Raw genomic sequence first — 144,179 nt, 5'->3', positions numbered from 1 at the left:
CTTAAATAATTAATCTTTATTAAGCATAATACTGCTAAGGCCACTGAGTGCAGTTGACATGTGTGAATAAATAATAATAGCCGACCAAATATACAGTACCAGATATCCTATTTGGCCTTCTGAATAGAGAAAATCGACAGTGAGAGCCAGGCAGACAGTAAGATCGTATTAAATCCCATATATAAGAGGATATCAGCTGAATTTTTCTCTCCGGCTCTGTTGAGAGCGTGAGTTTTGTGGTGTGGGAAGAATATTAAAAATATTCACCCCTTCCATAACGATGAATTGCTTGAAACTTTCGTAATAATAAACAATTTTTCATGCAAACTTTGTGAAAAATGTTTTGGTGAAACTGTTGAAAAATGAATTAAGTGTCAGGCCCTGGGTGGTGTAATTCTTCACTGATATTATTGTTATGATGTTTGTGCTTGGATCAGTTTAGGATGAGCAACGTCTAGTGACTGATAGCTCAACAATCAGCATTTATCCTGTATTTCATGATTAAACTGAACCTCTAGCGTGGTGTCCTCCTGCGTTTCACTTTAATTGGGAACAGCAAACAAAGGAACAAGGACAACCACAATAATTCTCTTCAACTACATGGCCTGTTGAGATCTGTTGAGTCATGTTGTCAATTTGTAGCCAGACCCGGAAGGCTAATTCACCATGGATTCTCTTAAAATTTCATTTTGTGGTGAACATTAGTTGTTGAAATATAATCTTGAAACCATGTGTGCTTTCAAAACATAAGGTGCTAAAATACTACCGTTCGAAAAAAATTTATTTTTCGAAATACATTTTTTAAAAGAAATCTCTTATATTATTTATTTGGGCAAAAATATAGTAAAACTGTAATATTGTGAAATTTTAAAATTGAATTTAGTCCTGTGATGGCAAAGCTGAATTTTCAGCATCATTACTCCAGTCGTCAGTGTCACATGATCCTTCAGAAATCATTCTAATATGCTGATTTACTGCTCAATTATTATTATTATCAATGTTGAAAATAGTTGTGCTGCTTCATATTTTTGTGGAAAACCGTGATACATTTTTTTCAGAATTCTTTAATGAATAGAAAGTTCAAAAGAACAGCATTTATTGGAAACAGAAATCTTTTGTAACATTAGAAATGTCACTTCTGATCAATTGAATGCATCCTTCCTGACTAAAAGTATTCATTTATTTGTGACTTACTGCTACTGCAACTTGTTCGCAGCTCTTTTTTTAAAGCACAATTATTTCAGAATTAATACTTGAGTTATTATTGTGATTGTAATGTGTTGTAGAACAAAACATTTGTTCACTTCAAATAATGTTAACCACGGACTTTATTTTACTCATAAATCCCAAAAAAAACCTCAAAACATTTTAGCTCTACAAACTGAAGAGATCTATTTTTGTTTGTTGTGTGTTTGAGTGGTGTTGTATAGGTCTGAAAACAGTAAGGACAGCCGCTTCCACGGACCATCTGTGAAATTATAAAACAGTGGCACTTTTATAGCCTGAATCAGTTCACAGCGGGCAAACAGGTGGGCGGAGCCAAGCAAGTTGTATATGAGAAAACTGTCAGGTATTGCAGTTTCAGCTCAAATGATGTCAGGCCGGGACCTTAACTTTGCTTTCTGCTGCTGTGCTGATTTTCTGCCTGTTCCGAATAAAGCAATAACATAAACATGGATCCGGGATCAGCCTCCTGCACTTTTAAGCTTCTTCAGTCTACTGTATGAGGAAACGGCACGCTGGTCTGGGTTCAGCGGGCAGGTGAGAGCCGAACTGAAGCGAATGCAGGGTTCAGAGGTGTGAAATAAAGATGGGTTTTTCTCACTGGGCTGGAAATTGGCTCCCGCTGTGTACCCCAATTCTGCTGTTCACTCATCCATCTCATATTTTCCTCTTTTGTTTCGCTCTCTTCGTCCTTATTTGTGTGCAGACTACAGATCTAGTCCATTTCCCGACTGTCATTCTGGTTTTTTGGCTCGTTTCGTTTTGGTTCTGCGTCCTTAAGCTTCCGTTTCCTTTTTTAACTCAAAGCTGCACTTGTTTTACCAAGTCGAAGATAAATGGATCACCTGGGGAAGAACTTTGTCTACCGCTGTTAATTGAGCAGATTTGTTTTCCGTTAGGCTGCAGATAAGTATTCTCCTTCCTGCAGATGTTATGAATGGGGAAAGACAGAAAATGAGAGAGTGAGAGAGCGAGCGGGGAAGGTAAGGGTTAGGCGAAGCACTCTCGTGGGTTATCATGTCGGCCATTGAAGAACGCTGGCAGGCTCAGTTATCCTGAGCCATAATCACGTTTGGAAGATTGACCCGAGGTGGAACTCAGAACTCGAGAGAACATTCCGGAATGCGGTGCGGGGGCATCTGTCACTTTTTCTGAGTGATGTGCCATTGGCTGCCGCATAGTTGGAAGAGATGTATTGGGCTTTGAGCGGGGAAGGCAGTCTGCTTTTTATGAATACACTAGAAAACATTAATCTAACGGCGCTTTTTCCTCACAGCTCGCATACCGAAACGCTTCCCGTGCATATCTATAATAACTATGATCATATGCTCATTTTATTAGGCCCATTAAATAAAAACTCTAATGCAATTCTGTGTAGATAGCCGTTTGTCAGAAGGACTGCCTTTGGGTCCTTTTTATTTAACCCACTCTTAAATCTCTAATGACATCTTATTACATTTACATGCTAATTTTCTCCTTCATTTACCCTGTTATGGATCCATATCGGCCATTCAGGGATAAACTATGGTCATTTTAGTATTAGAAGGCTTATTATCCCTTTCATGCTGACAAAAGAGGATCAAAGCTGTGGTTTATTTATACCTACTTTTTGAGTTTTTAAATGAAGCATTGACAACAGCAATACTCCATGGAAAACAATGGCTGTATTCCATATAGATTGAGCATATCAGCTTATTAAAACTACTGAAATTTTATCTTTTGATTTAAATTCTTGACAAACCTCAAGGATTGTTGACTGAAGTGGATACCTTATTGGTGTGCCTGTACTTTTATTGATTAGGATGACAGCACTTTTGATGTTCCCGGAAAATTTGCAGCATAACACACTATTTTCCTTTAAATGATGAGTCAATCTCTCAAATGTCTCATTCTTTGAGGGGGTGGAACACATCTGGTCATCAATCGTATAATGTTGGAAAAAGAGGAAACAGCGCTGAAGGCTAAGGCACCTTGTCTTTGTCATTTTTGGAGAGGAAATGACATGGCCACACTCAACTCAACCACACACGCACATTACAGATATAGGCCTGTTTGTGAACACACTCAGCCAAAACGCATAAAATGTACACACACAAACCACACAAGAGAAGCATCAATAATTGGGTGTTTCTTCAACTATGGACACTTATGGGCCTGTGGACTTGTGGAAAATGAACTATTTTGTCTACTAACAATGTCCAACGGTGGATAAACTATACTGTTTCTGATTCTAATATACATAATATGCATATATTCCACCACATTGTCATTTCTAAGAAAAAAAAAAAAGGAAAAAAAAAATTAATTACTAATTTTTTGGAGGCAAATCGTTCACTCATTTGTATACAGCAACACAGTAAATACACATTTATTATTATTATAACATTTTGCATAATTTTCCAAAATTACAACTTGATTATGACAAAAAAAAAATTGTTTTCCATGGTGAAAATGATGATAATTCTTTGTTTATATAATTATTTTATATTACATTTTTATCACATTTTTAAATTTTAAGATGGACATTTTTGGAACCAAACTGAAACATTTTATACAGAAAAATTGTCCATTTTCCAAACCACTGCACACACACATTTTATTCATTTATTTGTTTGTTTATTTATTTTCTCACTTATTTTTATTTTACAGATATGAGATTTTTTTTAAATAGATTTTGGGACACTGATAAAAGCAAAGTGAAAAATTTGAAGTAGCCTATATATGTTTAAATGACCTCCATATAACAAAAAGTTATTTTTTAAATAAAGTTTAAGTAGGCTAGTTTGAATAAAACTCAATCCCTGCCCATAGTTAATGTGACAACTAACTACCCACTCACTAGCATATGCACAATGCCTTTGTCTCTCACACACTCTTGAACTCACACTCACACACTCCAGCCTCCCCCACACAAACGCATCACCTCCTATATGCTGATGTATCTACTGTCGTTCATGAGTGAGTGCTTGAAATGAGATAGAGATGTTCCCTGAGGATTAGAGTTTGTTTGAGTGTCTGAGAGTTTGTGTTGGTGGCTCTGAATCTCTTTAATATCCGTGAAAGAGGGATGAAATTGGGTGAAATAAGAGGAAACAAAGCAAGCAGAATGGTGTGATGGTGAACATGGATTACATCTATCTGTGTGATGCTCCGAGCTCTCTCTCATCTGTGTGTCTTAGCCTCGAGGTCAGACGGCTGTCTGAGATGCTGACCTCGCCATGCTCCGGGATTCTAAATTAATGTTTTCTCCTTTTAATAATCATTTCCCTTCAAGGCGGATGGAATTATTACATCCAAATGCAATATTTTATACAGCACTGCAGAACTCAGCAGCTGGTAAAAATGTTTTTATCCCCGAGGGGAAATTTTGTATAAAACAGCTGTTTGCAATTGCTAAAACTACACATAAAACAGTGTTTATGTTTAGAGGGTAATTTGATTTTGTTTTGTGAAACTAATTAAAAAAAATGTATATATATATATATATATATATATATATATATATATATATATATATATATGTGTGTGTGTATATATATATATATATATATATATATATATATATATATATATATATATGTGTGTATATATATATATATGTATATTTTTATATGTATATTATATATATAGAGACAGAATTTAAGTTTATTTGTATGACGGTATAACGTTCATATGAATTTATGACACTCTCCGATCCTACAATATCATGTGACATCATCAAATCAAGTTCTGTTTGTATTCTGTAACAGCAAATAATCAGCTAAAAGAATAAGCTATTTGGAAAGTCTGATTTCCCCAGAGTATTGATTGCTGATAGTTTGAATGTAAATCAATGTAACCATGGCCCTTTGAATATTTTTAATAATCTACAGTCGATGTAAAAAGTGTACTTATGTGTGCTTATACACAGGTACTCTGGCTTTATGATGGGACTAAGGGCATACGTAAAACAAAATTTCAAATGCATTATTCAGTGCTATTTAAAGCGATGAGCAGCCAGGATGAGCAATTCAGTGCAATCAAAATCTATTCATACTGATTATTTGCACTGACAAAGGTTAAACCTATTAATTACAACCAATGAACTCTACATCATCTCTTTTATGAAAGGCAATGGTGTACTTCATTCTCAATTACAGCATGTGAATGTGTGCAGACGTGTGTGACCTGTTGCCTGCTGACTGACTGATCAGTGTTTTTTCTCATCTCTGTAATGGAGATGTGAATTTCACTCAAATGTGCTTGTTTCCTGCAGCTGGCACAGCTCTATTTTTAACCACAATCCTCTGCAATTTAAGGGACAGTTCACCAAAAAAAATGTAAATCTGTCATTAATCACTTTTACTTTATGACTTTCTTTAATCAGTGAAATACAAAGGAGATATTCTGAAGACTGAACTACATGGTTGCTTTTTTCCTTTTTGGGTTCATATTAATGCAACTGATATACTGTAAGTATTATCTACCGTTAAAAAGTTTGGGGTCAGTACGATGACTGATTTTTTATTAATACTTATGTTCAGGAAGGATGCATTATCAAAAGTGACCGTAATGACATTTATAATGCTACAAAAGATTTCTGTTTCAAATAAATGCTGTTCTTTTAAACTTTGTATTCATCAAAGAATCCTTTTCCACAAAAATATTAAGCAAGACAACTGTTTAACATTGATACTAATAAGAAATGTTTCTCAAGCACCAAAATCTCCATATTAGAATGATTTCTAATTAGTATTGATGTATTGATGCTGTATTGTGTATTGTATTGAGTATTGATGCTGAAATTTCAACTTTGCCATCACAGGAATAAATTACCATTTTAAATCAACTAAAGTAAAAAAAAAAATCTTTTAAATTGCATTTCATAATATTAATGTTATACTGTGTTTTTGACCAAATAAATGCAGCCTTGGTAAGCATAAAATACTTAATTTAAAAAAAAACAACATTTGAACAGTAGTGTTTAGAAAGTAAATCTTCATTTTATCTTATTTGAAAACGGGAATTTCATTTGGTTGAGCATCAATGACTCCATATAAATGTCTGGAGTATATAATGATGATGATGATGATCATCATGTTAATAGCCTTTCATAAATATCACACATTTAACAATGCTTGCACATTTTGAAATGAGCTGTAGTTCGACGTATCACTTCACTGAGTCTTTTTTCATCATATTCGGAGAGAGTTTGAGGTGAAGCTGGGGTTATTTCTATGGTTAATTTCGCTGTAAATGTCTTGAAGTGGAACGTAAATCGCAAAGAGGATACGGCCTCTGATCCTCAGCGCCAAATGAGAAAGAATCACTTTTCTAAGAGTCGCATTATTAAGCAGCTCTGGTATAAAATGTTTAAAGTGTTTTTTCCCAGCTATTACAGAGTTATTTATAGTTCCCATCGGAAACAAAGAATTTGGAGAAACATGACTAATCAGAATAATAAATCTCTCATTTACTGTCACATAATGAGATGCTGATAGGAGAACAAAACTATACTGTTATGAGACAGACAGACACAGAGGAAAATACAGGAGAGTGTTGAGGGAAAGATTTCCACCACACATTCAGTTATAATTGACTCTGTTTGTTGTTTATTTATTTTTCGACAGAAAAAATTACTCAGGTTTTTGCGCTGAAATACCACACTCATTTAGCGTTGGATAGATAAGACAGTCTGAAGTTGAGTTTTGTGTATTAGGCTTTTCTCATCCTGGCAGCTCTACACAGTAAGTAAATAATCAGCAGCTTTGAAAAGTCTATTAACAAGCTTAACAAGGGCCTCTGTGGTTGAATTCCACCCTCCCATGGTTACTAAAACTTAAAGCCTGTTTTCAGACACAGGATTATTTAGAAACATTAGCATGAGAGGAGCTGGCATGACCAACACTAAACTGACTTAATAAAGTGAATCTCCCCTCTGGCAAAAAATAATGGATTTTGTCCACAAGGTTGAACTTTGGTTCCCAAACCCCTGTGGTTGTGTTCCGCTTGTGGATTGAATGTCTGATTATAGAGTGAGTGTAGAGTGAGTAAGGAGATTTTGATGAAAGTTATATTGCTCATAGTTTGATCTTTCAAAAAGCTTTGCATGATATTGGATGTATAATTTGTCTAATTCTCTTGTTTTTGTATGTATAATTTGTCTAACCAATTAGTTTAATTCTCCTAAAAATATGTATTCGAAAAAATAAATGGGCATAAATAGGATGGAAGTTTTAATAACGACATAAAAAATTTATGTGGCTAGCATAGGTGATTTGCATCTGCTGATGAGAAATATTTGAGTTCTGACTTTTGATTGCTGACTTTGGTATCTTGGCAAATCGGCTGCGTTATCTCCCTCCGGGAGTGTAACCTTGCCCGAGCCAGATCCAGAAATGTCAGCTATGCTTAAACGGGCCGCCGAGGCTGTCGGGCTCACGTGAAATCCTCCACCAGGTGCACCTGTGTCCGGCGGCCGCTGCCTCTTGGACGAGTGATCCTCGTCTCCCCTCTAAGGCCTGTGAGTTCTCGTCCGTTCTTACGGGCAGAGCTTACAAAGCCTGTGGGCAAGCCACTTCCTCTTTGCATGCCATGGCGTTGCTACAGGTCTACCAGGCCAAGGCACTCATGGACATGCAGGAGGGTAGCCCAGACCTTTGTCAAAGGTGAGCTCCGCACCGCAACCAACCTCACCCTCCTTGCGCGATCGGTCTGGCGATGTCCACCTTAGTGGTCCAGGAGCGCCATCTCTGGCTCAACCTGGTCGATATGGGGGATGTGGACAAGGTTCGGTTCCTGGACTCCCCTATTTCCCAGGTTGGGCTGTTCGTGGTAATGCGCTCAACAGTTCTCTACCGCCCAGATGGAGGCAGAGGCCATCCGGCACATCCTACCCCTGCGGCCCGCTGCTGCCTCCACCCCACCACCGGTGGCAGATCCTCTGCCTGCTCGTCGCCGAGGGCGTCCCCCTGCCGCTGCCTCCGCTCCCGCTAGGCCACCACAGCAGCCTCCAACCAGGCCTCAGCATGGAGCCAGCCACAGGCAGGCCGCCCAGCCCGTCTCGGGCGCTGCCAAACCAGGTGGCAAGCATCAGACCAAGCGTCCCTGAGACAGGCCACCCAGGGATGGGGGAACGAGCTTCTCCATGCGATTGAGCCGTCCCTCCAGCCGATATGAAGGCCGGCTTCTGAAAGTTGCCCGAACTTCATTGTACTCAAGCAATGGTGAGTTACGACCATCTTTGATCTGTGCCTCTTGATTTGGGCCCTCCGTTCAAGTTACAAACACAGAAACGCATTCCTAATGCTCCGTCCCCAAGATTGGTCTGCAGCGTTCGACCTGAAGGACGGGTGCTTCAGATCTCTGCCATGCCTGTGCTCTTGCGTTTGAGGGGTCGAAGTCTCAGTACAAGTCCCTCCCTTCGAGTGCTACATAGCCAGTTGGGTCTTCAGGTCAACTGGGGAAGGGTAAACTCATCCACAGACTGAGGATCTCTTTTCCGGTATGGAGATGGACTCGGTCTACACATTCCTCAGCAGGAACGTGTCCGGTCGGTGCCAGAAGTGAGAAAGTGTCCCACTGAAACTTTCAGAGGCTCCTGGGGCATATGGCAGACGCAGCCGCTTATAGTTCGGCTTCCTCCATATGAAGGCCGCTACAGCACTGGCTTCATGACCGAGTCTCGAGGTGGCCGTGGCAGAGCAGCACGCTCCGTGTGACAAATACCCGGCCTGCCGCCAAACTCTCTGCTGTGTTCAGAGTCAGACCTTTGTTTCTCCGGGCCAGACGCTCCTAGAATAAGTGTCTGCTAAACACCAGCTGAGTCGTGTAAACGTACCCTAACTTCTCAAATGAAAGATGAGAACCGACAATGAACTGAACGAAACAGAGTATAAATACACAGGGAAACTTAATAATAGGCAGCTGAATGTAATCAGTAACCAAGAAGACTAACCAGGGGTACGTTTACACGACAACGATATGCTTAAAACGGAGAAGTTTTTCCATTGAGTTTTCGGCATACAGACGACACCATTGTCAAAACAATCCCCATTCACAGGGATCTGCGTAAACGACTAAAAACGCTGTATTCTGCTGCCAGGCCACTAGATGGCGATGAAACACTGAACATGCAATACGCATGTGCATGACGTCATCGTCTACAGAGATTTGCGTTTTTTTCAAAAACTTGCACTTTGAAACCCGTTTTCAAAAGTTTGTGTTTTCAAGCACCCAAAACACTGTTATTGTGTAAACGAATGGCCAAAACGAATAAAAAGTTTTAAGTTTGTAGTTGAAAACAGTGTCGTGTAAACGTACCCTAGGATGTAATCAAGACTAAACTGAACTGAAGCACAAAAAAATAGGCAAAACATAATCCTGACAGGTATCTAGGCACAGTTTATGACTTTGAGATCAAATGAAACTAAACAGACTGAGTTACAAATATAAACGTAAAATAGACTAAATTAGCTTGTACAATAAATACCATTAAAAGAATCTGTTTTATGGGCTGATAATCAGTATGGTACCAATATAATTCATTTCTAATTTTAAAGTGATTTTTCTTTTGTATGGGGAGATTTTACATTACATTTACTGTTAAATAAATAAATGTATATTAACAGAGAAAGACATTTAAAAAAAAAAAATTAATTGAATGTTTAAGATCTTTCAGAAACTCAGAATCACAAGTTGGTTTTGATTAATGATTGATCTGGGTTATGATCTGTGTGTAAGAAAGAGATCGATACAGGTGTGGATAATGCAACTGTAATTAATATTAGGCTTTGTGTGATTGGATTAGTGCATTGCTTGTGTGAGAGGTTGTATTGATTATTCAGAGCTCTGAATGATACACAAGTTAATAATCCTGATGAGAGAAATGCAAAAAAAAGGAAATAAACATGACACTGAAAGCTCATACCTTGTTTAAACCCAGTTGACTTTCAGAAGCAAAACTTTTCAATCTACAGAACAGAAACCATATAAATATAAACAGGTAATTTTAGGTTGTCATGGAGATATGCATCATTATGCATCTCAGACATATTGTGGTATATACTGTAGACCTACACAATGTTAGATGGAGCATTGAACAATGATTCAAAAAAGTCTTACCAATCAAATCAAAGTTATATTCCTGCAGAGAAGATTGTTTTCATCACATTTTTTCACACATAGTTTGTGATGGTGGGGTATGAAATTTTAAGAAACACTCTGCAACTGCTTTTTTTCCTGTCTCAAACTGAGAAGCTGTTCCCTTGAGGAATGACTTCCCAAGGGATGTTCAAATGCGGTGTGAAACGTTGCTTTAAACTTTTTAAAGCTGCCTATATAGACTGAATTTTAGCCACCATATGTGAGCTGTTATGAAGCATATGGCTGCTTCTTCAAACTAAAGCAAGTAAATTGAAGGATACCTCGTTTTTTTTGGCTAAATTTGAGGCAGCATTATATGTCTCCTTTGTGGAAAAGGTAATCACGCAGTGTATTGCAGTAGATTCAGCAAAAAAAAAAAATATATATATATATATATATACATATATATACTGTTTAGTTCACAGAGCTGAAAGAAATGTTTATTTATAAATGTCAGTACTGTTATATTCGAAAAGTGTCCAAAGGGGAAAAAATCCTGTTTATTTAAAGGGATTGTATAATAGTTTTTCTTTCATTTGAATTTTAATTCATTTTTATTATTTTCTTTATTATATGGATTTCTATTATTATTATTTAAATATTTTTTTCCTGATGTCTAAATATATTTAAATAATTATTAAATATTTTTGTTTTTTATGACCATTTTTGTATTGATGCATCTGTTTCATGAAATTTGTTGAATATTATTTTCTGATTTTTTGTTTCATTAATGTCCTGTTGCCTTTGCTTTTTCTCATGTTATTGTCATATTTGCAAAAACATAAAATCTACTGACATTTGTTTTAATAAATATAAGGTCAAAAATACACAAATGGGTCACAGAAAAAAAATATTTAAATCTGCTAAAATTACAAGTTTTTAGTAAAAGTAAAATTAAAAGTATGAGTTTTCTATGTTAATGAAATGTTGACTAGCAACACTCAAATTAGTTTGTGTTTTGAGAAACTGAAAAAGATTTGCTAATAATTACTTTTCTTTTAAGAACACATGCTGATAGATAGATAGATAGATAGATAGATAGATAGATAGATAGATAGATAGATAGATAGATAGATAGATAGATAGATAGATAGATAGATAGATAGATAGATCTTTAAAGTTATCAAGATCTTTAAAGTTATCAATACCTTTTAAAGACATGAAAATATGTCTGAAGCAGTTGAGCATTCATGTTGAGTCATTTACATCATAATACATATTTATAGATTCTGTCTGCTGGAGCTGAAGATTTTTTTTAGCAGAGAAAAATATCTGCAATATTAAATGTCCAACTTTAAATCAACACTCAAGAGAGAAACCTGCTCTGGGAGCTCTGAGGAACGACTAATGAGATTCGAAGTGGTTGAAGTGCAAAGAGTTTAATATTTCTCACATGCATCTCAAATTATGTTTTCACTTAAACCAGGGTTGTTTCTTGAACAAAAATGTTGGGAGGAAGGAAAGCTGGATATTTGAAAAATCAGAAACATTGCAAAACACTGATTCCACAAAGTTTTTGAAACATAAATTTGTTAGGTGGGTACTTGATTGTATAAGATATCAAAATATTCTTTGCACTGTCTCTATAACCACAATGCCTCTGAAACAGAGATATTGTGGGTATGTTAGAAGTGTGTTTTGGGAGTGTGTCATCCAATAATGAGTCTATTGATTTGATTGACCGGCATTAGTGGATGTAACAGGGTTTTAGGGTTTTATGATTAATTGGGGAGAAAATCACCTTGTGAGTCCAGAAAGAAACAGAGGAGGGGGGTAAGGAGAGAGTGAAAGAAACGTTTAATTGACTTGGGACATGATTATTGATTAGCTACCCTGCAGCTAAATTAATTTTTCCAATCTAGCATTAATTAACAGAAATTCCCCAGTGAGAGCAGCATGTGTAAGTGGAGTGAGAAGGCCTCTGGACTAATCTAGGGATTTACACACACAAACGCACACACACAGACTTTCTTCACTGGATGAAAAAAAAGAGAGGGAAAAAGTTAGGATGGCATTGTGTTTTGACACCCTTTTATTGTCAGTTTCATTTGTGGGTTGTTCCTGAAGACATCTGCTTTAGTCGTGAATGGAAGGGAAATGACACAACTCACAACTTACTTCACATGACAATGTCAACATGGCGGTGGATGTACATATAGACTGCATTCATACTAAACACACACACACATGCTTGATTATACTTTATTCATACTATACACATACTTTTTTAACAGTAATGAAGTTCTCAAATGTAGAACCTCTTGCAATTTCAGATGCAGTCTATAAGTAGAGAAAGGCCAAAGGAATGGATAGCTGAAGGCCCAAACAAAAAAGAGGTGCAAACTGGCCAAAAGTCATGTTTTGAAAGGTGCAAATATTATGTGAACTGGTCACAAAGATCATTTTCACATGGTCTGTGAGAAATGTGGAGAGTGAAGGTTCAGACTAGAATATACTTTATAGTACATCGATATAAATTAGTGTTTGCTGCATTTTAAAAAGAATAATTTTCATCTTTTGTATTGCTTCTATTCAAGAAAAGCAGACAAACAAACAAGTTTGATGTATCAAATCAAGTATCATCAATTTGTTTAATTATTTAATTAATAGAACACTGATTTGAATGCATTAGTGTAGGTTTTTTTTTCTATTCAGGCATTCTAGGGTTAAAACAATATGCAAAACAAAATATTTAAATCATTTTAATGACTAAAAAGTCAAGAGACATGTTTACCACCATATTTCGAGAATGGCGCTTGTTAGGGGAGGTTCTAGACCCCCTGTCTGTCGTCTTAGCCCCCCTACAACTATAATCACCAATATGAATGATCGGGCCAGTGCTGCTTCCTCAAGAAAGTTTAGCATTTGCATATGTTTTTAGTTTTCAGTTTAAACATTCAAGTGATATTTAAGCCGTTCAAGTTATTTTAAGCCATTCAAGACACTTGAAAGAGAACTCGTGCGCTGTGATTGTTACGTAATGCAGACAAGGAGAGGATGATGGGTGATAAACAGGGTGTTTATTGAACAATAAGTGGAGGGAATTATGGATATTACGGTGGGTAACTAGGCAGATGAACACAGGAGGGAATGGAGACACTGTGGAGGGAATGGAGACACTGTGGAAGGACGAGGCGCTGGAGATAGTCCACAATGTGAAAACGAGACCGGACGATGAGCTGGGGTGAGGTGTCTGTATAGAGGCAGTGATGAGGGTGATGAGGTGCAGGTGTGAGTGATTGAGAATGACATGCAGGTGGGAACCAAGGAGAGTGATGGGAGATGTAGTGCAGATCTGTGACAGAAGCCCCCCTTACTTTTATACAAGTAAAATAATCGGTTTGTTGTTGGTCATGCACTTGTTAATGCTGATGGTGAGGAATTACAGTTGCGACATCTCATAATGTACCTCAAACCAAGTAGAGTATCACTGAGAGACGTCCTGCTCGAGTCGATGCGATGGAGGTTCGGGCTGAATGAATTCTTCCAAGGTTTTATCATCGAACTCACGCTCGGATTGATACGGTAAAATCGACGTCATTGTTCATTAGTGTTTAGTTTACGGTGTAGGAAGCCTCAGGACCCCTTATGGCAATGGGCGTTTTTGTTTTCAACGTACGCAGTAGACCAATCACAACAGACTGAGCCGCCTGGCCAATCAGAGCAGAGTAGCTTGTGGAAAGGAGGGATTTAGAGAGATTGATTCATTGAAATTCTGACGAGTCGTTTGAGAATCATTGAAAATGTGATGATGTGCAAATGTATATTATGTGGAAATGAACCAGTTTTTTTTTCCTTTGATGCATGTAAACCTGTTGTAGGAGACTCCAAAACAACATTAGGAAACTTTAAAATAGCATAATAAGGGCACTTTAAAATAAACCTACCATAAAAAATTATAGACCCTTAATTTCGTTGTAAGTGGGCGAAATTACAAAATCAGCAGGGGATCAAATAATTATTTCCCCCACTGTACACACAAAATTCAAGATGCCTGTCTTGACAAGTATCCACATAAACACAGTCTTAATTTAATTTAAACCGTTACGAATATATCGGATATGTGTCAATATAATGGATCCATTCAGTAGGTCTTAAAGTGACAGCAGAGTCATATGTTTCCTCTGTTAATAATATTAATCAAACAACAAAATAAAAAGAGAGGATCACTTACTGCTCCTAACTAAATTACTTTTGTAGCTGTAATTGGTATCTGTATACACAGTTTTTACTTTATACGGTAATACAGTTTTCACAAGCACTGTAAAGTACTTTTTATTTGTATCTTTGTTCTATAGTATTTATTTGTGCTATTGCTTGTAATTTGTATATTCTTTCTTATTTTATTGTTTACTGTTTACTTGTCTTTAATCTTTGGCTAGTATTAGTTTTTGCTGTGATTGTAAACTGGAATTGAAAATTGTGAAATTTCACTGGTAATTCTAAAATGTTGGTATCCTAAGGTTACATAGATCAAAAACAACGAAAGCAAGAACTTTATTTATTTATTTAGGCAGGGTCGGTAAATGTTTTGGTTGGGCAAATAAATATTTGATTTAATAAAAAGAAAATCCTAAGTGTTGAGCCCGGGGTCAATATTCCTGTTAGTCAAACCGTCTATATGTGTACAGATTTGAACTGTACTGCAGAAAGACTGGTATCATCATATCATTTATATATTTTTTGTATCGACTAAGTACCAATTAAAGTACTGGTAGGCTACTTTTGACTTACTATATAGTTATATAGTGTTGCCGATTTAAAGAGGAACCGCCCCTGACAAATGTTCATATTTTCCTCAGAGCCTGCATACTGTCTGTGATGCTCTAATAAAAAATTCACTGTGAAACAATGAAACTAATACGAGTGCCACTTACAGAACACACTTCACATGCAAACACGAGACAGTACAGACAGAGTTACGTGTCACTGAGAGTTCATCTCTGTCGCAGTCGCCCGGTTACGCCCCTCGCTGTGTTCATCAATAGCTTTTAATTAGTGAGAGTGATTAGAATACGTCCGAGCGAGAAAGAAGGTGAAGCTACTAATTTATCACTCTAGCATGCAGATCAATCACAGTGAGAGTGATTAGTGTTCCTGTCATCCTTCATTATTCTGCTGAGAATTTCTCATTAATCGATCACGTCCCCCCTAAAAACCCTCCACAAAAGAGGTCAGATCTGACGCCCAAGGCTCGACCCCACAGGAGAATGGAGAGATGAAAGAAAAGGGAAGAAGAAAACGAGATAATCAGCATGTCTTTTGTATTTGAAATGAGACGTCACGTTCAGCTGCAATAAGCAGGATATTGAGTGATGTGTGTTCAATTGAGCCTGTGACTCAGATTCACAGGTGATCAATCTCTGAAGCATCACTGATCACTAAAACTGATTCACTTTAAGAGAAATGTGCTTTGAATGTCAAATAATCCCTATCTATCTATCTATCTATCTATCTATCTATCTATCTATCTATCTATCTATCTATCTATCTATCCATCTATCCATCCATCTATCCATCTATCCATCTATCTGTCTGTCTGTCTATCTGTCTGTCTGTCTATCTGTCTGTCTGTCTGTAGTTCTATCTATCTATCTATCTATCTATCTATCTATCTATCTATCTTTCTGTCTATCTGTCTATCTGTCTGTCTGTCTGTCTGTTTTAGCTTCAGCTTGGTACTTTTAGTTAGTTACTCCCCAACACTGGACCTTAGTAAATGAAAACACTCATGAAGTTTTAGAAGAGCAGATCTCAGCAGGAGAAACCTAAAATAATGTACCTTAATAAAGCGGGATAGTTTCTGATCTCTGGCAGCGAGTCCTTGTAGCTGGTATATATATTGTTCATACGCACAGAGCTGTTCTCATCTAGTCTGTTCCTCCACATCTCCAGGATGCAGCGCTCCAACAGCAAGAGGGAATTCTGGGTAGGTGAGAAATGCAGGTCTGATTGGATATTGATCCGGCTTGGAACATCATCGTGTGGCAGCAAACAGCAAATACACTATGATATATATCTCTCTCTCTCTCTCCCTCTCTCTCTCTCTCTCTCCCTCTCTCTCTCTCTCTCTCTCTCTCTCTCTCTCTCTCTCTCTCTCTCTCTCGCACACACACACACACACACTTCCTGCATCATATCAGAAATGTGAGATTCAAACAAAATGGGAGCTTTTGATAAGTCCCACAGCAGAAAATGCTGTCAGTGGAGCATCATTTGCAAATGTATAAGCAGACTTTAACCTATGCCCAATTTAAAAAAAAAATCTCAACTTTTGATTTGATTTTAATCCATTCAGCCATAAATAAATCAGAGAACAGAAAATGTTTTAAATAATTCTGAGTCATCAGGGCTGACAGCACATATACTGTAGATCAATGCTGTTTGTGCTCATTGTTTCCTGATACTTCTCAGACAGGTGGAGCTGACTGTCTGGGGTCTATGTCTATGCTTCATAAAGATCCTAATATTCCATCATTTCTATGATTGGTGATCTTTCTGTTGTGTAATGCTCCCCCATGGTACTGAATAAAACTTGTTTTCTAGCCAGAGATACTTTTGACATGCTCACAGCTTATCTGATCCTCCCAAAAATTCTATTATAAACAGAGAGAGAGAGAGAGAGAGAGAGAGAGAGAGAGAGAGAGAGAGAGAGAGAGAGAGAGAGAGAGAGAGAGAGAGAGAGAGAGAGATTACATCAGCACAGGTGTGTCCAGATGGCCAGAGCGATGCTCTAAAATTGAATTGGTCACCAAGTCAAGTCAAAGGCGGGACCTTTAGTAAACCTGAAGCTTACCATGTCTATGAAACCTAATTTTGGTAACACTTTAGAATACTGTTCCTTCATTAATGAATAATTACACAGGAACAAACGAGTAACGCATTATTAACATTCTAGTAACTACTATTAACTAGCAAGAAACTCTGATTAACAAATTAGTAAGTAATAGCGCTCAGATGAATGTAGTAGTTCACTATTAGCTAATCAATAACTACTATTTTTTTCGTACCTCCCAGAGAACTACTATCTACAGGTTCATAATTAACATGAATAATGCATAATTTATAATAAAAGGTAATGGTAACCCACTAGTAATGACTCAGGTATTACTACATCATTCTAAAGGAACTACTAATTATTTGGATCAGTATTCTAAAGTGAAAAACATGATAACTACCTAATATTGACTGAAGTCATTGTAAGCTTTTGAGATTTTTGTAAGATTTTGAATAGTAATTCCTTCCAATGGATTTGGTAACACTTTAGTCATTACTAGTGTGTTCCCATGATCTTCACTTTAGAATACTGATCCAAATAATTAGTAGTTCCTTTAGAAAGATGTAGTAACTCTTGATTCATTACTATACAAAACCTTACAAAAGCCTTAAAAGCTTACAGTGACTTCAGTCAATATTAGGTTGTTATCATGTTTTTCACTTTAGAATACTGATCCAAATTATTAGTAGTTTCTTTAGAAGGATGTAGTAACACTTGATTCATTACTAATGGGCTACCATTACCTTATATTAAACATTGTGCATTATAAATATTTATTAACCTGTATATAGTAGTTCTTATAGTCTTCAGTGAGGTATGAAAAATAGTAGTTATTGATTAGCTAATAGTGAACTACCACATCCGACTGAGCGCTATTACTTACTAATTCGTTAATCAGAGTTTCTTGTTAGTTAATAGTAGTTACTACAATGTTAATAGTGCGTTACTCATTTGTTCCTGTGTAGGTATTCATTAATGAAGGAACAGTATTCTAAAGTGTTACCCTAATTTGATTAAGAACAGTTTGCTCTCGCCATAATTCTTCAACTTATACCACCGGCTCCAACTCAGAAAATAATTAACTGTATAAGGTGGTGTTACTATATAGCAATATGTGTGCTCAACTTATCTTATCAACTTACCTATTTTTACATTATTTATAATTTTTTAGGTCACCTGACAATTTTTTTTAATTATTATTATTATTATTATCATTATTAAAGTTGGATAATTCTGTCTGTGGTACACCAGGCTCTCTCACCACCACCATTCAACGATCCCAGTCACCTGGGTTGCATTCAGCCGCGACAAAAAGTTGCAAAATGTTTTTTAAACGGAAACGTCGGTGCGTTGAACACCCTGTTATGATGACGCAAGAGTTGCAACTATGGCAGCTGAGAAGGCCATTCTTTGTGTTCTTTTTGAAGAATTTTCGGAGCTTGATGAAATCGGTATAAATATGTGTTTAATACTGCAACATACGCTTGATGTTACAGTCACTGCCCTTGCCATCCAGAATAAAAGAGAACATCCTAATCGAGTGAAGGGATTTGTGGAAACTGTGGTTCCTAATTATTGTGATCCAACATTTGCACTTCTTACCACTTCTTACCTCCGAGACTGTTTTATGATCTATATGACCTTATTATTTTTATTGTGAGTATTAGGCTTATCATTATTTCTGATCACTGTTGATATGCTATATTTTTACTATTAAACTCTTACAACAAGCATGTCTTCTAATATCTTCAATTGTTGCGTATACCGAGCTGCAGCGGACACATTTGTAAACGACTTTACTTGGACCCATTGTGCGAGCTGTCTCTTTAATACCGCGTGGTTTGTATACATGTTGCTGCTGATTGTGCTGACATTTTTGATGCACCCACCAAACAAGAGAAAACGTATCTCAAACCCCATTGCACACCGTTTCCAGGAAACATGTCGTTCAACCCGGAAACCGTAGCAAAACGTTGCGCACCGGTTTGAGCTTGAACGTGCCAATGAGTTCTTATCACTGACACCTGTCAGTCATTTACCCATCTCATCAGCCACCACATATAAGCAAACACCTCAGTTCACTCAATGTCTGGCCCTGAACTGGGACATGGACCTTTACGTGTGATCGTCACCTGAACTCTGGTTTTTGTGATTCTTCTCTTGTGGATTAAAGAGATACTTGCTTGTGCTCATCTCCTACGTCTACCTGCTGAGGTGTGTGCTTCAACAATCCCTGCCTCCCTGCCATCCGCTCCTTCCATCAATCACCTGTATGAGTCATTTCTTTATTATCTGCATGCATTGTATTCACAACACTGGATAACTACTCACCTGTTTACTCTGCTTCAGTTTGTACGTTCAGTAAAGCTTGTGTGGATTCACTTACCTCCCTGCAAGTGTGTTTATCCTGACAAATACTTCATGCCATCTTTTCTCCATATGGGTCAGTCCATTTAGAAAAGTCTGGATATCCCACCGGATGACTAGAAATGTTTGGCAGAAGAGGGAAAAATTGGATCGGGACATGACAAGGGCTCAAAACAGTATCACCATAATGTAGATACAACGTCAAGTGTGTTCTAACTGCTACTGTACAGCTCCAACACGCTTTTTTTAACATGAACTCAAATAAAAGACCACAGAATCTACTAGAAGCGATCCTAAAAACAGCACATCCCGCAGGTGTCTTCTATAGCTGATATCCAGACATGAGGGACTTCTTGGTATGTTTGGAACATCAGAGGGGTGAATGTGATGTTCCTCACTCCCTCACAGGAGCTTCAGGCCGCAGGATTTCAGTTATCATCACACACCAGGCTGAGCTGATAGGAACTTCTGACCTCACAAACACATACTAACTCTTCAAAGAATCGATGAAACCGAATGCGCTAGTTTTCTTTAGCGTTTAGCATACCTAGAGGAAACCCAGAGCGGGTTTAGATTCACTCAGACACAACAAAACGGATCTCAATATCTTAGAGCAGCCTGACAGTCTCAGAAAACTATTTTACAGTACATCTGTCTGTCCTGTCGCATCTGTCAACTTTCAAACCTCTTAACATTTTTCTTTTGACAATATTTGCTTTTATATATCTTTATATGTTTGTTTGTCTCTCTGTCTGTCTGTCTATCCATATATTTACTTTCAAACCTCTCTCATCAATGTCCAAGTGTTTGGTATGATGTCTTTTTTAAATAAACTTTAGCTGTTGTTATGTGAGAGGACTCCATGATGAAAAGAAAGAGCCAAAGAGGAAGAACAGACCATGCAGGGTCGGGTCAGAGATCTCCCACTGGCCATAACTTCATTAGAAATTAAACGATCAGAGCAATAAAAGTGCTTTTTATTGTGAAAGAAGCTTTTATGCTAATCCAATAAATCTCTCAGGGTGCCAGTTGCCCACGGAGATGGGAGGATGGAGATGCGTTTCCATAGCAATCGAAAGGCATTCACACACGAACACACAGTCATTTGTTGCCTTGGTATTCTCCTCAACTTGCAGCCTGGAGCAAGTTTTGGGCCCAAACTTACTGTGAGTGAACACACAATAAACTCTCCTAATCTTTCTCTCATTTGCCCAGCAGTGCTGTGTGTGCGAGTTAACGGTGCTCCGAGGAAGAGCCTCGTCCTGATCTGTACTGTGCTGTTATTAAGAGAACATTGATCTAAGGCCCTTGCCACCACTTCCTGCTGATATTATCCTTTCCCAGAACCAGAGAACAATTGTTTGTGTGTAAGTGACTGTGTGTTTGATAGAGAAGGGTGTGGAGACACAACACTTTGCCTCTCCTCACATGCTGCTCTACAGCTTATACAATCAACATCCAATTATATTACTGTACTTATTAGATGTACATGAGTTATTTGATGAGTCATTCTGTCAAACTGGAGCAAATAGTGTGATGGAGTATTTAAAACTATTAAAGACCCCCTGTGGTGAAAATCAAGCATTAATATTGATTATATGTCTATGTGGTGTTTTTAATGCCTTTTAAGAAAATTCATAAGTCAACACCATTGCTGAGTATTTTCTCCTTGAAACTGCAGTTAACCAAAAACGCGATTTGAAATCGACGTTTCTAACGTCACAAACTACCTTCACGTCAACATGCAGGCGGGCTTTAGCGTATCATCATTACTATGCTGCAAGGCAGGGGAGTCTCAAGAGAAGCCATGTTATCCTGGTATATTTTTCTGTTTATATGGAAATAATGGGTAGCCTACATTTAGCAATGTATAATATGATCTATATTACAATGTTATGATGAACTATATGCCTAAGTTGTTAAAAGCATTCTTAGGATGCTGATTGTTAAAAGGCAGCTCTCTGACTCTAAGATGGCGAACGAGAACATGGTTTGTGTAACATTCGCAGCACATTATTAGCTGTTTGATAACGTAGTCAAGCCAAAGGCTAATTATGTTAATTACAGCTATGTGTCCGAAGAGGTACACTGTAAAAAGTGATCAGTTGACATATAACTTGCAAGGAAGCAAAAAAAAAAAGCTTGATAAAAAGCAAGGAAACCTGTTGCCTACAAATTATTGAGTAAATGCGTAATTGAAAAAATATAAGTTATGTGGAATTGTGAAGTTTATTACTTAATTTTTTAAGGCAATGGGTTTCCTCACTTTTTTTAAGTCAACTGATCACTTTTTACAGTGTAGAGAGTGATACATAAAATGCATTACCATTCTAATACATCAACTTGTTTATGAGTGAGCGAGTGGATCTCTGAGCTGGTGTGAGTGAGTGGAGGCGGGGCTCATTTGCATATTCATTCATTTTTCAAAATATTTCTTTCTATAAAATTACTATAAAATCAAAGCCACAATCAAAGTCCAAGACTCTGGCTCTTTCTCTCATGGGTGAGGGAAATTACTCCACTAATCTACTCTCATAAATTACTTTCCTTATCTAATTAATATTTCACAGACGAGATCAGCCTGACATCGCACCTTTATCAAACATTAATTATTTAATTGACTGTTAAGAAGAGATGAATGGGGAGTAATTAGCCAGCTGACTTGAGAGACCCCCTATAGAGTGAGCTAAGTAGCCATCACTAACCCGCATAAGCTAATGAGTCCACGCTAACCTCCGCTAGCTAGCGTGCCCTCGCTTGCGGCCTTCCACCAAATCAGAGAAAATGTCCAATATTTGCATACCGTGTGTGAGCCAACCGTGTATTCCGTTTCCATTAGCCTTCTGTCTTAAAATCAATTTGAAATTACCAAACCTGTGTTTACAAAGGGACTCTTAGTTTAACATCTTGCCATCTTTTGTTCTTCCAGAGACGTCTCTTTTAAATATCCCTGTCTGGAATCCCACAGTAATCCACTCACATCCCCTTTCTGTGTGTAACCACCAGGGGTTTTCTTATATATTCTCAATACTACTTAAATCAAAGACCCATAATTATAAAATAGTCAGTTCAAAAGAACTACCCGGTGGCACGCAAGCCACCCTAATTAAAGGACGTAGATGGAAGCTGGTGTGTCAAAACATACACATTTATTTATTTCACAATGGTTCAATTATACAAACAATTCTAAAAGACAACTGTAATACTTTATGAAACTTCTCTCAATCAAAACACCAAATGGTTACGGGTGTGTACGGAGTTTCCCCCCTGAGACGTGTCCGAATATAAAGCACACCACACGTCACTCTTAATAAATAATTTAAGAAGAATACACAGGTGAAACAACCCAGTTAAATATTTCACGTGATTCACAGCAATATCCCCCCTTCACTTCATACACAACACTGCAGGCGTTTGTCCCTTTAGGAAACTACACATTACCCAAGTATTTCAATTAAAAGAACCTCACCATGTATACATGAGTTATCAGAGAGAGTCAAGACAAAAACAAAACAAACAAAAAAACAAACATACAATATAAAAAAAACCCAAACCTTCTCCCTCTCTCTCCCTCTTCACATACCCCTAGGGCGTTCGACAAACAGTCGTACAAATTATGGTAGGCAGTTTGTATAGCTAAAACTAAATAGGAAAAACAGTGACTGGACACACGTCCTGTAACAATAATAAAATGTCATGAAATAGGTTTCTTTTGTAACAACATACAATCAATAGTTATAGGCATGTTCATACCTGAATAGCAAACAAATGTTTGCACAATGCGTCTTCACCACAATCGCACTGCGTTACCGTGACAGAATAGGATGCATCCTCACCACAATCTCAAACTGTGTTACTATGACAGAAGATACAAAATCAATATACCAAGCTTTTACGATCATTCACAACATTTCATAATCTAACTTGGTACCTGCAACAGTTTTTCCCAGAACAACCGTTTTGTCCACTGGCCAATCTCCAGCCTCAAGCAATGACAAAAGCACTGGTTTGAACCATCGATCCTGGTGCTTTCATTCCCCACGCTGTACCGACACACTATGCTGGAATGCTAGCTTGGCTTGTCGCTCTGTGACTACGTCACACTAAATAGCCGGCTGAGCAATGACGCGCTCTGAGGTGGTGTCTACTGGGTCCTAATGTCCTACCTCTTACATTCACCCCCCTCGTAAAATGTCACCGTCCCGGTGACAGAAACAAAATAAAATCAACACCAGGGTCTAAACACAACATGTAATGCATTGACTGTAGGGGGCGTTGTAGCCTCCTCCCCACCCTCCTCATTTCTTACGGCTGCACGAGGGAGATGAAAACGATTTGAGTGCTGGCCTGCTGTTAGCCGGGTGGTTCGTCGAGTTGTTTGAATTGATGCTTGTTCTTCTTCCTCCGATCTACCACACTCAAGGTCTTGACTCAATTCCATGGAATCGGAACTTGGACTAGTAGGTTGTTCATTTAGCTGCCCGGATAACAACGGGGCTGCAACACATCTCGATCTTTCTGAATCATATGGATTCAATGGTGCACACACCCCCAAGTCAAATTCCTCGTCTGTGCTAGGGTCAGGACTAAGTACTACATCCCCCTTGGGCACATCTCCAAATAACTCCACCTCAATCGCACATGGGTGCGGGGAGCCTAAATGGATTGGCAATGGGCGCAATTCTTGTCGATGGATATTCCGCTCTGGGCCTGACTGACCCTTGGGCTTGATTTTGTATAATGACCCAACCTCATCCAGACATCGCACTACTTCATATACAACGGGCTCCCACTGATCTTGGATTTTATGGCGACCAGGGGGATGACTTCGCCTGTACACAAATGAGCCAATAGGCAGAATTGGCAATGGGACCGAACGATGTTGTGCTCGAGAAGCGGCTGCGTCTTCCAATTGAGTTCGCGCTTTAAGATAAATTGATGTTAAATGCTTCTGATGTTCTTGAACCCAATCTTCTACTGTCCCACCCGATGTCACCTCAGTTAGTCCCAGAAGCGAATCTATAGGAAGAAGAGGCTTTCTACCAAACATCAACTCATAGGGAGAGAATCCTGTAGAGCTATGCACGGAGGTGTTATAGGCAAACAACAACTGAGGCAAATGATGAGGCCATCTCTTTTTCTGTTCTGGAGGTAAAGTGCGCAGCAGATCGTGCAATGTCCGGTTGAAGCGTTCGCATTGCCCGTTTCCTTCTGGATGATAAGGGCTAGTTCGTGACTTCTCAATTCCATACAACTGGCAAAGGCGTTTCAGTAGCTCTCCCTCAAAGTTTCGTCCTTGATCTGAGTGGATCCGTCTTGGGACACCATAGGCATAAAACCATCGTTCCGTAAGAATTCGAACGACCGTCACAGCTCTCTGGTCAGATACAGGATATGCTTGTGCAAACTTAGAAAACACATCGGTCACAACAAGGAGGTTCTCTCTACCATCACTAGCTCGTTCAAGCGTGGTAAAATCAATGGCCACAATCTCTAGGGGGCTAGAAGCAAGCAGGCTGCCCATAAAAGTTCTCACCTTTGGCTGTACAGCCTTGGCTGTCAGGCACCTAGTACACTCTTGACACCAACGTTCAATATCTTGACGCATAAAGGGCCAGTAACAGCGTTGACGTACAAGGGTGGTAGTACGTTCCACCCCTTGATGACCGTGATTGTCATGGAGATTAGTAAGTACTTCACTTCTCAGCCTCTGTGGTAACAACAGCTGTAACACCTCCTCTCTACCCCCAGGGACATGACTTCGCCGATACAAGACTCCCTGCTGTTCTTGGATTCTATTCCACTGGCGAACCATTTCCAGGACTGCTGGAGATTCCTTGGTCCGCTCCACAGCTGAGGGGACGCCACCACGTTTCCAATACGCCAAGAAAGCCTGTATCACCGCATCTTCTGCCTGTAACACTTGCAGGTCAGCTTTACCTCTTGCTGGAGTTGCCTCAATAATAGATGTAAACGCAGAACACCGCTGATGGTTTTTAATGCAAGCTTGTGCAACCTCTTCAGGAACCGTAATACCAGGGGCGACTTCTCCCATAGAACTTAGCAGCGGGGCGGCAGGCAAGCGAGACAGTGCATCTGCATTTTTATTAGATGTTCCAGGTCTGTACATTAGAGTAAAATCAAAGAGTGCCAGCTGTGATGCCCAACGTTGTTCTACGGCACCCAGTTTAGCCGTACGGAGATAACAAAGAGGGTTGTTGTCTGTGAAGACTGTAAATTTAGAGCCGAGAAGGTAATCTCTAAATTTTTCCGTTACCGCCCATTTGAGTGCAAGCAGCTCTAATTTCATAGCTGAATAATTTGTCATATTCCTCTCGGTAGGTCTGAGCCCACGGCTTGCGTATGCGAGTGGCCGACGTTGCCCTCCTTCCTGTTCCTGGGACAGGACTGCCCCCAGCCCCAGATTGCTAGCATCCACTTCTAGGACAAATGGTCTGGTAAAATCTGCATACCCCAACACTGGGGCGCCAATCAGCTTCTCCTTAAGCAAATGAAATGCCTGTTCGCAACTCCAGTCCCAGTGATCACTCCAGGAGCTATTTGATCTGGGCCTAGCTCTTTTACTGGAAGGCTGCAACTTTGCTACTAATTTGTGGAGAGGGGCGGCATACTTTGCAAAATCTTCCACAAACCTCCTATAATAAGAGGCAAAACCCAAGAAGGAACGCAATTCCCCAACAGTAGATGGAGTTCTCCACTCCTTAACAGCACTGATCTTTTCAGGGTCAGTGGCGACACCAGATGCGGAGATGACATGCCCAAGGTACTTTACCTCTGGCTGGAAGAAGTGACATTTTCTGAGCTTAAGTTTCAGGCCATTCTGTTGCAACCGGTGTAACACTAGCTCCAACCGCTCCAGATGATTCTGAAATGATGATGAAAAAACAACCACATCGTCCAAATATAGGAGGAGGGAGTGAAATCGTTCATCTCCAAAGATGCGCTCCATCAATCTCTGGAATGTCCCTGGTGCATTACAAAGGCCGAATGGCATTCGCTGAAATTCAAACAGACCAAAAGGTGTACAGAAAGCAGTCTTAGCCTGATCCTTCTCAGCTACGGGGACCTGGTTGTAACCACTCGCCAAATCCAATGTCGAAAACATGCAAGCACCAGTCAGGGCATCCAAAGATTCCTCTATGCGTGGAAGGGGGAATGCATCCTTCCTGGTTTTCGCATTTAATTGGCGATAATCAACACACAGGCGAATTGACCCGTCCTTCTTCTTGACCACCACAATGGGAGATGAGAAGGGGCTACAACTCACCCGCACTACCCCCTGCTCTACCAAATCTTGAATATGAGCCTTCACAAGATCATACTGAGAGGGAGGGAGTCGTCTATAACGTTGGCGAATAGGTGCATTATCTAGCAAGGGAATCTCATGCTCTATCAAGTTTGTGCATCCTAAATCCCCATCATTCTGACTGAAAACCACACTATACTTCGCCAACAAAGCCTTAGCATCTTCCTGTTCTACCTCTTCTAGATTAGGCCATGATATATTGGCCAAACCAGGGACAGTTCGATTCACTACTTCAGCTGACTGAATGAACACGGTAGGGCTTTCACAACTCTCTTCGCTGCCAAAAATTACGGGTTGACTATGGGGACATACACTCACCATTTGAAGTCTACCCAAAAAAGTACGGGGTCTTAACCACCTGTCCTGAGTACCTATATTAACCACGGGTACAGAGACAGTTCCCTCCCCAATAGTTACCAAGGAAGATGGAATAAGGAGGTCTGCAGGTAGTTGCCAGTCACCTATACCTGGGGGTTCTAAAAATGCGGCAGGAATAAGTGAACCAACTCCCTGTCTACATGAGGCTGTGACTAGCTTAAATGACCCAGAGGGAACACAAATGGAGGGACCTGGGGGAATTGAGACACTACCGATAAATTCTGAATCAGTTAAACATTCAAGAACCTGACACTCAGACATAGCGTTTTTCAGCACATCAGGTACAGCTAGTGGGGAATGAAATAACGCAGTGCCATGTTGACCAAACAGCTCTTGATAACAACTTTGCAGAATATTCATTCCCAACAAACCAGGAACATTGCGCTTTCTTGTCTGAGTCTGTACATCAGGGGGATCTCGTACAACCAAAATACCCATTCGAGACAAAGTCCTACCAAGTACTTCTACATCCAACTCTAAATATCCTTTATACGGGATATCTAGTCCATTGGCGGCTTTCAACTGTAGCCAGCCACATGACTGCAAAATACCCTGACCCTGGGGTTGGAAATGTTCTGCAAAAAATTCCTCTGTAATAGTTGACACCATTGAGCCTGTATCAACAAGACATGGCACAACTACACCTGCCATTACAACCTTCATTACTGGACATTGACCAATGAGTATAGAATGTGAAGGTACCGTTAATTTTAAAGAGGAGCCACCCAATCCACCATCTAGAGCCTGACTCTGAGCACTAGATGAAGCTAGTTTCCCGAGGGCCCCATAACATTTCTGCCCCGACCCCCAGCTCTACTCTGAAACTCCCCGGCTGCAGCAGCTTGATGGGCTCCCTCCCAATTACGACAACGCCTAGCTATATGACCTGGGTGTCCACACCGCATACAGATAGGTTGACCTTCTGAATCAAACCGATATCGCCTAGGCTGGGTGCTAGGGCCACTGGGGGCAGCATGCCAAACTGGGTTAGACAAACGTTGCAAAATTGCATCTAACTGTACTTGTTGCTTGCGCAAAGTTTCTTTTAATTCACTAATTTCTTTAACTGGTTCTACCGCTACCGCACTTGAGTTTACCCCCAATTCACAGGCATCAATATGGGTATCACAAGAATAGGCTCTAGCCCGGGGGAGGCTAGGACGCTCCCCGTCATCTGACCAACGCAGAGCTTCACTGCGAACGTCAATAAAGGACATACTAGGTTGTAATCGTATGAGACGTTTTAACTCTCTGCGAAGCATATTATCACGGACATACTCAGCAAAATGATCACGAATTACAATATCAGAATCAGGAATTCCCCCTGGATTCTTACGCTCAATTATCTCCATTAAAGACATTACTGCATGAGAAAATTCACGTAAAGATTCCCCATCACGCTGGCGTCGTTGAAAAAATTGTTTCTGAGCTTCAATATAAGATTGAGGGCAACCAAATGTTTCAAGCAAAATAGCCAGGATTCGATCAGGGTTATTTCTATCTGCAGTGGGACGAAATCGGATCTCTGACTTAGCTTCCCCATCAAGATGGTCATACAGAAACAATGCCTGCTCAGTAGGGGTCATATGTTTGGAATTAAAACATCTACGGGCTTCTTCTACCCACTCCTCAACCCCCAGACATCCAGAACTATTGTTACCTGAAAACCTTGGGCATTTCCGCTCTCTTGGGATAATGACATACCTTGGGTTGACTAAACTTTCTTGCTGACTGCTGGTTGCCCCTCCCTGTCCTGCCACAGCATTTGGTTGTGCTACTGCTTCCTGTTGAAGCCTGGTATTAACAGCTTGCAGCTGCTGGAGCTGCTCGGTCAGAGCCCTAACCTGATCTTCTAAACCTACAGACATGACAACAAAAAAAAAAAAAAAAAAAAAAAAAAAAAGATAATAATAATGAAAATAACAATAATAAACAAAGTAACAATAATGATAAACACACACACACAAAAAAAATTCTTGAGGTTAAAGTCCAGCTGGTCTTGGGCGGCTTCTCCGATCCTCCTTACCAGCCACTGTTTTTCCTTTACCCCAATAAACCCAACTGCCCACCAATTATACAAATAAACACCAAAAAATTTGTAAAATATATAGATATAGATATGAGGAAGGGGACGACACTACCAGCAACCACCCAAACGACCCTGCCGTCTACGCCAAATGTAACCACCAGGGGTTTTCTTATATATTCTCAATACTACTTAAATCAAAGACCCATAATTATAAAATAGTCAGTTCAAAAGAACTACCCGGTGGCACGCAAGCCACCCTAATTAAAGGACGTAGATGGAAGCTGGTGTGTCAAAACATACACATTTATTTATTTCACAATGGTTCAATTATACAAACAATTCTAAAAGACAACTGTAATACTTTATGAAACTTCTCTCAATCAAAACACCAAATGGTTACGGGTGTGTACGGAGTTTCCCCCCTGAGACGTGTCCGAATATAAAGCACACCACACGTCACTCTTAATAAATAATTTAAGAAGAATACACAGGTGAAACAACCCAGTTAAATATTTCACGTGATTCACAGCAATATCCCCCCTTCACTTCATACACAACACTGCAGGCGTTTATCCCTTTAGGAAACTACACATTACCCAAGTATTTCAATTAAAAGAACCTCACCATGTATACATGAGTTATCAGAGAGAGTCAAGACAAAAACAAAACAAACAAAAAAACAAACATACAATATAAAAAAAACCCAAACCTTCTCCCTCTCTCTCCCTCTTCACATACCCCTAGGGCGTTCGACAAACAGTCGTACAAATTATGGTAGGCAGTTTGTATAGCTAAAACTAAATAGGAAAAACAGTGACTGGACACACGTCCTGTAACAATAATAAAATGTCATGAAATAGGTTTCTTTTGTAACAACATACAATCAATAGTTATAGGCATGTTCATACCTGAATAGCAAACAAATGTTTGCACAATGCGTCTTCACCACAATCGCACTGCGTTACCGTGACAGAATAGGATGCATCCTCACCACAATCTCAAACTGTGTTACTATGACAGAAGATACAAAATCAATATACCAAGCTTTTACGATCATTCACAACATTTCATAATCTAACTTGGTACCTGCAACAGTTTTTCCCAGAACAACCGTTTTGTCCACTGGCCAATCTCCAGCCTCAAGCAATGACAAAAGCACTGGTTTGAACCATCGATCCTGGTGCTTTCATTCCCCACGCTGTACCGACACACTATGCTGGAATGCTAGCTTGGCTTGTCGCTCTGTGACTACGTCACACTAAATAGCCGGCTGAGCAATGACGCGCTCTGAGGTGGTGTCTACTGGGTCCTAATGTCCTACCTCTTACATGTGTATCACAACTTTCAAATCCTCCTCTGCTGCTCTTTAGCGTGGTAGTGATGGGTTTGTCCTGCTGTCATGCTAACCCACTGAAGCAGGAACAGATGCAGAACAGTTTAGAAGCAGACGCTTACTCAGACAGTCACAGAGGAGTCTTTAACACACACACACACACACACACACACACACACAAGCGTTTTCTTTGCAATTCAAATCAGGACATACTTTAGGACATGTATTGCTCTTATAAAAACTACCGTAATTATATTAACTACACTACTTTCTTTAAAAGGAAACTTAATATGGACCTTTTTAGCATTCATTTTACTGGTCAGAATTTGGAAACATTACAATTTTTAATGTTTTTGAAAGAAGTCTCTTATGCTCATCAAGCCTATATTTATTTGATCAAAAATACAGAAAAAACAGTAATACTGTGAAATATTATTACAATTTAAAATAATGGTTTTCTATTTGAATATACTATAATATATAATCTATTTCTGTAATGCAAAGCTTTTAATGCAAATTTTTATCAGCGTGAATACTCCAGTCATCAGTGTCACATGATCGTTCAGAAATCATATGTATATATGTATATGTATATGTATATGTATATATAGCCTATGTATATGTATATACCCGATATGTGTATATATATATATATATATAATTAAAGGTACAATATGTAACTTTTTTGCTTTAAAAATAGCAAAAATCACTATATATGTTATATATTTTTTTTAGTTGTGTACTTACATTATCCCGACTGTTTCCAACAACTTTCAAACCAGGAGAAATTTGTAATTTAATTCGAAGACACGTCCCGTTTCTTTATTTCCGTTTTGTCGCCGTCAATGGCGTCATATAGACCAACGCTACTTTTGCGTCATCGAAGGGTAACGCCCCTTTTTGGGGGAAAACAAACAGATTCCCCTGAGAACAGAACTCGCTCGCTCTAGACCTGCAAAGTTTCTTGATAGCAAAAATCGCACAAACATACACTCTCTTTGGACTATTCAGACATCTACCACTATCTCGTGGAATCACCAAGTAAGTAGCCTATTTTTTTTTTGTCATTAACACACTCATAGTATGACAAACTAGACGATGAGGCCATGTCAAGAGGAGTCGGTGGTTTACTTGGATCATATTTCACTTGATTTAAGCTATTGACATAGTTTTGTTGTCGACTAGCTGTAACTTACTAGTTAGAAAGACGAAGCTGCTAGCAGCTGCGTGATTAACGTTAGCTCTCACTAGGCACGCTACCTTGGCTGTTAACTGATTTTACTGTTGAAATAGTGGCAGGCTAGGACTAAAGTGGACTTGGCTGGTTTCTGCTTGTGTCTAGAAAGTGCTAGTACTTTGAAAGTTGTAAAAAGGTTTACAGTGTACGGCAAAATATGTATGGGGCATATTTTTCATTGTCTCTACCCCACTTAAGGTACGGACTATTTATGTTTTTAGCCTCTGACATGATTGTTCTGATTACAGTGTTTGAGGGTTTCTTACTAGTATAGCTAGTCGACAACAAAACTGTCAATAGCTTAAATCAAGTGAAATATGATCCAAGTAAACCACCGACTCCTCTTGACATGGCCTCATCGTCTAGTTTGTCATACTGTGAGTGTGTTAATGACAAAAAAATAGGCTAACGTTACTTACTTGGTGATTCCACGAGATAGTGGTAGATGTCAGAATAGTCCATATTTGGCCACTGCGTGGGGTCATTAATCCACTTTTCGACCATTTCAAAGGGACACCTCTGTAACTCCCTATCCAGTAGCTTCTTTAAGTACTGCTCACGGTCCTCGGCCGGCAAAGAGAGTGTATGTTTGTGCCATTTTTGCTATCAAGAAACTTTGCAGGTCTAGAGCGAGCGAGTTCTGTTCTCAGGGGAATCTGTTTGTCTTCCCCCAAAAAGGGGCGTTGCCCTTCGATGACGCAAAAGTAGCGTTGGGCTATCCGCGTTCTCCCTGGTTTCCGCTCGTATTGCCATAGTAACCAGAGCTATGAACCAGAGCCCTCTGATAGTAACCAAAGCGACTGACGTGGACCACTGTGTAGTTCACAATGTCTATCTGCACGCTGTTGTTGTTTCGTTCAAACGTTATGGACCATGGCAAGCAGACTTTGGATAAAAAAGGAGAACTAAAACGAGAATCAATATCAGTTTTATGTTTTTGAGATGCCGAGAGCTCCCATAGACAGTATATAAACGAGAGCTCCACGTCCGAGACTTCGACCGCTCCTACATGTACTTTATTAAACAGGTGAGCACATTTACATAAAACTAATCAATGTTATATAGTTCAACAATGATAAAATGTTAGAATATGATCTGTATGTTATTCTAATGTTGATCTAGCTTACTGCTAGTCTCATACAGACAAACTAACACAGAATAACATAAATTTCAACACATTCAGATGCAGTTTAGTGTTTGAAGTCAAGTTTAATTTGTCTAATAAACTGACCTGTGAGTTGTAATTCTGCACTTGCGTGTAGTTCGGTAGAATGAAATGTCCATATTCCTTTTATATCCGCGGGACTCGAGTCGTGTGTGGAGCTGAGAGCTGTCTCTTAGCAATCCCGAACTGCTTCATATCACAGTCATGATAAAAACATCGATGTATTCACTCATCCATAAGCATTATTAGATCGGTCGGCTTGACGTTGAAGACAAGATCCATAATTCTTAGCAAATTCTTAGCAGTTATTGTAAGAGGTTAGCGACCCCTAGCGGCGAAAAAAATTACATAGTGTACGTTTAAGGATGTCCCCAGACTATTGAGTTCAAATCAATAAAATAAAATGAAAAGTGGAGAAAATAAACTATGTTGAAAAGTTTCCAGTTTTAAAGTGACCACCTTATAATAAAAAGGAAAAGGTTAAAATGTGTTTCTTTTTTAACAACTCCTTCTAAAAGTGCCCATATTTTACATTAAAAAAAGTCTAGGGTATAGCCTATACAAAATATATAGCTTTTCTTTTTGATAACACTGTAAAGACAGAAAGGGATGGAGGAGAGCCTCCGGTGAGTGGTGGTTAATATTGCAGACCTCTGAGGCCACAGATAGCACTTTAAACAACGGCCTGACATCCGAGACCTCCCCACACATCACTCTCACACGCTGATGTGTAGACGGGACACAGGACACTGTCAGAGAAAAACAGAAGACAAAGATGGACAATGACAAAACTAGAGAATGAAAGTGATAAAGAGAGATGTCCTGAGTTGTCATGGCTATGCTCTTACTGTATATCATGTTCTGTGTGAAACAGACACTTAAAAAACTAGTAAATCTTCATTCGACATACTAAATTATCTATACAGTTACAGTACAAACCACATTAATAATCTGGGACTTTATTTGATTTGATGATTTTAAAGAAGCAGCTATACATTAACTGTGTGTATATGACAAAATTTTGCTATTTCATCAATGAAGTTGTAAGTTTTGCCCAGATTTGATATATATGCAGCCGTGGTGTATTATGTAAATGAATTTAGACACCAGGCAGTTGAGCAGAACACTCCTGCTGAGAGTGTCCCTTAAATAAAATGCCATCCATTATTATTCATCATTATCTCTGAAATATGTTTTTGAGTCATGAGAAGCCATTTTATCAATGTCAGACAGAAACCCTCTTGCATGCTTTTATTTTTTTTATTCAATTACACGCACTCTTACTCTCGTTCAAAGGTCAATTTACCTGTCTCTTTTTAGCCCAGTGATCTCCCTCTGCCTTTCTGTCTCACACACAGGGGTTAATTTGCTGCTCTCACCTGTCTGTCTCTGTGGGGCTGCAATAATGCCCCTGTCCACTTATCTTAATTATGTGTCAGTGAGCGTATCTGTGTGACACTGAGGTGTGTGTGTGTGTGTGTGTGTGTGTGTGTGTGTGTGTGTGTGTGTGTGTGTGTGTGTGTGTGTGTGTGTGTGTGTGTGTGTGTGTGTGTGTGTGTGTGTGTGTGTGTGTGTGTGTGTGTGTGTGTGTGTGTGCGTGCACGCACTTGGGTGCATTTATTGAATTTGGGACCTTTAATCTCCTCATCAGAATGGACTCAGAGTCTGTCAGGACCACTGTCGAAGAGAAGACCATTCCCTCTCTCACTCTTTCTTTCTCTATCTGCCTATAAAAGAAGTCTTACAGGCTCTGACAGCTTTAAAACTCTATTTGAAAACCGTTTAAACTAAAACTGGATGTTTAAAAGTTCCAAGTAAATAAAAATCTTTTACATTTCAAACCATGTTTACAGACAAAAATGCCCGTCAGTGTTAGTGTGTTGGAATGCTGAATCCCTATCATCTTAAAGGCTGAATATGCTGATGACTTATTGTTCTTTGGCTTTTCAGGACACATGCATCTGACAAGACTTTCTGATCGTATCCCTCTAATCTCATCTAATCTAATCTATTCTAATCTAATCCTGCAGGTCTACAGACAGTCAAAACGCTGACCTCATCTGACCTTTATCAGCTCTCTCTGAAAGTAGTTCTGTCATTTGTATTATGGGAAAGCCTAAATCAGCAACTTTATGCAAAGTGTTCTTTAGGCAGAATGGAAAACAATAGATTTAGTGGGATACTGCAGATTCTTTTGGCCTAAAAGCACGTTTTTGTGAGTAAAACTAATATTTTAGTGTGCAAAGTCAGCTCAGAATGTTGGATGTCAGTAAAACTCAATTATACTAAAACTTAAAGTTATTCGTAATCAGATTACCTTTTCACTAGTAAAATAAAGCATTACTTTAAAATTGACGGCAAAATATCTAAATTATTTTTTTTTTAAATAAGTAATGCAAGTTACTTTGTTTTCCCATTTATTGTGCCATACAGTGCCATTGTTTTGTCTCAAGATGCTCACCAGTAATGTTTTTTTTTTTCATAAGGCACATTTATAAAAGCTACTTAAATGCCCTAATTGAACTAAGGCCAAATCCTGGCTTAATCTAAACCCTGTCTGTGAAACCTGGTCTTTATGTATTTAATCTCACTTTATTAATCAATGTCTTTGATGCAAACCTACCATGATAAACATTCACTTTTGTGTTCTTTTTTTTTTCCCCCTGCAATCCAGAATAGCAGTCCAGCTGAAAGGTTTGTTTGAGCTGCACCCTCTACTGTACAGACGTGAATTTGCATTTCCTTCAGCCTGAGGCTTATTCATTTCACTTTTGGTGTAAAATGTCCTTTACATTTGCCAAAAATATAACTTTTTGTTGTCATTAAAAAATAAGCAAAAAGCACAAAAGTAACTTAACACATTACTTTCCAAATTACTCACAAATTACCGCCCCCACTCACTCACACCAGCTCAGAGATCCACTCTTTGACGATCACATGTTAACATAATTGGTTACAAGGTAGTTTATGACGTCAGAAACACACACCAGCGATATCAAACCGCGTTTTTGAGACTGTCTTTGGTTCACGGCAGTTTTAAGGAGAAAATACTCAGTAATGGTGTTGACTTGTGAATTTGTACATGGTTTGGCATATTAAAAACACCACATAGACATATAAACAACATTTAAAAGCTTGACATTAAAAAGATTTTCACTTTAACTGTTCTAACTAAATCATTTTAAACAAAGTAAATTCATATTATAAAAATAAAAAATAAAGATAATATTGTTCACAAATAATAGCCTAAGATATTGTTCAAAATGAAGTCAAAAATATATTTGAAAACTTTCTGGTTGTCAAATATTTGTTGAACATGTTCATTCACGTGATGAACTAATGTAGCAAATAATGGCATTCATTAACATGTTCCAGTATTTTGGAACCTGTGTAGGCTATATTCATAAATTTTCTTGGGTGAGTTGTTATTTTATTTCATTTAATGTGTTTATGAAGAATTTTTATAGGAGTATTTGTATGAAATGAATAAGTGTATTGGCTGTTATGTACATAAGATAGCAAGTACTGAGGTGCAAAGGTAATTAATCGATTTTTTTTTTATCTTATGCTATCTATTCACATATCACGTGCCCAAAATAAGGGCAGGTAAAGTAAGGTGTAATTTATGACATAACCTGCCTTTTATTTGTCATTTTTACTCATGTCCTACCAACCTACTCATCTTGTCCACTAGAGGGGGATGGTTGTAAACAAGGTAAGATTCATGCGAAGATTGAGTTGACTGTCAGTGTTACCAAATTATAATTTTTTTTCTATGGAAGATTGTTTCCGCCACTGAATAATTTCTCGCAATTGCGGGTTTAGGCCTAGCCTACATCTCCCAATTCTTTTTTTATTTATTTATTTTATTTTTTTATCAGAATTGCGTGATATGGGTCAAAATTGTGAGAAATAAATTCACAATTGTAAGAAAATGTCAGAATTAATGTGAGCTGACTTTTCCCCTCTTTTTAATATGAACTGCGCGTTTATGCAATCTCATAATTCTGAGGAAAAAAAGTACAAAAAATTTGGCGGAAACAGGCTTCCATAAGAGTCAATGTTGTTTAGTTGAAATATGAATCATCATTTCTCTGGGTTGCTCGGCACCTGCTGTGAACATCTGATGCTGAGAATGAGCCTGAAGCTGCCAGTCGGACAGGAAGAAAGAAACCCAGCTACAGACAGTTCGAGAAATATCCTGAGCCGACAGAAAACCCGTGTGAGGATCTGAACATCTGTTTACTTTCATTCATCTGCAAGTAAACAGTGACAGATTAAAAAAATTATAATAATAATTTATCAGTCGTATTTTTGGACATCAAGTTCACTCACAGCACCGCCTGCAACCGACTTTGTAATGAATCCTGATCTCCACTAGATGTCGCCATGGTAACATAATCCGCATCCGGCGCTCTGTCATTGCTTAGTCCGGATTTGATCCTCAAGTTTTATATAGGCCTATATGATATCCAGATTTATATTTAATAGACAAGTTCCTACGGCCTCTAAATTATCACCATGATCAAAACTTTGTTTAAAAGCAGTCATAACTTTTGTCATCTAATTGATTGTTTATACTTTAAGCAAGTAGCTTATAAAAGGCCCTTCCTATTGAAACGGATTATTCTTGGGTCACAGTTCTCCTTAGCATCCTGCTATATCTCTTTTAAGGTTTTAATAATATATATATTTATTTATTAATTATTATTATTATTATTATTTATTTTTATTTTTTTTATTGTTTATAAACATTAACTTTAATTTACTGAATTATTAACTAAGTATAATTTTAAGTAAGGGTTAAATAAGGCTTCAGGTGTTTCTTAATGATTTTCAGTTGCGTGAGTGGAGACTAAATGGTTGAGAAGTAAACTGGGTGGCTTATGAAATGGAGAGATTAGAGTCCTGCTTTATCAGTAACCTTGAACAAAGCACTTTGGGTATAGTATTCTTCTGTTTTTTTAACTGGAACAAAAATGGACCATAAAAGTGTTTCACATGGCTTGTGCATGATAGGCTACTTCAGGTCTTCTGAAGTCTATGATAGTACGGGCAATAGACCAAAATTTAAGTCATTATTCCTGGAAAATATTCCCCATTGCTGCACATTTTAAATCTCATTCTCTATTCTGTGTGTTCGAACGTGGACACAATTAAGAATTGAGCTTCGGCAGAGAGGAAGATTATCAAGGGAACATAAATCTGAGATAGGCCTATGCGCTATATTTTATGGACTACTTTAATGGTGCTTTAACCCTATAAAACCTACCCCAGATTTGGCACACACCTGTCATTTTCATCCAGCCCAAAATATAGACTAAATATCATGTCTGCGTTTGATAGGAAAAATGTCAAACTCCGATGGAAAACGGGACAATTGAAGTGAAGAAGAGATTTTCATTTCATTCTTACATTTATAGTTTGAAAAGTTCACTCAGAAAAAAAACTTGATATTACAGTAAGCAATGTGTAATATGAGGACGCGCAAGCCCCTACATGTAAGCAGGTCACGTGCTGCGTTTGTCCAGTCAGTAACACTGACACAGCAAATATGCAAAAAATTACTTTAACCCATGGGTTTAGGAATGTGCAGTGTGAAACGGCAGTTTATGAATACCAAGGATTAAATGTTTACTCCGGGTAGGCTATGAGCAGTGTGAAACGTGAATAAAAATAACCCAGGATTCCGTTTACCCAGGTTTTAGAATGACCTAGGGTTAACTATTTCAAATGTGAAAAGCCCTAAGCTATCATGATTTTTATCTTACTTGTTGCCATATAAATATCAACAACTGCACCAGATTGCATATTTTTCCTCAGTTTGAGCCTCTGTTTTTTCCTCCCAGAGTATGAGCTCCATGAGCCTGATTTATCAATGATTAATATGTTACTAATCAAAAATATATATTAATATAAATATATATTTAAAATATTTTGTCTAAAGGTTCAATAAATTGCATGTTCCATTTTATTATTAATTTCTCTGACTATTATTTCACACGTCAGGCTTCACAGGGTTAATGGTCATTATAAACTTCATAAAGTGCAACTTTCATTCATTCTGTTTGTTACATTGAAAAAAACATAGAATTACTGAATGACAAACTGATTCTCATGTGCTCAAGCTGATTGTACTTTTCAACTCATTGGAAAATCTGCAGCACTGTTGCTATAATTAGTATATTAGCATTTCACTCACTATGTCATGCACTGTTCCACAAGGACTATAGTGAGAACACCTCACACACACACACACACACACACTGAAACCGACTCCAGCCTGTTGGTTCTGGTTAAAACTTCCCCACACCAAGAGGAACATGTCATGCAAAAACACTCATTCACAAGCACACACAAATGCATTACAAACACACTAATTACATGTATGTATCTGTATAAATACACTTCTGTGAAGGGTTCATAGTGATTTATAAGAAGTCTTAACAGAGGTCACAGGTCAGTATCCATATACTCATTCAGGCCGTGATCAAATCCCATCTGGTATCATCACATCTAAGGAATTCAAGACCCTTGTTCTCTTCCCATGTTTTACTACATACACATATTCTTGAGCACATTGTTAAAGGTCAAAGCCAGCAGCCAGCAGATCTCTCATTTCCTTCACAAGCTTTTTGAAAAGCTACCACCCCTCTACACTTTCAAATCCCTTCCTTAAATCAGATACAGATGGCCACACAGCCACCTCCTGTCCACCAATCACAGCAGAGGCGGGTGCAGGCTCCACCTCCCGGTGTACTGAAGGGTGACAGGGTGCATGTGGAGATGAAACACCCCCTCCATATGCAATAAATATGACGCGCATGACCATCACAACAAACATGCACACCTATATACACATGACAGGGATTTGCAGTGCGGTGCGATACGGCTGCTCTCATGTGGTTTAGAGCAATAACTCTCATAGTATACAGTACAATACACCATGTAAGGTAAAAAAACAAACGTATGTATAGATATATAAAAGTAGAAGTGCATCATTTTGTGATGTCTAATTTGCAGAGAGTAAGTAAGTAAGCCATTTGTTGGTCTGCATTGCAAAAAATGTAAATACTGTGCACGTGCAGTGGAATTAAAACATTGCTCTGTTTGTTTAAACAGTCTGTCTGAAAGCAATCGCAAGTTTTGCTTCTTAATTTGGTGCCATGGTACTATGGAGGTCAATGGGCCCCGTCAACTGTTTGGTTACTGACATTCTTCAAAATATCTTCTTTCGTGTTCAGCAGAAGAAAGAAATTCATACTGGCTTGGAACAACTTGAGGGTGAGTAAATGATGACAGAATTTTCATTTTTAGGTGAACTCTTAGGCTATAAGTCATCTTGAGGGACCCTGGTTGAGAACCACTACACCATTTTCATTATACAGAAAGCAGAGGACAAGACAGTCTGGCTTATATGTTACATATTTGGGCCTAGAACATGTTTCTCAATCTGTGATCAATACGTGTTGATGGGTAGTGAACATTCTTGGCTTTGATCAGTCAGAGAACATAAAATCCCCAGTGGGCAACACATTCTTTAGTTTGGTCTATGTGCATCTGAATTAGGCATTTAAATCAGATGTGTTATACTGCATTCTGTACTATCTAGAGCATGTCACATGCTTCTCTCTCCACATGCCTCCCCTTAGTAACGGAAAAAAGAGCACAACTTCTCTGCGTGTCTCTGGTGAGCGTCATGGTGACAGTTGTGGTCCTGTATTGGCTATCTAAATGTATAACAGTATTTGCACTTTATATTTCTAAGGTCTTGTGATGCAGGGGTAGTGAGTTTAATCTGTATTCAATGGTCGTTTGACCTGAACTAATCTGGCCTCTAAACTGGAATCTTTCCACCTGGCTTTATCCAGTACTGTCAGAATCACACAAAAGATTCTTACATAAAAATGAATCACTAAAACAACCATAGATACAGATTATTTTCGAATTGTGTTGTTCTTCGGGTTACGAATTCTGGAAATGACTTTGAGATAAGCAGAAGGGATATTAGAACACGCTTATACAACATTAACCATGCCAATTGAAATCAGAGAGCCATCCACCCTGTTAAAGGTTGTGACCGACCGTATCCACAGTTTAATCACATTATTCTGTTAAAGTATTGCTCACCTCAGCTGCTGATGTAAATATTTGGTTTGTGTGCAGAAAAATAGACTTCTGTTTATCATAAATGGAACAGAAACCGGAGAAGATACAGGTGGTTTTCCTCATGAACTGCAGGGAGATGTTTTGAAAGGGACTTGAGAAGAGAAGAAGTGCAGCGTGGATAAACAGGACTGCGGACAAGTTTGCTTGTGTTGTGGGTTAAAGTTCCCACATGTGATCTGTTCAAACAGAGATGGGTCATTCTACATCTGCAGTAGTGAAAAAACAACAGATAGAGGGAGAGGATTTGGCTCTGTGATATGGGAAAGATACACTTAGAGAAAAAAAAGAAGATATCTTGATATTTGAAATGACTGTTTTGTTAATTTAACATATGTCAGTGTGGCCAACAACACTGTACACTTTAAATTCCATGGACAAAAAAACAGAAACATTTTCTTTTGTGTTCCACAGAATAATAGAAAAAAAAAGTCATACAGGTTTGGAACAACAGGGTGAAATAAAAATTCAAAAACATCCCTTTTAAAAATAATTGTTTATGGAAACTGCTCTAAAACTAAACCTAATCTAGCTTTTAGCCTGCTATACGTAGATCTAACCAAATTATGTTATTGTAACCGGTCCTACTCACCCCGCTCCGAGCAGGATTTGAACCGGTGTTTCCGGCGTGGGAGCCAGGTTCGCTAACAAGGACGCTTAAAACCGCAGCCTCACTCTGGAGACGCCGATGAGTAGGACCCATTACATTTAGTGCCGTGACCCGGATTGGATTAAGGTTTAGGGGGTTGAGTGTAAACCTCACTCCCCTGGCCTCAAGAGGAGTGCTAGCGACTGATGCTAGAGTTTGCAGTCTTTAGCGTCCTTGTTAGCGCACCCGCCTCCCATGCAAGAGACTCCTGTTTGAATCCCGCTTAGAGCGGGTTGAGTCGGACTGATTATCACTGTTTTTGCTGCGCAATTCTTGACTTTGACACTTGAAACCATCCCTTGCTATGATCCAATAAGTAACATTTGCTGAGAAAATAAATGAATTGGTGATTTAGACTGAGAAAGGGCAATTGAAAGAGGTCAATAGGTACAATGACACAATGTACTATTCCTGTATAGGTGAAGTCTGAGATTTTAATGGTGGCAGTGATGGGTGTGTCTGCTCCTGATAAAGCCGTCCTTATGGCTTTCGAACCCTAAAAGATGATGAAAGCAAATTACATAGAATGCCAGTGTCTGTTTAAAAAGAAAGTGCAAGAAAGAGAGAAAGGTTAGCATATTAATAATTTATTTATGCATTGAATGAATAATGGAAGTGCTTGTTTCGAGCTGTGCTAAACATCATACTGAACTTACACTGTAAAAAATAATGTGTTGAAAAGGTAATAATTTCACCTTTGAATCTAATTGATTTGACACATGGATCATGTTAGCAATAATGTTTTTGGACATATGGTACCTGTAGCGCATGACTATAGAGATCTGAGAGATTCCACTTGTATTGATGTCCACTCCTATTTAAAGTTGGAATGCTTGCGTGGGGAGTTTCCTGGAATTTCCGTTTTTTTGATAGAGTTATTACTCTCACTCCTGCTGCATAGAGGGGGACCTCTATGAAAATATATCAGCTTCAGTCCATAAAAAATATATCAAATCCTGATCATTGCTGTCAATCATAAACTAAAGACACACCCACTATATAAAGGTGAACCATTGTAAACTGCATGTCTGTTGAATGTTCACACAAATGTTTCAGTAATTTCACAAATGCACAGTTGGAATTCTGTGGTGAGAATGTCCAAATTGGACTATAATTATTCCAAATTAGATGTGCAAAGTCATTTGAAGCAACTGAATTTCTCTTTGAGTCACGTGTGATTAATGTATGTGACTATTCCGTATGTTCTACCAAGAGCTGCTTTGGTTATGGACTTTGTGGCCACTATCTGTGTTTGCATGCCTGTGCACACCAGAAATATTCATATAAACAGAACAAGTTGTTAACCAAGACTTATTTTCAAAAAATGTCTTTCATTTCAGTGTTCTTTTATATGTCAATCTCTGATTCAGTATATGCAGGAATTTGTTCTCTTTGCTGCTGTGACTGGAACTCATGCTTATTAACAAAAGGCACTAATTAATCTCTGCTGGTACAGCACAGCAATTTCACATGCTGCCAACTGGAAATGAGAGAATGGGAGACAGCAGAATATTGGTGAATACAAAAGAAGCTGCAGACATTAACTAGTCTAAAAACATTAGGGATGCACCGATATAAAGATTTTGGCCGATACTAACCGATAATTCTTTATATTTGAAAGCCAATAACAGATATATTGGCCGATAAATCTAAATCTAAATTTTTATATAATTTTGGAAAGTCTGATTTCAAAAACAAAAGTCTCAACCTTAAAAGCCATGTCCCAAACACACAATTATAATGTTCTCATTATAATTTTATGTAGACCATATGACAGACTTGTGCTTATGTTGCACTGACTTAACTGTATTTTATTTTTATTTTTAAGTGATTCCAATCATATTTCAAACAATTCAAAACCATCATGGTGAACAGTGCGCATCTGAAGTGTCTAATAATCCATTATTTTTTGGCTTAGATATATCGGCCAAATTTTCTTATTGGGCTGATTGATATTAAAAATTAACATATAAATCGATAGATTTATCGGCCGATATATCGTGCATCCGTAAAAAAAACATCCTAAGGATGTCTAAGCATACTTTTAAACAATAATTTAGCTTGAGAAGTAATCTTGCATAAGAAATCATGTCAGGGTATAGGCTACAGCAAAAGTAGCCTACTGAGAAAATGTAGGCCTACTTAAAGAAAGAACAATACTGGAAGTAAAAAGTAGCCTATCCACATTAAATAGAATTCATAATAATTCGTAATTCACATTCGGCCAAAATAGTTTTCAACACGTTTCAGAGCTGGCCTGGAGTCAACTTCAGTTGAACTTTTACTTCCTGATTTTTAAATCACGCATTTTTCGTTATCTTTAAAAAGGCAATGGGGTTGTAAATAACATATGGCATTAACTTCAAAGGGTCCGTGTGAAGTTTTAACATCACGTTCAAAGTCATCATAGCTCCTCGTGTCCTTGTAACTGGAGACTATTGCACCAGCGCTCGTGGGGCCGTTCAGTAGTTGTGCGCATGCGCAGCAGCAGGGTTTCTATCATAGTCGAGCGGATGGGAAAAGTCACACCACACATATCCACGAATCCACGGAGCCATTCCGAGCTCTCCATGCTGCTCGGTGAACCGGGAGCTCACATCACAGAAGGATATCGCACACTTGCAACCGGAGCTGGTGAATGAAACGCGCAGGTATGTGTTTCCTGTGAGTATTTACAGGCTGTGGACCACACGGTCCGGCTGGAGAGAGAGGGGTCCATTTAAAAGTGCATCTTGAGCTTTAGAAGAACACAATGAATTAACATGAACTCTGGTGGTGCGAGCACACTCTCTTTGTGATTCATTCGCGATGTTGTAGTGCGCGCAGACCTGCAGACTGAGACAGTTGTGGCCATTTAAGACGGGCTGTTGAGTGAAACGGGGGTTTGTGACCCTCCAACACCGAAACAGACCCTTCTCTCACAGACCAAGAAGTGGGTCTCATTTATTACGTTGTTCGCTTTTCTCGCCGTTTGAGTTTATCGCCACGCTCGCGTGTCACGTGCGCAATGAAGGATGTGGGGTGAAGAAAAAAAAAAATTAAAACAGCATCTGTTCAGTTGCGGATATATCCTTTGCTTTATCATTTTGATAGTTATTGGAAGATTACTTTTGTGCTTTCACTCAGTCATTTAGTCTTAGGCTGGATCAAATCCTGACGAGATTTGTACATAGATAAGTTTTTGAGCATCCGAGGCATGTGCTGTGTTTTATGATGCCTTCAGATGCTTTCTAGGCAGGCATATCACCAGGTTTTGAGACATTGTTGTTGTTTGAGACATTGCTTGTTTTTCAGAGTAATTTGGCCAGTTTGTATATTTCTTCTCAACCAATGTCACCAAGCAACTCGGACCAAAAGTGGGTAAGATAAACACTGATGGTCTGACTTTTAGAAACACACTGCTTGTTTGCCTTTTTAGTTACCTATAAATGAAAATTCTGTCAGCAATTACTCACTCTCATGTTCTTCCAACCCCGTAAGACTTTTGTTAAGATATATTTGATTAAATCTGAGAGCTGTCTCACTCCTCCATAGGCTTCTTGGTAATTGAAACTTGCCAGCCCAGAAAGTTAGTAAAGACATCATTAAAATAGTCGACTATTTTAAAAAAGTGACTACAGTGGCTCAACCATAAGTTTATCAAGTGACGAGAATACTTTTTACCGACTTTATTCATTTTTGGGGTTTTTTTGCACACAAAAAGTATTCTCGTCGCTCGATAAACTTATGGTTGAGCCGCTGTATTCACATGGACTATTTTAAACATGGTCTTTACTAACTTTCTGGGCCGGCAAATTTCAATTACCTAGAAGCCTATGGAGGAGTGAGACAGCTCTCAGATTTAATCAAAAATATCTTAATTTGTGTTCCGAAGATGAACGAAAGTCTTACGGAGTTGGAACAACATGAGGGTGAGTAATTACTGACAGAATTTTCATTTTTGGGTGAACTAACCCTTTAAGCTAAATTAGAGCTCCGCTTACGCTTTGAGATATTTTTTATATTTGTGAGAGGAAACCGACACTCTGAATAAACAAATATTTGGGTCAAAATTCTAGCTGTATTTATATAGTCCATTTTCATAGTGGATTCTCATGAGGATAATCTGATTTAGTTTATCAGCTTTTTATTGCAGGGGAAAGTTTCAACATCTCTGATATTTCATCATGAGCTTATTGGTATCATCAATGTTGCAAGCTAATCTCATGAGGTTAAATGTAGGTCGCCAAGTCACCTCAGATTGAATCAAATTGATCTCTACTCAATTTAGGAGAAGAACTAGCATGGAGAAGAACAGTGGTTGGTAGAGATATGTCAGTGAGGTCACACTGTTATAAGGGCACAAATGGTGCCACTCTGTGTGTGGTACTATCAGAAACCTGATATGACTTTGTCTCTGGAAATGGAAATCAGGCATAAGATGCACACACAATCATTACTTGACAAAAGAGCAACCCAAAACTATTTCAGTAATGAATTCCAGAAGGCTTCTGATGCAATTTCATTTCCAACTTTGACCCACGTTGAGAGTGTAAAGATAATCTCCCATAATAAAACTGCGTATGTAATGTTTGTTTAAGTCCATTTGACTGGGCTGTTATGTGGTGTTTGAGTTCTAGTTGGCTGACGTAAAGTTCAGCGGTCACGTCAGATTTGTAATTGATCAAAGGTTCACACAAGGGCAAATGTTGAGGTTGTGGGAGAAAAACGGGTTTAGCAATTCAAAAGAGTCACAAGATCACACAATTGAATTGAATTGATTTGTGTACTAGGATGCCAAACTGTCGCCATCAAGCACACCTTGATGGATATTATATTATGTTACAGGTATTGTTTAGTGCTAAGTTTATTATATTTCTTTTCATGTATAGTTTGTTGCTAAGACAAGACACAAACTTATAGTGTCAGCCTGTGGTCGTTTGGCAGGTATACGTGTATAGGCTCACAGTGGTGGTTTGTGTGTTTGTGGTTATGTGCCCTGTATTAGGTGGCAATTAAAGGACGTTCTATTGTTGGCTAGTTATGAATGCCACAAACTCACTGTTGCATGTGCATGTTGCACGTCCACTCTTTAAAGTGGACACTCAAATTCAGAGTCAATGGTTGTGACATTCATGGCTCGGCACGACTCGGCTCACTTTACTTTGGCTCGGTTTGCTTTTCCACTGCAGTTTAGTACCGCTTCAAAGTGGGTGGGATTATAGACTGATCGTTATAGTTGTGCCGACACCTCGTCTACTGACCACGATACAGCCATTTCTTTTTTTCAAGTTGCTTGAACCAAAGTAAGTCGTTTAAAGCAAGTCGTTTAAAAAAGTTGTGCAAACAAATGATTTGAAATGTTGCTGACTTTTTAAATCTAGCGGATTTGGTGTCTCGTGTCACAAATTCAATAATGCTGGTAGTGACGATTCTCTCTGTCCAATCAGTGATCTGCAGTGTTTACATGTCACGCTTTAGTATTGGTACGGCGGCTCGCTTGGAACCTCAACTGAGGTGGGTACTAAAGAGTAACTAGGTACTGTACACAGTGGAACCCCACCCTCCCAAAAAAGTGAGCCGTACCATGCAGTGTAAAAGCACCATCAGTCTTAGCAGCGGGAAAGTATTGGGTAACTTAAAGGCGGTGGTTTGATGAAGGGGGGAAAAGATGAGCTTAAAGACATGCTTTCTCATCATCTATCTATTGAGTGTGTCAAATTTGAGAATCAAAAGGGAATTTGAATGAGAATGGAGCAAAAGGGGGAGGTGTGTATGGCTTGGGGCTGGTCCATCTGGCTGTCCCACTGTTCTCTTGGTGGTAAATGTTAATTCTATTGAGATGCGCACTCTTAAACACTTGTCAAAACCCTTCAAGCAGTGGTTCTGAACCTTTTTTTACTCCAAGGCCTGCTTTGTCCACAACAATATTCAAAGGCGCCATAACTTTTAGAATATATTTATTCACAATTTCTACTCATTAAATATTTTAGAGTTCGGCATATCTTGTAAAATGTGTTCATTATAAAAATGGCCAAGATTTTATTAATGTAGGCTACATGAATTGTACAGGTCTAGAAATCCCACTTTTAAACTAAGGCCTGGTTTTCCAAAACCATGGGAATCCTGGTTCTTCAAAGATATATATATATATTTTTTTTATATATAATTATAATTATTTTATTTTTTTTTATTTATTTTTTTTACGGGGGTGAATTAAAATAAATATCTTGTAGGGATGCACGATATATCGGTATCAACCGATGTATGCTCATTTTTGATGTTATCGACCCAATAAGAAAATTTGGCTGATATATTAAAGCCAATAAATTATTTCCTTCTGCTGAGAGACTTCAGATGCGCAATGTTTAGTCAAATGTTTCCTCGTCAGAGCCCTGTGGAGACAAACGTTGCGTATATCAGTCAGAGACCAATGAATGTTGGGGGAGTGTTTAAACCCACCTCTCAGGACTCAAGACTTTGAAGGGGCAAGTGATTTTAATGTCTTTGTGTATGTGTAAGTGCCTGTGAAATTGTTTTAATGGCCATTCCTTATACTGTGTGTGCTACTTGTTTCACCCATTAATAATTAATCAGAGTCATATGAACGGCTCTTTCTTTGAATTAATGATTGTGGGCCCACTTTTAGATTTCCATCAGGCATTATACTGAGCAGTCTGTTTTCAGAAGCAAATAACCTTCTATGTGTGTGTGTGTGTGTGTGTGTGTACTTTGGCACAGTGAATGGATGAATAAAGCATGTCACTCAGTACCATCCTTTTTGCTCTACTGAGAGTGATAGACAAGGGTTTGTGAAAAATAACATCAGTCTGATAGGCTTTACAAGGCCTTTGGTTTCAATGAACTGTAAAAGTTCACAAAATTTAAAATGCATGTAAGCAAAACTTTGCTAAATGAACAGTCTGGTTTCTGACTAGAGGCCACACATTATGATGCAGATTTCATGAGTGGTTCATTTATGACACATAGGTGTTGGGCGTTCTCTATTCGATTTTATAAGAAGGGGAAATGGTTTGATGAGTTCTTCAGGGTTGTTGCAAAAATATACAAATATTTACTCGTGTCATTGCATATTATTCCATTTGGCTTCCTTTTCTAATGTGGATGAATGTGGAGTTAAGCTTTCAGAATTCAAAGTACCATAAAAGTATGGACCATACATCATAATTCTTCTGAAGCCATACAATAAATGATCCGTTCATGAATCTGTTCTCTCATGAGCCCACCAAGGAGAGAAGATTTTCTTTGCATATAGACAATATCAGTCTGTTCAGAAGACTTAGAATATAGCGATACTTTCATAATGTTGTTGTTTTTTTTTTTTTTTTAAATCTGAATCAGGCTGCTCCTTTGTAATTTCTTTTGTGGTGTTCCAAGTCATACAGGTTTGAAATGACATGAGAGTGAGTGTAGTTTAGTAACACTGGTTAAGTTCAAAACAATGGAGTATATCCTTCTCTATTTGCAAAGAACTTTTGATGTAAAGTCTTTAACCTAAAAGATTGTACTCCAAGGCATAGACTACATATTCATTTTATCACACTTTCCCCCCTGACTTTTTGACCGTTAATGACTAAACATGAACACTTGTAAATTTTTCAGACCAAGAAGTTTCAGGAAACGATCACTTCCTTCTTTTGAGATGCAGCCAGATGTCATGTGTCTATTGTCTTTGGTGAAATAAGATAATTCGCTTCAAGTAGGCCTAACCGTTGGCTAGTAAAACATTTTTGGTTACTTACCAGACTACTGATAAATTGTGTGTGTGTGTGTGTGTGTGTGTTTTTTTTCATGTTTTTCTATCCCGGTGGGGACTTCAACCTGAATGCACACAGACTCATGGGGACTTGTCACAGTGGGGACCTAAATTGAGGTCCCCATGGGTAAACAAGCTTATAAATCATACAGAATTAGTTTTTTTGGAAATGTAAAAATGCAGAAAGTTTTCTGTGATGGGTAGGGTTAGTGTAAGGAGATAGAATATACCGTTTGTACAGTATAAAAACCATTAAGTCTATGGAGAGTCCCCACAAAGATAGTAAACCAGACGTGTGTGTGTGTGTATTAGAACTTAAGTAATTAGGAAAATACAACTAAATAAACAAACTACACCACAGTCCCACAGATTCAACGTCACCATCATTAAGCTTCCAACAACTCTTTCAGTTTTTATCTAAACACATTTTCCCAGAATGTTTTAGTTGGAATAGTTTGTAAGAGCACAATTATAAGCATAGCTCTCAAGCGCTCATACATTATTTTCACTCACTGAACACTCGGACTATCTATAGTATGCTAAACTTATACTTAGCCTCTTAACACACACACTGGCGAGTAAAATCTAAGAATCTGTTAGATAGCCAATGGCTAATAATTATAATATAATAATAATTAATAATTAACCCAATTAACCCATATTGAAGATTTAGTCGCATATGTGAGTGATTTACTCGCATTGTAGAGGGTTGTGATAAGCTTTAGTACTGCTCAATATACACTGTATAGCCAACTACCTGCTTTTTTAAATAGTGCATGTTTAGCCTAATGTTTAAAAAAGTCCCAGTTTACATCTTCAAAATAAATCCGCTTTTGCGTTGTGTCTCAATTCTGGGCAGTAAAAAATCATGAGTCAGATATTGAGCCATAGACATTGCAACATCTCATATTCATCCATCAAAGGTAAAATAGAGCACATTGCATCATGGGATACATTATTCTCCCACATTATACAGATACTTTATCTCAGTAAAGAAAATGTGCATACTTAATGCAGCTATAGTAAGAATAGTATATTCTTCTGAACATAGCTGAGGGCTCTCATTATAATGGCAGCTGTAAACTGGTTGACCAGACCAGAGCTCTAGTCTAGACAGCTGTAATTGGCCATATCTAAAGTCTCATAGTCTCTAAGTGGGTGACTACATATTTCTTTTGTTTATCTACCATGCTCTCTCTTATTACACTGTCATTGGCCTTTCTGCATTAATGTTCTGTCTTTTAAACATTCCAATGGAAGATGCATTTAATGTTTACAGATGTTTTGATGGAGGTTGAATTGAAGGTTTATTTATATTCAGTAAGGCAATCTATTTAAAATTCTTGGGATTTTGTTATTCTTTTGAGCATCTCAGAAATGCATACTCGTGTCTAGCAAATAAAGTTGATGTTTTATGATGGGTTTATTTGTAGTGATCTGTTTTGTTCAGTGCCAGAGAGGACTGATGTTCACTGGAAGATCCAGATCTACAAACTTATGTTAAGAACCATATGGCGTTTGGAAGGTAGACTAAATGTCACCTGCGTTACAAATGGAGATTATGTATCAGGGACAGCGTAGGAAGTAGGGCTACACGATATTGAAAAAAAATGCGCTATGTGATTACTTGTTAAATAATGTGATATTCGATATGCGATACAATATTGCTTTAAGTGTGTATAATACATTTAAATTATATTTTAAATATTTAAAACCTGAAAATGAAATAACCAATATACGTTTCACATTCTTTCTGGGAAAGGAAAGCATCACAACTTCTGAAAGTGAACAGCAGTGTTTTAGCATTACATAAATAGTAATGTCACAAATCTGACAATGTCATTTTAACATCAATTTAAACAAACAAAACAAAAACTATTTAAATACTATTTAAATTGTCAGACAGTGCGAGTACTGCAGTGAGGAGTTTTCTGCAGCTTATTGAGCTTAACTCTTTTTAACGTCAAGCAAATCACACACAAGTAACAGTCATGTGCCCAGTCTATTCTTTGCTATTAGGAGTCGACCTGAAACTTTGACTTTTCGCAGCCTTTTGTAGTAGCCTATTAAAATGATTCAGATATTGCAAGCCGTTGCGATTAGGCTATGCAAAGCTCGATATGCATATTACTATATGTACATTTGCGATATTTCAATAATTTCTATATATCGTGCAGCCCTAGTATAGGAAGTGTTATTTCTTTCAGACTTATTTAACCATTAAGCCATACAAAACTAGGGATATGCATCCTTATCATTTTGTATACTTGAGTAGGCTACTTGACAGATTAATCACCAGAGTACTTATTTTTAACTACCTGTCAAGTTAATATGAGACTTTCTGTGATAGTTGGTGTTACACAGTATTCGGCCCTACACCGTTTACATTACTTGCCCAACGCAGTCGTTGTCGTCGTGGCCTAATGGTTAGAGTCAGACTGGTAACCCAAAGGTTGCGGGTTCGATTCTCAATACTGACAGGAAATGACTGAGGTGGCCTTGAGCAAGGCACCTAACCCCTAATCGCTCCCTGGGCGCCACAGCAAAATGGTATGGGTTACCATACTTGGCCTTCAACACATGGCACTGTCACTGTGGCACTAGCCCCACTGTTGTTTTGCTTTTTGTAGAAATAAAAACCATTCTGTTTAATTGGACAAAGGATGCTACAATTACAAACTGAAAGCATCTGCTCTGCTCCATACAGCAGGAGTCCGATTTCACTTATTACGTGATGAGAGTAAGGAAAGATGAGATGAATGATGGCGCTGGCAGAGGATTTGGTGCGCAACAGATCCCTGAGTGTCATTGACAATAATCTCATCTTGTAAAATTTGCGTTCAGTGCCGCTGCTCCCTACACACAGAGTAGTAGACGCTCTATTGTGAATTCACAAACTATTTTTATTCCTGTACCACCAGTATTCTTCCCTAGCCACCATTCATTGCAATGAATACCTGTTGTGTTCTGAATTATAAGAACATTTAAATCAGGCTGCTCTGAAAAACGTACCTGTTTGATTGGCCTGTTGAGAAACAGATTTGATTTAAATTGAAAAGCATGAACTGACATTTCAGTCTCCAAAGAATTTCACTTAAAATGTCATAATTACATTTAAAGGGATATTTCACCGCTGGAAAGATGAATGTGTATTTAAATTGGGTCATTTATGTAGTAGAAATGTGAAATTATTTTAGAAGTTGATGCCTTCTAGACTGAGAAAAGCCAGAAAATGTATTTTTGGCTCATGTGGATGAAAGACAACAACTCCCAGAATGCACTTGCTTCGCTGCCCTACGAGGCCCCTCCCAGGCCACGCCTACCGGTTACAGAGGGCAGTATCGGAAGAAATGATACAACTAAGCTACTAGTTGACTCGAAACTGAAAAGACGCCATTTTATCGTGAGATGCCACCCTCTATGGGCGGGTTAAAAACATGCGGAACTAGCTCCTACTACTGGCTGTAGTCTCTAGCCTCTGGCCAAAAAAGCCTCCGATGACGCAAAATGATGATTTTTGCCTCATCTGAGTTTTTTTTTCCAGACACACAATACAGAAATCTCTCGTCTCAGGGGGACATGAGGGAGAGAAGCACGGTCATTCGAGAATATTACCGGGTTTCTACCAATACGAAGCTTAATGCTAATCGGTGTAGTATCCCTTTAAGTTTCAGAGAGCAAAGTGAAAATCCATTGAAAATGTGAACAGAATATGGAATAACACTATCATGGTGTCGTGTATGCAAAATGATCCATGTTTAATGGGATTTAATTAATGATGGCTGATGATGGATCATCTATTGACCAACTAGTCAACCATTCTGACTTATCCCAACTTTAGATTAAATGCAACACCTGACCTACACTGAGAGGGTAAGAATGGACATCTGCTTCCTTTTAGTGCTGATCTCTTGTCTCTTGTAAAAAGCACAAGACCATCATCTCAACCTATGACTAGTCAATATCCTGCAGCTCCCAGTAGAGAAATATTAGGCCATAACCTCTTCTGTTGAGAGTCTGACTGATATACACACAGATCCACTTTGGAGAGCAGTTCAGGACATCCACAGACTCTCAGGAGACCACTGAACCAGCAGCCTGTCCAACACTGCAGTCTCAGGAGGAAAGAGACTCTTCATGGCTTAATTGGGCCATACTGAAGCATTCTGGGAGATTTACAGGCTATTTAATTTTAGACATGGTCATGGTTCAAGCAGTTTTTAAACCAACATGATTTCCACAGATATGGATGCATACATTGTGTAGATATTTTAATAACGTTGTACTGATTTTAAATTCATTTCTGACCCCTGAATATTACAACATGGTTTTGCAGTAACCAGAAGTATTAATCTTTGCTTATTTGTTTTTGCAGGGTTGTCACACTTTATTAATGATTTATAAATAACGTTATGGCAGTTAAGCTACACTGCCCTTACAAGGGTATATATGCGAAGTCAGCGGAAAACAAAAATGCTTATTTTTGCTAGATATCTTGAGGTCGCAACACACACACACTTTAATTTTTCCTGTACCAGTTATAAGTAAGATTAAATGCATACGTTTCCAGAGGATTAAAAGAACAGCGGGTAGGAATGCACAAGTCTTATGTATGAGTTGATCTGGCTCCAGCTGATCTGGTATTCTGCTGGGGTTTTGGCCCCTCAAAGGTCTCAATGGAGTGTGTTAGGAAACAGATCAGCACTTTAAAGTGCTCAAGCCTACAGATTTTTCCAGACTCAGGGGTTTTGTCGACATGTGATTGTCTTCATTAGCCCATTGCGCGTGAGTGAAAAAGCAACCGGGCATCCAAGTGCAATTTTTAAGCATTTATTGCGGCTCTGTTTCACTTCCAATGTGTTGTCTGGTATTTCTCATAGGAAACGTTGTTTTGTGTGTGTGTGTAGAACAGTGAAAAAATCCAAATAAGCAAGTTGTGAAGGTGATTGACAGATTTGCAGCCCAATTAAGAGAAGGGGTTAATGCATCACTTCATTGGCAAACCAAACAGAGGTTAGCCTGTCTGTAGTCATAAATAAAACATCACAAGGAAGTTGGAGAATGTGGGATCACAATGCTCAAGTCTCCATTCTCAGTTTGTTTACAGAACAATTCAGCTACTGTGTCTTTGAGGTTGTCTGACCACAGATGTTTGTGCATTTGATGGCATCAATACATGATGAAATCACATACTGGATTGAAACAGTCACATGCAAGTTGACATGAAATCAAAAACCGTTCCCACAGTTTTGCAAACTGTACTCACAGATTTGTGGCCCGTCCCTCATTTTAGGTCTGTAGTCTATTCACACAAGAAGAACAAATGTTTCTGTATATTGTTTTATTGTGTGTTATTAAGAATAACTGTCTTAACTACAGTCTTAAATTCAAGGCCAGGGGTCGGCAACAGGCGAAAACTGGCCGGCCAGCAATAATATCTGGTTGGCCTGCGCCCGCAGCCAAATTATTTTGTTAGCGTTTGGTTCTGAAATAGATCTGTCAGCAACAGTTACTCACAAAAACTTCGTCTTTAGTGATTTTGCCTTCAAAATAAAAGTACGAGAACGTTTTTGCAGTAATGTTTTATTTTGAGATGAATTGAGAGCTTTTAATTAAAAAAATTTCTGCAATACATTCAAAAGAGTCTGTGGATCGCTTTGTTGCAGATAAGACACACCGGCTTTGCATTCACAAAACTAGGTTGGATGAACGCATAGTTGTCTTTCCATTCTTCTTTGTATGCCCTATTTTCGCTGTCAACTTTCTTCTTTAGAGTCTTTGATAGTGCCATTATCATGCTCACCAGCTTAAATTTTAACATCACTCTGCACACGACGTAATAGCATACCTCCAGCACGCAAACCCAAAAAAATGCAGTTTAGTACGTGAGGATGCCAAGGAATAATTCTGAGGTGTACAAGTAAGCTACGTTAAATAATTATTACAATAAGTTAGGCTCCATTGTGTAACAAGCTAATTAAAATGATACACATTTATTATTCACAATATGGAAAGAGGAAATAAAACATAGTTCGTTAAGAGCATAACTCAAACATGCCATTAATGGGCTTATTCAAGTCCTCTTTTATTTTTTTAGTTATTTTTATCCATTCTGCATCTCCCACATATGTGTTTTAGCAAGGCGGTCTGTGTTGCAAGTTGGTGAATGAAGATACTTGGCAGGTTACATGTCACTACTGCTTTATTCATTTATCCAGTGTAAAACCCGGACACCGCCACACAAATGTGGCTTTTTGTTAATGACTGTCCTACTACAGGATTTAACACAGAGCTCACTACCAGTTACAAAAGACACTTTTAACAGTCTGTCACAGGCAAATCTAGTTGCATTTTTCATCAATTAATTTCTTAAATTATCATTTGAAAATGTTTTGGCCCGATGCCAAACTTACTTGCCGACCCCTGTTCTAGGGCTATAATTTGTAGTAGAGGGTGGAATAGTTTTAAAGAATTATGTGTCATAATCTTGTCCATATGTTTATTTGTGATATTCTAATACTCTCAATTTTATCGACAGGGTTGGTGTACTTTCAATAAAAAAATACATTTTACCCAATTTTACCCCTTTTTCTAATGCAAACAGTCAGCCAAGGAATATAAGCCTCCATTATTTCATTATTTAAGACCATAGGATTTATTGTTATTAGGCCTATTATTATTTTTAGGGCTGCACAATACATTGAAATATAGCAAATGTACATAATGCGATAAGCATATCACAAATGCTTGCAATATCTGAATGATTTTAATACGCTACTTCATAAAGTTGTGAAAAATCTAAGTTTAAGGTTGATGCATATAGCAGAGAGAATAGAAGTTTACGTGTGGCGCCAGTGAAAGCTGCTCTTTAGAAATGTTGAGTTCAGCAGGAGTTTCTTTCTCAAAACAAGTCTTCTGCATTTCAGTATTGGCAGTGATGGAATATGTGTAATACTTGAAGATCGAACAGCTGCTTAAATGTCTCAGCGTCTCATTCATTGTTATCTGCAAACTATTTGGCTGTGTATAACAATTCAGATGTCGGTCAGGCGGTGGTTTTTCTGTTAGCAGCTCTTGGGCAGGATACTCTGCTGTGTGAATCAGACTTTGTTGTTTGTCAAAAGTTTGGCTATTCGAGACTAGAGGTCTTCGCTGTGTCTAGTGGCAGAATGACAAGAGCCGTTCCCCACTAGAACAATATGTGCGCCCACTTTTAAAATGGAAGTCTCTTAATTTTGGTATCTCTTATATTTGTATTGGCTTAATGTGCGGTAACTGTTAGTCTCAGTTCAACCCTCTTGAATGTTTGGCACATCTTCACATATTTGTTAGTGTCAGCTGCTATCTTGAAAAACAACCCTCACTCTAATATTTATGCCAAAAATCCCTGCTCACTGCACTCGATTTCACCAATTACCTAAAACTGTTGAATCTCTCATCATCCTTTGAATGGCTGGAGTGTACTAACATACTCTCATGCTTTTAGCGTCTTCAGACATGCAACAGCAGGCCTTGACAATTCCCATGATTCTGCAAATACCATATGAACTTATTAATAAACCGGTTTTAACACAAAATGAAACTATATTGTCATGATTTCTCAGAGATAACATAACCTAGACTAATGTGGTTAAAAGGATTTATTCACCCTCATGTCGTTCCAAACCTGTATGACTTTTTTTTTTTTTTTCAAAAGATATTTTGAAGAACGCTGGAAACCAAACAGTTTGGTTTCCCATTGACTGCCACAAAAAATACAATGGAAGTCAAATGGAAATTGACACTGTTTGATTACCAACATTCTTCAGAATATCATTGATTATGTTCCACTGATGAAAGTCAGCCATACAGGTTTTTATTGACACAAGAGTGTGTAAATTGACAGTTCAGGGCTATTCCTTTAAAGGTGCTGTATGTAATTTTTTGGGGGGGCTGTGCTAAAACGTAAAAATACCGCATATTCGCAGATATTTAGGAAACATGCTAGGTTCACATACCTTTTTTCTAAGAAAAACAAATGTTACAACCAGTAATTCTGCTTTGAAATGTGTGTTCCGTGGCGGAATCTGTTTTTGTTTTGGTATGTGTGATCCTGCCTACTTCCAATATACCTAATAGCATTTCGACATCTTAGGCAGAAAACACAGCGAATTGCAGCATTGAAAGCCAACAAACAAACTGGGTCAGAGATCGCAGATTCTACCTGACCTAAAAAGCCACAGCATTCATCTAAAAAGTTCAATGACCAGAGGCACATTTAAGGCACAATATGTAAACATTTTTTATTAAAATATTTCAAAAAAACACTAGAACAATGTTAATTAGTTGACTTGTGTGCTTGCATTATCCCAAATGTTTCCAGCAATGTTTAAATCCAAAGAACTTATAATTGTTGCATAGCTCAACAATATTGTTTGAATCTCCTGTTTTTTTGATTTACCACAAGTTACATGTTTATACCCAAAAAGTAAATTAGACAACACTATTTTGTCAAGTGGCTTACCTAGCATAATCAGAAATAGCTTTATTTGTAGTAATACAGCTTTTTATCCACTATACAATGTTTTAAAATAATTGCATGTCTTTTAGCAACATAAGTCATCCATCTTTTATTAATATAATATTCGAATATTGATCTAGCTTACTGCAGTGTGCAACAAGTGTCTCATATTAGCCACAAGGCACAGAGTATTGTTAACATAATCAAATGTATTTTTATTATGATTGTTTTGACCAAGTAAAACAGTGCTTCGCTTAAACGGTAGCCCCTGAAGTGAACGTGTCACCCCACACATTACCTCACAGTAGTTACATCATAGCAGCTATTTGAGTTCTCAGGTAAGTTCTGCCTGAAGCAACAAAGAGAGGACTTAATTAAAATGGGACTCCTTACCCCCATCTGTTTTATCTTCTCTGATATATGACCCTTCCTCCTATCTGAGGCCCTGGCAGTGATTTAGCCTTCACCCCTCCAAGCACACATACCAGCCGAGACCATGACTTTCATGCTCAAATAAACCTATTCTGTGCTCTAAAGGCTAAGAGAGACAGAAAAGACTGTTTGTGTGTGAAGGCACTTGTGCCAACATCTCTGTTCTTTTGATGTTTTTGATGTCTTTTGATGAGGTCTCGTATGTTTGTGTGTTTTGACATCAGCTCTGTTAAAGAGTAACTAACTATAGCAGTTACGCTCAAACTACAAGCTGTTTACACAGTGTTTTTGTTCATTCACATGCTGTACTCTTGCTCTGTCCGCGTGGATAACTTTCCCTGAATTGGATCTTGTCCAGTGTGATCTACAACAGCGTCTGACACAGTTCACAGGGTTAGGGTTGAGATCTGTCATGTGAATCCTCTTATTTCAGTCTATGCTTGTGTGCCACCTTCTCTAAATCCTTCTCTTTTTCCCCTTACAGACTGATCCAGTTCGCTTGAAGCTCAGCTGATTCTTCTCTTCTTCTTCGTCATCCTCGTCAGTGTGTGTGTGTGTAAAGATGCCGCCAGCAACAGGAGGGCCGGTAGGCTACACTCCTCCCGAGGGCGGCTGGGGCTGGGCAGTGGTAGTAGGGGCCTTTATTAGCATTGGCTTCTCCTATGCCTTTCCCAAATCCATTACGGTGTTCTTCAAAGAGATTGAGGTGATTTTCGATGCCACCAGCAGCCAAGTGTCATGGATCTCATCAATCATGCTGGCTGTCATGTATGCGGGAGGTCAGTTTTGTTTTACTACTTTCACTTCTGTCCTGCTTGGTACTTAAAGTCCCCCTGTCAATTATTTAATTCCTTAAAATTCATCTTTGATCACCAAAATGGTACATTTTTTTATTAAAAAATGTATTCATGCCTTAAAATAGCTTGAATGTAACTCTACACCCTTGCTTCATTTAGCATACGTGGTTCATTTAGTATAGTATGAATATGCAAACCCCCGCCTCCACTCACTCAAACAGGTTCGTCTACAGGTCGATGTATCAGAATGGTATCAGAATTAGGTGAACACGACAACTCCCATGATTCTATGCTCCATCACTGCATCATCAAGTTACATCTTTGTTATTGTTTTGAGTAAACAACCTTTAGTGATAAAACTTACATACTTTGTAATTAGGCTTCCCATTAAATGCACAGCAAGTAAACATCTCACCCACTTGATCACAGCTTTGTCTTGTCGCATTCAAACCTAAAATTACTTGAAAACATAATCTGTGAGGGTTTTTAGTGCCTGCAAACAGCTGTGCCGAAAATATGAACGCAACACGCTATATTGTAGATTAAGCTTTTTCCCATAGAAAACCATTATAAAGAAAATGTTTGCATAGAAAAAACAATGGAAAAGCAGCGCAGTTGCCTGTTAAAAACACATTCTGTGTGAATATCGTACTGTTTGTAGTGATTGAAATACTGAGGTAGGAGATATGGATCGAAAGTTTTTTCACATAAATTAGTTTTCCTTCTTTTGAGAGGTGATCTAAATATTCATGGCATGAAACAGATGGACAATAGACAGGTTTGTGCTGCAGTTCAATGCATGCGTTTCCCTCCAGGTCTCCGCACCAGCCACCTGACTGAAAACAATTGAGTTGTTCAATTCTGAGTTTTGTGTAAAGGCCCGTTCACACCAAGGATGATAACGATTAAGAATATAGCTCTAAAAATCATTCTAAATATAAGAGAATAGCTGAGTCCACACCACAGCTATAACGATAATAGCAAAGGGAAACAATATTGTTAGAATCACTTTCAGAATGATTTTGTCCACCTGATTAAGCATAAAAACAGTAACAGCCAATTGGAATCCGCCAATCAGAATCCACCAAACATTAAAGAGCTCAAGCATTTAAAGTGGCAGACGACAAAACCGCTGTGCGCGCTTATAATAAACCGAACATTTATATCGTCTGCTGGTGTGGACACTGAGTTATTTTAATAGTTCTTGTTCATGGTGTGAACGAACCTTAACTCTCTCTCTAGCTGTTTAGTCTCTTCTGTGTTCTGGTAGAGTAAAATAAGGTCAGATCTGAAACACAGCTGTATGTTTAAACAGGTTTTCCTATAATTCAGCTGATTGGGTAAATGTAGGTTTAAACTAGTTTTCCTACCTGATGTTCTACCAGGCAATCACCCAGGGGGCTGTGCTGATTTGTCATTAGACTGTTAAACCACCCTTCTATGAATTTTTGGTTTAAGGTTTGAAAAGTTGCAGAGTCACTTGACACTGTACTAGGGAGGATACAAACTTGCACATAGTATGACTAATGTTTGCAGTCAACTACCACGTCAGAGAAAATGTGGCTGAGTACACTGTAGACTGATGTTGTCACTTCCTGGTGTCAAACGTGTCTGTGGTTTCCACCACTCACTTTATATACACTGACTACATTAGGTTCATGTTGCTTTGCACGTAGCCTGAACTCAACAAAGAGGCTCTTCCAGTCACCCATAATCTGAGAAAGGCAGAGCGGGGGAGGGGAGGGGGAGAGAAAGATAGAGTTGCTCTTTTCTTTTTTTCTTTCTTGTGAACCAGTTGTTGTAAATGTGACTGAATTTAAAAAAGTGAATGTTTGAAAGGAAAAGTGTAGTTTAATAAATTTAAAGAGCTGATGCAAGTGAACATGTGCTGTAATGTAACCTAATGAATGAATGAATCAATCTTTATTACTTTATATCCTCTTTTTTTCTTCTTTCTTCATAAGGGGTGTTCACACTAATCAAAATGATGTCATATGGTATCATTCAAAAGTTAGGGGTCAGTACGTTTTTTAAAATACTTTTAATAAACAAGGATGCATTTAAATTGTTCATTAAATTGATCAAAAGTGACAGTAAATACATTTTATTATTTGAAATATAAATCTTTTGCAACATAAATGCTGTTCTTTTGAACTTTCTGTTTATCAAAGAATCCTTAAATTGATTTACGGTTTACAAAAAACTATTAAGCAGCGCAACCGTTTTCAACATTGATAAGAAATGTTTTTTGACAACCAAATTAGCATATTAGAATGATTTCTGAAGGATCGTGTGACACTGACTTTTAACATTTCACAATATTACCGTTTTTACTAGAGTTTTTGTTTGTTTTCGTTTTTTTATCAAATAAATTCTGCCTTGGTCAGAATAAGAGACTTCTTTCAGAAACATTTGGAAAAAATCGTAACATCCCTAAACTTTTGAATAGTAGCGTATGTTGTCTGCCATTTATAAAAAAATTACAATATTAATGATACATTCAAAAAATACTCCATTGACATTGCCAAACATGCAGCTTCTCCTAATGAGTAAAGTTTATATTATCTAAACTTTCAAAAATGAGTTTGTCTTTGATTTGACCAATCTGTGACTTTTAGACCCTCTCTTGGTCAAACAAATTGTTGCCATACAATTTGCAGGTGAGAGTTCACCATACGTGAACTTTGGCACACTAAAATGAGAATATTCTATACCATTTTCAAACTACTTTGGTCTGCTGATCACATTTGACCTGAAATATTTACTTAAAATTCCCCTTGGGATTATAAGTTGTTCAGTTCTCTGATGTCGGTTAATGGTCACATGACATGCTGCAGGTAAAGAAAAAAAAAAAGATCTTTGTTTCCACATGAACCCCGCTCTTTTAAAAAAAAATGCTGGGTTGTTTAAGCCCATGTTTGGGTAAAATATGGACAAACCAAACATTTTTGTCCATATTTGACCTAAACATGGGCTGAAACAACTCAGCATTTTTAAAATCATGTTCTGTACATATGCTTTTGTATATGAGTGAATGAAAGAAATTGATTTGAACACAAAATCTAGTGTGGTGGCCCTTTTGTCCTTTACTTTTATTCAAGGTTTGGACACTTCTCTTGTCCTTGACTCATGTCAGCACTTATTGAATTTATGTAATATAATAATATCTCTTTGTGTCATGTATTGAGTCAGTAACTAAAAAGGTATTCTGCATCTGCACACTCTAGTGTTGAATGCGATAATTGCAATTGCTGATATGGCAGGCTTGTCATACATTGAGCTGCATTCCCTTAAAGAGACGGACCCCAAAATGATCTGGGTGACTCCAATTATTGAAGGCGTAAAATTGAAGATGGAACTTGACACATGCACAGTGCTGTCAATATTATCATACATGGATTACAAAGACAATTTCGACAATCTTAAACTAAAATGCACTTGAGTAATGATCAAGACCTACACAGGTGTGAAAATTGCACCCATGGGAAAATTATGAGTCAGACCAAAATGTGAAAACAAAAGGTGTGTTTTAGATCCTTGTGTGCTGAAAAAGGGTGGAGTACCCTTATTTGGATGTGAATTGCATTCGGCTCAACTGGCAGTCCATAAAAGATATGCGAGTTACCCCCAAGGTGACATTGTGTTCTGTGCAGGACAAACTAGAGCATGTGCTTGCGCAATCCTCACAAGTTTTCTAAGATGGCATTGGAACATTGAAATACGTTAAAGCAAGGCTTACTATTGAGACTGGTTTGCAGCCAAAATTTCACAAGGCACAGCCTGTACCATATTCGGTACGCCCAAAGTTGAGGCTGAGCTAAAACGACTAGAAGACCAAGGAATTCTGTCTAAAGTAAGCTTGACTGACTGGGCTACACCCATAGTTCCAATTGTCAAGAAAAGTGGTGATTTAAGAGTCTCTGGTGACTTTAAGTTTTCCGGTGATGGCAGCAGCACAACTACAGCGTTTGGCATTGTTCCTTGGTGGTCATGACTATTCAATTGAGTTCAAGGGCACAAAGTATGGCAATACAGATGGATTGTTGCATCTTCCTCAGGAGAACCTAGATGATGTCAAAGATGACACTATGTTTCACATCGCTCAAATGGAACCATTACCTGTCACAAGTGCTCAAATACAAAGGGAGGCTATTCCAGATCCTGTAATGGCCAAAGTGTTTGACCTAACCATGAAAGGATGGCCAGCTAGAGGAGATCCACAACTTCCTGACTACTCAAACCACCGTGAGCAGCTTTCTGTAACACAAGGATGTGTCGTGTGGAGTACCGAGTGAGTGTGCAAAGTACTCACTGCCTTACACAAAGGACATTTAGTTGTTGTTCAAATGAAAAGCCTGGCCAGAAGTTATATTTGGTGGCCTAGACTAGATCGCCAAATTGAAGATCTAGCTAAAACTGTTCTGGGTGTCACAGATCCAATGACAGATTCAAAAACAGATTAAACCACAGCCATAAGCAGCCACTTTACACGTGTGGGAATTTCCCACCAGTCCCTGACAGCGAGTCCACATAGACTACGCAACACCCTTTCTTGACAATTTGCCTGGTAGTAGTGGATGCATATTCAAAATGGCCGGAGGTATTTCCTGTCAAAAATGCTACACCTACACTGACTGATGAACTGCTCCGCACATTATTCTCCCTCACTGGCTTACCAGAGCAGTTGGTCAGCGATGATGGTACACAGTTTACCTCGGAAGAATTCCTGTAACGAATGGCCTGGCTGAACGCTTTATTCAGTCCCTGAATCCCATGGAAGGAGAGTGCCACTGTGAGAAAAGATTGCAAACTTTCTTTTGGCCCTTTGTCTTTGTTAACGCCTAGACTTACGCAAATCTGACTTGTGCCGATGTGCAAACTAAGCAGTGTAGCCAAAATCCAAAATGATACGTACTCAGGACCTTGCAAGTTGGTAAAAATGTGCTTGCTAGAGACTATAGAGACAAATCACACCAAAAGTGGCAACCAGGTAAAATATTGACTACTCGGCCCCTCACTTACAAAGTAAGTTAGTACCAACATGGTACTAACTTTTGGATGCAACAGCAACACAGGTTATTTCTTTTCAAAACATCGGAAGTGAGTACATCAAAGCTGGAGGAGAGGAACTGTTGTGAATTGAGTCAATAACTAAAAAGTTATTTTGCATCTGCGCACTCTAGTGTTGAATGCGATTGTTGCAATTGCGCAGTAAAGACGTGTTCAAGATGAGCTCTGATCTGATTGTCTTTCTTACTGTTGTGTAAGTGTAAAAAAAACATAACACTGTGTGATCTGTGGCTGTTTTCGGCCTTGTAGAGTGTTCGAGTTTTCTCCAGTGTTTGTGAGAATCACACTGCTGTGCTCCTGTAAATTTTAAATTATCTCTGTAAAACTGCAAAAAATACTTTACAAGTAGCTCTCAGACTGAATATCTAAAAAAAATGTCCTCTTCTGACTACCGTGTTTCTGAACCAGTTTATATAATAGTGTATGTGTGTATTTGAATCACTGCTGTTTTTGTCTTTTTTTTCCCTTTTTTTGTGGGCTGGAAAGGATGGCCTGTTTGCTGCTAAACAAAGCCTGTCAGAATAAATTAATTCAAGGAATGTGACTGGGGGACAGACAAATTGCTTTGAACTCTGATTGGCTGCATGGAACATACGGGAAAGTTCCTCCTCCTGATGATAGATTAGCTTGTATGGCGAACCGGCACATGTAAATTTTGCAGATATTTACAACTAAAATTTTGCAAACATAAAGAATTTATAGTAGTTTTAGTGCTTTGTCTTTACTTTTATGTGTACTATAAGGAATTATCTATCAAGTCTTTTTTTAAAGATACATTACCTTGACATGTTATCATTAGCTTGGGTTGTGTGTACACAAAATTATATGCTATGACTTTTATGGAGTTTGCGCTAGATTCTTGTGCACTGTTTCAGATTCTCTCAATAGCTCTGTGATGGACTCTCAGATTCTCATTCTTTTCTGTGTCTGTTTATTGTTTAAAAGTCTTAGTTACCGTGACCAAACCTCATTTTGAAGTTATCCAACTTTGATTGCTTTAAAGGGTTAGTTCGCCCCAAAAAATGAAAATTCTGTCATGAATTACTCAGCCTCATGTCGTTCCAAACCTAAGATCTTTGTTCATCTTCGGAGCACATATATATACAAGATATTTGATGAAATCTGAGAGCTTTCTGACTCCTCTATAAACAGAAACGTCATAACTTTCTCATATTTCTCAAACTCGTACTTTAAAGGCCCAGAAAGGTTGTTAAGACTTTGTTAAAGTAGTCCATGTGACTATAGTGGTTCAAGTTTAATGTTATGAAGTGAAGACAATACTTTTTGTGCGCAAAAACAAAAATAACGACTATATTCAACAATTTCTTCTCTTCCTTGTCAGTCTTCGAGCCTATTCACGTGAGCATGCGTGTGATGGTTTCATAGAAAGTTGCAGCCAGTGAGCCAAATCTGTCGCAGTAAGAATACTGTCATGTTTGCGAACCAAATAACCAATATTTGAATAACAAATACGAGAGGCAATGAGAAATGCAAAGACATGTGAATCAAATTTAAGGGTTTCAGGGATGTTTAGATTACTATAAAAGTTCACATTCACTTTTTCTTGAAAATATTTAGCTATTAGATCTATTTAAATGCTTCAGTTTGTTTTCATATTATAATATGAAATAATATATATGCCGGGGCTCAGTGGTTCATGTAGGTTGTCTACAAACCGGAAGGTTGGTGGTTCGATCCCCGGTTCCACCTGACCAAGTGTCGAGGTGTCCATGAGCAAGACACCTAACCCCAGCTGCTCCCGACGAGCTGGATGGCGCCTTGCATGGCTGACACCGCCGTCGGTGTATGAATGAGTGAGTGAATGGGTGAATGTGAGGCTATGTAAAGCACTTTGGTGGCCATAGGTCTATGAAAGCTCTATATAAATGCAGTCCATTTACCATTTACCAATATAATATGAAAACAAATTGAAGCATTTAAACTGATATATTATATCACTTCAAATACTTCATACTATATTATATTTATTGTAAAGAATTGAACTGTTCTGCAGAAGATTTTGTAAATAGTTAAAACAGTTAACAGCACTGTAAAAAAAGATTCCCGGGTAACCTAAAAGGTAAACTTAATTTAGTGACTTCTTAATTAACTGATTGTTTTCAAAAATATGATTTAATACTAATAAGTTACACCAAGGCTCAAACACAATAGAAATGGCCCATTCAAGTTAAAAGTTACAACTGCATGTTGAAACCATTTTGTTTCTACGTATGCTGTACAGGTCAGATATAAAGAATGTTTTTGCTCAGGTGGTGAAAATGTCTGCCCAATAGAGAAGTTTTGCCCGGCAAGAAAAAAAATTAGAGGGAACATCGGTCAGAAACCTCTCTAATTTCATCAAAATGATCTTAATTTTTGGGTGAACTAGCCCTTTAAGGGTGACGCTGCTCTAAATGGGGCCTTTCACAAGAAGAAAACTGCACTGATGAATCAGTTTATTTATTCACCAAGAAAAAGAGGAAGAAATAACCGGGTTCTTTTTGTTTCTGAATGCTCTTTCTTGTACTTGTATTGCTGTCTTCTGTGATGCACAGTACAGCTCAGAAATATTCACTGTATATCTTTGAAACCGCTTATTAAATCTTGCAGTTGTGTATTTGTGTGGGAATTCCTAATTCTGTTAAAAAAAGAAAGGAAGGTTGTATTAGGCTGCTTGTTTTGTCTGCTTTCCATAAAGTTTGAGCCATGTTTACTGAAATGAACAGTAGTCTGTTCTTGTTCTGATCACTTTGGGTCAGCTTCATTCTGCTGATTAAGTTTTTCTCCCTCACACCACATCAGTTGATCACGTGCCATGTAGTGAAGTTTCCTTCCTCTGAATCGTCTCCTGTGTCCTCCTGGAGTCTTGCTTTGAAACAGTCAGTGGCGTGAATGACTGTTTTATGCCATCTTGTGGTGAAACATTAAAAGGGTACAAAATGTAGCCTAAAACTCTTAAATAAAGTGATTTTTCTTTTTCAACAAATGGTTGGTAATGTTGATTGTCAACCTCAGGGGGTCAAATTACCATTTTTTATATATATATTCTATTTATTATAATATGTTTAGAATTTTTTGCAACCCTGTTACATGGGGTGATGTGTGTTATTATTTTTATTTAGCTAAATGAAGTTTGAAATGAAAACTATTTACTTATTTGCTTATTTACCTATTTTCTAAGCATTAGATAAACAAATTAAATTTACAATTTATCAAATAATTTTTTTATAAAATACCACAGTGGGTTGCAAATTTAGGTTTAGCTCGTTTGTTTGTTTTTACCTTTTTTTTTACCCACATATTTTCTGTTAAACTAATCAAGTTTGCAAAAATGTTACCCAATCTAGTGTCTTATATTTAATTTGTATTTAGCTATATAAATAATAAATAATCACACAAATCAGTTTAAACTGTAAGTAGACATTATGTCAGATTTTTGTTTATTTTATTTAAAACCAACCTGTTTTTTTCTCAACAGGACCAATCAGCAGTATTCTGGTGAATAAATATGGTAGTCGACCCATCATGATTTGTGGAGGGGTTCTGTCTGGCTCAGGATTAGTCGCAGCATCCTTCTGTAACACAGTAGAGGGTCTTTACTTCTGTGTGGGAGTTATAGGCGGTAAGTACATTGCGGTAATGACACTGATCATGAAGACAGGGTGAGTACAATTAAATAAAGTTACAAACTCACTTTCTGAATCATGTGTTCAAGCTTTCTCTCCTCTCCTCTGTTTCTAGGACTGGGTTTGGCTTTTAATCTGAATCCAGCGTTGACCATGATTGGCAAATACTTTTACAAGCGGCGGCCAATAGCTAATGGCATCGCGATGGCGGGCAGCCCGGTGTTCTTGTCCACCCTGGCCCCGTTGAACAGCTGGCTGTTTGAATATTTCGGGTGGAGGGGCAGTTTCCTCATCCTGGGAGGAGCTTTGCTAAACTGCTGTGTTGCGGGGTCGCTAATGCGACCCATTGGACCAAAACCACAACCTGCCGTTCCAAAAGAGGATGGCGAACCCAAACGGCAAGAGAAAAAAACATGCCTTGAGACCGTCAACGGCTTTCTGGATCTGACCCTGTTTACCCACCGAGGCTTCTTGCTGTACCTGCTCGGAAACGTCATCATGTTTTTCGGCCTCTTCGCACCCCTTGTGTTCCTCAGTAACTACGCGAAGAGTAAAGACATTTCCAAGGATAAGGCTGCGTTCTTGTTGTCCATCCTGGCCTTCACTGACATGATCGCTCGGCCGTCCATGGGCCTGCTGGCCAACACACGCTGGGTCCGTCCACGCATCCAGTACTTCTTCGCAGCATCTGTGCTGTATAATGGCGTCTGCCACTTGATGGCGCCATTCTCCACCGATTACTTGGGTTTTGCCATTTATGCAGTGTTTTTCGGTGTGGCGTTCGGCTGGCTCAGTTCTGTGCTGTTTGAGACTCTCATGGACCTGGTGGGCACTCAGAGATTCTCCAGTGCTGTCGGGTTGGTCACCATCGTGGAGTGTGGACCTGTGCTGCTGGGGCCGCCGTTACTGGGTAAGGCTGGGTGTAGACCAAAAACGACAAAATGATAATTCTCTCATCATTTACTCACCCTCTTGTCTTTCCAAATCTGTATGAGGAATGTTGGCTACCAAACAGTTTTGTTTACCACTGACCATTTGATCATCCAAAGAAGGTGGCCAAGCAGGTTTGGATTGACAGAGTAAATGACAAAATTAGTTTTTGAGTGTAATATACCTTTTAAAGACTATTTTCGCTTTTTTTTAAGTTTTTTTATTAAATGTTGATACATATTTAATATATAAAATGCTTGAATATTTTCTCATCATTGAAAGTGGTATTGTGAAATATTAATATGACATAACAAAATAGCGACAACTTATGGGATGTTTTTAGTTTTTTCAAAATTATGAATATAAATAAAATGATAATAAATATATTAAAAATAAAACATTTAAAAATAATAAATAAATAAAACCAAAAATAAATATTCATTAAATATATTAAAAAGCAATATTAATTAATATTATAATTAAATTAATATGTAAGTATTGAATTTAATTGTACATGTTTTACAAAAATGTATGAACATGACATAATAATGACTAGAAGTTAAAGGCAATGTTAGAATTAATATTTAAAATGTTTCAATATTTTGTTTATTGTTCTCAACTAAAATATTTCAAATAATAAAACAATATATAAAATTAAATATTAAAAACATTTTAATTAATATAAATTAATGAATGTTACATTAAGATATAAAATGCTTGGATATTCTAATTTTACATACTCTCATAAACTAAAATGCTATTACTGAGATAAATGAGTGACTTGTTAAAATATTGACTAAATATAAAAGCTGTTTTTATTTAATTTTTTAAACTGTGACTATAAAAAAAAAACTCTAAGGCCCCAATCACACCTGACGCGTTTTTTGCAGTGAGAGGCGCCTTTTTTCAATTGGTTTCCTATGGCAGTGAGCGTTCTGCGTGCTGTTTATGCGCCTGCTGCGCCTCGCGTTTTTGCAGTTGAAAAAAAAGGAACTCCGAGCGGAAAAAGCGCCCGACGTCATTACGTTTTTTTCCACTGTCCAATCGAATGAATGGAGAGGCGGGCCTTCCGTTTTAGTGATGAAAGCTACAGTTGCTTGAATCCCCGGAGAGTGCGATGATGGAGGATAAACTTGTGGTGCTCTCGCGGGTTACCTGGAGCTTAACGACTTTACGAACCGTAACTACCACAATGTTAACAGAGTAAATAAAGTTAATAAAAGGCTGATTTGACATGTACTTGACTGACAGGACAGCTGTTTCAGTGGTTGCCTAGCAACATAAAAAACGCAGCGCACTGCTCGTTCTGTGTGATGGGGCAGTGCTGTGCACCTCGCGTTTTCGAACCTGAAAAATGAGTTAGGTGTGATCTAAGTGAGATAAGTGAGCAATTTGTAAGTTCCACAAGCCCTGTGGCACTTTCAGAATGTCCAGTCATGACCAGTTTGTCTTGGCTCAAACAAAGACCAAAGATTGAGTCGGGACTTGACGTGCTTCAGCTTTAACTACACTAATCAATGAACGTCATCGCATGTCCTGTTCCAGTTACTGTGTAACAGAGATTGATGAAAATATTTTCCCATTTCTTTCCTTGCAGGAAGACTCAATGATATCTACCATGATTATAGATACACATATCAGGGTTGTGGAGCCGTCCTGGTGGTCGCCAGCGTATTCCTGTTTGTGGGAATGGGAATCAACTACCGGCTATTGGACAAAGAGAAGAGGGAGGAGGAGAGAAGAGCTAGGCTGGAAGAGAAAGATGAAGAAACAAATGTAGACAATGCCCTGAACGAGAAGGCAAAGGAGGCGGCTGGAGACGAATGTTATGCATGAGCGGACGTTGCCAAACGGAAAAGGACACTAAAAACTGCGCACACATGCCAACAATCCATGTCTTCCCATTCTGACCGTCCAAAATGATAAACACAGAAATGTTCCCTCTAAAGCATTACTTAATGATTCAGCCAATTTTTGAAAAGCACAAAAAGTATTTTTTTATGCAATCCCACACACACCTCAAATGTTACTTTCATTCTCCCAACATTTATATGGGAGACTCTCTGTACCTTAATGACCCAATTCACCTTTTTCTGGTATATTACAACCATTACAAGAGCATTCCTAGTTTGAGACTCCAGAATTACACAGTTCATCTGCCTTTAAATGAAACTTGCAAAATGCACATTTCAAAATAGAGCAGATTTTCATAAGAGAATTGCCACGTGTGTCATTTTAAGGTGACGTGCGCACAGAATTTGTCGGATCAAGACATGGGAGAAGGATATCTATCATAGAAATAGTTTTTTGGACTAAAGGTCATTATATGTAGGATACACTTTTTTTTTTTTTAAGTTGAGTGTGAACTTTTTATGTATCTGTATTGTAGTTTTCTCTGTTCTGATTGGCTGGGTTGAAAATAGTGCCAGGCAATGCTAGACTGCCACATGAAGACAAAACGCAGACGGAAAAAGTTCTTGGATTGATTCAATGTCAACTTTCGTGCTCCGTTTTCTCTGAATATGAATCTGAACATAGTTTATGAAAACCCATCTGTCATAGGACAGATCATAGACTGAAGTTAAAATATGAAGTTACTGTGTTTTGCCTTTTAGAGTGGCAGAAGAATTCACGGTTAGTTTCCAAGTGCAGTTTAATGTGTGTTTTTGACAGATTGCTTCCTGCTCTGGTGATCTCATGATCTCACATTGCTCATCATCTGTTCATGCACTGTACTGTAATCATGGAAATTAACATGGTTACTGTTTTTAGGAACTGCAGCAAACACTAAATTGCAAAGGTCTTGTTTTTGTCTGAGAGGCAATTCTCACTTCACATGAGCAGTCTGTTGGAGGAGCTTTAGCTTCTCTGTTTCCCTTTTTAATTTAGTGAAGATGATAATTGTTTCACTAGGATACATTCACATAGGGGATCCTTTTTAAAGTGTGTGTTGATTTGCCATTTTGACCATGTTGTTTTTAGATGTCTAGAAACTTTTAATTACGGTTGCTAACAGATCCTGTGCCTTTGATTGAGTGCCTTTCTATCTACATACAGGTACATACAATACTAATTCCTGAAACCTCTTTTTACAGAGCTGTTTGCGATTATAAATAGGATGTGTATTGATTTTAATTTCATAGTCTGAAATTAATTTTTGTTTTGTGCCATATTGAGGGAGAGTAGAGTCCTTCATTTCAACCTGAGCCAGCATCAAACACGTTACTGAATTTGTTGACTAAAGATAGACTCCATTTCAAGTTCTGCTAGTGCAAATCAAAGGTGCTTATGCTTTTTATGAGTGCTAATGTTTCCGAAGCCATTTTATTGCTTCTGCTTTTTTAGAGTACATTTTGCTGATGATGTGGAAGACAACACGACTCTCAGGTCTGCAAAAATAACAAGATACGCAATCTCATACATCAGTGGCAGTTTTGGCACTCTAGAGTGCTGCGTTGAGTCACTTTCAGGTAAAAACATACATTGTAAAAGCGAGAAAACACCACCACCTGCTGGCCGCTTCGTTGCGACACTGCGGCCTAAAAAATGCGGGTTCACTGCAGTTTCTGTAGTATTTTTGAGAAACATTTGTCCAAACACAAGTCATTATTTTCTAGTAACGTTTAGTCAGAGCAGATGGCAGTTTTTGTATAGTGCACTTTAATTATAGTTAGATTTAAGGTGAAAATCATACTGTTGAATTATGCTCATGCGGCATTCACAGTGTAAGGCAATTTATTTCGCTTTTTTTCCTGAGTAGAAATGGATCGGTCTGGGTCCTGGGGGATGAGTGCTCCAGTTCTCTGGTAATCTCGGAGCTCAGCTGAATAATAGCAGCTGCTAGACAAAAGGCAGAAAGAGGTTCAGGTGAGTGTTAATGACTCAATTTCAGTATCTCCGAAAAGTTCATCGCTGCTCCGACTGCACTTCGGATTACAGGAAGAGCTGTTTAAACACCACTCGACTGTGTGTGTGTGTGTAGGTGGGTTTCTTATTAGTTTTGGTAATTGTGCGAAGGACAAAAGGCTACTGCTGTACAGAAAATGGACCACCCTGAGAATTTTCCATCATCTTATTCCCACTTTTTCTTGTTGGTCAATTGAACAGAAGTAACACTAACCAGAGTGCTTTTTAAAAGTCTTCTGTCAGAAAGACGATTGACTGAGGTCAAGAGAGGCTGAGGTAGGAAGTATTTGATTTTGACTGTATTTGTATGTGTTTTTGCACAGAGATTCCATGCAAACTCACGGTTTCATGATTAATTTAGCAGAGGGGGTAGAGTCTGGCCCCTGGAAGGTTTTCAGGGCAGAGGAAAAATAATTGTATTTTTAGGTAGGCTATTTTAAATACGATCACGTGTGAAATTTTGTATGTTTGGATGTTTTGTGTGGATGAGCAAATCAATAAACTTTTTTAAAAATGTTAATGTGTTATTACTGAGTTTAATATATAAATTCTGATAATATAACTGTCATGTTGTTGTTGCATACGCCCTGGGACTGGGAGACTGATGAGATGTGCATAATGGTAGTTAGACAGGTTGTGACTGAGTATGGGGTAAGTTGTCACAATAGAATGTGACGCATTAAACTAGGTTTTCTGCTAGTTTTTAAAAGGGCAGCAATTATGAAACAAAACTGTAGGCCTAATGTGAAAAATTGTGCACAAAAATAAATGAAACTATTATTGCTAATAAATTATAGGCCTACATTTAAACCATGCACTTGCATTGTCTTTCAATGGTATTTATAGAAATGGTAGGCTACTACTATTTGTATTGTTGTCATTGGATTAATTTTTGCATGTATTATTTCCATTTGTGAGTCCCTTCTGATAAAAAGCTGGAGGACATAAATAAATATTGAACAACAAAATCGCTGCTTTACATGTTATATAAAGCTTGTAGTATGCTATATAAAAAATGTCTTTCGAAACGAGTAGGGGTGTAACCCCGGCATCCTGGCCAAATTTGCCCAGTAGTCTCTCTGTCCATCATGGTCTCCTAATCATCCCCATATATATATATATATATATTACTAATTGGCTTCATCACTTCTGGCGCAATATGGCTGCCGTCGCATCATCCATGGATGCTGCACATTGGTGGAGGTTGAGGAGATTCCCCCTTCCATTATGTAAAGCGTTTTGAGTGCCGAGAAAAGCGCTATATAAATGTAATGAATTATTATTATTATTTATAAAACATGTTATATATAAAACGTGACAACTATCCCTAGTCTAGAGGAGGAAAAATACACTACAGTTAGATTAATCATTTAACTTTAAGTTTTATCACGGAGACATAATTTCACCACCAGATGGCGATAAACTTGTAGATCACGTTTTACCCTATGCGTTTTACCTGTATTTTGAGACAAAAAGGTTATGCGTTTCGAGACAAAAAGAAGCGTTTTGTTTAATTAAGAAAGTACTTAATATATCTTTGGAAACACAATAGCAACGCTATTGTTATACACTATAAATAGTGTATAAGATATATAAAACAAAAATCGCTGGGGCAGTTAAATCCTCGTCGGTTAAGTTGAGGTCGTCTCCATGGGAACCAATTTGTAAAACACAACTTATTCAGACACAAAGCAAGAAATATTGCGTGAGCTGATTTGTAATTGGAAAACTGTTGAAACGGTTTGTGGCAAGAACGAAGAATTAAAGCTTGGTTTTGTTTTGTTTTATATTTAAGCACATTTTGCAGGCTGAGAGTTTTTAGTAGAGATTTGTACATTTGGGATGTCGTTCACTATAAACCCTCTAGCAAATCCCAAAGGAGTGAAAAAGCTATGCGAACTTTGCCAGAAACCTGCTCAACTGAAGTGCACACAATGCCTGGTCACATTTTACTGGTGAGTCTGGAGCCTTCGGGTTATTCAATGATTTTTTTTTGTCTTTATAATACAACACCTTATACTGGTAAAGAATACGCCACGGTGTAATTGCGCGTACAGACAGCAGGTGGCATTATAGGCACACATGTTACGCACGCATTCTTCTTGGCCGTGTTGCTGCAGAGATGGAAAGGTTGAACGAGTTCAAACAGCTGGAGGAGAAATTATGTGCAGAGGGAAGAGAATAGCCAGCCATGCGTGCTTAAAACCAACCAGGAAAAAAATGAAAGAAATATGACTGGAAAAATATATGTGTTTAGTGTGCATCCGTGGAGTTTTCACTTGCCGTTTTAAAGACACCACGAACCACGACCCATATCTACGGTCTCACAGTGTCAACATGCAAATGTTAATCTAATCTATATTATAATTCGGTCACGTTTTTCTTTCTCCAGAAACAGAATGTTCTCCTGTGGGCAGCACTTAAAGCGATAGTTAAAATGTATCAGGGGCGATTCCTCCGAGGAGGCAAGAGGGGCAGTGTCCTCCTCAAAAAACTAGATGAGAGATGAATAATAATAAAATAAAATAAAAACGCAAATATTACAAAATGTGACGTAAAGGTGCATTCTACTTTCGTTTTGAATTAGCGCCAATTGACCCTTCGCATGAAGTTTGATTGACAGGCGATCTGACCAATCATAATCCGCCATCCGCCGAATCCACTATTTTTTTCCGACAATGCAGTCAGGAGAGTTAACGTTAGTAGATTAACGTTGGAGGATTTTAACTTGAAAAACGGTGTGTATTGACGTCTTTCCGCGGTTAAAACAACATGCCTTCTTATGTTCATTCATGTTTTTTTTTATGCTATAAATGAACTAAAAGGAAGAGATGATCTGCTCATGAGCAGCTTTAACTGTGAGACTCTAGTCTACAGCAATCTGTCAGACACATTAAAGAGCCACAAAATGGTATTTATTGTTTAATTATTTTTTTTTTACAAAATTTAAAAGTTGAGGAACTTGAGGACTTTGTTTCATGGTTATGTAAAAACAAATATTCACAATAAGTGTAATTGTGATTGTCAAAACATTTGGTAACTAAATAGAATTTTATGAAGTTTAGTGACATGTTACAATGTTTACATTGTACAATGACTGGTAGGATACAGTTTTTATTATTGCTTGACAAAAATTTCAAGATTTCAATTCCATTCTTGTGATTTGATTCCGATTTTGATTCAATATTGACTAATTTGGATACATGTTTATTTTACATTTTATTTAAAAAAAAAAATCTCACCTAATGCTGTAAACATAGAGGGCCCAATCTGCTGGTATTATTAAAGGTTGAAAATAACAAATTAAATTAAATATAATGCAGTTTTTGTTATAATAACAATTATTTAATGACATAAGTAAAAATATAATAAATATGTAATATAGTGCTCAGCAAAATCTCCTCTCTAGCTATTTTTTCTATTCAATTAACATGCTATGGTCATTAAATGGCTTTCCTGAGCTAAATGTAACGTTATGTGTTCTCCTGCTGTTACATTGACCTCTTTCCGTGGTTGAAAAACACTAATTCGCCGATATTATGTATACTTTCGGTAAGTTGTACTGCATCTTTAAATAAAAAAGTAACAGATGATCGGTTCACGTGCACTTGAACTGAGGCGCTCAGCGAGTCTGTCACGTCACATTTACAAGCGCCAAACGTATTTTTGTCTGAATTTCGTAATAAAATTGACGGAATCTAAGAGCTGAGAATTAGTTTAATATTAAAAGTACCTCTTTGCTCCGCAATTTTTCTGTGCGTGAGAAAATGGATGTGTGTCGTGAGAGCGTGTGAAAAGTGTCAATTGCGTGAGTCTCACGCTCAATGCGTGAGAGTTGGCAGCCCTGAAAATGTCCCCTCAAAGATGGCAATATCTGAAATCCTTGTCCTTGTGGGGACTTTTTTTTTTTTTTTTTTTGGTCCACATGAGAAAAAAACAGCTTATAAATCATACTAAGTGATGTTTTTTGAAAATGTAAAAATGCAGAAAGTTTTCTGTGAGGGATAGGTTTAGGGGTAGGGTTAGTGTAAGGGGATATAGTTTGTACAATATAAAAATCATTATGTCTATGGAAAGTCCCCATGAAATATGGAAACCAAACTTGTGTGTGTGTGTGTGTGTGTGTGTGTGTGTGTGTGTGTGTGTGTGTGTGTAGTGACCCTGACCACCAGCTGACCGACTGGATCAGTATTCATGAAAAAGTGTGTCCGTTGCTGGTATCTATTCACGCACCTGCACCATTCGGTACACTGCAGTCCGACCAAGACCACCACCACAAAGAAAGAGTGAAAAAACAGGTTCAAATGCACTCCAGCACATAAAATTGAGCAAATCAGTTTGTTAACAGGGCAGATGTCTGATATGTGTGTGTTTTGTATGTTTTCGACACTAGGAGTATCTAATAGAGATTGCTCAGTTAGAGGCGCAGAGGTGGGTGTCCAAGAAGAGGTTCCAGGATGTGTTGCCAGCCGCTCTCCTATTCCTGCGCTGGGCCATGCAGGTGTACGGGACCTGTTCTGTTGAACTGGTACCAGCTTATCTACTGCTTGCGCAGGCTAATATAGGTGAGATATGCACAAAACTAACAAAAGACATGTAACTTAACCTGCAAAAACCAACCCATGGCTGAACTAATTTGAATTCTCTCTAAGGTCCATTAGATAACAAACTTCACAGTTTGCTTAACTTTCTGAACTTTTCTGGAGGCTAACAGCCAATAACTTTCACTTCTGTAGAGAACGGAAACAAGAGTTTGCTAAAAAACCGAGTCTGACATCGAGCCCTATTTACTTCCTGTGGGACGGTCTATTGGTGGACTCAAGGGTGGTGCTTGGACATGAACTGAACGGAGAGACGTTTGTTATGTAATTCAGGATGTGGCAGACTAGTCATGCAGATGTGTGCTGTCTGAGTGAAAACCTCTTTCACTGAAAGCTCTTTGACATAAGCATATGAAAGATTCATCTTTATGTGACTGGAGATTTGATAGTTGGCATGGGATAATTCTCTGACATCAATTTGCATATTGTGAATATGAATTGGGGCCTTGATCCATTAAATATTGGGACACTGATGACTCAGTTTGCTGTGTCAAGTAATTCCGCATCAAAATGCATCTGACATTTATAAACAACATCACAGTGCATCTACTTTATAGCTGTTACAAAAAAAACGTATGTAAAAAATGTTTTTATTCAGCCAGGCAATAAACAAGGTACAAAATACTTAACAATATACTTGCATTTCTACTCATATATTTAATTATTATTATTTTCTACAAAATACTTTTATCCAGAAAGGGGGCATGAAATTCCAATGACTTACATTGTTATAAAAGATTCCTATTTTCTAACAAATGCTTTGAACTTTGTATTCATGACAAAAATGTATAACGGTTTCCACAAAAATATTAAGCAGCACACCTGTTTTCAACATTGATAATCATAAAAAATGTTTATCGACCACCAAATCATCAGCTGATGCAGCTGATGCTTCTCACTCACTTTGCCAATGTTGACAGAGAGACAGCCCTAGGAATAGCCAACTCCTTGGGCATGGGCAGTGCACTGTTGAACTAGGGAGCGGATCGAGACACACCCTTGATCATTAGGCTTCTGTCTATACAGATAGACACTTTATTTGCTGAGAATCCACACAGTGGACTTTTTGACAACTGAGGAAACCAGGCATAAATCTTTAAAACACTAGATGTCTATTCCAATAGAAACATCAAAGATGGTTGTATTGAGTAGACACAGACAGGCCCTCTAATAGCCAGGCTCACTCCAACTCAAGAGGCATCAAGGACACTTTGTTCATAGTGTATGTTGTTTGTGTGTGTTTAGGTTTAGGTTCTCTCTCCCAGGCTCATGAGTATCTGTCTAAGGCTGAGTGGACAGTGATGAAAACACCAGGCTGCAGTCACACTGTCCTTCATCAGCTACACAGAACCCTGGGCCGCCTGCACGCTGCCATGGGAAAATACACATCTGCACTCACTCACTTTGCCAATGACGTAAGTCCTAATATGCGTGGAACACTGTGATTGGATTGTATGTTCATAATAATGTACCAGTGGTATACTGGCATTAGATATTATTGTTTAATTTGAACTAAAAATCCATATTTCATGTCCAGTTATTTATGTCAGTTATTTGTTTATCTCTTTAAACACCCAAAGTTCATTTTGAGGTACTGACTAACTACATTCATTTTTTGAATTTTTATATATTTTTTCTTTGTGCAGGTGTACTATGCCAGTGAGATATTTGGTTTGGACAGTACTGTGACGTCTGGAGGATATTTCCTGATGGCTGATGTGTTTCTGAAGCAAAACAAGCCTGACATTGCCCTCTCGCTCTATGCAGAGGTTGACACACACCCACCTCCAGTGCACATTGAGTCATCTGTGTCTGTGAAACGTCTCTCATCGCATTGCGTGCATGTGTACAGGTGGCGAGTTCATGGCACTCTCACCTGTGTAAGCTGATGGATGATATCAGTCGGAGTGGCACTCAACCAGAAGAATGTTTTGGTAAGTGGCATAAAGACAGTAAACCTACACAAAGACATATCCGCAAACAGTCTCATCTCTGTGGACAATAACGCTTTCATTGTTCATCAAATATCAAATGTATATATATTCATATTATGAAGGGCCAATTAGGAAATAATTATATAAAAATATGAATCGTGAATATGTAAATGTAAATCCGAATATTTATTTATAAGCCATATAATTGTAAATCTGAATATATAGTTATAACTGTAAGTCCTTAAATAATCCTGAATATATACTGTAAATGCATATATTGTCTTAGGGCCAGAATTTTCAAGTTCAATGCTTATAATGTGCTAAATTTAATGTGGCAAATGTAGGCACTTTCAACAGTGGTCAGGGGTCATCATAGGCACTCTGATTGGTCTGCGGCTACGTATCCCCATATGCATCAGAGAGCAATGCACTGTGTTATGACACATTCCTCCCATAACCATCATTAAACATTTGTTTGACTTGTGCCACAGTAGACTTTCTGTTGGCTTGGACCGGATAGGTTAGCCTTCGTTGCCCTCATGCATTGATGAGCCTTGGGTGCCCAACAGCCTCTTGCTGGTTTGTGGTAGTCCCTCCTCGGACCACTGTTGGTAAACTCTCACCGCTGCTGACACAAGCAACACAAGCCTTGGTGTTTCAGAGATAATTTACCCAGTCAATCAGAAGTCAATCAGATCTTAATTCCTGCCCATTTCACCTGCATGCTGCATATGCATATATATATATATATATATATATATATATATATATATATATATATATATAATATATACATATAAAAGTAATAAATAACATTTTTATTTAATGTAGTTCATATCCTGACATAAATTTGACTTTTCAAAATTTGATATCTCTCACGAAATGTCACATCTGTATGGTGCGGATTTAATTATTTATAAGCTTTTATGACAGTCTGTACCATCTGTGTTGTGTATTGTTATGTAGTTTGTATGAGGTCATCTATATATTTAGAGTCATGTCATGAGGTTGTGTCCTAGAGCAAAAGCTACTTTATTCTACTGATGACTAAGATCAAATATGACAGAGCCGCTAGTACGTGCCGCACTCCTGCCCTAGTTCTCTCTCTAAGCCTATTAACCTCAGCTGTGTTTTGGCTAAGTCTTCCAGTGACGTGGCTGGCTTAGCTCTGTGTCCATACTGGCTGGTCACTGGTCAGTACACTTGATCCTTCCTGCTCTCTGGCCTCTTAACGACTGACCTGAGGTCAGTAGACTGGCGCCGGTTCCGCCCTCTGGCCAGCCACATCACATTATAACTTCTGACCTGATGACTCTATAGCAGGAAACAGCTCAGCCGGCCTTGCTCTGCATGTCACATTGGATGTGACTGCACTGAGCAACAACAACAAGCATGACCTGATATCAATCAGGGACACAGACTAGCCAGTTTTATTTTTTATTGTCTCTATAGGGCAGACAGTCTGATCATGTCAGTGGAGCCTTACATCACCGTTCAGTCAAGACACTTGTAAATGCAATAGGTATCATCATAATTACTCTTATTTAATTTATAAATGAATACATTTAATAGCAAATCAGTGTATTGTTAATGTATAAAAATACTATTGTTCATTGTGCATTTATGTTTGTTTGGAATACACACAACTTGAAATGTTTAACTAAACCAATGATATAAGCGAATACTTTTCAATTATACATACACATACATTTTTGTTAAAAAAAAAATGTTTTTGAAAGTCTTACCTAGGCTGCTTTTATTTTTTCAACAATACAGTACAACAGTAATACAATGGAATATCATTACAATTTAAAAATACATTTTCTAGTTTAATTTATTCCTGTGATCAAAGCTGAATTTTCAGAATCATTACTCCAGTCTTCAGTGTCACAAGATCCTTCAGAAATCATTCTAATATGCTGATTTGGGGCTCCAGAAACACTTTGAAAACACTTGTGTTGCTTAATATTTTTGTTGAAAACATTTTTTAATTCTTCGATGAAGTTCAAAAGAACATGATTTTTTTTAGCTAGAAATCTTTTTTAATGTTATGTCTTTACTGTCACTTTTTAGCAATTGCATGCAATCTTGCTGAATAAAGTTATTAATTTAAATACATTAATTAAAAAAAAATCTTACTGACCCCGAAGCTTTAGAACGGTAGCGTACATACGCTGAAATGAAACATTTTCATGCAATATTTAATTGAAATACACTAAAAATATTTGGAAACAAATTATTCATAGACTAGGTTGTTGTTAGATTTTTGAACTGGCTCAAGGGAGAGCTAGTAGTATTTCTCTTAATGGACCGAGTGATCATGGTTATCAGCCGATTCAGACAATCTCAAAGTAGGAAAATATCGGCTGATTCATCAGCCTGGCAAACAACGTCAAATGGAAACAACTCTGTGTAAGGTGTTATGTTTCAAACACTAGATGGAGAATCATATTGCTGAATATCTCATAGATTTGAGATTATGCAACAGAATTCATCATACAATTTCACAGGTATTTCCCTGTTACTCACCTCGCAAGATCGAACAGTGGTGAAGCTTTTATTTAATACAGACACTTGAAACAGTTTTCTCAGATACTACACTGACCTGTGACCTTTGTATCTGACATTGAGATTCCTCTTTTGTGTGTCTATATAGATGAGGCCCAGTGTGTAGAGGCTGATCAGATGTTGAGATGTCTCTTAGAGTTTGAGGAACAGAGTGTGAAACCTCGTCCTGACCAGTCAGTCTTGTTGGCTCATTCTCTAGCTATGCTGTGGTTGCTATGCAACAACTACACCAAGGTAAACAATAAAGATCGACTAATGAAATGTTCTATAAAGAAACTTCATATGATACATTTACAATATGCTCCTGAATTCAACACTCACCTCCTCACCCACTGCCCTGCATAACCAAAGTAAAGTAAATAACCAAAACCTCGCCCAAACATCTAAATTAAATTGAAAGTGCTGAGATGAAACGTTTGAATCTAGATCTGGATGCATGGGTGTATATGAAGTCATTCTGTGCTGTAAACATGTTTAAGTTCTTGAATTCAGTGCAGATTAACACTAATAACACTAATGACTAAAGCCATGACCCTGCTATTCTGGTTGTAATGGGATTCTCCTTCAGGCTTTCTTCTACTTCCCCTACATTTTAAATCCCTAATGACTAACTAGTTTAACATCCCAGCTCTCATATCCAACTACATAAAAAAAAAAGAAAAAAAAAAGAACCTTCCCATTTATTACCTCACATCTCCCCAGCTCTTATACCAAATTGTTAACATCCCATTCATTAGCATTCATCAAACTATGCTAAACTCTCTCAATTAAACAGCTACACTTGTCATACTGCCAGATTAAATTGGAAACATTGGTCTATTTATTTGGAAATCAGATTTCCTTTTTTGTTTTTGGTATATACTCCTTTTATGTTTTTGTGTTTGTGTATATAGGCTCTGGAGTATGGGAAGAAGGCTGAGGTGTTGATCCAGGGGTTAAGTGAACAAAACAGACTGAGAGAGTCAATCCAAAATCTCATACAACATGCTGAAAAACACTTGGAATGAGATTGCCCGCTAAACCTATACACCACAGACCTCCAAAAAAACAATAAATCAAAACAGACCACAATTTACAGCACAATCAACAGTCAAACAGTGACTTTACACTGTACGGTGGCATCCTGCTTAACTTCATATTCATTCGTTAATCTATCATCAATGGATATTGGGAGATAATGATGTACAATTTAGGTGCAGTCACTTTAGTGAAATTTCACTGGCAAAAAGGGTCCATTGTCAATGGTGTACAAAGCACAGCTCACACAGAAGTCACTTTCAAACCTTTCTGCTGGTAAATTTGTGACTAACCCGCTGCGAAATCTGTGTAGGGAACTCTTTCACAAAACTCCCAAGCGCATGGATTCCTATTGTATTGATTGGATTTTGCCTGCAAAAGTTTGAAATGTGACTGCACCTTTAGTGAGGCAAACAATAGCCAAAGTTTGATGGAAAAGGTCTGTCAACTGTGATGTGAGATAAAGACAAGCTGACACAAATTTCATGTTCTGGACATTTTTTGAATGTCTTTATTGGTATTATTGGTTTTATTACGTAATGACACATAACATCAATGTTAGCGTTCTATCACTAGTAATTTCTTGTTTTAAATTATACAACATTGCTTGGTTTTTGGCATTTAGGTTCCCACTAAAAAAAGGAAAACAAAAACAAAACAAGAGGCGCAATGAAATGAACACATGGAGTCTCAAAACATTTCCCTTTTCCATTCCATAGAACAGTTCATTAGCAGCAACTGTTTTTTTTTTTAGTTGTGACGCTAAGTTAATTGCAAAGTCAGAGGAGTATAGTGGTACCTCAATACTCAGAATGAGTATTATTTCATATAGACAATGTTTTCCACTGAGCCAGATCTGATGACGCCATTTTAGCTCTCAGTTCAGATTTAGGACTCCATTCTGAATTGAAGTATTTAGATTTGGAGTCACACAGTTATTATACTAAACATAAGGGGAGAAGAAACTTCCTGTTCAATTCTACCGGAAGTGGAGGCAGAGTGTGTAAGAGTTGGACAACCATATGGTGCGTTATCGCAAACACCGAAAAGTGTCAGAGTTTACAGGGACACTTGTTCTTGAGTGGGATGAGGTGGAGGGTGCAAGTCTCTGGTGGCATGGAATGATGGAACACATCACACACAAGACGGCAAATCACAACGCTTGAGAGGGGGTGGTGAGAAGAGTGTGTGTGTGTGTCTCAGGTGGTCAACGTCTGTTCAGTCAAACTCACACTAAAACCCTTCGCCACTCTTCAGCCTTTCCCAAGCAAGATTATCGCATATAAACCAGTTTGTCCTTTTTCTCAACAAAACATAAAATTATAAATTAGGAAAACAAAAGACAACAGAACACTAAATATAAAACAAACAAGAAAAAGATTGCATTTAACCATCAGGTCTCACAGCATCCATTTCTTAATATTTTATAACGCTTTGTCCTTTTGTTTATTGATACACATAGGCAGGACTGTCTAACATGAATGTCACGTTTCCAAGGACAGGAATTTGATCAAGGCTGCTTCCCCGAGTTAACTCTAAAATTTCAATTCTATATTTCATCTTAATGTAAACAGTATTTCCTCTAAAGTCTGAACTCACATTTAATTGATCTAAACTATGACGTCTAACATGGCAAACCATTCTGGGCTGGTTTGGATTGTGAGTTTGGTCCAACTGAAGTTTGTTATATGCAATTTAAGACTCAATGTAAATTTGAATATGCAAAATGCAGAGTAAGGATTTTTAGACATTTCCAAATTGAAAAGGGACATTAAAAGAGTCACTTCTTAATGTTAAATAGAAGAATTAGACTTGAGGAATTTGCAGTGCTCAAATCAATACAATTCCTGGTTTTCTTTCAGGTTATTGGCTTTTAGACCACTGGGCTGAATTAAGAGAAGTTGTAGCACCCGTTTGAGTTGACACTTCAGTTTTATTGTTGCAGTATTTTTGTACAAACAAATCGTTGAAGACAAATAGCTTATTCATCGTCATCGCTTAGTGTTGGCAAAACGTTCAGCCCTTGTGGTAAAAACATTAGTATTTAAAAGTCTACTCTATTTCTATGCAACTCACTGTTCAGACTCTAATATGTGGGAGATTTGCTTTTGGAGTGGCAGACATGCAGATTGACGTGTGGGCATTAGCAGGTTTGAATTAGACATTGGATAAAGCAGCTTTTTTATTTTTAAGAATATTGTTCCCTGTTCACATTATCTTCCATACTATTGATCTGTAAACAGAGTACATTAACCAATCCAAAATGGTGGACAGTGGAGGTTTCTAAAATGTCCGCCTCAATTGCAGAATTACCAAGTAAAAGATGCCCATTAACCAATTAAGTTCCTATAGGCCAAATCATCACTTACACATTAAGGATGGCAATTCAAAATGGGTCCCACATCAGTCATTCAATTTGACAGACACCGGCAAAGCAAATGAAACCTTTACGCTTGTCTGATCAGCAGTAATTCATTTACTACAGGCAGCCATTGCAACAGACTAAAATAACTCATACTCATTCATGCTTTTAAGAGAGTCGGGATGGATGAGAATATTCACAGCTTTCCAGTTTTTGTTCTTGGTGTCCCTCTCTGTGTCTGTCTGGATGGGCTTTTTGAGGGCAGGGAGGTATGTGCCTTTGTATCCTGGTGGGCAGTTGAAATTTGGGTCCATTCATTTCCTTTCTCTCTTTCTTTCTCTCGCCCCATGCATGCAATGCATTATGCCTTCAGCCAGGCTTTACCACAAGGTTTGTAACAGACAAAATTAATTCATTCTCTCTCTATAATACAGAAGACTTTAATATGTCCTTAAGTGTATGTCAGTGTGTGTGTGTGTGTGTGTGTGTGTGTGTACCCTAACCCAAAGTATGAACATCAGAATCCAGTTTGTTGGTCGCTGAAAGGTTACATTTGGGAATCGTGTCCTGATAAAACCACTCTACAGTGCATGCACCCTCAAATTACAGTGGCAAACGCATATTCAGCTGGTGCACTACAGCCAGACTGGAGTGTACACTATCTGGTGCACTTCCAAACTGCACTGTACACTTGTTTAATTCTATAGTCTGTCAATGGAGAAGAAACATCAGGGGAGCAGCCTCAGACGGGGGTTTACAGGGAGGGTTAGTATGATTACACATGTGCATCTGTATGCATTTAATGTCCACTTCAGTATGTGTTGCTCTTTGATGTCTGTGTATCTGTGTGTGTTTGTGGCTGTAATTCCAGCTCACTCAGTCAACAGTTATCTCACTTGCGAGGAGGGAGTTGATATTGTAAGCGGGATCTGCAGTGACAGGGTTGGGGCCCGTTTCGTTTAGATCCCCCTCACTCTCGCTGGAGGTGGAGCTTGTGCTCATGGTCGACACGCCGTCAGGGATGGTACAGCTAGTGCCGGGTGGGCAGATCTCATTGGGAATACACACCTCTGTGGGGATTATCACCTCAGGCTCGCTGCTAGTTTCACTGGTGCTGGAGACCACAGACAGCAGCGACATCTTCCTGCTGAGGCGGTTTGGCAGGAGTGAGAGGGCGTAGTCGGCCACGATGCCCGCCACGTCCATCCCGCACGCCTGGTCGAATGCGATGAAGCCTACGTTGGCATTAGCCTCGCACACCACAAAAGAACCATCGTTTAGCTGGAGCAGGTCGATCCCGCAGACGTCCATCCCCAAAATATTGCACACCTGCACGGCCAGCTGCTTCCCCTGCTCACTAAGGGGGCACATCATTCCCACCCCACCTAGAAAAAGGAGTGAAATCATGAGCAGAGGGGCTAATTGGAAATTATGGTCAGTGTTGCTTTTGTTAACTAAAACAATTAAATATTCTAAATCTTTATTCTATATTAAATAAAGCTTAAATATAAAAAAGAAAAAAAGTATATGAAAATTATAAATGTTGCCTTGAACTGAAAATTAAATTTAATAGTATTTATTATTGTAATTATTAGGGCTGTCACGATTCCTTTATTGGAGTACTCGATTTAAAAAAATCCCTGATTGCAATTTACCCGTATCGAGTAAACGGCAAAATACCAGAACTGGCGCATTCCAAGGACGAGAATCCATGGACCGCATTATTAGATCAAGGCTGCAAGATGTATTAAAACCACACTATAGCATAGTACTATTGTGAATTCACAAAGGCTGCGATTCAATCAAATAAATATATGCCCTGCATGTTTAATATATAGGCCCATGCACTTGTGTCTCAGAATGGTTCAGTTCAATGTTAACGCTTTTCCACATGAACTGTTATCATTTACATGCGTGGAGCATGCCTCAAACTCCATCTCTGAATGTTGTGAGTTTGGGTTGATTATAATGTTCATGTGCGCCATCAACAGCTTTGTAATGTAAATCATTTATAAACCTACGCTAACAAAGGACAATACATCAATGTGTTTCTAAATATGCAAACTGATTTCAACTAATCGTGATTTCAAAATAAAAGCTAAACCCTCGCTCCGAATTAGCTTGTTTTGATGTCAACATATTCTTGTTCAAGAAATTAGTGGCTGTAGCATTTCTATCATAAAGAAGTGGCCAAATATTAAAGATTAAGTTAAATGTTGTTTGGCCAATATTAAACAAGGATTTTAACTGCTGTAAAGTGGGACAACAAGAATCACCAGGCCATTGGTTCCCTCTGCAAGCATGTGTTATATTACATAATGTACATCAATTTATTGTTTATATTATGTGTTTTAACAATGTTGTTCTATAAAACCGTAAGATTACTTGCTTTTGATACATTATTTGAAGCAAAAAATGAATGCCTCGTTATTATATATGTATTTTAGTCATTATAAAGACTATTGTTTATATCTGATTACTCGATTAATTGTCAAAATAATCGACGATCACATGATTACTAAAATAATCTTTAGGGACAGCCCTATAACTTTTCTTATATAAATCTTACATTTATATGGAAATAAAATTAAAAATAAATAGTTGATACAGAAAAATAAAAATATCCACAGACAAAAAAATATCAGCAAGTATTAAAAAAATTATAATAATTTGGGGGGAGGCGAGTGCACAATTGCATACCTAATGAACAGTTGCTCTGCATGCGTCCGTCGGTAGAGCAGCGCAACATGGACCCGATCACTCGCCCTCCGACCAGAACTACTCGCACATCCCTCCCATGGCTCTCCTTCACATACTCCTGAAACAGATATGGGGCGTCATGGCGAATCAGATGACATAGGTCTGAGAGGTGGTGCTTATCCCGGGCCAGGAACACAGCTTTACCTGCACAGATCAAAATGTGACATCATTAAAGACCAACTATGATCAAGAGCAAATTTAACAGTAGTGTGGTTTTGACTGTAAAAGTACTCAGAATTATTTTTTTGGAACTACCTAAACAAAATGTGTCTACTTTTAACAAGTTGTGTAAAATTTAAGAAGTTTCAAAGTGTTACTAAAAGCTAAAGCAATGATTGATTCCTCTGCATAAGGAGCAAATAGAACAAATAACAATCCAGGGTTAAATGCGCGAACCTTCATGTGACGACAATCTTGTGGAACAGTGTCAAATGCATCCCTTTCACACATTAACAGATAATTTTACACTCTTGATACACAGCCAGGTGTAGCAGCATGAATTTGGCCACATGCAAAACTGTTTTTTTTTTTTTTTATTAACACAAGGAGTGTGTGTTTATTAACACATTTATCCATCGGTTGAATAATCAATTTTGGTAGGTAATAGTCATCTATCAGATACAAGGAGATATGCAAGACACTAATTGCTGGGAGAGACCACTAGAGCAACCAGTGGTTAAGTGTCTCGCTCAAGGGCACAAAGGTGAAACAGCAGGATTGTGAACTCTCCCAGATGTTCAACCATCAGGCTGCCGCCACCCCACCCTATTCCTCCTGGATCAGAGGAAATCTTTCAAAACATGTCACAGCCCAACAAAGGTCAACATTGTGAGCAATTTTATTTTCATCTGTAGTTCAATCGACCCAGTACCTTTTTAACAAAGATTTGACTGAAATGTGTGCGTCCTGCTTTACCTAACCAGTTCTCCAACACCTTTAACCAATACATTTAAATTACTTGTCCAGTAGTGATCATAAACTGGGTACGGATTAAAAAAAAAAAAAAAAAGTGACTAGGCCATAAATATTTTGGAACATTCAAAAATCTCAGCATTCTGAAACCGCATTCAGAGACTGGTTGGGATGATCTGGGAGCATTAAAAAAATATATATATATATATTACATTATATTATTTTTATATGAAGAGTTCAGATGCAAAAGCCTCCAAGTGCCATCTGAAATTTTCTTCTAGAATGATCATTTTTATAAAGCTTGTATATTTAAGTTAAGTAATTTCACTTAAATGACAATTAATAGGTAATTTGCATTGCCATTTAAGTGAAATTATTGAACTTAAATATACAAGCTTGATAAAAATGATCATTCTAGAAGAAACTTTCAGATGGCACTTAGAGGCTTTTGCATCTGAACTCTTCATATATAGATAAGTGAATGAAATTTTCATAATTTTCTTCAGGTGTGGCCACTGGTCTTAGCTTTAATGAGGCAAGATCTCATCTGACCGTGAGACTCTTGAGTCAATCCAGAGCAGTGTGTGATTCTGTATTGTTGCTGATCATAGACAACTACCATTAAAACAATAGCAGTCGTAAAAAAATAGTATGCTTTCAGCACACACACCTCAAATTTGCTTGGGGAAAAAAAGCAGTGCAGGACAAAGACGCCTTATGTGCACTGGGAGAAAGAAAGACAACCTTTGTTTTTAAGGTAAGAGATGATGTTTCTAAGCTGCTTGATTTCAGAGATCCAGGAGTATAACTTTGAGGCGTTTGTGTTCTCAGGGCTCCTGAAGATCAGCACCCAGATCTGAAGTCTAATGTGGCCTGTTTCTTTCAGTCCCCAAAAGAGCCATTATGCACACAGACTGTTCTAGTATCAGTTATATACCTCTGTGTCCACGAGCGTTCTTCACCACCACAGGGTAACCCAGCGGCTCAGCTTCATCAATCATCTTGCGGAAGTTGTCGTGTCCTCCTAGAGACACATGCATACACACACACACAGCTTAGTGAATATGTAATGAATGTAATTAAAAGTGAGATTTAATTTGAGTGCCAGATTCCAGAGCAAGACGCAAACAGCTCTAATGAAACAAGCAACACTGCGACATTCAATATCCACATGAGAAGAACTGCAACACTGACAGATTTTTTCTTTTGCCACACACGTTTCCCATTTCCTGGATGGCACTCAGTTCAACTACGTGGCCAGTTTTTGAAGGTTCATGGCTTAAAGATGTTTTAGGAAAATATGTTCTTCAGAAGATACATGACTGCCACATGTTGGACCCAGAGGTTGTGCTATAAATAATTGTATCACTTTCCCCCATGGTCTATTTTTATACTTTAAATTTGTTTTCAGTTCCCCTTTAAGAATGTAGATCTATGCCATTCTATTTGTGTACATTTTATATAATCTCAATTTAGCCAATATGAACAATTTCAATAATTAAAAATGACAATTCATGCTTTGGACACGTATGGTCTGTTATTTCATGTTTTATCGATATAAATGTATCACCTTTCTGAATATAAGTCACAGTCTATGTTTCAGTCTTCAACAACCTGAATTTGGCAAAACAGACTACAAGCTAGAGATGTTTTCCTTGTATTTATATTACAATGCTAGACAGCATTTGAAATGAGCCAATGTCAAGTAAATGACAGGATTTTAAATTAACGCAACCTCTGGTTTGATAGAACGTGTCCAAGATGAAACAAACAGAGAGCATATGGCATATGGAGTAGAAGAAAGAGAAACCTAAGAGGTGGGTAGAAATATAATTTAAGCTCAAAGCCAAACCAAAGCCAGCATAACTAACTTTTAAATGTGTCAGCACCCTGTGCATTCTCAAATATATTCTTCATGCTTTTGAAGAGAACATTCTTTATGGATGTAGAATCTGTTTGGCTGGTTTGACAGGAACAGATGAACTCGTTCAGCGTTCAGTAAGAAAAAGAGAAAATGCAGGGTATGTCAGAACTGCTCTGCCCAGGAACACGTCACTACAGCAGCTGTAACCACTGTTTAACACTCCCCTTCTTTTCACTATCTCTCTGGTTTTTCCATTCTGGTTTTCTTTAGTGTAAAGATGAGGGTTTCCCGTTTCATTCTACAAACCGGAGTGTCACATAAACAGCAGTTGTCATGCCTGAATAAATGATAAATACAGGAGTGCACATACATTACCATTAAAAATGTTGGGGGTGGTAAGATTTTGTAATGTTTTTGAAAGTCTCTTATGCTCATCAAGGCTGCATTTATTACAGTAAAGACAAAAATATTACAATTAAATTAACTGATTTATGTTTTAGTATATTTCAAAATGTATTCTTTTCATGTGAAGAACAAGAGATGAATTTTCAGCAGCCATTACTTAAGTCTTCAGTTTCACAATCCTTCAGACATCATTCTAATATGCTGGCTTCAAGAAATAGTGAGATTGATATATATCAATTTTATCATTTTAAAACATCCTTTCTGAATAAAAGTATTAATTTCTTTCAAAAAAGAAAGAAAAGAAATTACTAACCCCAAATTTTTGAATGGTGGTGTATATAAGATGCAAGTAAGAAAAATGTATTCCTTTATTTTTTTTTTATTACAAAGTGATTATTGGGGAATGATGCATTAACAGACATAAAGATGATCTCTCACCGTAGGAGTACGTGTCTGGCAGAGGCACTCCATGCCCAGCGAGCTCCTGGAAGGTCCAGAACTTATTGACACAGTTGAGGATGGCCTGAGGGCGGTTGACCAGACGACAGCCCAGCTTCTCCAGGTGACGCAGTACGGTGATGTCGCTGTCCGACTGGACCCATGGGGTCGGAACACGCACCACAGCAACTTGCGGGTATGAGGTAACAATTTCCTGCCCAACCCGCAGACCTGAAAGAAAGAAAGGGAAGATAAATCACATGCTGCAGTACAGGCAGTGCAGTCTGTGTTTTGGCCGCCGCAGTATTGTGTGGAGGGATTACACTCATGTATCTGAGCAAACCAATGAGAGCCAGACTTTCATTTGGATGTGTTGCCCCTTTCTCTCGCTCGCTCACTTACAAACACTCAATATGACATATGAGCTGGCCTTGGCTCACAAAACACACGACAGCATCTCTCTAATACTAAATTGCGGATCTCCTTCTGAGAGCAGTTACACAATGCTGCAGAAGGTCGCTTGCTTTGCCTCGCTATTGCGGCGTTCACGCTGACCCACTAACCCAGTTTGCACTGCTTTCTGTTTTTAATTAAGATGCCAGTTTGGGTTTATGCTCACTTAACGCCAGCCTTCACTTAGTAAAATCTAAAATCAGTTTTAAAGTCAGCACTCATTGGATTTGACTTAAATCTTGCATTTTGACTGATTACAAATACAAGAGCAGATGAAAGCAATCAAACTTTACTAAAAAATGCAAATATGTACTTTTGTTGTTTGGATGAAACAACACACAAAATAGAGCATGACAAGAAAGGATTTCAGAGATTACATAAAGCCAAGCATGTGATTAAGTAATTCAAGAGACAACAGGAAATGTAAAACGGAGGATATAAAAGGAGCCATAAGGGAACGAGACAAAACATGAATGCGTCACAGTATTTCTAATCTCTCCTGCTTCTCCGCCATCTTAGGATGGAGCAACACACACAAACCACGACTCAGCATCTTCACTAGCAACTGCTACATCAGCACTCTCTTTTCCTCTCATGGATCAAAGCAGATGGGACTTGAATGCAGTTAAACGGGCATGACAGGACTATATGGGATTTGGGCATATATGAAATACAATCATTATTGATTCCCAAATTATATAACATTATGTATTGTATTGTATTGTATGTTGACTAACAGACAGTCATCTGCTTAGATTTTTTTACCACCTTGTTGAACAACCATTGTGAGGACAATAGCTCTGTTCCAAAACCTAGAGAATTCCCTAAATAGGCAGCATCCTAATTGTCACACTGTCTATGCAGAGTAGCCTCATAAGTTACTCTACAAAGACAACATCTCAACGTTCTACACAAACAGTGCACACACATTGGAAACTGATTTTAATAGAATTTGACTTTAGCATGTTGCTAACCTACAATCATAACACTAAAAAAAGAATAAAAATACAGAGCACACAAATATTGGGTGCAAAAATACATTTAAAATTACAACCAATTATAATTAGGGCTATGAAACAATTAATCGCATCCATAATTATTTTGTATATATAAATATACACGCATGCATATATTTAAGAAATAGTTGCTTATAGATACAGTGAGGAAAATAAATATTTGAACACCCTGCTATTTTGCAAGTTCTCCCACTTGGAAATCATGGAGGGGTCTGAAATTGTCATCGTAGGTGCATGCCCACTGTGAGACATAATCTAAAAAAAAAAAAAATCCAGAAATCACAATATATGATTTTTTTAACTATTTATTTGTATGATACAGCTGCGAATAAGTATTTGAACACCTGTCTATCAGCTAGAATTCTGACCCTCAAAGACCTGTTAGTCTGCCTTTAAAATGTCCACCTCCACTCCATTTATTATCCTAAATTAGATGCACCTGTTTGAGGTCGTTAGCTGCATAAAGACACCTGTCCACCCCATACAATCAGTAAGAATCCAACTACTAACATGGCTAAGACCAAAGAGCTGTCCAGAGACACTAGAGACAAAATTGTACACCTCCACAAGGCTGGAAAGGGCTACGGGGAAATTGCCAAGCAGCTTGGTGAAAAAAGGTCCACTGTTGGAGCAATCATTAGAAAATGGAAGAAGCTAAACATGACTGTCAATCTCCCTCGGACTGGGGCTCTATGCAAGATCTCACCTCGTGGGGTCTCAATGATCCTAAGAAAGGTGAGAAATCAGCCCAGAACTACACGGGAGGAGCTGGTCAATGACCTGAAAAGAGCTGGGACCACCGTTTCCAAGGTTACTGTTGGTAATACACTAAGACGTCATGGTTTGAAATCATGCATGGCACGGAAGCATGGCCCGTCTTAAGTTTGCCAATGACCACTTGGATGATCCAGAGGAGTCATGGGAGAAAGTCATGTGGTCAGATGAGACCAAAATAGAACTTTTTGGTCATAATTCCACTAAACGTGTTTGGAGAAAGAAGAATGATGAGTACCATCCCAATAACACCATCCCTAATGTGAAGCATGGGGGTGGTAGCATCATGCTTTGGGGGTGTTTTTCTGCACATGGGACAGAGCGACTGCACTGTATTAAGGAGAGGATGACCGGGGCCATGTATTGCGAGATTTTGGGGAACAACCTAAACCTACAACCTTCCTCAGTTAGAGCATTGAAGATGGGTCGAGGCTGGGTCTTCCAACATGACAATGACCCGAAGCACACAGCCAGGATAACCAAGGAGTGGCTCTGTAAGAAGCATATCAGGGTTCTGGCGTGGCCTAGCCAGTCTCCAGACCTAAACCCAATAGAGAATCTTTGGAGGGAGCTCAAACTCCGTGTTTCTCAGCGACAGCCCAGAAACCTGACTGATCTAGAGAAGATCTGTGTGGAGGAGTGGGCCAAAATCCCTCCTGCAGTGTGTGCAAACCTGGTGAAAAACTACAGGAAACGTTTGACCTCTGTAATTGCAAACAAAGGCTACATACAGTACCAAATATTAACATTGATTTTCTCAGGTGTTCAAATACTTATTCGCAGCTGTATCATACAAATAAATAGTTAAAAAAAAATCATACATTGTGATTTCTGGATTTTTGTTTTTAGATTATGTCTCTCACAGTGGACATGTACCTACGATGACAATTTCAGACCCCTCCATGATTTCTAAGTGGGAGAACTTGCAAAATAGCAGGGTGCTATTTAAATTTTTTTAAGCATCGAAGTAAGTCTATATTCGTAGTTGACATTTCTCTGTCCACCAACTGTAACCAGCCAGGTACACTAACAGATCTGACGCTCATACCAGTTTGACAAATTTCCGGAGGAAATGATAGTCATACATTCACTGCAGCACAGAGAATCAACCCTTAAAGGGACAGTTCACCCAAAAATGAAAATTCTGTGATCATTTACTCATCCACAAGTTGATGTTCCAACCTGTATAAATTTATTTCTTCTGCTGAACACACAACATATTATAATGTTGGTAACCAAACATTTGATGGGCCCCATTGACTTCCATTTTTTTTGCATCAACTGTTTGGTTACCAGCATTCTTCAAAATATCTTCTTTTGTGTTCAACAGAAGAAAGCAGCACTTCCCCTAACTTCCCCCTTCTGTCAGTCCTGCGGCAGCTGTCATTGTGGGTTAAGAAACATTATGACTCAGACTCACACACTGAATCCAGAGCAAGTGAGGATTTCAGGGTAACCTACTGTGTTAAGCACAGTATAGACACAGGGTTAACCTACTTCAGAGGTAACTGTAAGGGTGAGGTGAGCTGGAATTAGATACAAGTATATAAACAGACAAAACAGTGCCTGGATAATACCACAATTATTCAATATAATCTGCCACTCAAAAGTTTGGGGTTGTAAGGGTGTTTTTTTTTAGTCTCTCTTATGCCCATTAAGGCTGTATTTATTTCCTCAAAATATATAGTTAAAAGAATAATATTGTGAAATATTACCAGACTTAAAATATTTTTTTATTTGCAAATATTTTAAAAAGTCATTTATTCCTGTGATGGCAAAGCTGAATTTTTAGTATCATTACTCTGGTCTTGAGTGTCACATGAAATCACTCTATACTCAAGAATTTGATTCTTATTATGAAAACAGCTGTGCTGCTTAATATTTTTTCAGGATACTTTAAATAGAAAGTTCAAAAGAGCAGAATTTATTTGAAATAGTAAAGCATTGTTACAAAAGATCAGTCACTTTTGATCTATTTGATGCATCGTTGCTGAATAAAATATATATATATTTTTTTTAATCTTACTGGGCCTAAACTTTTTAAACAGTAGTGCAAGTGAAAATCCATTTGTTTTACTTAATTAAAATGAATTTTTGTGTGTTCTGAATACTTGTCATTCAGCTGCCAATGAGAGAGCAGTACTCAAAACTACATTACCATATTTAAATCCATCCTGTAGAATTTCAACCACAAAAATAAGCCATGTTGGCCTACCATTCATAAACAAGCTGGACCGCTATAAACAACTTGCATACACAAACATCCTAAATCGTGCATGTTAAGGGCTAGAATTGGCATTTATTCCTGTATATTCCACGCTTTATTACACTAGCATACACCACAGAAACCGGAAATTCAGCCACTGAATTTACAGTAGTGTCATCAAACACTGAGGTTCCTAACTCAAGTGAACCACCTTCTGCATTCAGGGTCCCTACACATTTTCCATTTCAAAATTCCATACTTTTCTCTGTAGATTTTTAAGACTATATTTAGCAAATTCAGCATTATTTTACGATTTATATTTGGTATATACAGTCATCTGTAAATATTTTTATTTTCTATGGGATTTTTCATTGATTCTTGAAGTGACAAACAGAGCAGCCCCTAAAATAAAAAGAGATAAAATAGAAATATGCATGCACAAGAGCCCTCGAGAAACTATTCACACGCGCACAGGAATATTTTGCCTGCTTGCGCTACAATTTCTAGTTTTGTATATACTATAACTAGGGGTGGGCGATCTTCCCAAAATTTCATATCACAATCTTATAACAAACAATCACGATCTAAATCGTGATCTTGACAATTTTGTGATGTACTATATCGAGAATATCCAAATTGGAACAAGCTTATGGACTGATCAATTTTCTCACTTTAAAACACAGTATTGTTTTAAACAATCAGTTGTCAAAATAGTCATTAAACTAGTGGTCGACCAATACTGGTTTTTGAAGGCTGATGCTGATATCTTAAAAGAGCAGACTGGCCAAATAATATGAAAATTAATTAAAAAAGAAATCTCTAAATTATATCGACTTACTTTAGATTGTAACTTCTTTATTCGTGAAAAATACAGTAATATGATTACAGAATCAAGAAATTGTTTGGAAAAAATAATAAAAAGGAAGTAAACTTAGTAATCTGGTAAATTTGTGCATACTGGGAATTTTTTTTTTTTTAAAAGACAAGGTAACAGTAATTTTACATACAGTACAGTGAAAATTATATGAATATGAAAGTGGGCACCTGAATATAGCGCAGCATAGTTTGAAATCAAGAGTTTAAAGTTTGTTGATCATGCGTCTCCAGTGAAGCTGATCTGACAGTCACGCACAGTAACACGTTGACGACTAAACCTGCAAGGTTTGTGAAATTAAATGTTTATTAGATTTAAATTATATAAATGCGCATATGCTGAATGCTGACGGTAAATGAGAAAGTATTAATAGTGTTTGCCTTTATGTTACTAATAATATAAAAGCAAAAGCTATGATACTCTTGAAACTCGTAAACAGTTTACATTCTTTGTTTAACGGTTCTATCCAGTAATGCATTTCGACATAACTGTTAAACAGAGACCACAACTAATGAAGACGGAGAATGTGACCGCTGTGCTCAGGCGCTGCCGTTCGCAGAGTCTCTAATATCAAGGCCTAATGTCCAATTTAAGGCATCCTCTGTGACGGAGAAACCATGACATGAATTGGCTGATGGCACAATACGTGCCAACTATGTGCACTGTCCTATTTGCCAAGTTCAAGGGTCTTTAAAAAGACTGGTACTGTAAAAATTGCCTGTTCAAAATTTAGCTTTCGTTATGGCAGTACATCATATTTCAAGGCCTTAGGTCTGCTTTAACGCATACAGTCTGTGGTGGCCAAGAAACCACACTGCGAAATGGGCTGATGGCGCAATAGGTGGCTCAGTGTGCAAAACCGTGCATTGACCTATATGCCAAGTTAAATGGTTTCGCGTGTGCACACAAAAGTCTGTATGTGTTTTATTTTTGCGAAGGTCCTCCTTTTAGAGGCTCTGTAATATTGTGCTAAAAATATCACGAGAAGATAGCCAAAACGCTTATAACCTAATTTTTTTCATATTGAAAAAGTGCACCTTGAATTCATTCAGTCGTGTTTGACAATCACTAAAGAATCACTAAATATCTGCCATAAAAACACACTTCTTGAATGATAAATATTTTCGTTAAATTCTTAATTTTCTATTATGAAAACTAAATCAGGGCAATAGTCTGGAAATGCAAATATTTTTCCATAATGCACAGGAAGGAACCCTGTACATTAGCGTTTACAAATGTGCAACTTGCTTTTTCCCAGTTGAGAAATACTGGTACCTCAATTTTAGTGCACAACAGATACCACTGCTATCTAAACACTACACTTCTCAACCCTCTTCTATGTCTATAAAATCTTCCCTATGACTTTATTGACCTATGTCTTGGGAAGTAGTTGATTAAATCGTTCCAGTTTGAAGTTTCACTTTCCACTAACTACGGTCTCATACAGTCACGTGTATGCATTATCTGCATGTTTGTTTGTTTTTCAGCAGGCTTGCAGTTTGTGCATGTGTGAGAAACTGGTGTTAGATTTCACATGTCTTAGAGGAATGGACACTTGACATCAAAAAAGTAATGCACACATATCGTTCACACCATCACACGAACTGAAAAAATCACGCTGCCAAAAGTCCTGAACCCTGATTGCCTATTGATTGTTTGATTCCTGCATGTGGCGTAACACACAGCAGGTGATACGATAACACACACTCTTGTGGCACACCTGTCAACAGGTTCACAAATAAATTCAGGAAATTATTATTTAGGAATTATGGGATGTCCTCAAACAATGGTCTTTAATTGCAATGCTTTTACTGACATAAGTGATCATGATTATGTGCTGACCTACTCTGTTCCATGCGTCTCACGTTGATGATGTAACGCAGCAGAATGTCAGGATCTCTGGGGGTTTAAATCCCAGAGCTGACCAACTGTCAACCACCTCTTTATTGGACCAAGACAGAATCCAGGACAGCACATTAAACACACACAGACATAAACATGACAGGCCAACAACCTGCTCCATTTGTGTTGCTGTCACGTTCTCCATACAGCTGTCTACCTTTGCATTAAAGTAGCTCAATATGGTCTTAGTTCTTCTCTCCTTCTCATCTAGTCTATTCGGGTCTTTCTGTTAGACTGGCAATCCACTATGTCGCGAAGTCACACCACTAAACTTAAAGTAGCTGATTCAAGGCAGAGCTGCATTGGTGCATAGCCACTCCCTTTACCTCAGGTCCATGCAAAATGCTTTATGTCCAGTGCCCATCTGCACCACCTAAAATAAATGCTGTTATGTCAAAACAAAACAGCCCCACCTTCCACAATGGCAACACCGGTGTCAATAACTCAGATTATTATCTTACGAGACACTTTGCAACTTGCTGTCAGCTTATTATGAAAGGGATTAGTTGAGCTGAAAATGAAAATGTCACCATTCACTCACCCTCATGTTGTTCCAAACCAGTATGTTTTACTTCCAAGAAGACGTTAGGCAGAATGACAGACTAGGTCACCATTCACTTGCATTGCATGGAAATAAAGATGCAATTAAAGTGAATGGTGACTCAGGCTGCCAACCTCTCACATTCTGCCAAACATCTCTTGTTTACCACTGAAGAAAATCAGCATGATGATGGTTTGGAACAACACAAGGGTGATTAAATATTAAGAAATGTATTATGATTTTTTTTGTGAACTATCCTTTTAATTTAACAGCATGAACCCCACACACGTTTTGTGTATTATATAAGGAGTTCTGTCAGATCAATTCAAGCCTTTAAGTGACCCTGAAGTCATATTTGGGTAGTAACCAATACTGACTCCGATGTTTAGATGTTTAAGCATATAAATGACTATTAAAACTAGACTGGTAAAACAAGATAATCTATGACTAAGAAGAGGTAGGTGTGTATATTTAAGCATCCCGGATACCACAAGTTAGACAACGTCTGTCTGTATTCTTAATATTGCTTTACTACCAGACCGCGATGCTATTACATCAGTAATCGTCTAAACGACCGACCAAACATCTTTAGACTAAAGTCGCATTTCAGTCGAGGTTTGCACGTGACGATTCGGTCATTTCATTGAACCCCGTTGTTTGTGAAACCTCGCGCAAATGCGTCATAGCACACCAGTTTAATTAATTCCGATCAAAGCTTGCCGATTGCATATTAAAAAAGCTTTAAAAACCTAAAACCATCGCGTGTGTAGCACCTGGATATAACGGGTCTTTGTGAACGTCGCGCCATCTGCGCTCGAGGCTTTATGTGATGATAATGAACGCGCTCGCGCCGCACACTCGTGACTGTTCGCGCGCACATGGTGCAACAATAAACGGTTATATGATATCTAAATAATGATGTGAATATATTTATATATTTGATATGAGATTAAAACGATTTCTCGACTATTTAAAACGGCGATCCATCCATCGGGTAAGCTGTGGTGGCGGACTGAAAGTGGGTTAGGCGGTCACCCACCAGCACATCTAACGTTACACAAAACATTCACACGGTGATGCACATCCGCTCAAATCAAGCGTGCTAACCATCCACACTGACCAGTTTAGCCAACTCAACAGTTTAAACAACAACCATTTCAGCTCGTACAGATGGAATGTATGCGTGTATGAATGTGTATGTGCGCGCGGTGGTTTTTACCGAGCTGTCCGTCCGTGATGGTCAGGACGATTTCATCCATTAGAAGATAGCGGAATTCAACATCGTCCTCGGCGCAGCGCTCCTTCAGAGCTCGCAGGATCTGGACCTGCGGGTATTCCTGGCTGATCCGCCGGTCTGTGATAAACCACACCCGGGAACACATGTTTTGGAGCTCGGAGTGCGGAACTTCGGGTAGCTTATCACAGGGACACGAAGCCGAACCCACACAAAGAGCCGCAACACGGTTTTAAAAACAAAACAAAACCCAGTTAATCCGCCCTAGCCAGATCCAAAATGAAGCAAAAACGCACCTAAAATCGATTTTTAACGAACACGCGGTGAGAGGCGGCAAATTTGCCTCCCAAATAAGCTAAAAATGATAACGCGCTCCCCCCCACTGAGGGCAACAGTAATTGCCCCCAACACGGGCTAACAAAAGCCTCGCTACAGAACTCGGTACCCTTTTGCTCACTTCGATTCAGACTTCAAAGATATACCGAAAAAAATCGCGACAAAATGGAGAGAGGGCGGATGAGAGGCTGGATGTTGTGACGAGTGATGCCCCTGCTGATCTCCGGTGCTCGCGCCGCTCTCAGCTCTACGCCTCGTCTTTTCCAGCACGCGCTTCGCGTTTACAACTCTTTCCCTCGCGCTCATGCACAGCCCGCACCAGCCAATGAGCAAGAAGGGCTCGCACTCACATTAACCAATCGCAGTCCACAGTCCTCACCGCGAACCAATCGGGGGAGAGAACAAGAGGAGGCTCGAGATGTCCGCAGGAACCAATGGGAGATGCGGGGTGAACAAGGCAGAGGGGAGGGAGTGACGTATGCGCAGGCGTGCGCGCGCTCGTTCTCTGCTTGGATTTTTTTTGTTGTGTATGAGCGCGTGGCAGGAATTTCAGCAAGGGAGAGGGGAGGGAGTCTCCAAGAGCGCGCACTACCCCCGAACCGGTTCAGACCGGGCGTGGGGAGGTTTGGTTTGGTTTAGTTTGGATACCAACGCCTGTCTCGCTCATGCTACGTGTTGAAACGTTTAAAAAAAAAGAACGGTTGAGCGAAGAAACCCCCCCACCCCGAGGAGGTGGGGAATGAGCGCGTCTGCAGGCGCATCCTCACTCTTTTGTGTAGCTCAACCAGCGTTTTCTTAATGTCGTGGCAACCCCATAACAACAAAACACTGAAGATTTTTTTCCTCTGAAAGATAGATGTCGGATATGTCTCAGAGCAACGTTAATGGCGATGTTTAATTTATTTTGTTGTTTTAGTGACAAATACATCACTTGGGGGCTATTCACACAATTCGTTTCGGAAGCAGAACCCTTAACGTTACTATTCTTATGTGAGATCAAATCATCCCACGACAAAATGACCCACTTTGGCTTTGTTTACACCCAGAAAGGCAGAGGGAGGGGCGATGGGGGAGAGAAATCAAGCATTATAGATACATTAAAGACATCATTAAACCAGCTGGTAAATAAATGTCTTTAAGTAAAATCAAACCTGTCTCAAATGAATCTTTCTTCTATTCTCAGTGAAATGTGATCTGTACTGTTCACAGAAATAACACAATGCAGTAAATCCTCATTTCAGCCTTAAAGGACTGTTGGTCCCGCCCTTATTTTGACCTGACACGTCCATCGACCCCCAGCGCCAATTTTCTTAGCCAATCAGCTTTCAAGGAATATTTTCAGGGCGGAACATTTATGGCGTGATACTTATTTATTTATGTCGATACGTACAATGTACATTGCATAGCCTGAATAATGTTTATAAAACCGTGACCCATTCATGTTAACAAAGTGCTTTAATATGATGGACAAATTAAAGATTTTCTTCTGCAAATGCATTACAAATATATATATTTTTTAAACAAGAACAAGCACGAACTGATAAGAACTGATAAGAATGTAAATGTGTACCTTGAAATGCAATGTAAGTCACTTTGGATAAAAGCGTCTTCCAAATGCATAAATGTAAATGTAAACAATGATGTGGGCTACTGTGATGTAAATTTCGTGGTGGTGCGATCATGCGGCGAGTCAACGCTGCCACCTAGTGGATATTATTACTATAACATCAGTGATCAGCACACATTTCAGATAGAATAAGCTTATTTTGGCATGATAAAAGTCATACGTAAAATATATAGAATGATTCAATATAATATTTATTTATTTATTTACTTGATTAAGTAACCAGTTGTGCAAGACAATAAACACTATCCATGATTCATTAACATTTCGTTTTTAGTTATAATAAGTCATATTTAGATATACACTGTAACATTGTCACAATAGTAAGTTTGTGTTTATCAGGTTTGTGAGTGACATTGGAATGCATCTGAAATGCCACTGACATCCTTTACCCTTGGGATGCATAATTGTTGGGGTAGAATAAAAATAAAATAAAAACCTGATACATTTATGTTTATGATACAGGGTGTAGTTTAGCTTGTGATATTATTTAAAAAATCAAATACATTCATAAAATGATCTTAGAACGGAGCAATTTATTCAATCATTCACATTTCACATTAAATTGCTTCTGAAACCCTTTCAAAGTCTGAAACCGTTGGGTCAAGAATATTAGTGCCATAAAGCAAACTTTTAGGCAGAAAGTAAACAATGGAAGTTTTATAAATAAAGTATTATACATTGTATTATATAAGTATTATAAAGTAGACTATTTAGCTAAGTTTATCTTTCTGCTAGCAAGCTTAACATTTTCAGTCACAACAATCAATCATAGTGTAAACTTTTCGTTGTTTGTTAACTTGTTCTCTTTCTCTCTCTAAATATTATATATATATATATATATATATATATATATATATATATATATATATATATATATATATATATATATATATGCCGGTTTTGCAGGTTTTCCCACTTAAAGCATGTAGAAGTCTGTAATTTTTATCATAGGTACTCTTCAGCTGTGAGTGACGGAATCGAAAACAAAAATCTTTGATTTTTAAGTAATTAATTTGCATTTTATTGCATGTCATAAGTATTTGATACATCAGAACTTAATATTTGGTACAGAAATTACAGAGATCATACGTTTCCTGTAGTTCTTGACCAGGTTTTCACACACTGCAGGGATTTTGGCCCACTCCTCCATACAGACCTTCTCCAGATCCTTCAGGTTTCAGGGTTGTCGCTGGGCAATACGGACTTTCAGCTCCCTCCAAAGATTTTCTATTGGGATCAGGTCTGGAGACTGGCTAGGCCACTCCAGGACCTTGAGATGCTTCTTATGGAGCCACTCCTTAGTTGCCCTGGCTGTGTGCTTCGGGTCATTGTCATGCTGGAAGACCCAGCCACGACCCATCTTCAATGCTCTTACTGAGGGAAGGAGGTTGTTGGCCAAGATCTCGCGATACATGCCCCCATCCATCCTCCCCTCAATACGCTGCAGTCGTCCTGTCCCCTTTGCAGAAAAGCAGATGCTTGCTTGAGCAGGGGGATCTTGCGTGCGCTGCAGGATTTTAATCCATGACGGCGTAGTGTGTTACTAATGGTTTTCTTTGAGACTGTGGTCCCAGCTCTCTTCAGGTTATTGACCAGGTCCTGCCATGTAGTTCTGGGCTGATCCCTCACCTTCCTCATGATCATTGATGCCCCACGAGGTGAGATCTTGCATGGTGCCCCAGACCGAGGGAGATTGACCGTCATCTTGAACTTCTTACATTTTCTAATAATTGCGCCAACAGTTGTTGCCTTCTCACCAAGCTGCTTGCCTATTGTCCTGTAGCCCATCCCAGCCTTGTGCAGGTCTACAATTTTATCCCTGGTGTCCTTACACAGCTCTCTGGTCTTGGCCATTGTGGAGAGGTTGGAGTCTGTTTGATTGAGTGTGTGGACAGGTGTCTTTTATACAGGTAACGAGTTCAAACAGGTGCAGTTAATACAGGTAATGAGTGGAGAACAGGAGGGCTTCTTAAAGAAAAACTAACAGGTCTGTGAGAGCCGGAATTCTTACTGGTTGGTAGGTGATCAAATACTTATGTCATGCAATAAAATGCATACAACAAAAAAATCATACAATGTGATTTTCTGAATTTTTGTTTTAGATTCCGTCTCTCACAGTTGAAGTGTACCTATGATAAAAAAGTTACAGACCTCTACATGCTTTGTAAGTAGGAAAACCTGCAAAATCAGAATTATATCAAATACTTGTTCTCCCCACTGTGTGTGTGTGTGTGTGTGAGTGTGTGTATATATATATATATATATATATATATATATATATGCATCATATTTATATCATCATTATTGTTAAATCATTGACCCTTTTAAGACTTTTTGTTTACCATCAGCATGGCCAACAAGACACGTCATCAAGACACATATTTGTGCTAAAAACAATCATCTTTAAAGCTACATTTCCAGCCCTGATGGCAAATGTCTTATTTCATGAATAACTATCTTCCCTAATGCTACACAATATGCATTAAAAAAAGAGACCTACTCATTTGACAGCTGACCAAATATGTTTATAGCCTATTTCAGAAGGAGAATAGCACAAAAAGGGAGAAATGGAGAGAACTAGAGAGACTTTTAAAATATATTCATACATATTCTTTGTGAACAGAATATACATTTCTCCTGCCCCTTGTGGTGCAGACATATTATATTCTGACCCTTCCCTTCACCCATATGGAATCTCTGGCATGCATGAATAATCTAAACTGCATCAATACAAACAAATAAAACACAACTAACACAACCTACAAAAATAGAAGCCAGAAACCATTACAACAAATACCTGTTTTCCAGTGAACCTCACTGAACACATCTCGTCTTCTCTTAAACACAGTATACATACATTAATAAATAATTGGAAGTAATTGACTGTATTGCAACGCATTTTGACACAGGTGAATATGAACTACAGCATAAAGTGCATGAGACCCCCCTCCCCCCCTCCCCCCCTCCCCCCCCCCCCTTCAGACTTTGATTTAACAAGACATTTCACTATAATTCTAAGGTTTGAGGTTTATGTAATCCAAAGGTACTTAGCCTAGCTCCCAGAGGTCTACTTTTCTGCCGAATTTAGTTCACGGTTTAATCTAACACACCCAAACCAGCTCATCAAGGTAATTTCAAAAGGTAATTTCATGTGTTAAAGCAGAGGAGCTAAACTTTGTAAGAGGACATATCCAGAAACTGTGATAGCATATTCAAATGTTTCAGATGGCAAAAGTATTTACATATGACAAGTTGATATGTTGACTGTGTTCTCATATGAATAGATAATGGCATTTCATAATACTTACTATGTAAATAATACTTACAATGTAAATATTATAGCCTGCTGTGTTTGAGCCAGTGAATTAAAAAAGATCAAAAAAATAAAAATAAAAAAAAAGTAAGGACATTCTTATTTCAGCCATAATTTTAAGTTTGTTTCAACAATGTCCAATATTTAGATGCATATTTACAGGTAAATGTTGCACTAAGGGAGCATTTAAAAAAAACAAAGAGAAAAAAACCCCGGATACAAGTCAATAGGTTACAAGTCTCATTTCTTGACTTGAAGAATGACAGGATGCATGATGATGTTGTTGCTGTCTGGCTGTTTAAGGACTGTTGTTGTGGTGCTGGCCTGCTGCACACTGCGAGTAATAGGTCCTCCTACTCTCTCTCTCAACCTCAGAGACAAACGGTCCTCTCTTCTGGGCTGTAGCTTCACGTCGCCCACTCCCTGCTCCATTTTTCTACCTAAAACATGTACCCGAACACCCGGCTCCTGAGAATTAACCTGAGCAACAGAGGAGAGGACTATCTTGCCTTTTTTACCAGATTGAACCACAGATGTTGAAAGAATGGAAGATCTTTTGAGTCTAAAATCCTGAGTGGTATCAACTGCGGCATCTTGCTTGATGATTTGACTCTTTGTTATTATTTTTGGCCCATGGTTTGACCCTTGTGGCTTTGCACTCATATTTGCAATTTGTCTGCGAAGGCTCCCGTTGTTCTCCTGAGCTGAAACGATATTGAGTGTTCTTTTCTTGGAGTTTCTACTAGCCGGCCTCATGGGGCAGCTAAAAGCTACATGTTTCTTTAAGCTAGCATTGTATGTGAACTCCCTGCTACAGTGAGGACATGCAAAAATATCTAGGTCATCCTGAGCAAAGGCCTTTCTCAGACCAGCCGGTCTACCCCTTTGCAACAGCTGAGATTTCTTCTTATTCAGGAGACTCATTTTTATTTTAACTGCCGATTCGTGAAAGTTCAGTTTTTTCGGTTGTCCGACCTTTTGAGAGAGATTCTGCCTACTATTATCAATCCTTGCAGTTGATAACACCCCATTTTGTGCTTTTGCAAACTGCTTAAGTGGTATAGGGTTCTTTTTAGGAGTGTAGCGCTTTTTGTCACTAGCGTTAGCACAGGCTAAGATGTGCTTGTGCAGTTCAGGCATGTTGTCAAAGCTCTTACCACACTTGGTGCAACGAATGGCTGTGCTGAAGGTCTGAGGGATGTTGTGGGTGGTAAAGTTGGTGGCTGATGCAGCCGTCATCCCAGTTGGCGTTCGATTATGGTATGGAAAAGGAGGTGGTTTGAAACTTGGGTAGTGTTGATTAATGCCTAGACGTACATCTGGGCCTTTTGGTTTGACCCCTCCAGATGCCATGATTTTTATTGTTGTAAACAGCTCTTCAGAAGTGTCCAAGTCGTCCAAGGCATCCTCCTCTGCTTTTAAGGTTATGTTGTCAGATTCTTGCTTAATTTCTTTGATTGGAAGGCTTGGATCAGTCATGTCAGTTTTGGGACTGTTATGGTTTTCAGGTCTTAACTTGCCATGTACTACTTCGGTGTGTGAGCACTCTTGACCGGGATGGAGATCTCGCTGATGCTGTTCCAAGTTGCAGAGGAAAGCAAATTCCTTAGAACATGTTTTACAAACATAAATTTTACCAATGCCATGATAACTGGAACGGTGCTCCAGTAAACCTGTGTCGCTCTTAAACAACTGTACACAAAATTCACATTTATAGGGCCACTCCTTAGAGTGTTCACCTACGTGTTGGCTGAGAATCTTCATGGACTGGAAGGGCTGTTCACAAACATTGCACATAAAGTTCTTGCAAAAAGTATGCAAGGGAGGCAATTCATCTTCAACTGTGTTTTCCTGCTTAGAACAATCAGAGGACTGGGCTTTGTCCTGTCCCTCTTCTTTGCTCTCTGCTTTTACAACACTAGTGGAAGCCGTGAGGGTCGGTGTACCATCTGTAGAGCTTGATGACTGCTCTATAGAAACCGACTGTGTGGATGATTCAGAAAGTAGGGAGGTGTCTTGACTGAGAGGTTGCGGCTCAGATGGGACATAAGGTTCTTGTTGTAATGCATCGACAGGTATTTTATCTGAGAGGCAATGAACAGAATTAGCTTGGAGAGCTGGGAGAATATTTTCTGTAGATTGCAGTGCAACTGTATACTCAATAACAACAGTGTTTGGAGGAAAAGTCAAGGATGCGATGTTGGACTGATTAACAGGCAGAGATGGAGAAAACATCTGTGTGTCAGAAGCTAATACAGAATCTACAACCAACGTTCTTTGAGTTAGTTCACATATGGCAGGATCAGCGACCCAATGAGGGCCTTGTAAAGTCAGGGAAGGGGCTGCAGAGGACACCCAATCAGGGATTGTCACTTTCAAATCATCCTGTGAGAGATGTACAGGATTATCAGCGCAGTCTTCTATAGATGTTGTGGGTGGTACAGTGTCAGATACCAGGAAGGTTGAATGGTGAGTTTGAATGTCCTGATTGGGTTCCACTGTGGGAGTTGATAGAAAGGATACAAAAGTTGGAGATGAAGAAGATGAACAGTGACGTGGAGGGACTGGGGCAGTTTGATGGATACTGACAGGAGCGAGCAATGGAGGGGTTAAATGGATTGAGGCAGGAGGAAGAGCCAATTCAAACAAAAGCTTTTCAGGGTTTGGTGGACTTGCATCAGACACTGGCGCAACTGCAAGGTTTGTTAGGTCAGGAGCACTGAGGACACCTGTAGCAGCTGAATCTTCAACAGAAGGATTGTCTATCCCACCATACTCATTCATAAGCACCTTCTGAAGCATACTAGAGTTAGGTTTATTCTTCCTCAAAGCAGGCTGAGTGAGGTAGACTCCAGTGGAGTCACAGTCTAAACTCTTTCCACTAATACTTAAGTCCAAAATGGACTCCGCTAAGTCTTCACTGCTGTCTCGCTTACCTACAGAGTTGGAGAGGTCCAATGGCTGTTGATTACAGGAGTTTCCTCCTGTTCTTGATACAGAGCAGTCCAATGGCAAGATCTGTTGCTGCATTTGAGCTCCATCAGAGCTGTTTATGGGTAAATTTAAAGGCTCAATTTCTTCATTGCCCAAAAGGCTCAACTCGTGGCTCTCCGACTTTGACATCTTGGCTTTTGTAGAATCCTGATCTTGATTTTCTACATTCAGATCAGGGGTTTGCTGTTGTGAGCTGGGAGGCGAGGTTGTCCTTCTCTTAAATCTAGTTGTTGTTGCCGGTAAAACAGCCAGGGATAAGGGAGGACCCAGATTGTGGCCATCGGCAATTAACGCAAACGACTGATTACTGCCATCCTGATTCTGCAAGAGCTGCTTGAGTTTGGGAGACAGATAGACAGTTTTTTCCTTGTGAAATGCAACTGTCTCAATGCACTGAGGTAAATGAGCAGTGACCAGTGGAGCTCCAGACATAGAGGACAATGTTAAAGATGACAAGGAAGATGATGAGGTACTCAAGATGGATTCAGACTCTAATTCTGTTTTTATTTGTGGGAGTAAAGGTGGGGTCGACGTCCTTCTTTTGGCTGAGGATTGTCCAGACAGGTCAGAGATGAAACTGCTGTTACTGGTTTCTAATTTAAGAGCTTGAGTAATTTGAGCTGGACTGATTATAACAGCATTCAATCCAATCACAGCAGAGCTCCCAGAGTTCATCTCAATCACCTCACAGTTACTTACAGCACTCGTTGAGACAATTTTCCCATCTATGTAGAAGCTAAGATTCTCTGAAATATTACTGGAGATGTCAACCATGTATTCCTTTTCCTGATCAATGTCCTCTGCACACCGTGGGTTAGGAGTCTGACAGTCTTGTGCTGTCTCAACAAGCTGCTGTCCTTCAGGTTCTTGAGTGATTTTGACCATCCTAGGAAGAAGCTGGCGCTCATGGATCCTGCGCTGATGTCTCCTTAGACTAGTATGAGTCCTAAATGCTTTTTTGCAGTACTTGCAGATGTGTGAGACTTTGAAAGCACAGTTTGTATCATCCCTATGTTCACCATCAGCTGCATTAATGCACTTGTTTGGCTGTGGGTTTTGTAATGCTATTTTCAAAGGTTCACCACTGCCAGGGACATTCTGACTAGCTGTGCAAGTGGCAATTGTGTGATCATTCGTCTTCCTATTTCTTTTTTCATGCCTTTTCTCATGCCTCCGACGACTAAACAGCGTACTGAAGGTCCTTCTGCAGCGATTGCATTTAAACCGCTGTGTGTGGCAGGTTGAAAGAGCATGTGTTTGTATGTGACGCTGCAGGCCTTGACTACTTGTAAACCTTCTCTCACATCGAGGACAGGGCAATTTACCCTGAAGTTTAGTACTATGGTCAAGGTCAGCCTTAGTGTCATTTATAGGCAAATCAGTTCTATAATCCTGTTTTATCATTCCAGCATGCTCATGGTCACTTGCCTGACAGGCTTGATTATGATTAGCTAGATTTTGAGACACAGACTGGCTTGCATTCTGGAACAATTGGGTGTTTTGTTTGTCTTTGCAATCCATCTTCTCATTGGTTCTTTCTATCTCTCCCCCTTCTGGCTGCAAGATACTATGAAGTGCAGCTTCATCAGAGTGGTCATCTTGAACCTCAGGTTGCTGGAGAAAAACCTCTGATGGCATACTATGTATCTCCTCTTCCACAACTGAAATATATGAATATACCAGTGACATAAGGAAGAATTGTTAATTGCTGTATGATTGTATATACCCTGTGCAATCTTTTCCAACGTATGTCAAAAACATTTCTAGATGTACAACATGAAGAAACATTTTTAAACTTACTGTCATCTGATCTCCACATCTTCCTCATTGCCCTTGCTAACATTTCTTCTTGGGTATGTAGAAGAGGCCCCCTGTTGGCTGAAGGAGAAAATTACACATTTTTTGACAAAGATTTAATTTTAGAATGAAGCACGCAAAGACAATAGCCTACTAACTTAAAAATAACAATCCATATGAGATAACTCTATTAATTGCATACTTTATCAGAATTTATGTTTGTGTGAAAGATTAACCAACTGTGTGACAGAGAGTGCAGTTGCTGATTCATGGCATGCTGCAATGTCACTCTTGTCTGACATCTTAAACTAACCTAGGACCAATGCATACAAATATACTCATAAATGCAATCGACATGTCTGAAAATGTGTAGGCCTAAACAAAGGATAATTAAATCATCATCATCATAATCGCAACTTTTCAAATGAAACAAAGGTGGGCAGTTGCTGAATTACTGAACATCTTTTTACTATTAAAAGCATATCTAGATTGCTATGACCTTAGACAAATATACATAAATTGGAATAACAAAACAATAAGATTGATTAAGCCAAGCACAGTCCAGCAGTGCAGAGGGTTAAGAGCTAAACATTCTTTTTCCAAGAATACTCTGCCCTTCAATAAAAAAAATTAGCATTAATGCAAACATACTTATGCAAAACAAAGACACATTTTACCTTGAAAACTGAAGACTGCTGTAACATTGGCTGAGTTGTACACTATCAGTTTAACCAATTTGAAATTAGCTACAGGAGTGAAATTTCTATTGTAAATGTCACTGTCATCCTGAGGTTACAATATAAGTTATGATTTATGATTTCATTTGTGATCATGTTAATTGATGTAAAATTACATGCATCTGGTATCATCTGAATCAGAAGGCTCTATATCAACACTTTTTCACCTGCATGTCCAAAAACCCTTAAAAATCATGGCTGGAGGGTTGAAACGCTATTTTCCAAAGTATTGTCACTTGATTGTACAAGATTGCACAAAATAGCACCATGTATACATTTTACACAATTCTGAGAATGTGATGTCTATTATGTTTTTTAATGGTTGTTGTGGGTGGTGAGTGGGTTGGCATGTTTGTAAATCAAATTACCACAACAAATCCATGCACAAAATGTAAAAATTGGTGAAGCAATCTATACCCCACATTCAACCAGTATTACAAGATATACAGTCAGACGTGGCTGAAGATAAACATATAGGAAGTGATATCCTCATGGGTTCATTTGTAGTCTACCTGTAAGACTATGGAGGTGTGGGTGGGGTCAGATAAACTTACCTAAGCTAATATTAAATAATCTCATTTTACTTCTTAGGATCACAGGGCGTCCTAATGCAGTAAATAGACAACTTATCAATGTCAACACAATGGTAATAGGCACGAGTCTTTGTCTACGATGCTCAAGAAATAACGTAATGCACCAATAACTGCCGCATTCCCGCTGTACATATGGGGCGGATCGATTTACCACCGTGCAGCGGATGTTTATAATATTTTCCAGGCCTATTCGGATTTATGCATGTGTTCAAATAATTACGTAATTACACAACATAAATACAGGCTGTCAGCGAATAGATTCAAGTGTTTAAAGCGGGAATAATCGTGTAAACATGTCTATTACCGTCAAGGCGCACATGTTGCGGGTGTCTGACAGCCCTTAAAATAAGAAAGCTCGTTGGCACTGTCGCTGAGCGCAGACGGGAAGGTCACGGTCAGAGACGCACGCTTCACGTTTAAATGCTTCGACATGCATTAAGTTAGTACGCCTGTATATCGCTGTGAGTTTTACGGCGTTATTACTTACAAAATAAATAAATAAAAAAAGCATGCGCCGTTAGTCTCAGCTAACTCGCAGACAACATAAACGAGATTGATATCGCAAAACTTCGGCAAGCCGTTTTATGCCACATGATTTTGATTAGGTATGCCCTTTTTGGTCTCTGTATTAAATTGGCAATACCTATGTATTGCTTACCAGCTTTGTTGTGACGCCTCGCTGCTTGAGTCTGGTGGGCACGCGCAGGACGGACGCGCTACTGCAGACTGCACTACTGACAAGGCGCATGTGCGAGATCTCATGCACCTGTACAGTATGGAATATTACACGCAAAGCAAAAGTCTCATTATTCATTATTCATTTACGTGTAATGAGTCAGTTTTAATTATTATTATTATTTAAATTCTGATCACGACAAATATATATTTTCCCAAATGGGCAAAGGGACAACAGATTGCCGTTTTTAACTGCATAATTAGGCTATTTTCAAATATTTTCAGGGAGAAGGTTTTATTGGCTAGAGATCTTGAAAATGTTGTGTTTGTAATGTTGTTGTTTGATAATGAGGTATTTTTTGTTTAAAAAATCAGAAATGTAGGCTAAATGCATGAAAGCAATTTTTAAAAGGAGATTATAGGCCTACCAATGTCCCCCAATGTATTAAAAAGAAACTCTGTATTGGTAATCTACTATTATTGTATCTACCAATACAACTGAATCTTAAGGATTGTCATTAATACAAAATATTAATAATTTAAGCATATAGTTTATACAATTACATATTTGTTTATATACATTTATTTATATTATGCTATATAAATATGTATTGTGCTCACTGCTCAGTAAAAATATTTTATGAAACCGTTTAGTTTTAGAAAATCTTTTATGAAACCAGTTAGTTTAACTGCTTCTATTTAGTTTAACTGCTTCTGTTGTTCTCATTTGTAAGTCGCTTTGGATAAAAGCGTCTGCTAAATGAATAAATGTAGGCCTAAATGTAGCCTAAATGAAACTTGTGCAAATTAATTCCAAATTAGGCAACACCCACGATTTGCTGGTGTATTTTCATCATCCATTGTGTCAGATGACAGCAGAAACAAAGCACATACTCCTAAATACAACCTCGAACCGAACTTTCAATTATAGCCTACGTTGTAGTAGCTAATATAAATAGATTTTTTTACTCGAGTGCAAAGGAGCACGTCTTTTATTGCCAGCAGGTGTGTGCTCATATTAATGTATGCTATAGACATTAAAAACTATCTAAGAAAAAATATTTATATTCAAGGTCTTTGTTCTTATATCAGAATTAAAACGATGCAGCCTGTTCAATTTCAGAAACCCAAATTCCTGTAGTTATTATGAGCGACCACTAGAGGCCGCGGTGTCCCAATTTGTACTGATGTAAGATGCTGCGCTGAAAAAGTAATACCACTGCGTCAATACTCAATCGGACATCTAATGTGTGTGTTGGTGTACGTTTACACATGTGTATGTTTCTGTGTCAACAAGTAGAACCCTTGGTCACATTTCTGTCTAAAGAGGAGTGGGAACCAACCATCTGTGAGCAGTGTAGGCCTAGCCTATATTGTGAAGTCAGGTCTGATATGAGCACATGTGCCATTTGTGGAATGTATGCTATTGCTATATGCCTACTTTGGTATCTGTGGTCAGCGGGGTTCTGTTCTATTCAACAATAACCTATTATAGAACTGTCACATTACTCTACATTAATCTTCTCCTACTCATTCTTCATCTGCGGGTCGTCCCACTCTTATTCAATCATTTGCCTTCCACCCTCACACTTTCACCATCACACTGAACATTCTTTTACATTAGAATGTGACTGTGAGAGAGTCAGCCATGCATGTGACATGCATGTTCCTCTCATGTTAATGAGTGAGATCATGTGTGTGACCTCAACCCTGGATCAGCCACAGATGCTGTTGAGCTAAAGAGAACACTTTCACTGTATTTCATTGCTTATAAGATAATTGCAAGATGTTTTAGTTTAGTTCTTCAACGTTTTATTATGCAGAGTTTTGAAGAGTTAAACTGAATGGTTAATCTATTTAGATACTGCTCATTTAAATACAATCCAACTCTGTCACCACACACATGCCACACAATGAAAGTACATTTCGTTCAGCATCAAAGAACAGGAAAAACCTCACAATTTCACAAGAGGGAGAATCTGAGAATTGAGTGTTCGCCATCTTCTCACTGTTACCTGTGAACTCAAACATTTACCCAAAAGCCCCCAAATTTCTCACAAATCCTCATAATTACCCATCAACCCTTATAAATACTCGCTAAAGCTATACTGACTTTTGAGGTCAGACCTTCAGTGATCAATTTTTATCATTATTTTTATTTAATTGTTATTTAAGTTTATTTTGCAGAATATAAAATATATACAATAAAAAGCAGTTATACAATTAATATACAGTGCTCATTTAAAGCCTCCACCTAAACAAAATATATAGGTATAGATAGATATAGATAGATAGATGTGTCTATCTATGAAAAAACACAAGTGTGTATAATCATTTAAATGAACAAACTGATGAACACTGTAAAATACATAATGAACAAATAGTCTTTCAAGCATCTTATAACATGTTATGGAACATTTTTTTGCCAGATGGGATTCTAATTGCTACCCTTAAATCTTATCAAGTATTGACCTCTACAAGTAAGAAATTTAAGAGGATGAAAATCTGAAAAATCATGAGTTAAATGACAATGAACCTGAATTTCCTTTCACTTGAATATATCTTATAAATAAAGATATTAATATAAAAATATATACTGTATATTAATGTCATAATCTGATGTTTCTGAAATAAAAGAGCACAAGAAATATGACTCTGATTGGGTTGCAATCCTAACAAAACATTTCTGGATCAACTTTTTTGGAGAGTAGGAAAAGTGCTCACCCAAACTATTACAACATGAAAGTATAAAAATTTATCTATAAAAAAAAAAGAGTAAAGATTGATAAGCCAGACTCAAAATGTTGTGTAATAAAGCAAGATATTTCTTGAATATGTGAATTCTATCTGCATGTCTGTTATTTCCAGAATAAAATTGCCATGAGAAAATCTTGTGTGCAGCAATGCAGCGCTGATTTGTTTACAAGATAACAACGGCATCCTAGATCAGGACAGTGATTTTAAGATAATTGTGGCACCAAATGAATTGCGAAAATAACAACTCCTTCCAACTGTTCTTTTTGAGATCTTCACAAAACAAGTAATCTCTGGTTTTTCTATAGTTATCTCTAGATAACTTTAGAAAAATGAACAAATGAACACTGTATATTTGTATAGAAATATACAGTATATATTATAAATGCAGTATGGTCTGGTAAACTGCACAAGTGTATAAAGGCTCTGCTGCCTCATACAAATAGGTTATGCTGCACCAAGAACAAAAATTATATTGCACATGTCTCTATGTATTTCATTCATGTACTGAGAATGAAGAACACAGAACAATCTACAGGACACTGTGTGCGGTAGATACAAGTTTGTGCCAACTACTGACCATTGCCACACACATAGACACACTAAACAATAGTCACTTCTGAGCTGCGATTAGTGTTACACATACACAATGCATGTTCCGTCCACATGGCACAAAGAACTGCTTAACAAAAGAGAAGGAGAGAGACTTACATATCACAGAACACCAGATGTGAACTCAACAACAGCCTCCATCCTGACCCACCCAACATACACACACACACATAAATTCAAATGTCAGCCTTGCTCATTACATCAGCTTCTCATGTACTGTTCATTTAGTTGACTTTTAACAACACAGAAATACATGAATGTAGAACATGGAAAATCTTTGAATCTGAATTATTACATTTACATACATACAAGTTCAATTCACACATCCTTTCGAGAAGAAAGGATCAAATTGTTCTTGTCTGCATATGTGGCTGTGAAATTAAGATAGTGGACTCCTTTAAAGGGTCAGGAAACCCCAAAACACATTTTTTTGAGATGTGAACAGATATATGTACAGGTTGCACATCACTGAAACTGTTATCAATAAGTGGATATTGGTTACTTTTGCGTTTTCCTGTGCAATTTCGTTACCATGTGTGACAAACTCAGCTGGACTGAAAACACAGACGCGATGTAGAAGAAAGGACAGAGTCAGCTCTACTTCTTGAGTCCTTCAACATGCACAGTAAGATGTTTCACATGTTCTATCAGTCTGTTGTGGCTAGTGCCATGTTCTAAGCTGTGGTGTGCTGGGGCTCTGGTGTTAAAGCAGGTGATGCTAAACGGATGAATAAACTGCTATAAGACTCATCTCTCATGTGCAGAAGCGCTATTCACAAGTGGAGAACTTGTAGCAATGACCACTCCCTTATCCACCCAAAACAGCACACATATCCTTTAATAATCTGCTTGTGTCTTAACTGCCACCAAATGCTTTTTTCTGTGTGAATGTATTTATTGCATAGGCTACATGTTTATATGTGTACTATGTAAATGTGTGTGGTGATACATACATAAATTTAACACACAAATAGATATTTATAAGACAAGAGAATGTTTAATTGAAGTGTTGTGTGAACCTCAGCATATCAGCTGAGTCCAGTCTCTCACTGGTACTGTGTACATACCCTCCCAAGATATATATCACAGCGAGTGGACAGCACTGAGAGTGAGTGTTTCTCAAGGCCTGGGGAGTGTGAGACTCTGCACGTGTGTGTCATAGACTCTTCTCTGTGATACACATAGTGATACGCTCACTATAGGCTTATTTTTATCATCTTACATGTATTTGTATTTGTGTGTTTGTGTTAGCAAGATTTCATAGGAATTTCAGAGGGTCTGTTTTGCCTTTTCCACATTTATTCAGTCTAAGCCACTTATAGTTCTGTGATGTCACAGATTTTATTTTTACATTTGTTTATCTGCAAAATTGTGTGTATTTGTATTTCAGAGTGTGCACGTCCAGACGTTTTTTGTGTGTTTTGGCACTTCACTTTCCTGTTCATGCAAGTGTACATGAAGGCTTTTGCTGGTCAGGAAGTGCCCTTCTCATTAGGAATGTACAGAAATCATTGTATCACAAACACACTGTTATAGAGCTCAGACAGTGAGCAGGACGTCAGAGTGGGTCTCCCACTAAAAGAGTCCATTGTTCATTGCTAGAGAGAGTGAGTGGCTGGGCTTCTGCCTAAAACCACATTCAAACGCATACACACACCCACATAAACACACGCAGAAGTGACTGTTGTACGTTACATGATTAAAGGGGCTTAAGTTAATGTGGAGAGAATGAGATATTTGTTATATTTTATATTATTTATTATTTATATTAGAGTTTTAGTATGTAGATTATCAATACTGGAAGAATAATCTAAAGACCAAAATAAGAGGTTACTTAGAAACTTGAGTATTGGTAACTATTCATTTTACAAGTTGAGTACTTAGTTCAGTCAATTGAAAAACGTAAGTACACTGAACTTAAACAAAACAGTTTTCTAACAAGCTTGTCGAGACAAATATGTGGAAACTGATTTCTCAAGCATGTTTTTGGACAATGGACTATGCATTTATTTGTATTTTTTAAACCTGGAAAATATATATTCTCATAAATGCAAAATCTTTTGCTCAAAATATGTGTACTTCTTATGATAAAATAAATGGCACTTGATTTTTTTTTTTTTTTTTTTTATCTAATCAGTGGTGGACGAAGACATTCAAGCTCATATTAAGGTTCTTGGCTCATTTGAGTCGGATATTCACTGACTCAGAGATTCACTCTGACTATCATTGAATTAACAAGTTATACCTGCTTTGGCCTGGGCTTCATTATCCAAAAGCATCATAAGCATAAGTAGATTGTGGAGACCAAGTAAAAAGTCAGACGTGCTTTGGAATCTAGCAAAGTAAAAGCAATGAAAAGGCCAAACATGAAAATACTATGGCAGAGTAAAAATACTTGAAAAATGTCCACTCTTTGAATAAAATGTTCTATATTAAACCTTAAAGGGTTCTGTCAGATGGTTCGTATACATCATTTTATAGGGTTTTCATCATGGGATAATTTTATGAATTTCGTTTTAATTGAATAATTTCATTTAAATTTATTTTAAAATACATTTTAGGAATTAAACAGCTCGTAAACATACTTCATCACTAGAAAATAAATTAACTCGTTAACAATATCCTCATATAGAAATGGCAGCTCTAGCGCAAGTTCTACCGGGAAGACTCTAATTCATTAACCACAGATCTAGCCAGTCATCACTCGACATATGGAGTATATAAGCCCAGTTAACACCCATTAATACGTTTGCAGATACTGATGCCGGTGTACAGAAGTATTCGTTTTTAAAAGTACTTAAGTATCAAAAGTAAAAAATAAATGTCAATGCATTGTTTTATTATTATCAGTTAGTAGTATCTGCGGAATTAAGAGCTTTTAGAATGTTATAAAACCTATAGAAATTAAACAACTGAACAACAGCCATAATCATCTTCCACCCCAACAAAAGAAGTACACATCTATGTAGTGGAGTAAAAAGTACGATATTTGTGTCTTTCAAATGTAGAGAAGTTAAAGTAAAAAGTTTCCAGAAAAAATAATATTCAAGTAAAGTACAGATACTCAAAAAGTGTACTTAAGTACAGTACTCAAGTAAATGTACTTTGTTACTGTCCACCTCTGTATATATGTATATAGTAACTTTTTTACTGTCCACTTTAAATACTTTTTGGGGCAGCTGTTTGGGACTCTGTTGTTATATACCCTACTTAACCAGAGAGGTCACTTAAGAACATATTCATATTTACAATGATGCCTTTATTCATTGACTCTCTATCTCTTCCTCTCTCTGTCAGTCTATAAGGGATTAGAGAGATGGAGAGGGAGTGTGTGGGTGTGTGTTTGTTTGTATGAGAAAAAGAAGTGCATAGGCGTGTATGTGTGTGTGTGCCTATAAACCCAACCCTGTGAGGACCAAATGGAAATGTTTTGGTCCCCATGACAGCTTTTCTTCTTCTTCTTCTTCTTCTTCTTCTTCTTTATTTTTATTTTTTTTAAATGTAACAATGCAGAAAGTTTTCTGTGATGGGTTTAGGGTTTGGGGCTTGAAAATGTTATTACAGTTCAACTGCTTACACACAAAATCCTTACTTGTCACACAATTTCTGAAACCTGACACTCAAACACAAGAAACACACACCAAATCTGCAAAACCATATACCAAACACCTTTTGGAAGCCACAACACACAATTCTCTATGTAACACACGGAAATCTAACAGGAAGTATCTTGATTTCCTTTTTCAAAATGCCACACTAACTCATCAGTGCCTTTACTTAACACCAACCAATCATGGCTTTAGAATAGGCCTATAAATAGGCCAAAGGTCAAGTTATAGGTTTTTCGGACTGTGTAATACTGTATTCACAACCACAAACGATTACAGTAAAAAAATAAATAGTTTGGTTTCAATCTTGCTTTCGTGTTTACTGTGAATTTTTTAACATCTCTCTGTCAATTAGGCTACTTTCAATCTTGTACAGAAATGTACATAGACGCTCATGAAAGAAGAGCTTTAGGTTTTGAATAACTGTGTGTATATGATATATCCAAAATATAATGGCAAAGGTGTTTGCAAAGTAAGACAAATGTTTGCTTTTGAGATGTGTTTGTGATATTTTGAATGCAGTGCTTCATTTGAGGCATTTTGCATTTTGTGTGTGCAAATCTTGAATTTTTGTGTAAAGTTTTGAAAAAAAGAGGCAAGGTTTTGAAAATGTGTGTAAGAAGTTGAAAAAAACTATAACACGGTGTAAAAACCATTACGCCAATGGAATGTCCTCATAATGACAGGAATACCAGTGTGTGAGAGAGAGAGAGAGAGAGAGAGAGAGAGAGAGAGAGAGAGAGAGAGAGAGAGAGAGAGAGAGAGAGAGAGAGAGAGAGAGAGAGAGAGAGAGGCTGGAATGCTGAGTAAAAGGGTCTGAAAGTAAACACAGACAAACAATGCTATCTGGAATCCACTAATAACACAACATGGCAATACAACATACTTTGGAACTTTTTTATTGAAACTGAACAATAAAAACAAAACAAAACAAAACAAAAAAACACCACCCCCAAAATACAAAGACAATCACTTGGTTATAAGAGGATTCTGAGATCAAATGGTAAAATTAGATCATAGTGACGGGATATAAAGAGGAATCTTGCAAAACAAAAAAATATATATCGTTGCAAACAGTTGCAGTGTCTAAAGTCCTTTCTCAATATTGAACATTTATTCTTCATCATTCAGTGCACCTATTACTGATCTCATAAAGCAAAGCCCGTCAGTAAGAAACACAAACCCAACATTGACAAAAAAGAAACGCAAACAACTAAACCATGCAAAATGTCTGTATGCTGTTAAAATGTCGTAATCCATGGTGAAAAACATCAGGATTTTAGTTATACATGCCAATAGCAGCTGCACGCATGAAGCTAAGCTGATTGGAACACATAATAATGATGCGTCCCAGAGGAAGTGATGTCACTTTTGGAATGGGTGACAGTTAAGAACAACACAGTCAAGTCACTCCGTATTAATGCACTTCAAAAGAGTAAATCTCAAGCACTTATTGTGTGCTGCTCCCCTTAAATATTAATTCAAAAATATGCCGCTAGACATTAAATTACACATCTTGAGCCTATTCTGAGAACAGAATGTGTCCACAGCATCTGCCTATATGTATCATAAACTGTACATAATGCGTCATAGTCCTATTGGACACATCTGTAGAGAGGAAAAAGAGAGAAATTGAGAAAAATAATGATCTTGGATTGGCTTTTTGTCACACATGAAGACATTAAGTATCTTTGTATGATATTTACATACAATACATACTCAGTGGAATTAAAAAAAACATACAAGCTTTTGCTTGCATGTCCAGTTGTTTGCTTATTTTTGTTTATTAGGCCCTTCACAAACTCACAGTTAGTGAGACCACATTCATTCACATCCTGCTACATTAATATGCATTAAAAAAGATATTATAACTTCCTGTGGCCTCCCACTGTTAGGGTATAAATTAGGTTTCTCAGGCTAAATAAGGGCCTTGTGGGCGTTGGGGAGGCGTTTTTGTCGGAGGGTTGGGGGGGGGGGCATCTTTTTCAATTGGAAAGGGGATGGGGCACTCTCCTGCTCCCCTTATAGTCCTGGATGGATGGTGAGAGTGCTGCTTGCATTGTTTAAAACATGAGAACAATAGTTCAGAACTTCCGCAATTTTTTCTTCTTCTCTTCCTGTCGTGCCTTCCTTTTCAGGGGCTGGGAAAGAAAGACGACAAAGCAGTTTAGTACAAATGGCAGCGACAGACACTTATTAAAGCTTTTTTTATACATGTAACATACAAAGATAAACAAACAAATAAATTACAGTACATTAATAGGTTATTGAAATTTTTGAAAGTTTCATTCATGAGTTTGATTCAGAAATGATACAGATATAAAAAAAAATGTAAAAAATATTTTTTTTAAGGACATTTGAATACAATTGGTTATTTTTGGCCCTCTTATTTTTTTTTTTTGGGGCAACACCATGTTAGTACCACAAATAATATAGCATCAACAGCACTGTATTGCCACTCCATTTCACATTTTCAGTATGATTTTCTAAGACGGTGATGAGCGATGCTAACCATAGTAACCACTGTACTTCTGTTTGGCTGGTATAAGATTCCATTATGACATAATTTCCTTGTTCGGCATTAGCCTTGATACGGTTCAGTGGAGTTTTTCTCCAATATTTGCCATTTAGATGAACATTGAAGACTTTTGGAGTAGCAACATAGTTGTGTTAAGCTGTTATACATTTATATTTTAAGAGCAACTGTGTTACACTGATTAATCGGGATTATCTATGAAACAGTAAGGCAGTTACAGAGATCAAGATGCTGTCTTGTTTTTGAGGCTTTCGTTTCTTTGCAGTCCTACAACATAGAAATCATTTACTGTCAGCATGCAACATTTCGCCCAGTCATTCATACAGAGAACATGTCCATAAAGCACACAGTATTATCAGTAGTACAACATTGAAACTCATTGTCTTTCATTGTATAAGCAAAAAGGTCTTGTAAATAATGACAAAATTTTCATCCCTTTAATGATATTTTTAAAAAGTTATATACGTATATATATTAATAATAATAAAACAATATTAAATCACATAATCATATTAATAAAAGGACTTACGAGTACTGGCCCATTCTTCTGACCACCATGATGATAACAGCAATGACAACAATCACTCCGACCAATGCGCCGATTACGATCCCAACCAACTGTCCCGTTCCCATACCTGGAATAAGGAAGAACACCAGATATCATGTCAGTGACTGCTCATCCTCACTCACACAGATTCTCAATTCAAATTCTCAACTGTAGCAACATTTACACTGTATGTCTGTAGCATATCTCACCTTCTTCTATCTCTACAGTATCTGGATCCTCTGATTCTGTTTTTTCATCTACTTCTGGTTCTGTTATCGACTCTGTGACCTCAGTAGGGGCTTCAGTGGGGGTCACCTCTGCTGGTAGAGCTGTTGATTTTGCTGCATCTGTTGGGGCTGCGGTTTCTATTGGGTTTTCTGATTGTGTAACTTGTGCTTCTGTGGAAACTGATGGCGCTTTTGTTGAGGCAGCTGCTTCTGTAGCCTCAAAAACAGGCACTGGTGTTGAAGCAGCCTCTTGAGGAGCTGATTCTTCTGTTTTGGCAATGACAGTAGTCGTTTCTGATAAAATTGCTGGCTCTGTATTCATATCAGCAACTGTTGGATTCACCAGAGTACCTGGTACATAAAAAACAAAAAGGTTTTATAAAAATGTTATACTAGAAACCCACCCTTATGTTACATTTCAACATAAGGGGAGAGCTCTGCATTAGAGGAAGATTCTCTAGTGCTTGTATCAGATGGGTGAGCCAGAATGTTCTCATGGTTGTTAATAGTGAGAACATTCCAGCCTCTCCATCAGCCCAATAAACACAGACTTACACGTTCACTTAGACGTTACATACAAAACCATTCCACCATACAGAAAATCACGCCCTAACTATTCAGCTCCACACTAAGATCACTTCCTTTTTACGTCATACCTTCAACCAGACTAATTGTCTCACTTCCTGGGTTAAGCCGGCAATAACTGCACACAAGGAAATGAAGCACTGGAGAAAAAAACATGGCAAAAATGTTCCTACAAAAAAAGTTTCCTCAGTGGTTGATCTTAGATCTTTCTGCACCACTCACAATGACTTCAGAAACCATTAGAGACACACAGCAAAAACTGATTTCAGATCTGTGCTGGCGTCGAAGCCAGATGGACTGCATATGGGAGACTTTCTCTCGGCGATCTGTAGGGAACCTCCCTTTATAATAACACCACCTCAGCTGTTTAAAATATCAAACTCAGCATGGGTTAAAAAACTCAGCACACATTATCAACTCTGGGTTAATGGCAAATTAATGTTAGGGTTCTTTTGTAACAGAAAATTTTCATATGAGTTTCAAGAAGCAGATTTATCTTTTACTGATTATTATGTGACTCAGACACTTTCAGCAGTGTGGAATTTAAAGGGTTTGTTCACCCAAATGAAATTGTATCATCATTTACTTATTTAGTCTTTCTTCTGTAAAACCCTAAAGGGGAAATTCTGAAGAATATCCTGGCCTTTATTTTTTAAATGTCAAAATTTTATGAGAGGAATATCATTTTTCAATAGTCCAAATGACTTATTGTGAGGCCATATAATAACTTTGTTTGAGGTATAAACCCAATATGGTACTGTAAAAATCTATCTGTAGCTCTCCCTGCACGTTCAGGAGAGTTCATGAGAGAAGTAGCAATGCTCTTTTTGTGAACGAATCCTTTCAGTGTTGATCCAGTTCACAAAACCAGTTAGAATGATTCCTTCACAATGATCCGGTTTCAAAATTAATGACAAACATTATGATACGTTTATGGTACTTTTGAGTTATTTTTAAAGTTTGAAATCTTAATTTCAAGAAGCACATTATACAAAATATCTTCTTTTACGTTCCACAGAAGAAAGAACGACCAACATGAGGGTGTCAATGACAGATGTTTCATTTTAGGGTGAACTTGTTTTAATAACATGTACCCACTCAGATTGTAATTTTAAACCTAAATTTATATAACCTAATTAACTAGACTCCCAAAATAAAGCGTCATAACAATTTAAGACCTCTTACGTGAGAGGAGAACATTATTTAATTGTAAGGTGTAAAAAAATAAAATAAAAATAACTATTCTGCTCCAAAGATCACTGTTGCTTTTCATAGTGCCACAATCAAACAAAACTATCCTGTTAATAGTGGGGTCAGAGATCAGAATGTCCTGGGTGTGCTTTTATTATATTAATGTTCCTGTTGACTGCTGCTAACAATCAGCTCATTATGTTTGAGACCCCAACAATTAGTTCTAAGTATGGCTCTCTTCCTCTCCAACCACCACACACACACACACACACTCACATAAATACACATGATGTGATGGGAGGAGCAGAGTATGCAGAAAGAGCCAGCTGTTCTCTCCCTCTCTTTCTCTGAGTTGTACACAGCAGCATGGGCAGAAACTGTAACTAATTTATGTAAAAAATAATGTAGGCTACAGTCAACCGCCCATTATCGAGAAATAAACCTTGACATGTTGATCAGGACTTATTTTATCAGGACTTAAGCTTCTGCTAAGAAAAATAGTCCACTGCAATGTACAAACAATTGGCATAGCAGCAAGACAAACACTGCAGCGATAATATTACTGAAAGTCTCTGAGGGCATTTTTACAAAAATTGACAACTGAGACGCAAGATGGTGGCAGTCACATAGTATAAACCAATCAAAAAGCAAGTAGCACCGGTTCAATTTCCTGTTATTTTTAACGAGCAGCCGCAGACTTCAAGGTACAAGGCTTCTAGTGTCAGACGCTTTAAATTATTTTACCTTTATATATATATATACTGTATATATAAAGTTTGTTATGCTGCTTATGTAACATGTATGATCTGTTCTGGTTGTGTTTTGGTTCGGTTTTCCCTGTTCCTGTTTGCCTGTGTGACTTAGGCTCTGTCCACACGAACACGGGTATTTTCAAACCCGCAGCTTTTTCTATGCCGTTTAGCCGTTCGTCCAAACGCAAACGCAGTATCAGGTCACTGAAACCGAACCTTTTTGAAAACTCATGCCAGGGTGAAAAGTTTCAGAAACTCCGATTGCAGTGTAGGCGGTAAACCGGAGATTTTGGCTTGTGACGTCAGAATACGCGCTGTTATCTCCTTTGCTTGACGTCAGATTGTGCGCCGCTATCTCTTTGTTTACACAAGGCGAGTCTGTGCAATGGCGGCCGTAGCCAAAATATTGTCAGAATGCAATACTACGCAGGTCACTGCATATGACAACATGTTGTTAGCCTACCGGAACTGGTAATAACCTTTTTTTTCAGGCTTCTAATTGGCCACCGTGGCTTTACGGTTAGGGTTTTATCGCTTCATAGCGTGTTTTTGCATTTTCAAGTGGACAGAGATTTTTTTAAAAGCGTTTCGTAATAATTTTTCCCTTTTTTTTAGTTAAATCAAAATGTGTTCAATGTGATAAAACAAAATTTAAACCAAAAGAATAATTCTTAAAACGAGGCCACGATATATTTCTGTCTGCATATCATGCGGGACTCCGGACGAACTGGTATTTGTTGTCATATTAGTTGAATTTTTTTATAGTAATAATCACACACACACAAAAAAAACACTGGTTTGTAGCTCAAATAGTTTTACAGTTTACTGCACTTTGTTATTCTTCTAGTTATTTACCTATAGCAGCTAGTTAATTAAAAGCCATACATTCACAAGAAAAAGCATTGAAAACAACATTGACATTGGTGATGATCCATCCATCCATCCATCCTTCAAACTGTATGTCCTTTTTGTGGATGGTGGCAGTAATAAGGAAATATCAGATAGCTGAATGTCGTAATTGACCATTCAGAATCAAGTAATTACAGAGCACCATGTAATAAAAGGAAGGGAGATTTGAGACTGTGAGAAACAGCAAAGACTAACAGCCTTTCTGCTATACAAACTGCAATGAGTCAAAACCCACTAAAATAGTGCAGGCATGTGTGTGTGTCAGAGAAAAACTACCCATTAAATGATCAAATTCAAATCTATGACCAAGCCTGAAACATTTCCCTGACAAAAAACATACCATAAAAGGGAAAGACAAGTAAAAGGAGAGACAAATATAGAGGAGAAAAGCAGAGGGAAATAGAGCACAAGAGGCCAGTATTGGGTGTCTGTTGAACAATTAATTGAATTACTCTAAATCCATATTAAAAAAAAATCCATCAACTGCTTCAGTGTGCGTGTGTGTGTGTGTTTTCAGGCTGTGAGGGAGTATGATGCTGGAATGTTTTTTGTACAAGAAGAACAAGTGAAGAACATCTCATGAAAGCAGTTTCCCTCCCTCTCACTGATACACATATACACACATTTCATGAGTGGGCAGCAGGGGACAGAGCAAGTGGAAAATCTCTCTTATCACTAGAACAGGACACACACACATGCTTAAGCTCTCACACTCACAATCTCCAGGGAACAACATATCACAGACCAACACACTCATACACATCCTAATCTAAAATACAACAGAAGTTCAGACCTGAGGGAGACAAAACTCAATATACTCGAGCTCCACAATTCCGCACAAATCTGAATTCTAATCTAAATACATTTGTGAAGTTTACCGATATTGATTGTGAGAGCACTGATGAGTTGATTTAGATTATTATTTTTGTATCATTTATAAACATTTTAAATGAGCTTTCATTTTTATATTTTCGCTTTTCATTTTAGTTGAAGTTTTAGCAGTTTTGTTATGTGCTTTAGTCATTTTTTATAGTTAATTTATAATTCTGTACAGCTTTAATCTATTTTTTTTTCTTAATAAATGCACCACTTTTGAGAAGTATATTCATATTATGAAGTTGTTTGACAGTGACTTGAACATATTTTGAGTCGTATGGAGCTAAAATTCATTGAAAATCTGACTGCGCTCTGAAGTTAAATGTGAGTTTGATTGAGCTCCGTGAATATAGGGCTGGGTTTGTGGTTGCATTCAGAGACCCTGAGAGAGTTTCAGGGTTCATGTAGCTAAATTAACACCCAGTACACCCAATACCTCGATGTGCTCTCACGTGTCAGTTTACCATTACTCTATTCATAACACACTCACACAACACATAACAGACAGAGTGTGCCATCTGAAAAGTTAAAAAGTTCATAGAACAACACAAATTTTATATTATTCCAAAAGAACTGTATATAATGCTGTATATTAAACAGTGTAGCCTATAGAGTAGAAACTTTTAGCTGTCTGATGACGCCCCGCTTTTAGAACAGGGAGTGGCACCACCAGACTGGGAGAATGGGGAAAATGGGAGACGAATGGCAGCAGGAAAAAAGAACGAGAGAGACAGAAGGAAGTCTGGAGAGGAAGATTGTGCACTGGTGACGCTCCTCTGATTGCAGGGAGTGAAGTTTTCCCAAGTTTGAAACTTGCTGAGTATTTTAATGTGATGTTTAGAGGGCTGTAACCGACCCTGAGCAGTGAGTCAGAGGCGCTGCAGTTTAAAAATATCACACATGCCCCACCAACCCACCTCTGAGAGGGGTGAAAGCTTGATACCCCGCCAAAGATGGTTACAAGCGAAGGGGGGTGAGAAGAGGGAGAGAAAGACGTACAAAATAAGCACATATGGGGCGTCTCTCTCTCTCTTTCTCTCAGGCCTGCACTGCTCTTAGATGTAACCAGCCTGTGTACGAAATGCTCAAATGCTTCCCTTAAATATAGAGTCGGCTCTATTAATACACATGTGTAACCCTGTCCAGATTGAGAGAAACAGGGAGAAACGAAGCAGTAAATCAGTGCTGACTAACTCAAAACTGGTATATAATGGTGTAACAATCATTGCACCATTACATCATTTTCCCATCACAAGGTCCAAATGAGAGGAACACTGTATCAGCACATACTTAGATGTCTGGATAATGCTTATCATGGAACAGAAGGCAGTGAAACACACACATCAAACAAATATAATTTAGTGGAGATACTGTGTGTAATCAAACAAAACCGAACTGGATTAATGAAAGTTAGGGTCACTAGAAACAGATGAGGAGAATGGGCAGAGTGTGTGAAAGAAAGAATAGCACTATGTGTGTGTGTGTTTGTGTGTTGACTTACTTGCTTGGATAAAGGTACAGAAAGGCCCTGCCAGGGCGACCAGCAACAGCAGTACGATCCTCATCTTGGTCACTGTTGGTCACTATCCTCCAACTGAAACTTTAACAAACTAAGAGGCTCCTGAAGGCACACAGCAGGCTCTGGATGAAATGCTGGCTCACACACACAGACGTGTGGCTTAAAGTTGGTTTGAATGGAAAGGGGCGGTGAGGTCTGGAGTAGCAGTCTGGACAGAGGCACTGAGAGCCAGAGTGAGAGAGAGAGTAAATGTGCTTTAGTGTGTCTTCAGAGGGTGAGGGGGTTGGGCAATGGCGTTAGGTGGTCCTGCCTCCATGCCTTCAAGTAAGTCTCTGTCTGTCAGTCTTGCTCTCTCTCTCTCTCTCTCTCTCTCTCTCTACTTGACTATCACTTTCTCAAGATAGACTTTTACAAATTTTCATTATAAACCTGAAAAGAGCTCCAAAAAAAAAAGAAAAGTATAATCCCTTTTCTTTTCTGTTTTATATTACTTTAACCGTTGCTTTTATTTTTCTTAAATAGCCTATTCCCAAAAATCAGTCTAATGGAACCATGTAATCTCATGAGAATGAAAATGGGTCTGTGAGAGGCAGTCTTAGCAATGGTTTACATGTTGTATCCACCTTATTTTGCAAAACAGAAGTAGCCTAAGCTGTTCTGTGAATACGCAAGACTTCCGATTCATTAGCTGCTAGGTAAATAGCTAAGAATAACAAAGTACAGTAAACGGTAAAACTTTTTGCATTACAAACCAGTGAGGTCGCACCCGTTCTTACATTAAAAAAGGTAGGCCTATAACCTACATAACATTGAAAATAATAATAATAAATCCAATGGACAAAAATATATATAGGCTATATATAATATAGAAAATGATATGTGACTTAATAGCCTACAGTAGCCTACACCCTATTGGGTGTAAACTATGTCTGTCCAGACTGTCCCTCATGACCACGCTGTGTCAAGTAATTGCGTAAAATTAAATATGGCGTCTATCTTGACTATTAAATTATGGTAATTTGGTGAATTTAGGATGTCATTATGGACTGATGGCTTATTTTATGCCTTAAAATAAGGGATGACTACTGCCACGAGGTCTCAGAAAATCCTCCAGCACATCAGCTTATGATTCCGAGGAACTGGCACAGAATTATTTTCAACCGTTAAACGTTTGAAATGCCCTGTGAGGTAGGCTACTGTTTGTGTGGTGGTGTGAATGCGCCCATTTTATGCTGACATCTAGTGGCTAGTTAGTGTAATTACTTGAGCACAATGTTCCTTCTGTCTATAACAGCAGCCAAATCATTTCTCACATATCAACAAGACCACACAGAAAATGCACATTTCTTAAAGACTGAGGGCAGTTATGCATTTTATTAACGGCACACAAAATTTGTGGCGGGTCATTCGTGTTATGTCTATATAGCTGGAGCCTAAAATTTTGGATAAAAATGTAACTAAAAATGGAAATAATAGATGAGTTTCCTTTACCACAATACCACAATAATGTGAACATGGGTGAATTTCAAATAGTTTTTTTGTCAAAATGTGTCAAACAAAACAAAAAGTTCCTAGCCTCAATTTGACATTCCATCCTAATCTTTTGTCATTTCCATTTAACTAAAAAAAACATGTTTGACATGCAGGAGTCAGGATGTGATTTGTTTTTATTCACATATAAACATTCATCAAGGCACACATCAGCTGTGGTAAACGGAAGCTCAAGCATGTTTCGTTTGACGTGCGAGAACCAGTGAGGTTCATTCTCGTGTGTTACGCAGGACGTTTGAGCTTCGCAAGAACAAATGAGGTTTGTTCTCGTGCGTCAAGCAAGTTGAGCTTCTGTTTATGTTCACTGATCAATGTTTATATGTGAATAAATGTATAAATTCAATCTGTTCATCATATAAAGCGATCGTTCAGAAAATGTTGACTAAACCATTCAATTCATATGGATTAGTTGTACGATCTCTTTATGAACTTTCTGAAGCATCAAAGTGGTAGTTGCATAGGCTGTCATGGAGAAACAGAAATCTTTCAGATTTCATTAAAAATATCTTCATTTGTGTCCCGAAGATGAATGAAAGTCTTAGCGTTTGGAACAACATGAGGGTGAGTAAATTATTTCATTTTTGGGTGAACTATCCCTTTAAATTGACCTATAGGCTATACTGAAAAATTTAAAGCAGTATTTTTTTTTTTATTATATATTTTTTCATAATGTTTGTAATTTGCATCTTTGCTTATTTTTAATAACAAAGATAAAATAAAATAAAAACTATATGGTGATATAAAATTACAATAAAATATTCAAGGGGTGGTTGAATATGATTTCACTTTTCTAACTTTAGTTAGTGTGTAATGTTGCTGTTTGAGCATAAACAACATCTGCAAAAGTTATAAAGCTCATAGTTCAAAGCAAAGGGAGACCATTTCTTTTAAAGAAATTGCTTTTTAAGGACTACAACAAACGGCTGGTGGACTTAATAAATATACATATCTACTGTCTAACCAAAATATACATAACAACATACAAGATTATATACGTAAATAGAATACAATACAATATTGCCAGGGGAAGCTTATGGGCCATTACAAAGAGAAAGAGGACGATATGTTGACAGTTTTAACTGTTGTTGGAGCCAGAAATCAGATTAATATAATGTACAACTTCATGGAGAAAAAATACAAAATTAGTTTTTTTTAGTGCTGAGTTTACATTTATGAATGTGAAATTTTGCCAAAAGAATTAATAAATTTATAATGAGGTACGTCTTTTCTTTACTTTGACTTCTATTAAAGCAAAATACAACATTCATCCACAATAAGGTCTTTATAAATATGGTCAATGATGAATCTGCTGAAGTTTTGCCAAAATGTTCTGGTGTGTGAGCAATACTAAAAGAGGTGCAAAACAGTTTCTGGGTGGTCTTCACAAAAAGAACAGTTTGTATTGATGTCTCTTTTAAATTTAACCATGTAATGATTAGCAGGGTAATATCTGTGAATTATTCTGAACGACACTTCTTTCACCTTGTTTACTATCAAGTATCTGTGAGGAATCATCCAAACCTTTTTCCAGTCAATGTCATTTACAAATCGGTTCCAATAAAAAGTAACATTTGGAATAGAAACTATTTCTTTCTGAAATAATGCACAAATGTTCTTATTATTTTGAGGAAGTTGGGGAAAACAGATTTTTCCAACTGGTGATTCAGCCACATCGGGGAGGGAGACAGAAGTAAGTGGAAGTCTGCCAGTATACCTAAAAAGCGTGATTGTGCCTGATGGAATGGCGTCAAATACGGCTGGTAAGGACTACACGACATTCCTCCCAGGTTAGTGACATCACTAACCCTAAAATTTACATAAACCCGCCCCCAGGAACGCAATTTATAGATTATCAAGACAGAATATGCTAATCAATGACTAGAATATAACTACACATAAGCTACATAAATTCACCAACTAACCATTCAGAAATGTTGTCTACATGTTGTCACTTCTTCTTGAGTCTCTCCATTTTTATGACTTCGGTTTGAACATAAAAGGCTAAAAGTTTTTGAAATTTTCAGTGCATGTCTGTGTGAGGCAAAAGGACATAAGCTGTTGAAGCTCCGCCCTCTGTGCTGGGAGCAGCAGCTCATTTGCATTTAAAGGAACCAACACAAAACTGTGACAAAAAGTGACAACTTTAACATGCTATATATGTGGGGTATTTTGAGCTAAAACTTCACATACACACTCTGGGGACATCAAAGACTTATTTTACATCTTGTGAAAAGGGCATTATACCACCCCTTTAAACTAGCCTACTTTTTTGTTTTATTGCTATTTTATTGGAGATTTTTTTATTAAATATTATTTTATTTACCTCTAAATTACTAGATTTTTACCGATAATTTTAATATAAATTAGCACATTCTTCACATTCTTTCACATAAATACTCGAATAAAATAACTGCAGTACATTAGCCTAGAAATCTAGATGCACCCTAGCGGCAGCAAAATGTATTTTGCAGCCAGGGTAGTCTAGCAACTCTCCGTTGACTTTCGAGCTGGAAAAACCTAAATTAGGTCAGGCCAATCACATCGTGTATAAAGTAGGCGGGGCGGGCTTAACAATGACGACAGAGTTGCGATGGTTCCCTGCTACATGAAAAAAAAGAATGGCGGTTGCTGCTAACGAACAGCAGTCTTTCGAATCGGCTTTGGCTGCGACTCTGGAGGGCTTGGAGTTAAAGGGATAGTTCACTTTGAAATTAAATTTTGGTATGTTTTAGCTTACCTGAAGGGCATCCAAGATGTAGGTGTCTTTTTTCCGCAGTAGTTTCAATTTTGATATTTTTAGGTCAAACCGTTCTTGTCTGACAGTCATATCATGCAGGTCTATGGTCACGGTCTCAAAGAGCATGCACAGAGTCCAAATTAAAACAATTCCCTCTTTGAGACCGTGACCATAGACCTGCATGATATGACTGTCAGACAAGAACGGTTTGACCTAAAAATATCAAAATTGAAACTACTGCGGAAAAAAAGACACCTACATCTTGGATGCCCTTCAGGTAAGCTAAAACATACCAAAATTTAATTTCAAAGTGAACTATCCCTTTAAGTTTTTCTTTGAGAAAAGAGCAAAGAACGGCACTTAAGTCATTTTTAAAAAAGGAAGATGTGTTCGGAGTTTTGCCAACTGGATACGGCAAAAGTTTAATATACCAATTAGCCTTCTTCGTTGCTCTGATTGGTTGTAGCACTATCCTATTGCGTGCAGAGGGATTTTGAGAGACAACCGTTTATCCCGCCCCTCGGATTGAGCCGTGCCCATGGTGAGTTGCCAGACCTAACATCTTGATGTAGGTCTGGCTTGCCAGGCTAGCAGTACATGCAAAGACCAGTTAAACAAGCACAGCACTAGGTGTCTCTGCTGACCTCTTGTGGAAAAACAAATATAACATGCATTTCATGAGTATTGCCACTAGATGGCCGTATATCTCTGAAGCAAATAAGCTTTAGGCCTACCATTGGGAACTAAATTGAAGTCCCATTTGATGTCAGTTTGCTTCTTTATGCATTCAGGGGTAGGGGGGGTTTTCTGCATTGTACATGTGTTAAAATAAATTTTTTGAAAAAAGCAGAAAAGAAAAAAAACCTTGAACATTGTCCCTGTTTTATGCCCCAACTATGAATGTTTGAAGCAAGTGGTCTTGAAGCAAGTGGTCTTAGACCACTCAAAGACCACCTGATTTTTAAAAAATTTAAATAAACTCATTTTGGGCCAAAATTACCCAAGGAAAGGAGTTGGGATTCATAAGTTCTGTCATATTATTCAATTACTTTTACTGTTTTAGTTTTTTGCCATGGTATCAATTCAGTATCGGTAGCGAGGTATTGTAGTCGAATTTATTATACGGCTCTGTGGAATACTTGATTCTGACAGGTCAATAGTGTCATCCAGCGGTATGTAAGCGATAATGTACATCCAGCCGGTTGTTATCTCAGAATAAAAACCGTCAGGGTGATCAGGACCATGACGTGAAGCGCTTATGACACGGCTACTTGTCACATAAGTAAATCATTAGACACGAAATATTGATCTGAGTCTAAATATCTTATTAGCTCTTTAAATGCAAAGCTTCTGCGGAGAGAGTTCAAACTAGACGGACATTAAAGGGATACTGTACAGTCATACCACTTATTACACAGATTTTTCCACATAAATAATTATGGGGATAAGAGATATTGATCTGAGATTAAACTGCTTTAAACTCGTACATCCAAGAGTGTACAAATAGGTACAAAACAATAGTCACAAAATGGCAGCAGCTGCGTTTGTATGAATCAAGATAGAGCGATACTGGATGGCATTGAATAACTGTACACAAAATATTGATTCGACTGAGTTTTAAAGGGCACCTATTATGCAAAATTCACTTTTACATGGCGTTTGAACATAAATGTGTGTTGGCAGTGTGTGTACACAAACACCTTATAATGATAAAAATCCACCCAGTGCTTTTTTTTAAATCCCCAAAAAACAAGCAGTGTCTCAGAACAAGCCGTTCTCAGATTCGGGGCAATGTGACGTCACTTTGCACAGGCCCCTCCCACGACTGTTGATTGACACTGCAGTACTAGCGTAGACCCGCCTTGAGTGAGATAAACACAGTCTGCCAGTGTTTCAACGCTGGAGCAACTGTAGACAAGAATGTCTCCTAAGCGACTGAGGTGTTTTGTTGTTTGATGTAAGAATGAACATAGCAGTCGTCATTTACTCTCATTCTACTCGAGGATGGATCTGTAGTAACTGTTCGTGATCCAGCTTACGGTTTCCGGGGCGATAGGCCTGACGTTACTGATCACTGCAGTAATGAAAGTGAGAGCGCGGACTTTATGACAGCTCATGGAGTCGTTTTACGAATATAAAGTTTACCAGTTTAATAAGCATCCACTGAAAAGGTGTGTTTACTGTTAGTTGTAAGGAGTGTTTGGTGCACTTTGCTGTTTATGTTGATGATTATGAAAGGGAGAGAGAGAAAGTTTATGGATAAGACTGTAATGCGTACTTCTTATACTGTGTTTATTCAGCTCTTAAAGTTATATTCTGGAGTAAAACTAACGCTTCTTTTGTGTGATGTACAATAAACTTAATTGAACTATATTGATATTAATTGATATTAATTGATATTTTTCGCCGTCATTCCGACTGGGTCCGCTACAGCAGGCTTGTATTAATAGTGGATAAAAGCAGATGACAAATACGTTATAACCGTAATTAAACTAAACTATACCTGTTATATCTTCATACAGCATATATTCTCTGGCTCTGTGGGCATTATTGTCCGACTCCGGGTCGAAATGAACACCTACTGTTTCTGTTCTAATATTATCATTCCGTATGAGATTGTCCTCAGAGCGCGAGCTCGTGAGGCTCCGCCCTCTGGGCCGGCAGCAGCTGCTCATTTGCATTTAAAGGGATACACACTAAAATGGCTCGTTTTTTCTGAGCCCCAAAAAGTGACAATTTATACATGCTGTAAAAAAAAAGAAAAAGATCTACTGGGTATTTTGAGCTAAACCTTCACATACACACTCTGGGGACATCAGAGACTTATTTTACATCTTGGAAAAGGGGCATAATAGGTGCCCTTTAATATATTATTAGCTCACCAAAAGCCAAACTTCCACAAAGAAAAAAACGTTTTAGTTTGCTGACTTCAGTAACCCGGATGAGCCTGTGTTACCTGTTTTCAGCGGTTGTTAGAATAACATATCAAAGTCATAAATTTGGTATTGTGACAACACTATGCAAGAGGAGGTCTCTTAAGTAAGAGGAAAGATAAATTAGTTTAGCCAAGAATGAGAGACAGAAGGGTCACTTGAAGAAAATATTTTTACATACACACAAAAATATGTTTACATACAAATTCCCAGGGGAAGTGATCTTAGATGCTATAGCAGTATTGCCTGCGCTCCCTCTACATGCAGTAGAGAGAGAGAGAGAAAGCAAGAAAGAAGGAAAGAAAGATAAAGGAGGACAGAGGTGTGAATAAGAGCAGAAGAGAATGCAGTTAGATCAATAATATATATCAGTATTTAGTAACAAACTTGCACACTCGTAAAGGCACACGCAGGATGGCAGATGCTCCTCCGAGCCTGTGTCAGGTGACGGGTCCTCAAAGACAGCGGACAGAAGCCAGTGAGTATCTGTTTTCAAACGCAAATTCATCTCACGCCATAATGTGTTGCAGTGCACTTCTTGTGTTATCTGAGAGGTTTATAAAAAGAAACCAGTAATAATAAAACACTATGGTCTTTATTGTTTTCATTTAAACGTTTCTATGGCAAAAACTGTTTTTGGTTCTGGTTTACTGTAATTCTGTCAATTTATTCAGTATATTTATTTAATCTAATGCTACTTTAATTCTATAAATTCAATTTCCTTCTGTTTATTTATTGTTATTTACACTTTACAGTAAGGTTTTATACTTTGCATTAATGCATTTTTTATACAGGTTTTTTTTTTACATTATTTATTCAAATTAGACGACATGAACACATAATGAATAGCTTATAGTCTTTGTTACATCTGATTGAATTAAATAAATCAATATCATTAAATATAAAGTGATTCATAAATGCTGTAAAATTCATTGTTATTTCATGATGTGTTAACATCCCCATTACATTATATAATAAACTCTTGTAAAGTTTTACCAGAATTCTTAAGTAATTCTGTTCAGAACAGACTCTTGTTTTGTGGCTAATGTGCTGTAGGATTTGGACACAGACTGAGATGCTGATTGTATAGTGATTTTTACTTTAGAGTGTGACCTCAAGCCTTCAAGGATACTGTCAAATTAGCCTGAGAAAAAGAAATATGTATATATATATATATAGAGAGAGAGAGAGAGAGAGAGAGAGAGAGAGAGAGAGAGAGAGAGAGAGAGAGAGAGAGAGAGAGGGCTGTTGTTTCACTTGATTGCTGCCTGTGTGGAAGGTCTACATCAACCTGATTTCTCTGGTCGAGGCAAAAGAAAAACTGCAGTGCAAGAATGTTAATTTTTTGCCATTCTCAGCTTTGCTGTGCACTTCTTTGACTTTTGTGATTACAAATGATGAGGCAGATTATTCCACACACGCACATTGTCTTTCCAAGATTGTATAGTTTCTGTACTTTCTGTAAATGCTGGATGTCAGCACACTCATTCGCCTGGCTGCATTCGCTCCGCTCCTTTACCCTGTGGGCTTTTCCCCCTGAGTGTTGTAGGATCACATCAGCAGAAGCCTCTTGGATACGTTTTCCCTGCAATGGCAGGGCCTTCTGCCCAGATGTACTCGAGTGGCCATCAGCACAGTGACCAAAGGGCAGCAGTTAAACATGACGTATCGCAAGGACCCTCACTTCAGATCATTTAAATGCAACACAACAGGACGTTTTGACATCACTGCAGTAGAGTATTTGTGTATCTCAAAAGAACAGAGGGACAGGGGAGATGCTTCAGTTCTCTGACCTTTGGTGTCAGCTCTTATTATATCAGAAGCTTTATATAGTCTGTCTGACACCTTTATGTTACTCTCTCTCTCTCTCTCTCTCTCTCTCTCTCTCTCTCTCTCGCTCTCTCTCTCTCTCTCTCACACACACACACACACACACACAAACACTTTAGCACAGGGATTGAATAGCATTGAATGCTGTAAACAAATATTAATGAGCAATTTCTACATGATCTGTCCCTTAAAATGATTTCTGTTGGTATAATATAGTCTGTGTTGTGTGAGACATCTATCACTCTCTCGCTCTTTCTAACTGTACAAAATGTGTCATATTAATTGCTGTTTGGAATCTCACAGTAGAAAATTCTCTCTTCACACTTGTTTTGAGGTGAGAAAGAATATTAAAGGAAGATGTTTCTACAGGCAAAATTCAATGGAATATGTTGTGAGTTGAAGTACAGCAGAATGGTCTATGTTGTGTATATTAATACCTTATATTTCACTTTTCCTTACTGCCTGCCTACATGATCAAATACTAGATGATTCATTGGAATGGAATGGAATGCTATGCAGTATATTGAGGAATCCTGTGATCAGTTTGTTTTGCTCTTGTTTAGTGATATATGACCACTAGAGGGCGACATAAATCCTCAGTGTAACTATCCAGATAGACTATTACCACGGTATATTGGAAACATTTTTTCCATATAAAATGCACTTACAAAAACGCACAGGTACTTTCATGCATAGTATTTATAGAACCTATAATCACACAAAAACAGATTCGATTCTGTTTGTAACTGAATTTACAATCAAGGCAAAGCATTTCTGCATTAGCCCAGACTTTCCCTCATCAGCTGTTTGCACAGTGAGTGTAATTTTATGTTTATCATAGTACACAACGAGTGGTGTATCATGACTCAATAGCAGTATTTGATCTGTTTTGCAGTGGTGGTGAAGATGCATGGACACATATTAATTTTGTTGCGGCTGAAAATGAGGGATGTGCTTCAACATTAGGACTGACAGTCAATCTTTGCATGTCAAACATTCTGTTTCATCAGAGTCACACATCTGATATCAGAAATACAAGGAACCCTTGCTCTGAACTAATCTTCTTGCCTATATAGTCTCCTTGACAGAGCTGATGCTAGAATTCAGTGACATTTAGCCTGCTATGTCGTCCCTCCTTCTCCCTGTCAGCGTTGTTTAGATTCATTAACATGCATCTATTAAAGCACTCCAAAAGATAAGTGGTCTAATTTCACTCAAGCATCTGTCATCAGCTAATGAAATGCCTAAAGCTGTAGTGGTCTGTAACCCTCACAACAGACACAAGGTACTTCTTTAAATTGGTTTTGAAAGAGTTCCTCCCATTTTTCTTTTTCAATAGACATGTATGTGTGTGTTCAGGTTTAGTTCTGTGTTTACACCTGATAGTAAAGAGCATAAAAGATGAGAGGAAAAATATGACTCTAAAGGCAATAAAGTATGTCTGTATATTTATGAAGTAATATGTGAGTGATTCAGAAAATGTTTTATGGTGTGATAAATTCTGACGCGTGAGCTGCTCCTTTCGTTGTACAATTTAGATTTTACTTTCACTCATTACAGTATGCTAGAAAATGTTCCTGTCCTTTTGTGGATATTGCTTCTTGAGTCTCTTGACCATTATATTTATGTTTTTAAAATATTTTGCTTAATTTATTAAAGCCTTCAGAATCAGAAAATAATGTACACGTCTGCTTTTACACTGTAAAATGATGATCAATAAGTTATGACCACATATGTTTTTACATTACTTTAACTCATCAAAATAAGTTTTTTGTTATACAAGATTTAACTAATTTTAAGTCAGTTTAATTTAGTTGAATATTTAAATAAGTTGAAATGAATGAAACATTGTTATCTAACTTAACTGAATAATCTGTAAATGATTTACATATTGTGAATTCAAAATAAATGTAACCATGACATATTGAATAAAATTAAAGGGACAGTTCACCCAAAAATGAAAATTCTGTCATCATTTCCTCACCCTCAATTTGTTTCAAACCTGTATGAATTTCTTTCTTCTACTGAACACAAAAGAAGATATTTCGAAGAATGTGTGCAACCAAAGTTGATGGACAGCATTGACTTCCATAGTATGAATAAAATGAATAAAAAAATACTATGAAAGTTTGCATTTGGCACAACATGAGCGTGAATAAATAATTACATCATTTTTGTTGGGTGTACGGTTCCCTTTAAGACACAATCTCTTCGTGACAAGGAGATTCTGCTACCGGCCTTGATGTGCTGCTCATTAAAGCTTAACTTAATTTAAAACTCATTAAATTAAACAGAAATTAAATGCTAATTAACTTCAACTTAGTCCAAATGGAAAACAGGGATCACTCGGGGACTGTCAGCATTAATACTGCCATTCATTGTGTTAAAGTCCCCCTGTTGTCAATAATTTGATCACGTAAAACTAATCTTTGATCACCAAAATGACATTTTTAACCGTTTTTTCCTTGAAAATAAATTCTTCATGCCATAAAATAGCTTGAATGTAACTCTACACCATAGACTGTAAAAAAATATGGACGTAGTGTCCGTGACGTCACCCGTAGGTTTCTGAAGAGCATTTTTGAAGCCTAAAGTGGGCGGAGCCGGCCGTCGCCATCTTGGCTTTGCGTCACTCCCGGATAACAGAAAATGGGCAAACAGGCGGGGCGTGAGTGGAGCTGAGGAGCCTGGCCATAGATATGAGCCTGGCTATCTGAAATCACCTAGCTCGACGTGATCGAGTTAGCTGATGATGTAAAGCCAATTAAACGTTCCTATTTTTGCCCTTCGAAATATTATAATAGTTAAAAGACATGGCTACAAGTGAGACTGTGTATTACTTCGAGTGTTTGTGTGTGACAGTGATTTATGTGCATACATGTCAGTCACTCTTTCATGGTCCGTCAGCGCGGCATCGCTCAAGTTCGTAGAGAGCTTATTCAGTCCATTTTAAATTCTGATGTTGGCCGTCTCTCAAATGGGTTATGGTTTAACCGTTAAACCATAGATATATTGCCTTTGAAGTGCAAGTAAATGTGCTAGAAAATCCGCGCTCATTCATGTGCATTTATTGCACGGACGGAAAAGCGCCGACGCCTGCATGATTTCATCTGACGGTACATAAGCATATTATAATCCATCTGTTCCGTGAGAGCAGAACGAACGAGCATTTATTGACGTTTTAAATTTGAAAACCCCAAAAAGCAACGAAATTGCCAGACATCCATTAGTGCATGTTCACAAAGGAAAACAACTGAAATACAGCTCTGGTTTTTCTCTCGAACGATAACGACGGAATCCAAAGACGTGGGCTTTGTAACGTTACCCAAGTATTAAATTGTATGAAATAATAATCCCGAAAAAAAGCACAAACACTGCAGAGGTGGCAAGTTCAGCAGCTAACATTGCTGAGGTGAAGTGACGGCTAGTAACAGCAGACAAACGGCTAGCACTGACAGCGGCAATCCATCTGTCACTCAAGTAGCTTGGCCACACCCTTAAATTTAAATATTAATCAACTAAACGGACGAGTTATAAAATAATTCACCCCCCTCACAGTTGTTATGAAGGGCAAAATGAGCTGTATAGACCAAATCCACATACAGACACCAGGCTTTAAACACGTTTTTTTCTGCTGTAAAATTTGGCATTTTAACATGGAGGAGATACAGATTTGACTCACTTCTGACAACAGCCTCAAGCGGCCAGTCAACGAATTGCAGTTTAACTCACTTCCGTGTTGGTTTCAAGAGAGAGACGGGGAGGTTGCCGCTTGCTCTACACCCTTGCCTCATTTAGCATACGCTGTTCGACTAATATGCAAATTAGCACCGCCCCCACTCACTCACACCAGCTCAGATCCACTCGTTGACGATCACACGTTGACGTGATTGTTACAAGGTAGTTTGTGACGTCAGAAAAAACAGCTATTTCAAATCGATTTTTTGGTTCACTACAGGTTTAAAAGGAGATATTACTCACTGACTGTACTCAGAAAATAATGCTGACTTATAAATTTGCACAGGGTTTGGCTTAAAGCATATTAAAAACTCCAAATAGACACATAAACAACATTAAAAGCTTTATTTTCACCACAGGGGGGCTTGGCAAGGCTTCTCTTTATCAGCTATGCTAGTGCTTTAATTGTGTATAATGTACATGTATGCTTGTTCTTCTGCAGAGGGTCAGTCTTTGTGCAGTTTGAACGAGAAGGTTCCTTTGTATGGGTGGAGGAAGAATCTGGAAGGTGAAGAGCAGGTGTCACTGCTTATCAAAAGAGAAGCACTTCAGAGAGCCATGACGCTCATGACGCACCTGCAGCTCAACGCACAGGTATGGCCAATTATGTTACTTTATGTGTATTTTATATACATTATTACTTTATAGACACTACTGTTCAAAAGTGTTTTTGCAAGGATGCATGAAATACATTTAAAGGAACAGTAAAGACATTTATAACATCACAAACGATTTCTATTTCAAATAAATGCTGTTCTTTTGAACTTTTTTTTAACTTTATTTTGATTTTCTCCATAAACAGAATACATCACACAGATAACATTGAGATATCACATGTACTTAATTCCGTCTCTCTTGTTCATAGAAAGGACCATACAGCAAACAGAGACAGAATAAGGTTAATTCTAAGTTAAGAAATAATAAAAATGAATTATACAAATATTATGGATCTGTCATATGATGCAAATTACGTTTAAACAGCATTCCGCATGAGAGAATAAAATAATAACAACAGAAGTACATACATCTTTTGAACTTCTTATAAAAAATTATTTAGGGTTTCCACCAAAAATATTTTCCACCTGTTTTCAACATTTATAATTATAAGAAATGATTCTTGAGGATCAAATCATCATATTAGAATGATTTCTGAAGCATCATGTGACACTGAAGACTGGAGCAATGATGCTGAAAATTAAGCTTTGCCATCACAGGAATCAATTACATTTTAAAATATTTAAACATAACTGTTATTTTACATTGTAATAGTATTGTTTATGTATGTTTTTTTTTTTTTTTTTTTTACTGTATTTTTGATTAAATAAATGCGGTCTTAGTGAGCAAAAAATATTTCTTTCAAAAACATTTGGTATATTTTTGTTCATAATCTGTAAAATTCCACAAAAAATATGCAGTAGAATGTTGTGTTGGTCAGTGTGAAATTGAGTGTTCCAGTATACAGTAGGTGTGAGAATGTGTTTGTGTTATAATGTGTGGTTGGACAGACAATTTCCCTATCCCATCTGCTCCGCCTGGCCGAATCAAACGCTGATGAGCTGAAACCTCCCCCCTTTCCCAAACCAGAGATCCATCAGCCAACCTGCCATTCAAGGCCAAAGGGGGGCTGGAAATGATAATGTTGCTGCCATCTTCCTGTCCTTTTCCTGCAATTTTTAATATCCCGAAGCACACTCTCACTTCTCACGGCGTTCACTCACACATAAACACATTTATTTCGAGTGAGCTTTTAATAGGGTTACAAGGTTTATCGTGACTTTATGATTAAAAACCTTGCCGATTCAAGCTTCACGCTACACATTAATGACCCTCGGTATGAATCAGGCCTAGACGGGACCTAGCAAGGTCCAGACTAATCTCAACGGTGAGTCCCTGGGGGACTGATAAGGTCTGCTAGAGTCAATTTGCTATTCCTCATCAAGCCTAACTCAGCACTCACACACACACACACACTGGTCAGTGTGCAAAGGCCCAGCTGGTTCTCAGAGGGCACATGTCACAAATGACTAACATATCCCATAATGCCATCTGCTTCTGATATCCCAGAAGGCCTCCAACCAATCAGAAACACATGGTCACCAAAGAAACACCTGACTGACATTAGAGGGCCGGCTGTTACCATGGTGATGAGCCCAGCTCGGATGAGTGCCTTAAACTCCACAACAAATTGTTTTAGCGGTTGCGTGCATGTGTGTCAGGTTTGTGTTTAAGGTCTGAGTCAGTTTGAGATCGGGGCAAGATGCTTAGTAAGTGTCTCGATAGGTGTATATGCGAGGGTCTGGCTGGTCTATTGTGTCTGGATGTGGAAGAGCTACATTAATTGTCTCTCCTCTCCTCATTTTCCTGCTCAGCAGAGCGGAGAGAGAGAGAGACGGAGAGAAAGGGAGAGGGCAAAGGACAAGGGAGAGGAAGATTCAGAGGGGCATAAAGAGAAGAAGACAAAGAGAACCAGAGGAGATTAGCAAAAAAGTGTAAATAAGAAAAATGGGATCTCATTCTTTCTCTTAAATCTCATTAAAGCAAAGTCAGA

General features: G+C 38.1%; 5 protein-coding genes across 8 annotated transcripts; 2 read left to right on the top strand and 3 right to left on the bottom strand.

Moving 5' to 3' along the window:
* The first annotated feature begins 44,257 nt into the window (after positions 1-44,257).
* Positions 44,258-73,309, top strand: slc16a1b (solute carrier family 16 member 1b). 2 transcript variants are annotated; one of them, XM_079897942.1, is made up of 5 exons: positions 44,258-44,440; positions 58,949-59,243; positions 67,810-67,953; positions 68,073-68,867; positions 70,485-73,309. In XM_079897942.1, the coding sequence occupies exons 2-5, from the start codon at positions 59,027-59,029 to the stop codon at positions 70,721-70,723; spliced, it is 1,395 nt and encodes a 464-aa protein (XP_079754068.1). In that variant the 5' UTR covers positions 44,258-44,440; positions 58,949-59,026; the 3' UTR covers positions 70,724-73,309. The 2 variants fall into 2 exon arrangements, with proteins under 2 accessions (XP_079754068.1, XP_079754067.1); XM_079897941.1 differs by having other exon boundaries at positions 44,266-44,427.
* A 1,147-nt stretch (positions 73,310-74,456) lies between these two features.
* zmynd12 (zinc finger, MYND-type containing 12) lies at positions 74,457-89,877 on the top strand. 3 transcript variants are annotated; one of them, XM_079897675.1, is made up of 9 exons: positions 74,457-74,748; positions 76,950-77,091; positions 77,187-77,358; positions 78,640-78,809; positions 79,041-79,163; positions 79,247-79,328; positions 81,985-82,130; positions 89,609-89,704; positions 89,779-89,877. In XM_079897675.1, exons 1-9 carry the CDS (start codon positions 74,636-74,638, stop codon positions 89,785-89,787), a joined length of 1,053 nt encoding a protein of 350 aa, XP_079753801.1. In that variant the 5' UTR covers positions 74,457-74,635; the 3' UTR covers positions 89,788-89,877. The 3 variants fall into 3 exon arrangements, with proteins under 3 accessions (XP_079753801.1, XP_079753802.1, XP_079753800.1); XM_079897676.1 differs by lacking the exon at positions 81,985-82,130; XM_079897674.1 differs by lacking the exons at positions 89,609-89,704; positions 89,779-89,877 and adding an exon at positions 82,790-83,401.
* On the bottom strand, positions 83,395-101,287 carry rimkla (ribosomal modification protein rimK-like family member A). Its single transcript, XM_079897673.1, has 5 exons — positions 100,640-101,287; positions 91,655-91,885; positions 89,885-89,971; positions 87,976-88,179; positions 83,395-86,660 (listed from the first exon to the last, which is right to left on the bottom strand). Exons 1-5 carry the CDS (start codon positions 100,800-100,802, stop codon positions 86,152-86,154), a joined length of 1,194 nt encoding a protein of 397 aa, XP_079753799.1. The 5' UTR covers positions 100,803-101,287; the 3' UTR covers positions 83,395-86,151.
* A 4,746-nt stretch (positions 101,288-106,033) lies between these two features.
* On the bottom strand, positions 106,034-112,790 carry prdm2a (PR domain containing 2, with ZNF domain a). Its single transcript, XM_079897104.1, has 3 exons — positions 112,710-112,790; positions 110,725-110,802; positions 106,034-110,585 (listed from the first exon to the last, which is right to left on the bottom strand). Exons 2-3 carry the CDS (start codon positions 110,765-110,767, stop codon positions 106,171-106,173), a joined length of 4,458 nt encoding a protein of 1,485 aa, XP_079753230.1. The 5' UTR covers positions 110,768-110,802; positions 112,710-112,790; the 3' UTR covers positions 106,034-106,170.
* A 7,793-nt stretch (positions 112,791-120,583) lies between these two features.
* On the bottom strand, positions 120,584-129,214 carry pdpn (podoplanin). The gene is made up of 4 exons (XM_079897592.1): positions 128,825-129,214; positions 122,993-123,361; positions 122,766-122,871; positions 120,584-121,841 (listed from the first exon to the last, which is right to left on the bottom strand). The coding sequence occupies exons 1-4, from the start codon at positions 128,886-128,888 to the stop codon at positions 121,835-121,837; spliced, it is 546 nt and encodes a 181-aa protein (XP_079753718.1). The 5' UTR covers positions 128,889-129,214; the 3' UTR covers positions 120,584-121,834.
* Positions 129,215-144,179: the final 14,965 nt, after the last annotated feature.

The sequence above is a fragment of the Squalius cephalus genome, assembly GCF_949319135.1.
Source record: "Squalius cephalus genome assembly, chromosome: 16".
Lineage (NCBI taxonomy): Eukaryota > Metazoa > Chordata > Actinopteri > Cypriniformes > Leuciscidae > Squalius > Squalius cephalus.
The sequence above is the reverse complement of the archived record's forward strand: the minus strand, read 5'-3'. Positions and strand labels throughout refer to the sequence as shown.

Excerpts from the sequence above, each read along its gene's own strand:
- rimkla (XM_079897673.1), bottom strand. The coding sequence starts at position 100,802 with ATGTGTTCCCGGGTGTGGTTTATCACAGACCGGCGGATCAGCCAGGAA. Across the intron at positions 91,886-100,639 it reads CATCACGGACGGACAGCTCG|GTCTGCGGGTTGGGCAGGAA; the intron begins GTAAAAACCACC and ends TCTTTCTTTCAG. Across the intron at positions 89,972-91,654 it reads GCCAGACACGTACTCCTACG|GAGGACACGACAACTTCCGC; the intron begins GTGAGAGATCAT and ends ATGTGTCTCTAG.
- prdm2a (XM_079897104.1), bottom strand. The coding sequence starts at position 110,767 with ATGTTAGCAAGGGCAATGAGGAAGATGTGGAGATCAGATGACA. Across the intron at positions 110,586-110,724 it reads GATGTGGAGATCAGATGACA|TTGTGGAAGAGGAGATACAT; the intron begins GTAAGTTTAAAA and ends CATATATTTCAG.
- slc16a1b (XM_079897942.1), top strand. The coding sequence starts at position 59,027 with ATGCCGCCAGCAACAGGAGGGCCGGTAGGCTACACTCCTCCCGAGGGC. Across the intron at positions 67,954-68,072 it reads CTGTGTGGGAGTTATAGGCG|GACTGGGTTTGGCTTTTAAT; the intron begins GTAAGTACATTG and ends CTCTGTTTCTAG. Across the intron at positions 68,868-70,484 it reads GCTGGGGCCGCCGTTACTGG|GAAGACTCAATGATATCTAC; the intron begins GTAAGGCTGGGT and ends CTTTCCTTGCAG.
- zmynd12 (XM_079897674.1), top strand. The coding sequence starts at position 74,636 with ATGTCGTTCACTATAAACCCTCTAGCAAATCCCAAAGGAGTGAAAAAG. Across the intron at positions 79,164-79,246 it reads CCCTCTCGCTCTATGCAGAG|GTGGCGAGTTCATGGCACTC; the intron begins GTTGACACACAC and ends GCATGTGTACAG. Across the intron at positions 82,131-82,789 it reads TATGCAACAACTACACCAAG|GCTCTGGAGTATGGGAAGAA; the intron begins GTAAACAATAAA and ends TTGTGTATATAG.
- pdpn (XM_079897592.1), bottom strand. The coding sequence starts at position 128,888 with ATGAGGATCGTACTGCTGTTGCTGGTCGCCCTGGCAGGGCCTTTCTGT. Across the intron at positions 123,362-128,824 it reads CTGTACCTTTATCCAAGCAA|GTACTCTGGTGAATCCAACA; the intron begins GTAAGTCAACAC and ends TTTATGTACCAG. Across the intron at positions 122,872-122,992 it reads TACTGTAGAGATAGAAGAAG|GTATGGGAACGGGACAGTTG; the intron begins GTGAGATATGCT and ends TCCTTATTCCAG.